General features: G+C 41.3%; 3 protein-coding genes across 6 annotated transcripts; 2 read left to right on the forward strand and 1 right to left on the reverse strand.

The window, feature by feature from the left end:
• Positions 1-12,391: 12,391 nt before the first annotated feature.
• On the forward strand, positions 12,392-44,123 carry LOC124144707 (phospholipid scramblase 2-like). Of its 3 annotated transcripts, none has more exons than XM_046514244.2 (8): positions 12,392-12,544; positions 26,873-27,180; positions 27,877-28,002; positions 31,883-31,960; positions 32,839-32,978; positions 34,870-35,034; positions 39,915-40,076; positions 42,432-44,123. In XM_046514244.2, exons 2-8 carry the CDS (start codon positions 26,901-26,903, stop codon positions 42,492-42,494), a joined length of 1,014 nt encoding a protein of 337 aa, XP_046370200.2. In that variant the 5' UTR covers positions 12,392-12,544; positions 26,873-26,900; the 3' UTR covers positions 42,495-44,123. The 3 variants fall into 3 exon arrangements, with proteins under 3 accessions (XP_046370200.2, XP_048247502.1, XP_046370201.2); XM_048391545.1 differs by lacking the exon at positions 12,392-12,544 and adding an exon at positions 18,296-18,316; XM_046514245.2 differs by lacking the exon at positions 12,392-12,544 and adding an exon at positions 22,851-23,002.
• An 8,763-nt stretch (positions 44,124-52,886) lies between these two features.
• On the reverse strand, positions 52,887-58,398 carry LOC124144708 (RING-box protein 2-like). The gene is made up of 3 exons (XM_046514246.2): positions 58,202-58,398; positions 55,066-55,113; positions 52,887-54,248 (listed from the first exon to the last, which is right to left on the reverse strand). Exons 1-3 carry the CDS (start codon positions 58,350-58,352, stop codon positions 54,130-54,132), a joined length of 318 nt encoding a protein of 105 aa, XP_046370202.1. The 5' UTR covers positions 58,353-58,398; the 3' UTR covers positions 52,887-54,129.
• Positions 58,399-58,506: 108 nt separating this feature from the next.
• On the forward strand, positions 58,507-119,165 carry LOC124144709 (tyrosine-protein kinase HTK16-like). Of its 2 annotated transcripts, XR_007219546.1 has the most exons (20): positions 58,507-58,836; positions 82,831-82,998; positions 84,455-84,598; positions 85,882-85,953; positions 87,090-87,205; positions 88,710-88,850; positions 89,637-89,742; positions 91,594-91,661; positions 93,129-93,266; positions 97,029-97,158; positions 97,873-97,950; positions 99,036-99,139; positions 99,641-99,722; positions 100,964-101,046; positions 104,423-104,566; positions 106,730-106,918; positions 107,837-107,928; positions 109,310-109,436; positions 114,985-115,624; positions 115,747-115,760. XR_007219546.1 is itself a non-coding variant. In XM_046514247.2 (19 exons), exons 1-19 carry the CDS (start codon positions 58,626-58,628, stop codon positions 115,183-115,185), a joined length of 2,394 nt encoding a protein of 797 aa, XP_046370203.2. In that variant the 5' UTR covers positions 58,507-58,625; the 3' UTR covers positions 115,186-119,165. The 2 variants fall into 2 exon arrangements, 1 of the variants encoding a protein (XP_046370203.2); XM_046514247.2 differs by having other exon boundaries at positions 114,985-119,165.
• Positions 119,166-137,049: the final 17,884 nt, after the last annotated feature.

The following is a 137,049-nucleotide window of genomic DNA, read 5'->3' on the forward strand; positions in this document are numbered from 1 at the left end:
TTTCTAAAATATTTCATGGAACATATGTTAGTTCAGCCTGACTTCTATCAAGCAAACCTCACACTTCGGAATTTCACCCCCCGAACCACAAACTGTTGAACAGAAGCACAAAATGAATGAATACTATCGAGACATTCAACAGTGCTTCTAGACACCCGACAGTGCTTCTAGACATTCATTGGTGCTTCTAGACATTCAGCGGTGCTACTAGATAGTCAACAGTGCTTCTAGACACCCGACATTGCTTCTAGACATTCAACAGTGGTTTTAGACATTCAACGGTGCTTCTAGACATTCAACGGTGCTTCTAGACATTCAACGGTGCTTCTAGACATTCAACAGTGCTTCTAGACATCCAACAGTGCTTCTAGACATTCAACAGTGCTTCTAGACAGTCAACGATGCTTCTAGACATTCATTGGTGCTTCTAGACATTCAACAGTGCTTCTAGACACCAGACAGTGGTTCTAGACATTCATTGGTGCTTCTAAACATTCATTGGCGCTTCTAGACATTCAACAGTGCTTCTAGACACCAGACAGTGCTTCTAGACATTTATTGGTGCTTCTAGACATTCAACAGTGCTTCTAGACACCAGACAGTGGTTCAAGACATTCATTGGTGCTTCTTGACACCAGACAGTGCTTCTAGACATTCAACAGTGCTTCTAGACATTCAACAGTGCTTCTAGACAACAAAAAGTGGTTCAAAACATTCATTGGTGCTTCTAGACATTCAACAGTGGTTCTAGACATTCAACAGTGCTTCTAGACATTCAACAGTGCTTCTAGACATTCAACAGTGATTCTAGACATTCAACAGTGATTCTAGACATTCATTGGTGCTTCTAGACACTCAACAGTGCTTCTAGACACCAGGCAGGGCTTCTAGATATTCATTGGTGCTTCTAGACATTCAACAGTGTTTCTAGACACCCGACAGGGCTTCTAGACATTCAACGATGCTTCTAGACAGTCAACAGTGCTTCTAGACATTCAACGGTGCTTCTAGACATTCAACAGTGCTTCTAGACACCCGACATTGCTTCTAGACATTCAACAGTGGTTCTAGACATTCAACAGTGCTTCTAGACATTCAACGGTGCTTCTAGACTTTCAACAGTGCTTCTAGACAGTCAACGATGCTTCTAGACATTCTACGGTGCTTCTAGACATTCAACAGTGCTTCTAGACAGTCAACGGTGGGGGGATTGAAAAATAACACAGTTCAATATTTTGGATTGACTAAGTTATTAATCTGAACATCATTTAGGGACTGGTCATTTATTTGAGTGAGGTGGAGGGCATACTATGATACAGTCCTAAGATCCTAAGACCAATGTCCCCGAGAAAGTTATTTATTGAAAGATCAGAACCGTCGAGACAAGATGTTATTTTTTTATTTCCACCCATCGAGCATTTTATTCACTTTACGTGTTCTTATTTCGACCTGGTAAAGTGGTAAACGTCTGAGATCTCAATCACTTTGGGCTTTCTCCCCACATTAACCTGACACGATATAAGAACTGCAATAATGTTAAAAGCGGCGTTAAACCCAACTCACTCACTCACTCATCGGGACGCCTAAGGGACGCAACTCTGCAAGTGACCCCACCCCCACCCCCACCCCCACACAGAAAAAAATTGTCTATATACTATATGTCGTTACAAGATATATTTAATTCTGTGAATTCATAAAATATCACAACTCCATTGCTGCCTAATGTAGGTAGCGGCATCAGCCGAGATGAGCCGAGTGGTGATGGTTGATCAGTCCTGTTGGACACATTCAGTACAACGTATCCAATAACGAACATCTGTCACATGCATGGATGGCCCTGAAAAGTTCACGTGTCAATGAATGATTGATTTAAACGTTTTAAAGCCCTAACACAGATTGCACTGCGTGGGTGTCGTTGACTGGTTTAGATGAGGCCAGGTGAGATGGCCATGTTTGCCACCTGTAAAATTATTAATAGCCCACACGAACAGTTGGCTGCCTTGATTTGGGAGCAGGTTATTAAACTTTTAAAACCTATTGAGCTGACACAGGCCAAGGTAAAATAATTTTAGCATTAACGTGAATCATTCTGAGTTTCCACAGTGACCTTTTTTTATTCCAGGCGTGTTTGCACACGCTGTTTCGAGTGAGTGAATGAGTGAGTGAGTGAGTGAGTGAGTTGATGTTGAATTTCACCACATTTAGCCACATGTGAATTAGGGCCAGACAAACCACTGGCTGACAGTATGAGCACCAACCCACCTCATTTGCACGTGATTGGACCTATTCTATCCCGGAATCCCCGGGTATGCAACGCGTTGTTTAATTATGTGATGAAATACGGGTTGTTTTCAATTATCTTACGTTAAAATTTGCCCGGAATAACTGTCAGATTTCTTTTCATTAGGGCAGATTTCATTTGCCGGAACAGGAAATAGTCATTGGGGGCTAAGTATGGGCTGTAGGGTGGGTGATTTAACAGCCCAGACTTAGCCCCCAGTGACTATTTCCTGTTCCGGCATATGAAATCTGCCCTACGTGGAAGACGCTTCCAGGATGACGAGGACATAAAGGCTGCCAGGGAGGCGTGGTTAGGGGGCCAATCTGCGGATTTCTATATAGGTGGTATTAAAAGCTTGAAGGACAAATGGAATAAGTGTATTGAGGTGAATGGAGATTATATGGAAGTTGCAAAACTAATTGAACGCCCCTCGTAGGTCTTAGACGTTTACCACTTCGGTGAAACCCACGAGCACGGGTCTGGTGCTGACAAACCTAGAAACATAATCGGGGCGAACCGGGATTCGAACCCACAACCATAGGTTTCAGGTGTGCCCAAGGGACGCAATTCTGCACAGCGAATTGCGGTGCCTTAGACGACTGGGTGACTTTTGTATTTGCAGGAATGCGATTTGTGGTGCAGTATACCGTTTTTTTGGTTGTAGTTAGGCCAAACCAAATAATATTTGTTTCAAGAAACAGGAACCCAACAGGTATGGTTCGGTAGGTGTAGTATTTATTTTTTTCGTTTAACAGATAGCTCGTTTAAGAGAGGTGTTAGTTGCAATGTTTCTTGAATTTGTAGGTCGAAATAGCTAAAGCAAATATAATATGCAGAATCATCCGACTATTTTTACAATTTTCCAAGTGTTCGATATGGATTTCTTGACTTTTGATTGGTCGGTCGGGTTACCTGAAACACACGTTGTGTATTGGTTTTTTTGCCTTGTGTTTGTTTTAAGGAATATGATTTGGGGCGGCGTTTAAAGATTGAGCAAAGAGTCCCCAGATAACCATCAGTATTCAATACTGAGTGAAAATATTCAATCTGAACGCTGCTCATCGAGAGGATTAAATTAAATCTCACTGTATTGTTTGTTGTTGGTTTCTATTCAATTAGTGTATTGAAAGCAGTAGAATTGGGTTAGAATTGGTTTTCAACAACATATGCTTGTGGTTAGAAGCATCAACCCATGCATGCCGTAAAAGGCGACTAACGGGATCGGTTGGTCAGGCTCGCTGACTTGGTTGATGCATGTCATCGATCCCAATTGCGTGGATCGATGTTCATGATGTCAATCACTGGATTGTCTGGTCCATACTCGATTATTTACAGAGAGTCGTCATGTGGCTGGAATATTGCTGATTGCGGCGTTAAACAACATGAAACTGAGGTAAGAAGCGACAAAATTGATCACGTTGGCAGTGTTGACGTGTTGAGTGCGAATCATCGTACCGACAAGGTGGATCATTGCTCATGATATCATCACTGGTCTGTCTGGTCCAGACTTGATTGTTTACGATTCAGTATCATATATTGCTGGAATTCTGTAAGTGTTATGTTTTATTACTGTTTTCTCTTGTCAGTGAGGATGTCTGATTGGCACAATCAGTTTAAATGCTGTACAGAGTTGCATGCCTTAGTTGTACCAGAATCCTAAGATTGTGGGTTCGAATCACAGATTCCGTGATTCTGATTCTTGGATGTCAGTTCGATTTCACCAAAGATTACAATGGGCTACATGCATCAATTTGACAACTTCCCTTTTTTGAAAATCCTTCTAATAAAATGTACTAACAATTATTTTTATGAAACTGGAAATTCGGTATTTTCTTCGAGAGCTAGGTGATATTTTATAGTCGGTAACATTTGTAGCGGGATAATTTAGATGAGACACACAAAATAAAACAGACGGCCACACACAATGTCCGCTAAATGTAGATATTGAGTGCTCATACCAATCTAGGGTTGCATATTCCAAAACGCGGCTAGCATCATGGTACTATATTTTTTGTGTCACTGGGTTTTTCTTCACAGAAATGAATGTGTTGTTACAACACTAATGCTGTGTGCAGAAAGGGGATTCCATTGTGATATCGTTTGAAAACGTTTTATTTTCATTCTTTAGCTTTTCGATTTTACTGGATAGCTTCCTCTAACTACGTGTTTTGCCTGATGCTCTGGGGTTTCTAGAACACACTGTATGTAAAGTTGTATACGTGGATATTTACGGCGAAGATGACACAAGGGATACACACAGAAACAATGCAGGATCTAAATCTTAAAAAAATACTTATTTTGTAAAATTATTATATACATGTATCACGTTTTACCTAAAAGACTACCTTCATAAAGAAGAGGTTGGAAATTCCGGGTTCGAATTGGCCCCAGCAACCCATACTTGTCGAAAGAGGCGACTTAATGGCTAAAGGGTGATCAGACTCAGTGACTTGGTTGATTGCCTGTCATGGTATAGAGACAGTGTGGATAGTTGCTTATAACATCAATCAGTGGATAGACAAAGCAAGGAAAGACACATAGAAGATATTTTAAGAACCCATAACAAAGCATAGTTATTTATTTGCAGATATAGATGCAGATATTGAAATATACATGGTACATGTTCAAAATCTTCAAAATGGTTTTGAGGCGGTGGGGTAGCCTAGTTGTTTACGCGTTCGCTCTTCACACAGAAGGTCTGGGATCTATTCTCCACAGGGGTACAATGTGTGAAACCCATTCCTGGTGTCCTTGTCCGGACTGCGTAACACAAGGATCTGTAAATGATTTCAATCTAGATATTTGTAACGTTGTCGCGTCGTTTAGAGTGTTTAAACAAACAAATGTCAGATCAGGTTTCAGGGTTTGTACATATCGCACAGGTGTTCGCATGTATTGTCACGTGGTGTATTGTCACGTGGTGTCGTGATTATGAGTTTAACCAATCATAGCTCACTTCCGCTGCACGAGTTTTGAGTGCGCGTTAATTCCAGAAGGCGAATGGCAGCAGACGTGAGTACGTTCAACAACTGCACCAGTGAATGTCCATTTAATTCATACAAGGTGGTGAGAATTTATTTAAAACCGACATTAGCTTTGACTAAGTATTGATGTTTCTTCTATATATGCGCAACAAAGAACATTTTTGAAAGTGGCATCTTTCCCAGCAGTGATTTTTAGGACCGTTAATAATGAAAATGTAAGTAAAATCATACAAAAATACTTAATGGAACAACTTGCATGTTGGGTCAAATGGGGTTGAACATCGTGAATCGTGACAAGATTATAAGCGACCACATGAACATGGACGTGTGCGTGGCTGTTTGTACTAGCCAGGACTAATGCCGGTTTCATAGTGCTAGTCCACTGAGACGCCATGCGTCAGTTTAACACAGTAAACTAATTCCGGGGCGACCCCAGTCCTTGTTTTTTTTCATGAAAGTCGAGCGCCATGTGGGGTATTAACATGTATAATCTTTTCACGTCTTTTGGTATGACGCGGACATGAAATTGTTCTAACGACACTCTATATCCACTGGACTACGAAGGCGGTCGAAACAACCTGTATACATAATGTTACACCCGTGAAGATCCGGGTTAGAATAGATCTTGCTTATCGTAAGAGGCGACTATTAACGGGATCGAGTGGTTAAAAATTGGTTGATGCATATATCATCGTATCCCAGTTGCGTGGATCGATGCTCATGATGTCAATGACTTGATTGTCTGGTCCAGACTAGATTATTTACAGACCGTTGTCATATAGCTTGAATATTGCTGAGTGCGGCGTTAAACAACAAACAAAACAAACAAACACAGTGTTAACCATGTATTTGATATAGGCATTTAGAAGCGAACACATGGACATGAACGATAGTCTGACACGGTGACTTCGATTTACTGTAAACGTTCTTTAGCATAAATAGGTTATACCTGGACGACCAAGGTGCCTGGACATGGGTTACACACTACAACTGTCCGTGGTCACGTGGGCTCCATTCTAAGAAAGCCATGCTATGCTGGACTTCCCTGTGAAGAATGTGGTCAGTAGATATAGGGGTGTATTTTGCTGGTCCGAATGTTCCGAGTAGTGGGGAAAGTATAACCTTCCGCATGCATGGTAAAGTGTAAGAATGAGTTGCGGGTGCTGTCCACACCCAATGATACCCCAGTTACCGTAGAAAGGCAGTTGTAGTGTCAGCTGAGGTCGTCTGGATGTCTGATCTCGTGTGGTCATAATATTATATCAGTAGATACAAAATACCTTTCCGTCTGAAGTATGTACGTAGAGGGATACAAATACATCTAGACGATGGGTATTTCAGAAATATTAAGTTTGATCTTAGGCAATCTCTGCGTGTAAAGTTGTGATGTTGTTGAACGAATGGGAGCCGTTTGCTGCAGTCTGGTTGAAAAACGTAATTAAATGGAATTAGAAGACGCCAAATCTAAACTGGTGCCACTTTTGGTACGCTCCGCACACTTAGCACTTTTAGCCAACAGGCGGCGACCAAAAAGTGGTACCAACCTGTATCATATCCGGTCATAGGTGCGCATGCATAAAATCCTTATTACCGATGTCGAGTTACTTTTTTATCACACATTTCAATACCTTCTGAAATGTGAATGTGCAAGAATTCCGATCGCGCCGTAAGGGGTCTACCTCTGACTATTAAATAACGCTGATATGTAGAAGATTATTTTTATATTAGGCATGTCATCGTATCTCAATTGCGTAGATCGATGCTCATGATGTCAATCACTGGATTGTCTGGTCCAGACTCGATTATTTAAAGACCGTCATCATATAGCTTAAATATTGCTGAGTGCGGCGTTAAACAACAAACAAAACAAACAAACACAGTGTTAACCATGTATTTGATATAGGCATTTAGAAGCGAACACATGGACATGAACGATAGTCTGACACGGTGACTTCGATTTACTGTAAACGTTCTTTAGCATAAATAGGTTATACCTAGACGACCAAGGTGCCTGGACATGGGTTACACACTACAACTGTCCGTGGTCACGTGGGCTCCATTCTGAGAAAGCCATGTTATGCTGGACTTTCCCTGTGAAGAATGTGGTCAGTAGATATAGGGGTGTATTTTGCTGGTCCGAATGTTCCGAGTAGTGGGGAAAGTATAACCTTCCGCATGCATGGTGAAGTGTAAGAATGAGTTGCCGGTGCTGTCCACACCCAATGATACCCCAGTTACCGTAGAAAGGCAGTTGTAGTGTCAGCTGAGGTCGTCTGGATGTCTGATCTCCTGTGTCATATATCAGTAGATACAAAATACCTTTCCGTCTGAAATATGTACGTAGAGGGACACAAATACATCTAGACGATGGGTATTTCAGAAATATTAAGTTTGATCTTAGGCAATCTCTGCGTGTAAAGTTGTGATGTTGTTGAACGAATGGGAGCCGTTTTCTGCAGTCTGGTTGAAAAACGTAATTAAATGGATGTAGAAGACGCCAAATCTAAACTGGTGCCACTTTTGGTACGCTCCGCACACTTAGCGCTTTTAGCCAACAGGCGGCGGCAAAACGTGGTACCAACCTGTATCATATCCGGTCATAGGTGCGCATGCGTAAAATCCTTATTACCGATGCCGAGTTACTTTTTTATCACACATTTTAATACCTTCTGAAATGTGAATGTACAAGAATTCCGATCGCGCCGTAAGGGGTCTTCCTCTGACTATTAAATAACGCAGATATGTAGAAGATTATTTTTATATTAGGCATGTCATCGTATCTCAATTGCGTAGATCGATGCTCATGATGTCAATCACTGGACTGTCTGGTCCAGACTCGATTATTTACAGACCGTCATCATATAGCTAAATATTGCTGAGTGCGGCGTTAAAAAACAAACAAAACAAACAAACACAGTGTTAACCATGTATTTGATATAGGCATCTAGAAGCGAACACATGGACATGAACGATAGTCTGACACGGTGACTTCGATTTACTGTAAACGTTCTTTAGCATAAATAGGTTATACCTAGACGACCAAGGTGCCTGGACATGGGTTACACACTACAACTGTCCGTGGTCACGTGGGCTCCATTCTGAGAAAGCCATGATATGCTGGACTTTCCCTGTGAAGAATGTGGTCAGTAGATATAGGGGTGTATTTTGCTGGTCCGAATGTTCCGAGTAGTGGGGAAAGTATAACCTTCCGCATGCATGGTAAAGTGTAAGAATGAGTTGCGGGTGCTGTCCACACCCAATGATACCCCAGTTACCGTAGAAAGGCAGTTGTAGTGTCAGCTGAGGTCGTCTGGATGTCTGATCTCCTGTGTCATATATCAGTAGATACAAAATACCTTTCGGTCTGAAGTATGTAAATAGCGGATACAAATACATCTAGACGATGGGTATTTCAGAAATATTAAGTTTGATCTTAGGCAATCTCTGCGTGTAAAGTTGTGATGTTGTTGAACGAATGGGAGCCGTTTGCTGCAGTCTGGTTGAAAAACGTAATTAAATGGAATTAGAAGACGCCAAATCTAAACTGGTGCCACTTTTGGTACGCTCCGCACACTCAGCGCTTTTAGCCAACAGGCGGCGACCAAAAAGTGGTACCAACCTGTATCATATCCGGTCATAGGTGCGCATGCGTAAAATCCTTATTACCGATGTCGAGTTACTTTTTTTATCGCACATTTTAATACCTTCTGAAATGTGAATGTGCATGCAAGAATTCCGATCGCGCCGGAAGGGGTCTACCTCTGACTATTAAATTACGCAGATATGTAGAATATTATTTTTTCTGTCCGAGGGCTTAAACGAGTGAGCGATATACACATGCACAAAGGAAAGTGGCATAACTCCGCAATGTTTAGCACTTGGTTATTCTAACTTGAATCTCTAGATGGAAATTTGCTACAATGTATTGTCGTATTGTTTTGTTCACGTAGAACAAAACTGTTTCAACACAAATTTCGGTATTGAAACCATGTACGTTTAGGTATCATCACAAAGTATAAAAAATATATTTCGTACTACATAAAGATTGAATGAATAGCGAAATAGTAAGTATTTAATAAAAACTCCCAAAGTTAAAGAACCCAAACATGTCCTCACGATCAGACGAAAAATATCATATATGGACACAATAGCAAAGTTAAAATCAGAAGTCAAACATTTAAACTTCAAATTACACAGGAGGAAGAAAGCAGAACAGTTCTTCATGTACGGTCACAAACAAACGTCACAAACTAACGTTTAAGACAAGGCCTAGTTCATTAGCCTGACTGCGTGACGTTCGGCATTAGGAGCTAAAACAAGGACTGGTCGGCTCGGGGTCAGTATATTATGTTTAAGTGGGGTATTCTTGTTAAACTGCGGCATTTCTCAATGGGCTAGCACTAAAAAATCGTCATTTATCCGGACTAGAACAAGCATCCGAACGAACACACGTGCATGCACGTCGCTCTTTAAGTGCAATTATCTTGGACGCGACATTAAACCCCATTTCATCTCAGTTACGGGTATGGCCACCTCAGTTATATAGCAACACGGTCCTGACATCTGCCGCGCACAGAACTGCATGACAAGCACCTGTAGTTTTGTTTATGGTTTTGCCTGCCATTCTTGTGAAGAAATCCCACTTAAGGTCGTCCGGATGAGGATGGTTGTCTTGGACTGCTGTTCCCAAGACACCCCACCGACGTTCTATTGGCGCCAGGTCCGGTGAATATGCAGGCCACTGCATAACGGGAACACACATGTGTCTGAGATAGTCGGTGAGAACACGAGTGTGGTATGTTCTCGCATTAAGTTCCTTAAGGGTATACCAATTTGGCGACCCGTGAAGATCCGGGGTAGGATAGGTCTTCAGCAACCCATGCTTGCCGTAAAAGGCGACTATGCTTGTCGTAAGAGGCGACCAACGGGATCGGGTGGTCAGGCTCTCTGACTTGGTTGAGGCATGTCATCGTATCTCATTTGCGTAGATCGATGCTCATGATGTCAATCACTGGATTGTTTGGTCCAGACTCGATTATTTACAGACCGCCGTCATATAGCTGGAATATTGCTGAGTGCGGCGTTAAACAACAAGCAAACAAAAACACTGTCTGGTAATAACCACGTTGTAAGGTGTTTGCTATAGTAGTGCGCTGATTGGGGGCTAGGAGAACAAGGTAGCGGTCATCACCTTGTGAGGTACACCTTGGACGCCGAGAAAGGACGTCTGACAGTGGCTATAGGACGGTGCCAATGACAGATGGGGATACCTGCAGTCTCCCGGCCACCTGACCTATAGAGATGCAATCCTGACTCCAAGCAATAGCTCTGTCAACATCATTCATGTGTGGATTGATTTTTGAGCATGTGTTGACATGGCCACCAATGCCCATCATCATCGCATTCTCATAGGGAGAACATGCATATGCATCCCCATTATCAGCACGTTCATGTGCTGGTCATGACGTTTGTGTGCGTTTTCTCTACTGACTGGTGAAAGGGTAGCGTTCAAGTGACCCTGACTTTGTTATATTGTTTTCTGTGACTGCAAACCGTCCCCCAAACCGTGCCCCTGTGATCAGCAATACCACAGACATGTGACAATGTGACTCACAATTGAAAGGCCGTGTGTTGAAATACACGCCTCCCACGCTTATGACGGATTACTTGTGGTCACATGATAGAATCGGGTGTTCCTTAACTGTACATGGGTAGTATATGTAAACAAGTCCTCAGATTCCCAAGTTCACCCGATATTTCACTCATCTTGCCCCATTATTAATGAAATAATGGTCTTATCATTAAATGTACTGGATTACAACTATTCTTGTGATGTTTTGGCCTGTTTAATGTTTCAGCCGACGCCATGGAAAGACCACATTGGTATATTAATTAATATACATCACGCTTATTTTCATTCAAAGAACAAAAACCTTTTGTTTGCTAAAACAGAATTAGATTTGTTTTACTGTGATGACCGCGGTCTGTAAATAATCTGACATGCTGACTCGGTTGATGCCTGTCATCGTATCCCAATTGCGTGGACCGATGCTCATGATATGAATCACTAGATTGTCCAGACTCGATTATTTACATACCTCCGACATATACCTTGAATATTGCTGCGTGCAGCGTTAAACAACAACAACAACAACAACAACAACAAAGCATGCTATCGTACCCACACAGCGTGAAACATAACATCAATCACAGGCTTGTCTGCTCCAGATTCGGTCATTTGCTATATTATATTTGTCATATAGATGGAATTTTGCTGAGTACGACGTTATCAAGAAATAAACAAACAAAAAAGATAAAATAAATCTTCATCTGCACACATTGTGAAAGTAAACACATGTATATATTGATTTAAATTGGACAATGTATCGATCTGTTCTAATACAGCAATCACGTGTTATAAAGTAATTAAACCTTGATTTGACCTTCGTATGTGACCTGTATTTTAAGGTCGACAGATACGAGAGACATTCACAAATTTTAAAGTTGTATCACGAAACGAAAATGACATGACACCACACCCAGTCACATGTGCGCGCAGAGGTATGTATTGTTTTTGTGTTGATGGAGAAATGTTTAAAGAAGTTGGATATCAGTACTGAGTTAGTCTTAACAAAAAATAAAATGTGCACTTAACATAGTGACGTAGGTATTACATGCTTTCTTTAGGGAAATCAAAGCCTTTATTAAAATTTTGATCAACAAGTAATGTATTCAGTGGATGATTTTATTTCTTTCATTACAAGGACCAAAGGACATGGATTGTGATGACGATCATACAACATAAAACCTCTGTATAATGGAATAGTTGGTAAGTATATACACAATAACACATCATCTAATCATGTAGGTGTTTGCACAACGCCCTCAATCTTTTCCCGGTTAGTATTTACTGATAACGCACCCATTAAAATAAATAAGGCGCTTTCAAGTACTTGTCCTCTTATTCACATTAAGTCTACTTTATACTTCTTCAGCGTAACGTCATGTTTATCGGAAGTTTGTAGATGTGTCATATTACATGTACATATGAGTCGCCGACTTGATGACACAACAAATAGCTGTACACATGCTGTTATCTTCTTGCGAAACAGTGGGAAACTAATCAAGGGCGGATAACTCTTACCGCTTAACCTCAAACTGGTTGCGACAGCTTTCGTGCCCATAACTTTAGACATTTCCAAGTCGGACCGAAGCCACACCCTCGGGATAACTGTCAAACTTGTGGCCGCCTTCCTGCTTTTTATGCCAACAGAATAAGGTAACTGCACGTCCATATACGATCTTAATGTCTTGTGGGGGCTTTAAGAATGCTCTATGAAACGTGATGATGAAAAGTAGCCCAATCATGCCAATGGAAGCGTCAGTAGGAGTATCTAGGCCATTGCCAAAACCCTTTTATTTTTATAGTTATACCAGTTTAGTTATCGTATGGCTCCCTCACTCCTTCTAAAATGTTTATATGCGAATTTTTAAAACATTGAATCCGATTAATGGCATATTCTGTGATGGAAGATCTGTATGAACAGATTACCGGTTATTTTCGCACGCATGAATAATTCTACACCATAATTCATATATCATTAAACGAGAGTTCGTCACGCCCTACTGTCACTGTCAGATGCGTGTTTTGCATGCCTTTGACTCATCCGACATATGTGCACGTTTCAGAAACTGTTTTAATCCTTGCCGGTGTGTTAAGCATGTTAAGCCCTGCGTGTTCATGTATGATTTGTGTTATAACCTGTTGCAAAATGTTCCAACAACAGCAACAACAACAACATTGTTTTACAGTAATCCATCCAACCACAACACTGAGGCAATCATTGCAAATAAACTGTCTGGATCACATTTAGTTCAGTCATACATGTATACATCTATCCATCAATTCTTCCTGAATATAAGTAAGATCTTTGAGGTTTATCGAACGCTTCAGATTCAGTCTATTTTTACAATACAAACAAATTTACCTGTGATCAATGTTAGTAGTACAGTCAGCATGGTCAGGGCTCGATTTAAGGATCTTGATTTAAGTTGCACCTGGTGCATGGTGACAAGAAAACTTATATGCACCAAACCATGTTGCTTCCTTGTCCAATAAAATGTTCAAAGTCGAAACATTGCTACATACACTAGCCTAAATAAATAAAAACTCAAATCTCTGATACAGTTAGTACTTATGTATACTGTTATTCAGCAACCCATGCTGGTCGTAAAAGGGGACTATGCTTGTTGTAAAAGGGGACTATACTTGTTGTAAAAGGGGACTATGCTTGTCGTAAGAAGCGACTAACAGGATCGGGTGGTTAGGCTCGCTGACTTGGGTGATACATGTCATCGTATCCCAATTGTGTGGATCGATGCTCATGATGTCAATCACTGGATTGTCTGGTCCATACTCGATTATTTACAGAGAGCCGTCATATAGCTGGAATATTGCTGAGTGCTGCGTTAACCAACTAACAAACAAAACGAACCTTACTGTTACAGTACTTTTGCATCAATGACATCAATGGCAACCATCATATTGTGCATCTTCCCGAGGCAAGAGAGTTAACTGACTATAAAAGTCCTGTTTCCACCCTTACCGAACTAGGCTGGTATTATGGAGTTACGTTTTGTCTGGACTAACAAGTCTATGCATAGTCCAATCAAAATTGCGCAATGAAATCGAAATCCGGTTCATAAACTCAATCGGTCGATTGCAGGATATGCAAAGCATGTGCACCGCCAACTCGTCATCAGATATTTTCCAAACCTTTTCACGTTTTTAATCAAGGTGCTCACGTGATTTGATGCATTTCGCGATGTAAGATCCGTTTTATCATAATATAGATCTTGATCATTGATCAGATCGTCCAGACTGGGCGCCACCATTTTGTGTGAAGCAAACGCAAGTGATATGAGAGGTGGAATCTGATTGATCCATAGGAGAGGCTTAGAAGGAACATAACTGGTAATAGCCACTGGTGGCGCTACGATCGAGCCCAGTAATTCCAGCCTAGTTCGGCAAGGGTGGAAACTGGACTTTTAAAGTCAGTTAACTCTCTTGCCCCGGGAAGATGCATATAGTGGTAATGCATAATGATTTATCATTAGATGTATAATATAAATATCATAATGTGATTCAGTGTTTATCTTCAGTGATAGATAAAGCTACAGTTCGGAATCACAACTCAATGCCAGTCAGTGCTCATGAATATCAGCATCACTGCTCCTTCAGCTCATCCTTCAGCTCTGTGTTTGGCAAGTTGATGTTTGCTTCCTTGTAACTTGTAGCCTTGGGGTCTTAGTCATCCACAAAGCTGCTACAAGTAATGGTTAGTCAAGAAGCAATCCTGAAAACTTTTGATCAGTGTTCCTGCTGACTTTTGAAACTGACCTGGTGGATTGGCAACTCTAAAAATCCCCACCAATTTTTGTCAGTCAGTCCAAACTTTCAACAAACAAAACAATGTATGAAAATTACCTGGTTTTAATTTCATCAACATCATGTTTAATGCAATGAAGTTGTCTCTGAAGTAACTTAGTTAGATCTACATGTCATTCACACAAAGTCCAGTCACAAATTTCTCCTTTTTATCCCTCCGGCATATAATGCGGGGGGATATAGCGATCAGCCAGTCTGTCTGTCTGTCCGTCCGTAATCATTTCCTTTTCCGGGGCAGAATTCGAAAACCATTCAGTGTATTTGATCGAAACTTGGCAAATCTATCAGGCACATACTGAAGTGGTGCCTTTTGATATTTTGGGATTTTTCTAATTTTTATTTTTTAAAATTTTTATGGAATGAAGTTGGACATAGACTCAATTGGGGATGGGGTTCGTTTCTGGGGCAGAATTTGAAAACCATTGGTGTATTTGTTCGAAACTTGGCAAATCTATCAGGCACATACTGAAGTGGTGCCTTTTGATATTTTGGGATTTTTCTAATTTTTATTTTTTTAAATTTTTATGGAATGAAGTTGGACATAGACTCAATTGGGGATGGGGTTCGTTTCCGGGGCAGAATTCGAAAACCATTCAGTGTATTTGATTGAAACTTGGCAAAGCTATCAGGCACATACTGAAGTGGTGCCTTTTGATAAAAGTTTTTATACGTATTTATATTTTTTACAATTTTTATGGAAAGAAGTTGGACCTAGACTCCATTGGGGAACGGGTTTGTTTCCGGGCCAGAATTCGAAAACCATTCAGTGGGTAAACAATGTATGTTTCTTAAAGAACATTCAACTGTTGACTCATTACATAAAGAATTGCACATTTACTAGTGGTTACTTTACAGACAGCTGCCGGGGGGATATGTCATCTTTCTGATGACTCTTGTTTTAATATTACGTGACTAAGTCGCTTAAAATAAATATTTAACCTCGAAGCAAGGCAAAATGTTATTTCCTTCCACTATACTTGACAAGGGGAAATCCTGATGGTGACAGACAAGCTGACTTTCTTAGAAAAATATACTTATATGAATAATGCCGATGTTTTGTTCAACAACAAAGATTTATAAGGTACTCTATTTGCCAGTCCACAGGGACTGGCAGTCACATGAATTACCGGTCCAAGGCTAATTCTACTGGTAAAAAACTGGTAATTACTGGTAAACAGGAACACTGTGGATATGCAATTGTTGCATGTAGACATAAATATTAAGTTGCATTTTTCAATAATGGGTGGCACTGGAGCATGTTTTATATAGCTGAATCCAGCCCTGAAGGTTAACTCTCATTTTTGAATATTTCAGAAATAGATCAACTTCAGACATCACAAATTTCTCTCTTTAATGGATGGATTATTAGGTTTTGTTTCTATCCTTGACCATGGGTTTCACTGAAATGGTAAACATGTAACACTTGCCTCATGCATCCTAACCATGGTAGTCTAATATATGTAAACATTTCTGTGGCACTGAATTATTACCATATATTTATTATTACTATCTGAAATATGAAAATAGGACAAACAAACGTGTCTGTATTTTATTCTGTTTGTTGACATGGTTGACACTAGATTTCCAGTATACATGCTGGATTCTTTGTTTTCCCATGGGGGGGGATGCCTGAAATCTTATGGTGACGTGTATAATACGCACCCCCTCTGCGCTGCTTCACTTTCTGAAAATAAAGTGTTCACTATACTCAAGGAAATATGGTAGTATTGTATTGATATTCATAAATTTGTACAGGACCAATAACAAGAAATGGCTTTAATGTTTAGCTTTACATTTTTGCTTTCAATGCCATATTCACCTGTGAGCAGTAAAGCGGAGTAGTGATGACTCAGAGAAAATCACAATTTTGTCCAAAATTATGCTTTTTGTCCAATTTGTCTGCCCAATTTGCATTCGTCACCACTCACCCCTTTCCGTAACCTGCAAGAAGACTCGTCCCCCCTATCGATGGATGTTATGTGTGAAAATACGACAAACCAATCAGAATGCGCCCATTATTTCAAGTTCTTCATCAAAGAATCCCTCAGAAATATTTTTTGATTTTACATATGTCTTGCATCTAGAAATAATCCAAAGACACAGTTAAATGTGTTCAATCATACAGTATAATTCTGCATGTCCAGATGTGTTTTAAATTGCATCTGAAATATATATAATATATGGGGAAATGTAAGTGAACCATTACGCAACGAGTTGACAATTGTTTTAGGTATGCCCGTTTGCGCTAAGAAGGAACCCGGTCGCAAAACATGCAAAAATGGCCATGAGCTGGGCACAAGTCGCTATTCGGTTTGTCCCGGAATAACAAGAGTTGGTCACAAATGCCCAATTTGGAATTCTAGATAAATCACTGGATATAGAATGACCTTACTTAAAGTGTTGTCAAACTCTTTCATCCTTCACCCATAATATCTCAGAATGTGTGATATGTTACATATTCCTATTAAAAGTTGACACCTGTGAAGATCCGGGGTAGAATACGTCTTCAGCAACCCATGCTTGCCGTAAAAGAAAACTATGCTTGTTGTAAGAGGCGACTAACGGGATCGGGTGGTCAGGCTTGCTGACTTGGTTGATGCATGTCATTGCATCCCAATTGCGTGGATCGATGCTCATGATGTCAGTCACTGGATTGTCTGGTCCAGACTAGATTTTTTACAGACTGCCATCATATAGCTGGAATATAGCTGAGTGCGGCATTAAACAACAAACAAACAAACATCAAACATTGTATTAGTGATGGGCGTAAGTTCATATTTACAAAATGATTAACAAACGAATCATAAGTCATGACAGCGATTGGCATTAATGTTTGATTGCTTCTTGTTGAATGTTGCACTCAATAACATTCTTCCTGTGTCTTATATGACGATGGCATGTAAATAGTTGAATCCAGTGATTGATATCATGAGCTGAGTGCGGCGTTAAACAACAAACCAACCAAGCCAAGCAACCTAAAGTTGAAATCGCTTACGAACTACCTATTGATTTGCTTGTGAATGTGCTCTCACAAGTACGCCATCTGGAATACAGCTGCCTTCAGCATTCTCCTATTGATCGTAGTATGTTTGTGATGGTTATTCATACACTTGAACTTGAAGTACTTCACTATACATATAGCATTGTGATCAGAGGAATTGTTTAATTGACTGTACAGTCATGTAAACCTACTGTTATCAAGTTGGTATTGGTGTCATTCTGACTCAAGGATAAATTACATGGACGTGTAGGAACTTTTTTTTATTGTCACTGGGTTTTATGTAGGCATTTAATGTTTACATGATCATAATCATATCAATTTTGTCAAGAAGAGGATTTTGTTTGTGTCAATGGCAGAAATATTGATTTTTTCTCTTGATTTTTATTTTAATTTTATACACATCTCAATTGTAATTGTGAAAAAAGCATTTATCATGTTTAACATGTTTAAGCAATCAAATTAAAATCTTTTACTCTTATACGAAGATCTGAGGCCACCTCCATATGGTGAACCGGAAGTGAACCGGAAGTGAACCGGAAGTGAACTTTCACCTGCTAATTTGAATGCGTGGGTTCCTGAGCCAATCGGAGGTTGTCTTTTTAGTAAGATTTGGCTTTATTTCTATACCATCTACATTCGGAAATTTTGATTTGTACAAATGAAAATCCACACAGAACACAAATATTCCCTAAATGGTTCTCCCTTTCAGGTCTAAATGCCATGTGATCAGAAGTGACAGGGTGTATAAATATCCGTAACACAGTAAGGGCATGGTCTTACTTTATGTATATTTAGAACTTGATGTTTTGGTTCATTTTCAAGATACAGATATCAGATATGCTGGTCTGAATGCTTGGCAAATAGATTATTAATAGCATGGTAAATAGCACCATAAATAACATGGTAGATAACATCATTAATAACATGGTAAATAACATCATTATTAACATGATAAGGAACATTAAAAACATGGTAAAAAACACCATAAGTAACATGGTAAATAACATCATTATTAACATGGTAAAAAGCATCAGAAATTGTAGCTTTTTACGTGATTGTAAGTGGAAAGGAGAGGTGTATCAGTCAAGATACCTACTGTTTAAACAACAGAAACCATGGCAACGAGACCAGCAGTGTGGTATAAATGATGATACCTGTTGTGATGTCACGTTAGAAACATGACAGTGGCTATGGAGAGATGCAGTGTATACAGCTTGTTGACACAAGAATGATATTTGATGAGGATGTACGTTTAGCAAACAGTTTAGGAACAGTAAGAAGCATCTAGAACATCAGATCTTGACAGAGAGAGGTATCTATTAGGAGTGGTAAGTGTGTGAGTTTGGTTTTGAAGTCTTTCAGTTATATCATGGCGTGTTGGCTGTATGTAGTGGGAAGGCCTGAAGTGATGCAGGTCATAGACATATTGTTGCTAACAATCCTAGAGGGTTAGAATAGGTCTTCAGCAACCCTTGCTTGCTGAAAAAGGCGACTATGCTTGTCGTAAGAGGCGACTAACAGGATCGGGTGGTCAGGCTAACTGACTTGGTTGATGCGTGTCCCAATTGCGAGAATCGATGCTCATGATGTCAATCACTGGATTGTCTAGTCCAGACTCGATTATTTATAGACCGTCGGAATATAGCATGGTGTGGCATTAAACAAACAAACAAACAAGACAGACCTAGAAACAACTACTTTGAGTAAGTTATTTTAATACATCATTGCACCAATATGCAGGGTGGGTACGCAGGTAGTAAATTTGGACTCGTCCTAGCCCTAATTTGAACTAAGTTTGTCCTCTGTCTGCTGATCTCTGACAATTCTTTTGAACTGATGTATTATTGTGTAAGTGCCAAGGGCGTGTATTACAGCAAATATGGTATGTGAATTATCAGTACACACAATGATCGTGGTACATGTGTTATATATATACTCACACTGATGAATGCAACAAGCCTTTTTGTCACGACTTTATACTCTATTTTCCTGACGTGTTTACCAGTATACTTCCTTGTGTATTGTATCTATCACATAGACTGGTATACATTTCATGTACATATTATGTCAATATCAAGTCTAACATGGATATATGTTCTCATATTTCCCTTTATTATGCCTCAAAGTGAGATTGATCAATCAGAGAGCAGAACTACTGATCCCACATGAGCCCATATACCATCAGTAAAAATCCAAGATGGTTGTTACTGACCTGATATGAGACCATCAGTAACAGCCATTTTGGATTTTCTGACCACCTCACACACCTCAATTCTGGTACAGAAATTCACGGATCACGCTAGTGACTTTAATAAAGATTATATACACCCACCAACCCACTCACTCGATACACCCACCCACTCACTCAATACACCACTCACTCACTCATTTGATACACCCATCCACTCACTCGATATGCCGCTCACTCACTCGATACACCAACTCATTCGCCCACTCACTAGATACACCCACCCACTCACTCGTAACACCCACCCACTCACTAGATACACCTCTCTCTCGATACACCAACTCATTCGCCCACTCACTCGATACACCACCAACTCACTAAATACGCCTCTCTCTCGATACACCAACTCATTTGCCCACTCACTAGATACACCTCTCTCTCGATACACCAACTCATTTGCCCACTTACTCGATACACCACCCACTCACTAGATACACCTCTCTCTCGATACACCAACTCATTTGCCCACTCACTCAATACACCACCCATTTACTCAATACACCACTCACTCACTAGATACACCTCTCTCTCGATACACCAACTCATTCACCCACTCACTCGATACACCACCCACTCACTAGATACACCTCTCTCTCGATACACCAACTCATTCGCCCACTCACTAGATACACCTCTCTCTCGATACACCAACTCATTCACCCACTCACTCGATACACCACCCACTCACTAGATACACCTCTCTCTCGATACCTTTTGCTGAAACCAGACTGTGGCTCGATTTGTTGTTTCAAAATAGCTTTAGCAGTTGATGGAGGAATGTTCCAAACACATGGAAAATAAGAACCTATTGAATCTACCTTGTGTGCAGTGAGATTAATATTGGAATATACATGGGGATTCAGAAATTGTAAAGGGTTTTATTGAGCTGTGAAAAGGAAGAGCCACAATTTCTCATTTCCAGATGCTAAGGGTTCACATGACATGAGTAATGACAACACAGTGAAGTTCCAAAGGGCGGCCCTGAATATCTTCTATGGGGTCCTGTGGCACACTTGCAACCTCAGGGACAGAAATGTATTTTGTGTCAAATGTTCAACAGGGCATGCCATTTGTAGTTGAATACATTCTGGAATTTCAAACCGTGCAACTTCATATTACCTACCTCGTCAACTTCATATTACCTACCTCGTCAACTTCATATTACCTACCTTGTCAACTTCATATTACCTACCTCGTCATGCATGTCATGGTGACATAGGACACTCCCTGAGGTTGAAGATGGATGATTGAAAATAGTTTTCTTGTTGGCAGTTGGATAGTCCAGTGGTTAAAGTGTTCACTTGCCATGCCAAAGGCCCAGGTTCATTCTCCACATGGGTACAGTGTGTGAAGCAAACGTCTGGTGTTGCTGTGATATTGCTTGAATATTGCTGAGGGCGGTGTAAGGCCATACTCACTCGACTCCACTTTGTTATGTGTGTTACATGAAGAATATAATTTCATACTTACTTAAAATACTTCAGAAATTCCAGTTTTCCACCAGAGGGTTCAACTTGGTCATGATGATGTTGCAAATATTTCAGACCACCCACGCTACAGAAAACTAGAGACTGTTGATCCCACATCTCACAAGCATGGTGACATCCACTGTTATATATACGACAGAAAACTAGACACTGTCGATCTCTCATCTCCTCAATAGCATGGTGACATGCACTGTTATATACGACAGAAAACTAGACACTGTCAATCTCTCATCTCCTCACAAGCATGGTGACATGCACTGTTATATACGACAGAAAACTAGACACTGTCAATCTCTCATATCCTCACAAGCATGGTGACATGCACTGTTATATACGACAGAAAACTAGACACTGTCGATCTATCATCTCCTCAATAGCATGGTGACATCCACTGTTATATACGACAGAAAACTAGAGACTGTTCGATCTCTCATCTCCTCACCTCCTCACAAGCATGGTGACATGCACTGTTCTATACGACAGAAAACTAGACACTGTGGATCTCTCATCTCCTCAATAGCATGGTGACATCCACTGTTATATACGAGAGAAAACTAGACACTGTCGATCTCTCATCTCCTCAATAGCATGGTGACATCCACTGTTATATACGACTGAAAACTAGACACTGTCGATCTCTCATCTCCCCAATAGCATGGTGACATCCACTGTTATATACAACAGAAAACTAGACACTGGCGATCTCTCATCTCCTCACAAGCATGGTGACATGCACTGTTATATACGACAGAAAACTAGACACTGTCGATCTCTCATCTCCTCACAAGCATGGTGACATGTACTGTTATATACGACAGAAAACTAGACACTGTCAATCTCTCATCTCCTCACATGCATGGTGACATACACTGTTATATACGACAGAAAACTAGACAGTCGATCTCTCATCTCCTCACAAGCATGGTGACATCCACTGTTATATATGACAGAAAACTAGACACTGTGGATCTCTCATCTCCTCACAAGCATGGTGACATGCACTGTTATATACGACAGAAAACTAGACACTGTCGATCTCTCATCTCCACACAAGCATGGTGACATGCTATGTAATACTGTCCTTGTCATTCCTCTTTGTGCTAAGGACATGTACGTTCAAATAGTTACAGCACGTCATCATTGAAACAGACAACGTTTACATCGCAAATAACTCTCAAAAGCTGATGTTTACACAAAGCGCTGTATCTATCTGTTTAAGAGTGTGTTTTGTATCTAAGCAACATAACACCCTTTTCCAGTGTTGTCATCCGACTTTACATCAGCTATAGCAGGTTAATGTTGTACATGTCAGTATCGACATTGATCTTGAAGCCTTCAGCCGGTTGGTTGGTTTCATATAGTGTGATGCCATTTCAAACACTGAAGAAGCTCATGTCAAATTGACGACAAAGATTTAGAAATAGGTGCTTTCACTTGGGATAGAAACGTCCACTGTGTGAACCTTTTGTATACAAGTTTGGATTTTATTTTGGATAAACAGTATTCTTTACTGGGTAACCTCTACAGACTCGACCCTACAGTACATCACAATGGTATGTATGACAGGGCTGCAGATAAAGGCCGTATCGGCTTATGTACGGATGAAAATAGCCACGTTATGGTGGGGAATAATTTAGAAAACATCAAATACGTATGGCAGGATATGTGTACGGTCTAACATTCATTTATAGACGTATTTCCCCCAAATTATATTCTGTTTTCAAGTTGCATATTTTCTTGATTATAGTGCACAATTTTTAAAAAAACATCACAATGGTATGTATGAATTTTATGAATGTGACCACTTATCGTGCTTATGGGCGTTAGCTATGATGAGTGTGAGATGACAAGATTGTTATGTCAACTATTTATAAGGTATTTATGAAAACATGTATGCATGATGCATTTTGAAAGGAAGATATATGTGTCACCCAGCTAAGAAAACTGTCGGGTGCAGTTCATGAAGAGATATGTTTGATGGAAGACTGACAGTCAGGCCGATATGACATGACACACTAAGTAAACAGTGTAGCAATGTGCGTCCATTTTCCTTGATGGTGACCCAGGGTGATTCCTATCCGGGTTGGTCACCAGTAACTTATTCTCGATAGTAGATAGTGTAGCAATGTGCGTCCATTTTCCTTGATGGTGACCCAGGGTGATTCCGATCCCAGTTGGTCACCAGTAATTCATTCTGGTTGTATAAGGTGACTTAATTGATCGAGTGGTCGGGCTCAGTGACTTTGTTAATTGCATATCATCTTACCCCGATGGCAATGCCGCATCGATCGTTGCTCACAATATCAATCACCAGATTGTCTGGTCCAGATTTGATTGTTTACAGACAGCCATCATATACATGTGGTATAGCTGGATTATTGGCAAGTGTGGCATTAAACAAGAGACATTTAAGGACATGAAATATCTCAGTCAAATGAAATAACACTTATATTATAAATGACACAAGGGTTCTCAGAGAATGGGGTCTGTCGGGAAGCCCAGTGGTTAAAGTATTTGCTCGTCACACTGAAGGTGAGGCTTCTATTCCCAGCAGCATGAGTACAATATGTGAAGCCCATTTATGGTGTCCCTTCCTATCATATTACTGAAATATTGCTAAAAGTGGCATAAAACCATGCTCACTCACTCACTCAGAGAAAGATGGTAAAAATCATTTGGAAATAAATTGTAAAGCCAGAACAATGTGTTTTTTTGTATTACGGATTCTTTGGACCAAATTATGTGGATGATGGCGGGGAATTGAAGAAAAAGCAAAGGTCAATAAAAATGAATGTGGCGACATACTGTATTTTCTTGTGTGAGGTGTACTTGCGTAGAATGCACCCCAATTCTCGGGTACAAGCTACGTAAATAATTGCCGTATATTCCATATATAGTGAGCAGTCAAAATCTTCATGATATCGCTTCAGTTGAACAAACAGGAGAAAACAAACTTGGTCTGTGAAAATATGAAATTTGTGATAAGACATCATTAGACATGATGAATTAGAATTTCAGTTGTACTGACTGTATACAAGGCATTGTTTTATATGCAGATATTAAGACTACCTTGTGTTTCTTCTTGTAAACATGGTAAAGTATTAGCAAAAAAATCAGAATCAACTGTAGACACGTTTTCTCCTCAGTTTATATGTCGTAAGCAAAGTAAGAGGTGAACAACGGGATCAGGTGGTCAGGCTTGCAGACTTGTTTGATGCATGTCATCATATCCAAACCGCACAGATCGATGCTCACGATGTCAGTCACTGCACTGGCAGGCCCAGACTGCCATCAGAAAGCTGGAATGTTGCAAGCAAACAAGCATGCAAAGAGAATTATATTTTGGGGGTCCAAGGCATGAATATTGTCTGGGGCCCCAAGACTGGCGACTGGTGGCACACTCCACTTGATTCCTGAATGATTTTCTGATGTAATCAATTCTTTGTAACAGCATTTAGAAGTGATACACATAAGGAAGAGAATTTATGTGTATACTCCATAACTTTGTGTTCCTCATGACATAGAAGTTGACATTCATGAATTCTCTTCCTTATGTTTATCAATTGTTTGATAGGCATTACGTAGAAGTTGATGGAAGACAAAGTAGACACAATTTATGGATAACATCTTTAGTTACTAGACAGGCAAAGTCTCGGTATAGATCCTTATACCGTTGTCAAGCAAGGCTGAAGTTTGGCTGAGTTTGACAACAGTCTTTTGGTGGTGTTGTTTGTTTTTAGGGTGACTTCTGCTAGTCTAGGGTTTGTTGGCAAGGAGGTGTTCGAACTTCTTGATGTGGTTGGCTTTGGTCTGAGTGTGCAGTTTGTTGTTAAGGTGACTTGTGCTGGACTAGGGATTGTTGGCTGGGAGGTGTTGGAACTTCTTGATGTGGTTGGCTTTGGTCTGAGTGTGCAGTGTGTTGTTAAGGTGACTTGTGCTTGTCTAGGGCTTGTTGGTTTGGAGGTGTTTGAACTTCTTGATGTGGTTGAGCTTGGTCTTAGTGTGCAGTTTGTTGTTAAGGTGACTTGTGCTTGTCTGGGGCTTGTTGGCGAGGAGGTGTTGGAACTTCTTGATGTGGTTGGCTTTGGTCTGAGTGTGCAGTGTGTTGTTAAGGTGACTTGTGCTTGTCTAGGGCTTGTTGGTTTGGAGGTGTTTGAACTTCTTGATGTGGTTGAGCTTGGTCTTAGTGTGCAGTTTGTTGTTAAGGTGACTTGTGCTTGTCTGGGGCTTGTTGGCGAGGAGGTGTTGGAACTTCTTGATGTGGTTGGCCTTGGTCTTAGTGTGCAGTTTGTTGTTAAGGTGACTTGTGCTAGTGTAGGACTTGTTGGCGAGGAGGTGTTGGAACTTCTTGATGTGGTTGGCTTTGGTCTTAGTGTGCAGTTTGTTGTTAAGGTGACTTGAGCTAGTCTGGGGCTTGTTGGCTAGGAGGTGTTGGAACTTCTTGATGTGGTTGACCTTGGTCTTAGTGTGCAGTTTGTTGTTAAGGTGACTTGTGCTAGACTAGGGATTGTTGGTTTGGAGGTGTTGGAACTTCTTGATGTGGTTGGCCTTGGACTTAGTGTGCAGTTTGTTGTTGGCCTGGGTCGTGGCAGTGTGGAGTGAGGAGAAGTTGTCAGGTTGGGGCGTTGTGTTGAGCTGGTTGATATGGTCAGAGATGTCTTGCTTGACATTATAAGGATCTATACTGAAACGTCCCCTTCACAGTAATTAAAGAAGTTGTTATCCTTAAATTGTGTCTACTTTGTGATGTATATCATTTTACATACTCAGAAGCCTTATGGATTGGGATTTCAGTGTTAGGTTAAAGATATCAAACACATAATTTGTTTCTTATCAGTGTAGAAAAGGAGTACATACAAATTTGGAAGTTCGATAAATGTGACCCACCTTTAGGAAAGGGACCTTATGGGTGCTGGGATACAATTGTGCTCTGACGTCATGAATATTTGACATCAACTTACTTCAGTGATGTGTGATCTCATGTATCACTGTAATAAAAATGAATTGAAGCTTGTGAATTGTATTTTTGTGTTCTGAAGATGCTGTAGTTTTGAAATATAATGAAAAGTCAAAATGTGATTTTTCATCCATAAGGTCCCTTAGCCCCTTGGTGGGTCACTAATATATTATGTATCAAACAGCTATGACCTTTTGCATACCCCAGCAATGTCAAGTATTTGTGTCCATTTTCATTTATATACGTTTAGGACACAATATCTTGTCAATATCACACTGCGGTAGTGTGTGAGTGAGTATGGTTTTATCACAGCGGAGGACACCAGAAATTGGCGTCACACATTGTATCCATGTGGGGAATTGAACCCGGGTCTTCGGCGTGACAAGCGAACACTTTAACCTCTAGGCTACCCCACTGTCCCAAAACCTGCTGTAACCATGTTAACTTTGAATTATGTTTATTTCAGGAGGTAGTCATCAGTACCCAGATTCAAGATGTCCGCACCCTACCCTAACGCAGCCCCGCAGCAGGTCGATATCATTGTTCCAGAAGGAAAACCAGGTGCACCCATGCCTCAACCAGAGCCTGGCTACCCCCCTCAACAGCCTGGCTACCCCCCTCAACAGCCTGGCTACCCTCCACAGCAGCCTGGCTACCCTCCACAGCAACCTGGCTACCCTCAACAGCAACCTGGTCAGCCCCCCCAGCAACAGCAGCCAGGGTACCCAGCCCAGCCCGGTGGCCAGGCAATAGGGATGCAACCAGTGCCTGGAGGTAGTGTATGCTGTGTCTGTCGTAGAGATGCCATCATTCATCCATGTTTAAATGCATCGCGAGTTTCAGCCGGTGATAAGATATACTTACTGTATCCAATAATGTATTGTGTTTTCGACAAGTCGTATTAGCAGTTTTGTAATAACCAAAGGCTGGTATCCACTCAGACTAGCATTACATCATGTACATACTGACTGCGTATCGTAAAAAAAATAATTCTAATTCTGATTGCAGTATACTATTAGAAGAAGTCTAAATTTACCAGTCATTTGCGTTACTCTCAAACTGTGTGTGAACTGGGCCACATGGATAAGGAGAAGTTTGTGCAGAAAGGCATATAGTGAATCTCACCATTGTGTCTTTTGAAATGAAATCTAGCGGACCAAAGCGGTCATTTGTCATTCGGACAGAAACACATCTGTACACTGAGTGGGGTATCCAAGATAAACTGCAGCATGGTATCTCAGTGGGGTAGCAGTACAGAGAAACAACATTAGTCACATACACATACACGTTCGATCATACATACATACATACATACACACACACACACACACACACACACACACACACACACACACACACACACACACACACACACACACACACACACACACACACACAGATGCATGGCACTTAGTATATACATGCAAACCCAATTTCACTGCCCTTACATTGTATGTCTGTATGTTACAGTGCCCCCAGTGGGAGGGCCTGGGGGTTGGGCTCAGGCACAAGCACCTGTCAACTGTCCACCAGGGCTGGAATATCTGGTCGGCATAGACCAGCTGCTCGTCAAACAGAAGAAAGAAGTATTTGAAGGTAGGTAACACTGAACGCATGGTAGCATTCATATACTAGCAATACTGTTCCTTCCATTCTTTTAAAAAGTTTCACAAACTGCACCATCCGATTTTGCATAATCGTGATCACGACAAACTGACTAGATCAAATAATCGTGATCATGACAAACTGACTAGATCAAATAATTGTTATTATGACAAACCGACTGGATAAAATAGGCATTATTATCATATGACAAACTGACTAGATAAAATAATCGTGATCATGACAAACTGACTAGATCAAATAATCGTGATCATAACAAACTGACTAGATCAAATAATCGTTATTATGCAAAACTGACTTGATCAAATAGTTGTTATTATCATATGACAAACTGACTAGATAAAATAATCATGATCATGACAAACTGACTAGATCAAAAAATCGTTATTATGAAAAACTGACTAGATAGAATAATCGTGGTGATCATGACAAACTAGTCAAGATCAAATTGTTATTATGACAAACTGACTAGATCAAATAATCGTTATTATGAAAAACTGACTAGATCAAATAATTGTGATCATGACAAACTAGACAATATCTAATTGTTATAATCATGATAATGACAAACTGACTTGATCAAATAACCGTTATTATGAAAAACTGACTAGACCAAATAGGCGTTATTGTCATATGACAAACTGACTTGATCAAATTGTTATTATGACAAACTGACTAGATCAAATAATCATTATTATGAAACACTGACTTGATCAAATAGCCATTATTATCATGTGACATACTGACTAGATCAAGTACCGTATTTTCTTGAGTATAGTGCGCACTTTTTAAAAAAAAAAAAACAGCTGTGAAGAAGGGGGTGCGCATTATACACGAATCATGAGTTTGGATGTTATTTTTCCCCCATGGAAAGACATTACTGTGAGCACGAAACACCGGAAATACCATGTCAACAAATCCATACTGAAGTACCCAAATTAATCATGTAATTACACTGTCTGGCTATAAAAAGTGTTCTTTGTATATCTGGACTTATGTTTGTAACTTATTTCATTAATTTTATTAAAAATTCCTTTTAATATTGTTTTTATTAATTTCGGCAAAATCGTGTGTGAAGCGATCGGAAGATCGCACAACTCACTGTTATTAACAGCAACCACGGTCAGAATACCGCTATTGACGCCTTGAAACAAACTTTAGTTGACAGAGAATGGATACATATATCATAAATGCCATACTTTGACTCGTTAAAAGTCATCTTTGTTTTTGTTTGACGATTCTATGTCAACATGTAATTCTCGCGATCACGTGCGCGTGAGCCTTGACGGTGACTGGTCAGACTGGTTCAATGTAAAAAATAATACCCGGGAATTGCGATCAGCTGCTTCGCTTAGGGTTATTATTATTTTAAATATGTTTAGTAAAGGCTGCATATAAATTAACAAGATATTGGAATATATTATTCCTGATAAAAAAAAATAGTTTCAGATACAATCCTTGCATAAAAATCCTTTGAAGTTATATCATTGGGTGTATCTTGACCGAATCACCGGTCCATTCCAAGAAAACGTGTGTACAGCTGATTGCTGTTTCCAGCTTAGTTTACGAGAAAATACACAAGGTAATCGTAATCCCTGGATATAAAACAATGCCTAGCAGAACAATAAATAAATAAATAATGATAAATAAATAAATTTAAACGGTAAATCAACATGTCTGGTGATTTTTTTATCTCAAATTCACCTGTTCGTTTGCCGGACTTCGCTGAAGGGGTACGGTGTAATTATTTTGTGCGCTTGGTATTCGGATTTTTTTTTCTCCAAAATACTGAACCCACTAGAGGGGGGTACGCATTATACATGGGTGCGCACTATACTCAAGAAAATACGGTAATAGTGATCATGACAAACTGACTACATCAAATAATCGTGATCATAACAACATTGGTGGTGTGATTCCTGCTTTAGATATTTCTCTTTTATATTTTACATCGTTGATGTTCAGTTATTGAATATATAAAAGAACTACCAAATTTAAGACATGAAGAGCCCCTGTTCTCATTCAACATGAATCAATACAGTGCTGCCCTTTAATAGTGAGTGAGTGAGTACGGTTTTATGCCGCTTTTAGCAATATTCCAGCAATATCACGGCGGGGGACACCAGAAATGGGCTTCACACATTGTACTCATATCGGGAATCGAACCCGGGTGCCCCTTAATAACTTTGGTTGTTCGTTTGTTGTTACGCCACCCTTATTGGACCTACCAAAAAGAATTCTGTTTGTATGTTTGTTTGCTTGCAACATTCCGATTATATGACGGCGGTCAGTAAATAATTGAATCTGAACTAGACAATCCAGTGACTGACACCATGAGCAACGATCTATGCCTTTGGGACAGATGACATGCATCAACCAAGTCAGCGTGGCAGACAACCCGAACCTGTTTGTCGCCTATAGCGATCATATAGCTGTATCATACAGCTGAAATATTGCTGAGAGTGGCGTTAAACAGCAAACAAACAAAACATTACATCATCAACATAAAACATTCAAAATTCCCAAGTTACAAGGTGTTTTTGAGGGTTGTTGGCGTGCTTCTGTTTGGATTTGTAGTAATCACAACTAAATAATTTACACTACTGTTACACTTGTAACATACAGGCAAGTCCCGTTAATCCGACATTGTTGGTTGCATATGATTATGTCAGATTAACAAGTATATCAGATAAACGAAATTAGGTATTATCAACGTTTGTGATAAAAAATTGGACAACTACACACGATAATAACGATTCAAACATGTTGTAATAACAAAATGAAATATTCATATTGTTGTGTTACATTGTCCGGGGAATATGTTTTCTAATCATGCAACCTCTAAAATTTAACACAAAACTACTGTTACAGACTGAATGACTGATTTAAAATACTTTTTAACGCATAGTCTGGAATGGAAGTCGCCAATTTGAAACTAGTGCCGCAATGCTTAGAAAGCTGCTTTCTTAGTGGCTAATGTCGACTTCCTGTTAGTAATTTCATTGGTTTTGTCAAAGTTCGCGAATGGTCGTTCTGACGTGACCTGTAAATGGATGTCCACAGCGGTAGCGAGAACTTGTATTATTTAAAGCAGTAATTGTTTATTATTAAGCAAGTTTATCTCTGCAGCCATTTAAATATGCAGCTACTCGCCGACTCGTCTCGCATCAAAACACAGGGCTATGTACTTGCGGACTGATGACCAAAGAGTACGCTAATCACTGTGTCGGATTAACGAGACTGATTAATGAGTGATTTCAGCAATTCCTTGCAAATTAGGTGTGTCGGAGTCGGAGTGTGAGACTGTCGGAATACGAGACTGTCGGAATAATGGGTCTAAATAGCACTGATTTAATCGGTTCCCATCATTTGTGATGGATAAAGCAGATTGTCGGATTAACGAGTGTCAGATAAACGAGACTTGACTGTATGTAACATTTTGTACACAGTGTTTCATGTCTAAGATGGTTTTGTATCATGGGAGATTGATTGACTGATAGTTGTCAAATGTCCTAACGATAATATGGCGATGTGTCATTTGGTTCATAGACCTATTTTTTTACACAGAAGGTTTGTTGAAATGAAAATGCAATTATTATGAACATATTTCTATAAATGATTCCTTAAAAGAATTGGTGGCCAGGTGAAATTGATTAAGGAAATAGGAACATTGTTTTTGGAATGGTGAGTCAAAATAAGATTGCTTGATCCTCAATGAAGTTGCAAGGTTTTTGCGTTACTGAAATTAGTTACAGACTTGTTGGATAGAAAAGAAAAATGTTCTCAAACATGTTATTTTATTCCCCGATTGAAATAGTTGCCTATTGTCTGTAGTAAAGTGACTGTGTTCCAGCTGTGACCGGGTGCGAGAGAAACAACAAGTACGAGGTGTGCAACACCCTGGGCCAGACGGTGTACAGGGCTAAGGAAGGTATGTACAGAGGTCCTGGGAGACATTCAGTCCGACTTCAACATAGATCAACATAAAAAAATGACTTGATACAAAGGCAGATGTTGAGTTCATGAAATGGATATGCAACTTGTGGTTTATTGCATTTAGCAATGTTTGTATGTAGATTCTTACACCGTTATCAAGCTGGAGTGACTACAACCAAGTGATGAGAGGTACCGTATTTGACGTAATAAGTGCCCAGGGCGCTCTCAAAATTAGAAATAGGGGGCTGTTATTAGAATATTATTTTAGTTAAAAAAAAACAGAGTTAAAAGATAAATTTCGTGGTTTATGCTGACAGCCTGAAATGTTTATGTACGACAGATATGTTTTTCCAGAATTTAATTGCCCATAATTAAGTGTGCATATAACACACGAGTGCATATTATACGAGAATATAAAAGTCTTGTGCACATTGATCAATCAGAAGGGGTGCTAATTAGGTTTGTTCACTGGCCAATATATTAGCAAATATCGCCGTGGGCGCTTATTAGAGCGGGGCGCTTATTATGTCGAATACGGTATATATACATGATATGTTGTCATTAGCAACAGATTAACATTATTGGATTAAATATGCTATAAACATTTCCAACAAAACGTTATGCTCCATGTAAATCACTTTTGTCAACAGTTGAGGTGCAACATATCTTGAACAGTTAATTTGGAAAAACATTACCAGTAAATTAAAAAAGAGGAATACCTAACGCATTTTAAAGAAATTGGATCATTAATGATCTATGATGGCCTTATCTTAGTATTGTTATCATCCCCGTGAATGTAGTTCTGAACTTGTGTCAGAGAATGGTATTGACAGGAGATGGGAGACAGTGTATGGAGACTTGTGTTGTTTGCAGACAACTGTTGCTGTGTGCTGTGCTGCTGCGGAGCTGTAAGACCCTTTGACATGAAGATCAAAGACAACCAGAATCGTGAAGTGATGCACTTGTCACGACCTCTACGCTGTAACACTTGCTGGTGTCCTTGTTGTCTGCAGGTAACCTTCACCTTCAACCCATGACTTGCACAAGGTCAAGTGAGACTTCTATCCCATAATTAGGCTCTATTTACTTTTCAGTTTGGTGTCACATGTGCTTGTGATATTGGTGGTGTTGAAATTGACATGTGAATTAAACTTCTGATGATTAAATGATGACGACAATTACAGAGTAGTACTACTACAGTAGTCATGGTGACATCAGAAATGGCAAGAACTGTGATGGTGAAATGATAACAAAAGATGCTGCTAAATGTATGTACAGAGGCACCACCGATACTTTTCATCATGATGATGATGATATTGGCGATGGTTGATGATGATTGGAATGGTAGTGATTGGTGATTGATGATGGTTGGTGATTGGTAATGACAGTGATTGATGATGATGATGATCATGACTGGTGATGATGATGATTGGTTATAATGTTGATGATGACAACTGGTGATGATGACAACTGGTGATGGTGATGACTGGTGATGATGATGATGATGGCATTGATGATGGTGATGAGGATGATGATGACAAGTCATGATGATGATGACTGGTGATGATGATGACTGGTTATAATGATGATGATGACTGGTGATCATGATGATGATGATGATGATGATGACTGGCGATGGTTGATGATTGGAATGGTAGTGATTGGTGACTGGTGATGATAATAATGACTGGTGATGATGATGACAAGTCATGATGATGATGACTGGTGATGATGATGACTGGTTATAATGATGATGATGACTGGTGATGATGATGATGATGATGATGATGATGATGACTGGCGATGGTTGATGATTGGAATGGTAGTGATTGGTGACTGGTGATGATAATAATGACTGGTGATGATGATGACTGGTTATAATGATGATGATTGGTTATAATGATGATGATGACTGGTGATGATGATGACTGGTGATGATGATGATGATGACTGGCGATGATGATGACTGGCGATGGTTGATGATTGGAATGGTAGTGATTGGTGACTGGTGATGATAATAATGACTGGTGATGATGATGACTGGTTATAATGATGATGATGACTGGTTATAATGATGATGATGACTGGTTATAATGATGATGATGACTGGTGATGATGATGATGATGACTGGTGATGATGATGATGACTGGCGATGGTTGATGATTGGAATGGTAGTGATTGGTGACTGGTGATGATAATAATGACTGGTGATGATGATGACTGGTTATAATGATGATGATGACTGGTTATAATGATGATGATGACTGGTGATGATGATGACTGGTGATGATGATGATGATGACTGGCGATGATGATGACTGGCGATGGTTGATGATTGGAATGGTAGTGATTGGTGACTGGTGATGATAATAATGACTGGTGATGATGATGACTGGTTATAATGATGATGATGACTGGTTATAATGATGATGATGACTTGTTATAATGATGATGACTAGTGATTGATGATGATGATGATGGTGATGATGGATGATATTGATGGATGATATTGATGGATGATGCTGATGATGGTGATGATGATGATGCTGATGATGACTGGTGATGATGATGATGATGGGTGATGATGATGGATGATATTGATGGATGATATTGATGGATGATGCTGATGATGCTGATGATGACTGCTGATGATGATGATGATGGGTGATGATGATGGATGATATTGATGGATGATATTGATGGATGATGCTGATGATGGTGATGATGATGATGCTGATGATGACTGGTGATGATGGGTGATGATGATGGATGATATTGATGGATGATGATGATGATGCTGATGATGACTGGTGATGATAACTGGTTATAATGATGATAATGATGGTGATGATGATGATGATGATCACAACAGTACTAGTGTTTGTGTATGTTTTGCTGTGCAGGTGATAGAGGTGCAAGCCCCACCCGGCACGGTGATCGGCTACGTGAAGCAGGGCTGGCATCTGTGTAAGCCCAAGTTCTACATCCAGAACGTGGATGAACAGACCATCCTGGGGATCAAGGGGCCCTGCTGCCAGTGGAATATCTGTGGCGACGTCGAGTTTGATGTAAGCAAATAACACTCTGCTAGCTGGAATAGACATGAATGAAGAATTGTAGTTAACAGTACCACACCCATCTTGGTTTTCAAACTTTTATCATGTTAATACTAGTTATAAGGTTCTTAAAAGTAGAGATTTAGTTGAATAAAGTATAACTATTAGTTTAATAAAGTAGAACTATTACCGTATTTTCTTGAGTATAGTGCGCACCCATGTATAATGCGCACCCCCCTCTAGCGGGTTCAATATTTTGGATAAAAAAAAATCGAATACCAAGCGCAGAAAAATAATTACACCGAGATCTACCCCTTTAGCGAAGTCCGGCAAACGAACGGGTGATGAGAAACTTGGTCAGTACAAATTCGAAATTTGAGCTAAAAAATCACCAGACATGTTGATTTACCGTTTAAATTGTATTTTTTGTTCTGCTAGGCATTGTTTTATATCAAGGGATTAAGATTACCATGTGTATTTTCTCGTAAACTGCTGTACACACGTTTTCTTGGAATCTACCGGTGATTCGGTCAAGACACACCCAATGATATAACTTTACAGGGTTTTAATGCAAGGATCGGCAAAAATTGTATCTGAAACTATTTTTTTATCAGGAATAATATATTCCAATATCTTGTTAATTTAGATGCAGCTTTTACTTAACATATTTAAAATAATAATAACCCAAAGCGAAGCAGCTGATCCTTTGCCGGGTATTAATTTTTACATGGAACCAGTCTGACCAGTCCCGTGCATGTGATCGCGTGATCAGAGAATTACGTGTTGACATAGAATCGTCAAACAAAAACAAATATGACTTTTAACGAGTCACAGTATGGCATTTATGATATATGTATCCATTCCCTGTCAACTAAAGTTCGTTTCAAGGCGTCAATAGCGGTATTCTGACCGTGGTTGCTGTTAAATAATGGTGAGTTGTGCAATCTTCCGATCGCTTCACACACGATTTTGCCGAAATTAATTAAAACATTATTAAAAGGAATTTTGAATAAAATTAATAAAATAAGTTACAAACATAAGTCCAGATATACAAAGAACACTTTTTATAGCCAGACAGTGTAATTACATGACTAATTTGCATACTTCAGTATGGATTTGTTGACATGGTATTTCCGGTGTTACGTGCTCACAGTAATGTCTTTCCATGGGGGAAAAAACACCAAAACTCATTAATTCGTGTATAATGCGCACCCTTTCTACACAGCTGTGTGTTTCGGAAAAAAAGTGCGCACTGTACTCAAGAAAATACGGTAGTTGAATGAAGTACAACTATTAGTTGATCAAAGTATAACTATTAGTTGAATAAAGTAAACTATTAGAACACTAAAGTAGAACTTTTATTTGAATAAGTAGAACTAGTAGCTGAATGAAGTAGAACTATTAGTTGAATAAAGTAGGACTATTAGTACACTAAAGTAGAATTCTTATTTCAGTTTGGGCAAAAAAGGTTCCAATTAAATTAGCAATACCCAAAGTGTTTCTCCCTTTTGAATTCCATGGGGCAGTGGGGTAGTCAAGTGGTTAAACCGTTCGCTTGTCTTGCTGAAAACGGGTTCGATTCCCCAACTGGGTACAATGTGTGAAGCCCATTTCTTGTGTCCCCTGCTGTGATATTGCTGGAATATTGCTAAAAGCTTTGTAAAACCATACTCACTCTCTTTGAATTCCATGGTAAATCTTCCTCAGTATGTAGTGCTTGTTCCCAGTTAGTATTCAAGATACAAATGAATTTTAGTTGGGGGCCCTGTTTTATGTTACTTGTACTTACCTTAAGACATCAGACTTATGACTCCTCTCACTCTGCACACTCCTAGTTTAGGTGGAATATATACTTACCCTAAGACATCAGACTTATGACCCTTCTCACTCTGCACACTCCTAGTTAAGGTGGAATGTATACTTACCTTAAGACATCAGACTTATGACTCCTCTCACTCTGCACACTCCTAGTTAAGGTGGAATATATACTTACTGTAAGACATCAGACTTATGACCCTTCTCACTCTGCACACTCCTAGTTAAGGTGGAATATATACTTACCCTAAGACATCAGACTTATGACCCTTCTCACTCTGCACACTCCTAGTTAAGGTGGAATATATACTTACCCTAAGACATCAGACTTATTACCCCTCTCACTCTGCACACTCCTAGTTAAGGTGGAATATATACTTACCTTAAGACATCAGACTTATGACCCCTCTCACTCTGCACACTCCTAGTTTAGGTGGAATATATACTTACCGTAAGACATTAGACTTATGACCCTTCTCACTCTGCACACTCCTAGTTTAGGTGGAATATATACTTACCGTAAGACATTAGACTTATGACCCTTCTCACTCTGCACACTCCTAGTTTATGTGGAATATATACTTACCCTAAGACATTAGACTTATGACACCTCTCACTCTGCACACTCCTAGTTTATGTGGAATATATACTTACCGTAAGACATTAGACTTATGACACCTCTCACTCTGCACACTCCTAGTTTATGTGGAATATATACTTACCGTAAGACATCAGACTTACGACCCCTCTCACTCTTCACACTCCTAGTTAAGGTGGAATATATACTTACCTTAAGACATCAGACTTACGAACCGTCTCACTCTTCACACTCCTAGTTTACATGGAATATATACTTACCGTAAGACATCAGACTTACGACCCCTCTCACTCTTCACACTCCTAGTTTACATGGAATATATACTTACCGTAAGACATCAGACTTACGAACCGTCTCACTCTTCACACTCCTAGTGTAGGCGGAATATATACTTACCTTAAGGCATCAGACTTATGACCCTTCTCACTCTTCACACTCCTAGTTTACATGGAATATATACTTACCGTAAGACATCAGACTTACGAACCGTCTCACTCTTCACACTCCTAGTTTACATGGAATATTTACTTACCGTAAGGCATCAGACTTACGACCCCTCTCACTCTTCACACTCCTAGTTTACATGGAATATATACTTACCTTAAGGCATCAGACTTACGACCCCTCTCACTCTTCACACTCCTAGTTTACATGGAATATTTACTTACCGTAAGACATCAGACTTACGACCCCTCTCACTCTTCACACTCCTAGTTTACATGGAAAATAAACTTACCGTAAGACATCAGACTTATGACCCCTCTCACTCTTCACACTCCTAGTTTACATGGAATATATACTTACCGTAAGACATCAGACTTACGAACCGTCTCACTCTTCACACTCCTAGTTTACATGGAATATATACTTACCGTAAGACATCAGACTTACGACCCCTCTCACTCTTCACACTCCTAGTTTACATGGAATATATACTTACCTTAAGGCATCAGACTTATGACCCCTCTCACTCTTCACACTCCTAGTTTACATGGAATATATACTTACCATAAGACATCAGACTTATGACCCCTCTCACTCTTCACACTCCTAGTTTACATGGAATATTTACTTACCGTAAGGCATCAGACTTACGACCCCTATCACTCTTCACACTCCTAGTTTACATGGAATATATACTTACCGTAAGGCATCAGACTTACGACCCCTCTCACTCTTCACACTCCTAGTTTACATGGAATATATAATTACCTTAAGGCATCAGACTTACGACCCCTATCACTCTTCACACTCCTAGTTTAGGTGGAATATATACTTACTGTAAGACATCAGACTTACAACCCCTCTCACTCTGCATACCCCTAGTTTACATGGAATATATACTTACCGTAAGGCATCAGACTTATGACCCCTCTCACTCTGCACACTCCTAGTTTAGGTGGAATATATACTTACCGTAAGACATCAGACTTACGAACCGTCTCACTCTTCACACTCCTAGTTTAGGTGGAATATATACTTACCGTAAGACATCAGACTTATGACCCCTCTCACTCTTCACGCTCCTAGTTTAGGTGGAATATATACTTACCTTAAGGCATCAGACTAACGACCCCTCTCACTCTTCACGCTCCTAGTTAAGGTGGAATATATACTTACCGTAAGACATCAGACTTATGACCCTTCTCACTCTTCACGCTCTTAGTTAAGGTGGAATATATACATACCATAAGACATAAGACATATGACCCCTCTCACTCTTCACACTCCTAGTGTAGGCGGAATATATACTTACCTTAAGGCATCAGACTTACGACCCCTCTCACTCTTCACGCTCCTAGTTAAGGTGGAATATATACTTACCGTAAGACATCAGACTTATGACCCTTCTCACTCTTCAGTTCCTAGTTAAGGTGGAATATATACTTACTGTAAGACATCAGACTTAAGACCCCTCACACTCTTCACACTCCTAGTGTAGGCGGAATATATACTTACCTTAAGGCATCAGACTTACGAACCGTCTCACTCTGCACACACCTAGTTTAGGTGGAATATATACTTACCTTAAGACATCAGACTTATGACCCCTCCCACTCTTCACGCTCCTAGTTAAGGTGGAATATATACTTACTGTAAGACATCAGACTTATGACCCTTCTCACTCTTCACGCTCCTAGTTCAGGTGGAATATAAACTTACTGTAAGACATCAGACTTACGACCACGCTCACTCTTCACACTCCTAGTGTAGGTGGAATATATACTTACCTTAAGACATGAGACTTACGACCCCTCTCACTCTTCACACTCCTAGTGTAGGCGGAATATATACGTACCGTAAGACATCAGATTTACGAACCGTCTCACTCTTCACACTCCTAGTTAAGGTGGAATATATACTTACCGTAAGACATCAGACTTACGAACCGTCTCACTCTTCACACTCCTAGTTTAGGTTGAATATATACTTACCGTAAAACATCAGACTTTCGAACCGTCTCACTCTGCTGCTCCAGGTGACGTCTGCTGACCACAGTACGGAGGTGGGAAGGATCTCCAAGCAGTGGTCCGGACTGGCCAAGGAGGTATTCACGGATGCTGACAACTTCGGTATCTCCTTCCCCATGGATCTGGACGTCAAGATGAAGGCTGTCATGTTGGGAGCAATCTTCCTCATTGTGAGTATGCGCTTAAACTCACTCACTCACTCACTCACTCACTCACTCACTCACTCACTCACTCACTCACTCTGTGAGGCTCCAGGTTAGAACAGGGTGATGTACAAAGCGATCTCAGCGCTAAGGTGACCGAACTCCCATATCTTAACATAGACTCGCGACAGTCAGAGTGCTAAGGTTGTTTTGTATAACGGCGTCCTGCTATGCTAGAAGCGACTAAATGGGCAGTGACTTTGTTGATGATACATCATTGTACCCCAATTGCATGGATCGTTGCTCCCAATATCAATCACTAGATCATGTAGTCCACACACGATTATTATTAGCCTGAAACAGATGATGGGCTGGGCAAAAGTTTATATTCTTGTATGAAATTTTGTCAAGCAAGTTGAGTGACCAATATATAAATTTAGCTGGGCTGGTGGATATAAGCAGGATTTGGCTAAAAGACAGCTTTTTGATCCAATGAATCCGTCTTTGTCAACTGTCTGTTTAACCAACACCATACAGTACTGTGTTAAGAGGCCAGTGCTTGTTAGAAGAAAGCTCATTCAGATTTGCCAGTACAACTTTTGCATTTTTGAATTCCGAGTGTTCTCGTGAATAGTTACTTCTCAGTTGTCATGGAACTTCTTGATTTATTCGGTATTGTGGATGTCTGAACGTCGTTAAAACCCAGTAAATTGTAGTTTACAAATAATTGAAATTTCTCTTTATTTAAGAAACAAAGGTTAGAGTGTTAGCGGTTGATTTTCTTCAGCCTAGCATTTATATCCTGATTCGTAATAGGCTTAAGGCTTCTGTGGATGTGCAATTATATTGCATTGCAACATATTTTCTAAAATGTGTCAATTTAACAAAGGGGACATATAGATCTTTAGGCTCTTTAAAATGCACACAAACATATTTCAAAGACTGTATAGTTACAGTATATTAACATGTGATAACGGGTGTGATAAGGGATGTGATAAAGGGTGTGATAAAGTTGTTATCAATCATCCTCCTTGGTTTATGACAAGTATTGACACTTTGATATAATTCAGCCAAGCTCAGCATCAAGGGGCAATCAGTGTCTTGGTTATACATGTAGTTGTATAGGGGTAATCATACTGTAGATTTACACAGTGTGCACACCGTTTTTTATGTTTCTACCTCCATGAATGCAAAGACACATTGAAGTCCTTTCTTATTAATGAAGTGATAAATACAAACTTCCCACACTTCTTGTTTAATCATAAGCACAAAAAACTGTAGACAACAGTGACATTGTTCCACCAATCAGGAAACTGTAGCTCGCTTGTGGGAGTGGCCTAGTTTGTTTAGGTTTGTTGGAACTAAAGGACACAGTTCTATTTGTTCAAATATGAAGGTTACTGACAAACAACACCACCTGCTGCCCTAAGCTTCTGATCTGCTAGGGGGCACGGGTGGCCCAGTCGTCTAAGGCGCTGCGATTCACTGTGCAGAGTTGCGTCCCTTGGGCACGCCAGAAACCTATGATTGTGGGTTCAAATCCCGGTTCGCCCCGATTATGTTTCTAGGTTTGTCAGCGCCATACCCGTGCACGTGGGTTTCACCGAAGTGGTAAACATCTGAGACCTGCATCACATTGGGCTTTCCTCCCACATTAAGCTGACACACCATGATATGACTGGAATAGTGTTAAAAGCGGTGTTAAACCAAACCCACTCACTCACTCACTCTGCTAAATATGAGAGTGAGGCCACCAACCAGGAACTAGATTCAAGCTCTATATACATCTTTCTCATGAAACTTTTGACTTCCACTCCCAATTTGCTTTGGTAGGGGTTTCTCAATGTGTCACCATATTTCTATGGACAAACAAGTTAGATGGCACTATATGATGAATTGCGAGGTTCAATCAAGCTTTGTATTCATACACGGTTTCTAAAGTTAGTTCATTGAGTGATTTTGTACCTTAAACATTGATTATTGTAAGAATGACATATCATAAAAAGGTTATTATCCTTGTATGTGTGTTTCTGTATCTTAAACTATTATGTGTTAGGAATAAAAAATATGTATTAATCTTGTATCAATACAATTTTTATTCCTAATATTATATTTACAATATGGCCACACTCAGATTATTATAATTCCTCCATATCTACAAAGCAACATATGAATAATAAATATGTATTAACCTTGTATCAATACAATTTTTATTCCTTATATATAATATTTACAATATGAAAACCCCTGGATAATAATCTCTCTATATCTGTAAAGCAAGAAACTTGTTGCTGTGGCCTTGTATATTTTTTTGTTTGTTTTAGTTTAATCAGATTTCACAAAATTGCTTGTGTATCTAAAACATGTTGTATTTTCTTTCAGGATTTCATGTACTTTGAAAATGACAAGAAGAATGTCAAGAAGGAGATGGATCATTTACATTAGAATGACAGGACATGTTCAGACAGTACAACAAGATAGTTGAGATGCTGTCTGCAATGGCCTTCTCACCTGTTCATTCAGCACACATGATTAGTGTTCCTTAAATAGACATGGAACCTATGATAAGGATTAGGTTATACAACATGTAATCCATCACTTTCATACAACATTTTAATTTTCTGTCGGTGCACACTCAAAGTTGACCAGCTATATAAAGGAAATGGCCCACTTGCCTAGGTACTACATTTCGTTGTGCAGAGTTGCACCCCTTGGGCATGCCAGTAAGTTTTGATTGTGGGTTTGAATCCTGGTCCGCCCTGATTATGTTTGAAGTTTTGTCAGCACCCGCGCTCATGGGTTTCACCATAGTAGTTAAAATCGAAAATAAATCTGACACACAGTCATATGACTGAAATAATGTTCAAAGTAGCATTAAACATGTTGAACTCCACACCACAGCACACCACAGCACACCACACCACACCACACCACACCACAGCACACCACACCACACCACACCACACCACACCACACCGGGGAGTCTGTCGGTTAAAGCGGTCGCCCGTCACACCGAAGACCCTGGTTCAAATCCCCATATGAGTACAATATATGAAGCCTGTTTGTGGTGTGCCTGCCGCAGTATTGCTGGAATATTGCTCTTAAGCGGGGGTAAAACCACTCACTCCTTTGGCCAAGATGACAGCATGATGTGTCAGTTGCTGTTCCACCTCTGTAAGACCTGCTTAGACATCCATATACACCAAATATTTTCTTTGATATTAGCAACCACCCAGATTATGTTGTTTTCTGTGATATACTGGCACCTATATTAATACCTGTATTAATCACTGTATTCAACTTTTTAAATCAACACAGTAAATGTGTAACTTTTAAAAGCTTTGATATTATCAAAGTGCGTTTAAGGTCAGTGTATAAATGTTTGAAATTGTTTTAGTTTACTTCATCTTTTATGTATATGCTTTTTAGTATACATTTTTTATTTCACTTCTCACCTTGATCAGGAACCCATATTTATTGTTTCTGTAGAGCAGATATTTCTACCGTATATCTGCGTATATGTGTAGATGGTGATCCCTGTGATGGCACTTGTAGACTTCATCTCAGATTGTAATGATTCACTGAAGTATCTGTGTATCCTGATACTTTGTACCATGATACATGTATTGTATCATATATAAATGTTTCCGTGGTATGTACAGGTTTTTAAAGCCACTCTTTGTAAAAATTCTGCATATTTACTGATAAAGTTTCAATTCAGCTTAATTCTGTAATTCTGTAATTCGCTTTCTTTGATAGATAGCGTCTCCTTTAGACAAGATGTGTAGTGTTTGTATGTATCAAATATTGTGTATTACCGTAGATCTCTGACTGGTAGACAAAAATGGACTCAAGTAGCTGTGTCTCAAAACCCGACCTGGATTCAAACACTTTCAACAGTAACATGTCAGACAATCGACAGTTTCCCTTCTCTCCTTAGCACCATCTATTTATCATTTTTCTTCCATGCCTGCAGGGGCGGTCATTTAGCCTAGTGGTTAAAGCGTTCGCTCATCATGCCGAAGACCCAGGTTCGATTCCCGACATGGGTACAATGTGTGAAGCCCATTTCTGGTGTCCGTATGTGTTGCTGCAATATTGCTAAAAGCGATGTAAAACCAAACTCACTCACTCACTCACTCCATGCCTGCAACACACGCTAGAGAAGTAAAGATGAGAGTTATCTGCCCTTGTCAGGACCTTGAGTCCTTGTACGACTTGAGCCCACCTAAACCCACCCAGTCTTGGTTAGAATTGGTCCCACATTGCACTAAGACGATCGTAACTTCCATAAACTACACTTACTCACGACAATCGTAGCACTAGGATTACTTGGAGGAAGGGGACCCAGCTACCTGTGCTGGCCATAAATGTGACTTGATGGATCAGGTGGTCAGGCTCGATGACTTGGCTGATGGCATATCATCGTTGCTCGCAATATCTATCACTAGATTGTCTGGTCCAGACTTGATCACTTACAGGCTGTTGTCATATAACTGGAATATTGTTGAGTGTAGCTGTAAACAACAAACACACCCACACCAGCAGCCTGACCCCTGCTCAAGTACCTGGCAAAGATCTTTTGTGTTTAACATCAAGAGCTTTCTATCTAGGTATATATGGTACAGCAGCAAGGTGAATCGTTACAACCCTAAACTGTAGAAAGATACCGGTATATCTGTAACATATAGAGTTTTTTTAATTCATTATATGTTTGAAATGTCATAGGTTTTATGACAAGCATGGCCTGTGAAATCACTTTGTCAATCTTTCATACAAATTAAGTAACTTCCTGAAGCAGCGTAATAATTTCCTTTAAGATTTTGAAAGATATAAATTCCTGAGTGATTAATCAGTCTGGTTGAAGGTATTTAGAGCACTTCCTGTTTCTGTGAAAGTATTACAATAATCCAGTCTATCTGATACACAAAAGTAGGGCAAATCTATAAATATGATGATGAATATTCATTTTTGGATTTGCAAACATGCGTATTGTGTACATTTAAGCCTAGATGTATCCTCCTTTTGATTCGTTACTAGATTACCATATTTAGTCATACATACTATGTCAAACTGACCCTAATGAATATGCATAAGTACAGTCTATTTTGTAGGTTGGGGGTGTTAGGTAGGAAGTATGGTTTATCTAAAGCATTTGTAAACTAGAGTTTATATCTGTTTTATGTTGTTAAGAAACAGACATCATTGAGTTTGGAATTGTTGAAAACCTCGGTCAAGTGTTAGAGCTGTGAAACCATCAAGAAGGATCTTCACTTGTGTTTGACGTCTGTGGACTGTGCAGCTAAGCCCAGGCAGATAGTCAGGAAGTGTTCAACGTACTTAATTTATCAGTAAAAATCTTCACAACTGTTTGAAAGAAACTTTTGAAATTCCCATTAATAATTTGATCATTACTTGCAATTGTTTGCAACTATAACATGTTAAGGTTTACAATGTGTCTTATGTTAAGGTTACACAATGATGAGAACAAGGTCGTCATAAAAGTTCATTTATACCCTGTATATTGATGTTTTGTTACAGTATATCATGTGATATACTGGAATGTTTTCATTAATACATGGGGCAAATTCTCACATGTCTTGGGCTAAACATTTCAAAAGTTAATGAATTCATTGTATTTATTTTTATTTTAAAAGGTATGCGAAGACCTCAGTTTACAATTTTCATGTCCCTCAATGAGTGGAAGAAAGCTTATGATGGTCACTGTACACACCAGCAGAGCTATGTGGCATCCATTGATAATATTTGTCTATTGAATTATTAATGTTTAACACAATGGCAAGAGCACTTTTATATTGTCATTGCAAAAGAAACCATTGTTTGTTTTACTGTCACGTGATGCATGATGTTTTGCATGCTATTTTCTAAGGTTTAACACATATTTTTACATTTTTTAATAATTAAGGGACACACATTTTCAGCGTGGGTAATTTGTTTTGTTTTGGTGATCTGTGTCATGAGACTGATGTTATTGGTGTCTGTGTCATGAAATAGGTGTTATTGGCATCTGTGCCATGAGACCGGTGTTATTGGTGTCTGTCGTGAGACAGGTTTTGTTAGTGTCTTCGTCACGAGACAGGTGTCATTGTATCGGAGTTAAGGGTAAAACATGTCACTGTTATTTCAGTTTTGAAATATTGTTCCCCATTTAATAATGCATAATAAACTCAATCACTCTTTAAGATTACATAACTGTTGAGCACTGATGCTTATATGTAAGTCATCACACACAGACACAGTGGGGTGCAAATTAGGGAAGGGACGAGTCCACATTTACTACCCGGATACCCAACCCCCCATTACCCTTGGTAACGAAATGTCTGATTGGGAATTGTTTTGCCGCATCCCTGGCAAAAACTATTTAGATACATGTATCAAACAATCAGATCATGCGTACACGGAAGTTGACGGAAGCTTTATCTCAATATACATATACAATTCAAAGGAATGGGTTCATCGTCGGAAAGAAATGCGAACTTTAGCAACTTGAATTGAAACCAGTGAGCTACAGTGAGTTTTTGTCATTAAACAATATATCATGTGACTAACCACGGGTTCGGGTAGTCCTGTGGGTACTCGGATCCTGTTCAGGAACCACCCGACCCGAGTACCACGTCCCAGGCCTAGTACATACCCGTGTTTAAGCACTTTACATGCCAGTACATGTTTTATAGATCATTGCATGTCAATGTATTACAACACTGTAACTAAGCCATTTGGTTTTCAATAATTACACAACAGCCAAATGATTATTGATCACAAATGATTTGAATTCATCTGGCAATGTTAACTTGTGATCTCAGAATGCATCCCCATGTTTCAATGAAAGCTGAATTCACTCTTCAAGTAAGCATGTACATCATATTTGTTTTGTCGCTCTGTAGAATTGACTGTTTTGATGTGTACATAACATAGGAATTTGAGTAGCATATGTACAGCTGTTGAAATCTAACATTGATCTCTCTGCCTTTCTTCAGCATTTCTTCTCCGCTGAATATATATTGGTATGTTTTCATGTTATTTCAGATCAATTAGGCTTCAAAAAATAAAAGAATTGGTTCTCAAGCAATGGGTTTTGAAAATATATTGCGGGCAGGCTGTTTTAATTTTTCTTTTGGTTGTTCCAACTAATATGTAACCAAACAAACAGTTGTGTACAATCAACCTGGGAAAGGGCCTCCCTACATAAATGTATTCCTTCATGAGTACAATACTGGAATACAGTATTTGACTACCATTGGACTTGGAATTATTAATGATTTAAAATAAATAAATTTTTAAATGGAAATAAAAACAAAATATTCAGCAAAGTTTATTCTGATGCAGGTGGTGCCTGAGAACCAAGACTTTTTTTAGCTTTATATTAAGGATAATTTTAACATTTGTCTATAGCAAATTATGGAGTGATTCAAAATAACCAATGTAAAAAATGTTGTCTTCAGCTTGTGATGAACTGCTTGATTTGACTACAACTGCTCTACTTTATAGGTATCTATTTTCTTGAGTTGCCTAGCAACAGCGAACTTTCTGACAGTGTACATGCTGGTATTAGCTGCTTTCATTGGCCTTGAGATGAGTGTCTTACTAGGATGTATGGACGTGCGAGCACAGGATCCTTGCATCACTAAATAATTGCTTTTTCTAAAGGATTGAATTTAGCAAAATAATATTTTTTCTTTATTTTTTCAAAGGATTATCATATTCTTTCACTGTAATTGACTCAGCACAACCATTGTCCTTTTTAGATGCCAGGTTGTAAAGCATTTCGTGTAATTAATATTTTGTGGCCTTTATAGATGTTTAGTAATCATTGCAGAATTGTAGCTTTTTGTATGTCCTCTTATAAAAATGTTATGTTCAAAGTACTGTATGTTTGACACTATTAGGTTGGTGTGGTATTCAAGTTGGTGTTGTTTGAAGAGCTTGTGCCTTAATTGTTTAACCAGTCTCAGGATTAACACGAAGGAAGGAAGTATTTCCCCATGATTCAGTGTCACGTTGTGTTTCAGTTGCAGAAGCTGATGGCATTGCATGCATGATGAAGTCTTTTGTGATGTCATGGCTGTGTTCAACACAATCTCCTTATTATGTTCTGCTCTGTTTTGATCGTGTAATTGTTTCAATTTACTTGTTGGTTCACATTCAGTCACTGAACTATTTCGTAGGTAGGTTGTAGACGTCATCAATACCTCGACGGTTGAAATGCGTTCCTCTGTCACCTATTGGGCTGCTCGGGTGAAGTCACTATTTTTAAACAACCAATCTAGACCTGGCTGATGTCATATAGCTGGAACATTGTTGAGTGCGGCATTAAACAACAAACAAACGTTGCTTCAATCCCGGGCAATGTCTCGTTTAACGTCCATGAGTGGAAAAGAAACTCATATCAATGCAGGTTGGTCAGCAGAAATAGTACAAGTGAATTAGGCAGGCAAAAAACACCAATTTATTTACGATAGTTTTATTTTAGTTTCAAGCAACAATTACAAACAATTACTATTGTACTTCAATTCACATTTACAAAGTTTCTGAATTCCCAAATTTCTATTATGACCACGATCACTAAATGACCAGTGTGTCGAACGATGTTGCCTATCCTAACTCTAAAGCCAAACTGAATTACAACAACACAGGGTGGTCGACATGTGGCGCACATGCATGCTTTTTTCATGCTTTTAGATATGTATCCGCGAAGTAAAGCAGTGTGTGCACAAACTGTTTTCACACACAGGAGTGAAACAGAACGACCTGTTCGGAAACATAGCCTACTCACAGCAATACAATCTGTGATGACAATATCCTTATGTCCACCGGTGATGGAGGAAGGTAGTGTGTACCGATCCATGAAGTATTGACAATTGGTGTACACTGTCTTAATAAAATAACATTTTTAATGTCTGTTTACTTCCTGAGGTATTGGTGAGTGGAGTTTTTTTTAAAAATATTTAACAATCATTTTATGAAAATTTCAGAATTCAAACAACTTATTATCAAGTTGGTAGATCTACCTTTGAGTAAAATATCTTCAAGTTGAAATGATTTGAAAGGTGCATATCTTCAGTGAGAAAGAAATGTGTCTTTTGACATGTTAGGTTCATTTGTAAGGCAGTTACTTTTTAAATATTCTTGACTAAGGTTATACTAAAAGTAACGCTACATCTGTGTGAAGAAAGCCAGTAATTTCTTTACAATTTGAACAGGACCTGCTATCAATGTTGTGACTCAGGGGTGCAGCAATCCCATAGAAATCTATAACTCTGTACTAAATAGAATTTGATGGAAACACAAGAAATTGTCCTCTGTGGTAAGGATGTTAATAACACAAAATCATCTTGTTTCTGTTAACCAAGTGTACCAATGAATGTTATTGATTTTTAGTCTTTATTACAATATGAGTGAAAATGGTAACTTGAGATCTGAGTTCATTTTATGTGAAATTTATATTGTGATAATATTATGTAAGATCAGAAATGGGTTGTATCTTGGCTCAAGTGATTTCTTCACCCAATAATGTCATAAGTGGATTTGTATCGTCTTGTATCAAATCATGTGCAATAATCCTGTTTGAAGCTAGTACATATGTTAAATGGTAGGTGTTTTATGTTGCAGTCAGATCTATTTTCATTGGCTCAATTTTTTTTTATTCAAATTTTCTCTGATGTATTGCTCGTAGAGGGCAGGATCTGATATTTCTACAAGAACATATGAATGTATCTGCTTCTCATTTATATCCGTCTGGAATAAACTGATTTATGGTTTACACCATGGTTTGGTTGTTTATTTCTCCTCTGACCGCCGTCATGGTCTAGTGCACAGAGCATCTGCCCAGGTGGTTCGAACCCTGGTAGCGCCACACAAAATGACCTCAAGTTGAGTACCATCTTTTACCTTCTTTTGGTACAATCTCATTATAATCAGACCTTAGTTCTCGCTACTGCATTAGGGGTCACGTCAGAACGACCTTTCATTCAACCAATCAGAGCGTCGCTTGCCAGATCATGAAAGTGACAGTCGGAATGTGATATCTAATCATACAACCTCAAAAACTTTAACACGGGGTATTCCCGAACAATAGTTATGGGTTAAACGACAGAATCCATACAATCTAGACCCTCTATTAACCATTCCAGAATGTTCTTTTGTTTAGGTTTCAAATTTGTAATCGAGAATTTGTCAAAATATGTTTCAAAGCGTAGTCGCCAATTTAAACTTAATGCCATAAAGCACGAGAAAGCTGCCTTCTGATTGGTCATTCCATTGGTCAGTCAGAGTTCGCGCAAGGTCGGTCTGACGTGACCCGTAATGGGATGTCCTCAAATCTTTGTTTAGTGGTAGCAAGAAGAGAACTAAGATCTGATTTTAATGAGATTGCGTTTGGTAGGACAGACTAGGGGAAAGAACCACTGACCTTCCACTTTCCAGGCTGCTGCTCTATCCACTACACCACGGAGGCATTGTGGCAGATGTTAGGACCTGTTTGGGATCCTGGACTACATCTCGAAGGACTGAGATCACGACTTTGGATGGATGAATGGAGTCCAGGTGCAATCACATCTTCCCGAGACGCGAGTAAACTGACTTTGAAAGTCCAGTTTCCACCCTTGCCGAACTAGGCTGGAATTACTGGGCTCGATCGTAGCGCCACCAGTGGCTATTACCAGTTATGTCCCTTCTAAGCCTCTCCTATGGACCAATCAGATTCCACCTCTCGTATCACTTGTGTTTGCTTCACACAAAACTGTGGCGCCCAGTCAAGACGATCTGATCGATAATCAAGATTTATATTGTGATAAAACGGGTCTTACATTGTGAAATTCATCAAATCACGTGAGCACCTTGATTAAAAACATGAAAAGATTTGGAAAATATCTGCTGACGAGTTGGTGGTGCACATGATTTGCAAATCCTGCAATCGACCGAAATCTGCACGATTTTTATTGGGCTATGCATAGACTTGTTAGTCCAGCCAAAATGTAACTCCATAATACCAGCCTTGTTCGGCAAGGGTGGAAACTGGACTTTTATAGTCAGTTAACTACCTCTTCCTCGGGAAGCTGGGTGCAATCAATGATTTAAGTGTCAGCTACAATCCAAGGATGTGTGTTAAATTACATGTGAAGAGTAGGAAAAGCAATGGACCTAGGACCGTTACAAGTGGAATAATCACTGCTCCTCTGAAGCTGTCAGGGTTCAGTGGGTATGGTGTATACTCTGCTTTCAGTCACATTCCAGCAATATCGTGACGGGGACACCAGAATTGGGCTTCATACATTAAAACTATGTGGTGAATCAAACCCAGAAGAGTGTCCTGGGTTTAATGCCGCTTTGAACAGTATTCCTGTTACATCATGACGTGTCAGCTTGATGTGGGTGAGTGAGTATGGTTTTACACTGCTTTGAACAGTATTCCTGTTACATTACGACGTGTCAGCTTGATGTGGGTGAGTGAGTATGGTTTTATACCTCTTTGAACAGTCTTTCTGTTACATCACGCTATGTCAGCTTGATGTGGGTGAGTGAGTGAGTATGGTTTTATACACCTTTGAACAGTCTTCCTGTTACATCACGACGTGTCAGCTTGATGTGGGTGAGTGAGTGAGTATGGTTTTATACCGCTTTGAACAGTATTCCTGTTACATTACGACGTGTCAGCTTGATGTGGGTGAGTGAGTATGGTTTTACACTGCTTTGAACAGTCTTCCTGTTACATCACAACGTGTCAGCTTGATGTGGGTGAGTGAGTGAGTATGGTTTTATACCCCTTTGAACAATCTTCCTGTTACATCACGACATGTCAGCTTGATGTGGGTGAGTGGGTGAGTATGGTTTTATACCCCTTTGAACAATCTTCCTGTTACATCACGACGTGTCAGCTTATGTGGGTGGGTGAGTGAGTGAGTATGGTTTTATACCGCTTTGAACAATCTTCCTGTTACATCACGACATGTCAGCTTGATGTGGGTGAGTGAGTGAGTATGATTATTTACAGTTTTTAGCACTATTCCAGCAACATCACTTCAGGGGACAACCGGAAATGGGCTTCACACATTGTACCTATGTGGGGATTCAAACCCGGGCCTTCAGCATGAAAAGCGAACGCTTTAACCACTAGACTACCCCACCGTTTGTATGATTTTAGAAGAAAGCCTTAAGTGAAGAGGGTGGTCGGGTAGCCTAGTGGTTAAAGCGTTTGCTCGTCACGCCGAAGACCCGGGTTCGAATCCCGACATGGGTACAATGTGTGAAGCCCATTTCTGGTGTCCCCCGCCGTGATATTGCTGGAATATTGCTAAAAGCAGCGTAAAACCAAACTCACTCACTTAAGTGAAGAACAAACACTGTACCTGCCAGGTAACTCCATGAGTAACCTTTTCAACCATAACACGATACTGGAGATCTTTACTGCTCCTGAATCTCCTGTTCCTGTCATCTTATTCCACAAAATCTTTATTACCGTATTTGACATAATAAGCGCCCAGGGCGCTCTCAAAATTAGAAATAGGGGGCTCTTATCAGAATATTATTTTGGTGAAAAACAACAGGGTTTAAAGATCGTAAATTTTGTGGTTAATGCTGACAGCCTGAAATGTTTATATACGACAGATGTATTTTTCCAGAATCTAATTACCCACAATTAAGAATGCACATAACACACGTATTATACACAAAAAAATAAGTCTTGTGTACATTGATCAATCGGTTGTGGTGCTAATTGGGATTGTTCACCAGCCAATATATTAGCAAATATCGCCGTGGGCGCTTAATAGAGCGGGACGCTTATTACCTCGAATACAGTATATGACACAACAAAAGAAATTAATGGCTTCTGGTTTCAAAATCAAACCAGTTGTTTTATTCACATCACAGAATATACATAATATAAATGTCCATGTTATTACAGCATTGATAATTGAATAACATAAATGACTGGACAGAAAATCGGGTGAACAAATCATGTCAGCCACCTTAAAATCCAAGCAACTTGATTCCACCATCGATCATTGTGAGCATGGCTGGAAGTACTCGTTATAAAGTATTTTTATAAACTTATTTTTTTATGGTGCTGACATTTGACAGTTGGACTTATGCTTAGTAATCCACACACAATGGTGAAGCTGAAAAGTATTTCTGACAGGACCTGTAATGGAAAGTCCTCAGATCATTGAGTTGTGGTAGCGAGCACGAGATCCACCCGGCTTTGAACAGTATTTAATTTATATCATGGCGAGTCATCTTGATGTGGGTTTGGCAGACAGAAAGACTGAAGTTTAATAGGTGCTGATGACCAAGGATCTTAATTGTGGTGATTCTGGGCTTCAAACCAATGATCAGCAGATCCTTGTGAAAACAAAGGGATGCAACTCTGCATTGAAACAATGATACAATAAATCCTAAAACATTATACTTCCATGACTTAATAACAAAGTGATAGTTTCACACACAAATTTTTCGTCTTTTAGACAAATTCCTCATATAAGTATGATGCTGACAACCTCCGATGTGCAAGGTCAAACTGACACCCATAACCCAAAATAGGCAAAAAACATTGAATGAAATCATTTTTGTTGACCTCATGAAGGTTACTGAAATTGTGTAGGCTCCGGGAAACCATCATTTTGTATTATTTCAAACATATCGCAATGCTTGAGCACACATCGGTGCAGCATGCCTCTTGCAGACATCTCAAGTTACCAACTCAAACTAGTCTTGGAAAAACAGACAAATTTTGAATCTGTTATTATTCAAATCACAAAAGTAGTCATTCATCCACCATTTATGCCTTTCAACTCCACCCACGTCTATTTAGCAGAGGCCAACAGAAAACCTCCGAGTACAATATAAAAACCCCAGCCTAAACTGGTTTAATATTTCCATCCATTTCTGAACTTAAATTTGCTTTACATGGTAGACAAATATTGCAGAGATTGATGAGAAGGCCATGAATGCCCGACACAACATGTGGCCTTGTGTCGACCTGTCCGTGAAGACTCTCACTGTGAAAAGGTGAACGTCGGCTAGTCTGTGTGTACTGCTGGAATATATCCTGGGTGGGTGAGATCTACTTCCCGATGCGCTGCACCACCCACTCCTGCTGACACAGGGGGCACCTGTTGTTCTGCTTCACCCACAGGGACATGCAGCAGTTGTGGAAGGAATGGTTGCACTCTCCCCATACCACTGAAACAAGAACCAAAAATGTTCAGCCTTCGAAATCCGCTGGGCTGGGACTACTAATTTGTGCTGAGGACAAACAATAATTCAGTCATGGATTTAAATCAAATCTAAATTATTTTTTTTTAAATTCAGTCATGGTAGTAGCCATTGACTAGCAGAATTCAGCTGCCATTTCTCAGTGCTTGTAATTATGTATTTTGCTACAAACTGGAACTGAATAAAAATGACAGAAAACCTCGTACATTTTCTTTGTTGTTATATGCTTAATGGATCTGGAGACATTTAAAACTTAACATGGACAAACATAACCTCCCATCATGTCCTGTTTACAACTTATTCAATCACGACTCGGCCTGATTTCTTTATTTCCTTGTTCTTTAAAGCAGGATTTGACAATATTCCAGCCATATGTTATATGGTATAAATTACCGAGTCTGGATCAGACAATCCAGTGATTGATCTCATGTGCATCGATCCATGTATCTGGGAAACTATGACACGCAATCAACCTGAACCTGACCACCTGGGTGCCGTTGTACAAAGCAACCTCAGTGCTACGACTGTCTTCAGTCTACGTTAAGGTATGGGTGTTAAGATCACCTTAGTGGTACGATCGTCTTGTACAATGGCGCCCTGATCCATTAAGGTGCCTCCACCATGCATAGGTTGCTGGGGACCAATTCTTACTGTCTCCCCATGAGTGTATGGGCTTGACAAAGTACAGATCACAATAAGGACTAAACTAGGATTTGAGCCCAGGATAAGCGAATCCTGGCACACTCATGGAATGTAACTCTGACTATATATTATGAAAACTCACCAACACAGTCATCTTGTTTGTTTTCTGATTGACACCGCAGACATGCATCTGCAAGAAGAGAACAAATATACAATGTAGACATACACTGACTTTTCAATATTCCTTTGAATGACATTCAGGGTAACTATTGTGGGCATATTAATAATTGCAACAGACCAATACCTTCAACATGTTCAAGTGACTTTCTGGGGTGTGTAATTCAATCCAGTTCACATGTATACAAAGCACACATGATTTGAATGGCAGCATGAATTTTTTGTTTGTGTAACATGTTTAACGCAGCACTCATCAATATTCCAGCTTCACGGCAGTATATTTTCCAGCTTCTGTAAATAATCGAGTCTGGGTCAGACAATCTGGTGATTGACATGATGAGCATCGATCAACGCAACTGGAATATGAGGTGAGGTGAGGTGAAATTGGGTTTAACGTCGCGTCCAAGAATATTGCACTTATATAGCGTCGTGCATGCACGTGTGTGTGTGTGTGTGTGTGTGTGTGTGTGTGGCTGCTTGTACTAGACCGGACTGATGCCGATTTATAGTGCTAGCTCACTGAGATACCATGTCACGGTCTACCACTAGACCATGGAGGCGGTCAATTGTAATACGATGACATGCATCAACTGCATCTATAGCACGAGTACGAAATTGTTGTAAAAACAAATTTATGTCACCAATGGATTGCGAGATCCATATAGATCAATATATTATTGTAGGAATTCCGGAGGCCACTGCCTCAGCAGAACACTGTATGGTGAATAGTGTACATGGTTTAGGAAAAAGATCAAATGAGGCCCACTTGAAGTCTGATTTGCCAAAAGAATCCATACACTCTTGTTGACATATGAAAAAACATCACAAGTAAGCTACTTACACTGACCACAAATATGACCGTAAACATGAGAAAAACAATGTGGTTTTAGTTTCTCTTCATCATGTTCATACACATACCGTATTCAACATAAAAAGCGCCCTGCTCTAATAAGCGCCCACAGTGATATTTGCTAATATATTGGCTAGTGAACAATCCCAATTAGCACCCCTTCCGATTGATCAATGTACACCACACATTTATTTGCTTACAATACGCACTCATTTGTTATCATGGTTATATGCAATTATTATGGGCAATTAAATTCTGGAAAAATATATGTCGTACATAAACATTTCATGCTGTCAGCATAAACCACGAAATGTATCCTACAACTCTGTTGTTTTCACCAAATTAATATTCTAATAAGAGCCCACTATTTCTAATTTTGAAAGCACCCCGGGCGCATATTACGTCAAATACGGTATTTCAAGCACACTTCTAGTTTCCTTGAACACGGGTTAAAGACAAATACTTAGGAATTGGCATTATTTCAACTAGACCTCCTCGTGTGCCATAAGTTGAAATTTCCTCATTTTCAAACGTATGCCAAAAAGGATACTAGTAACCGCTTCATGAAGTAAGGGAACATACGCTCAATATAATCATTTGTTTACTTGAAAAACATTTTTCAGCAAATTTTTGTAATTAGTAAACTAAAATATAAATCAGACATTGGTGCTCTCAATGCTATTGTTGAACCTATTCGACAGGTGCATCGTCAAAGGACATCCCCAATGAAACTTGCTACAACCATGATATCTGTTAAACGAGTAGGCTTTGTATATCTTTTAAGTTACGTGTGAAATGCAAAATTACTCAGCTTGCTAAATATCAAAACATTCAGTAGTTTCCAGGCACTCAACTACCAGAGACAGCCATTGTTGACTTTTGGCACTTCACATTCAGCGCCATTTAGTCCTGATATTTTCTTTATAATGTTATCATTATTAACATTCCATCATAATTTTTTGCTACTTGATAAAAGGAAGAAAACACAAGTTCCTTAATTTCTAAAAATGAGCAACTTTCAGTATAGTTAATTACAACCAAAAAAATTCTAAATCATACCATCTTCGATTGGATGAAAGTTGTGTGGTCATGGTAAATTGTGTTGTGACCAGTATCATTTCCTGGTAGTAGTGGACCCCTATGACATGCCAGTTAGTGGGTTGTACTTGCGCCAGGTTTTCCATGATTTGGTGCTCATGTAAGATATGCAACAGGGATTTATCAAGGATTCTAAACTAATTAAGTGCCATGGCAAGAAAATTGCATTTTTTCCCCTTTATTTTGTTCAAAATTGGTTACTTTTAGCTCTTATTTTCTGAAATTCAGAGGTATTTTAACATGTTTAACATAGTATTTTGAGAATGTATTCAATGCAACAATGTAAGATGAAGCGTTAATACCATTTCCTATATATTGATTTTGTTATCAATGAAATAGAGGTCTCTACAACACTGCATACAAGGCAATAAAATTAGTTATTGACTATGTATAGTTGTATATTAACATGAATTAGGAAATTTTTAATTCCGATTGAGGAATTCTTAAACCACGCACTGCAGGCTTGGACTGAATATCGGCCTCTGAGCAGGTCTAGATAAATACCTGTGTTGGTACAATTATCAGATATAATATTTAGTACCCTATGCAAATGTCAACGTGGTGGTTAAATTCAAACATTTAATTTGTCTTTCTTCAATCATTCCAATAACAGGGTTATCATTGATATCTAGATAGACCCAGATCATAAAACTTCAGTTAACAGATTTTTTTTTAATTTGAGTGGCTAGCAAAATTGTAACCCCATCTCTGAAGAACAAAGGCAAAGAAAGGATTTCTAAAGTACCCTATTTGTGTTTTAGCATGTTTAGAATGGACTGACTGGTTTTAAATATTTGAAAATAGTTGAGAATTTTATAACAACAAAATAGACTCGAAGAGTGATAATTACTGACTGTAGATATCCCCCTTTGAGGATAAGAACTTTGGGCTAGCTTGGTTGAATGTATTAAAAAACGTTTTGATACACTAACAGGACTAATATACGAAAGCAATTAACATGATATAGGTTTCGAATGTATGTATATTTTACTGCCGTGTATTCATGGGTGTAATGCTTCTACATATACCAGTGTGGTGCAATACGAAAACATATCGCTGTCAGTGCCATACATACTGGCAGCTGCTTAGCAAATCGAGATCGATGACTTTGGTTGAAGAAATAGCTAGAAAACGCAGCTGTCTTTATCCTTACCCATAACCTGAACTCTACAAATGGCACACGTATCACATTCAACATCCCAGCTCCACATCGCTACCAAATTCCATTTCTTTAGAGTAAACATTTTCTCTGGCTTTTGTCCCGATTCGACCGCTTCTCTGTCGACTTCCATCTCGTCAGCCATGTTAGGTCTTGACGTGATGTTCCACACTCCTCACAGTGACACTATATCGAGTTCCCTACACCGTGAACGAAGCGCTGAGATGGAGCCTATCTGGTCACATGACCAAACTCCAAACAGCGATCGCACATTCTGACTTTATTAGTCTAACCGGAAGAGCAGCAAGGAGGTGGCACGCGCTGCTTAAGAGTGTATATAAACCAGGAAGTGTAATTTTGTTTTGTCGTTTAGGATGTGAAAACATTTTGTTCTACATATGCAAACTAGGTATTCAATATGAACGAAAGAGATGCGATTCATGATGGCACCGTTTATGCTAACAGTGATATTTTGAAGACTGCAAACGTGAGCAAGTTATTATTGTCGGGAAAACCCTTGGAGCAACTTCTCTCAGAAGACCATAGGGAAGTGGCCAAAGCCGATGAAAACAATGTCTGGTATCACAAGAAAATATCCCGGGAGTCAGCCGAGAGTATACTACAAGAAGGTAATTTTCTCCTGTTCTCCTGCAGATGCACTTATACCAAGTCTGATTGTCTAAGAACTATGCTTCATCTGTCATGACCACACAATACCTGACACACATGATATATCTCTTCAAATGTTTGCAATGTTTATGAATACGCAATCATCTTGTGCTTGTTTAGATGTGTAAAGTAACATGTGTATGTTGAATGATTCCTTCAGCCTTATACAGGGGCGGTAGGGTAGCCTTGTGGTTAAAGCGTTCGCTCGCCATGCCGAAGACCAGGGTTTGATTCCTGATATGGATACAATGTGTGACCCGTTTCTGGTGTCCCTCGCTGTGATATTGCTGGAATATTGCTAAAGCAGTGTAAAACCATACTCAATTACTCAGCGTTATACATGTCATCTATGGAATCCCATGTCCGATGGCAGGATACTGACAAGGGGGTACCCGTGAAGATCCGGGAAAGAATTGGTCTTCAGCAACCCATGCTTGCCGTAAAAGGCGACTATGCTTGTCATAAGAGGCGACTAACGGGATCGGGTGGTTAGGCTCGCTGACTGGTTGAAGCATGTCATCAATCCCTGTTGCATGGATCGATGCTCATGATGTCAATCACTGGATTGTCTGGTCCAGACTCGATTATTTACGGACCGCTGTCATATAGCTGGAATATTGCTGAGTGCGGCGTAAAACAGCAAACCAGCCGACAACGGGGACAAACCAGCTATCACGTGTTTCAAGTGGAAGCGGGTCAAAACGGCCCCATGTCAGAATGGCCTCAAAAGGTAAAGTCAAAACAGCTACAGAAAAAAGTAAAAACTGCCACAACCCATAGTCAAAACGGCCACAAAAAAGTCATAAGGGCCACACCAAAAAAGTCATAACAGCCACAGAGAAAATAAAGAAGACAAACTCAAGTATTGTGTCACAGTAGTTGTATTATGCATAAATTGTATTATATAACTTGTATAACAGTTCATAGATCAGATCACATCACGTTAATTGTATACACACAGATCTTCAGCACTAACTACACAACACATGTCACATATTTAAACCCTTGGTCCAGGGTGTGAAACCCATATATTAAGCAGCTCTGATGGTGTTATGTGAACCCCCATTTATCTATTTTTGTACATTGGTTTCATTTCTATCTTTGCTCTGTTTATATACGTTGCAAGTTCACAATCCTGCATGTTTTATATGAATTAACATGATTAAGTTGACATTGAGTTCTACTACTCACAAATGGATTAGTTTGAGCTAAAAACACTGAAAGGTATCATCATGGGAAATAAAAGTTTATTCATGTTTTCACAAGAGATTGGTACACTGGTCAGTACAGCGATCAAAGTAAATTGATGAGACTAGTAAAAACAACAACATATGAACTCTACTGGAAGTTAATGCAATTTAATAGCGCATCCTGCTCACATTGGATAATCATCTTACATGTATTCTCCGTCCACATCCTGCTCACATTATTTTTATTTTTTGTTGTGGCCGTTATGACTTTTTTTGTTGGGGCTGTATGACTTATTTTATGTCCGTTTTGATTGTGGGTTTTATTGCCATTTTGACTTTTTTGTGGCAATTTTGACTTTTAAGTTTTGAAGCCGTTTTGACTACAACCCATTATTAGGTTAAATTAAGGCAATTTATGTACTTTTAGTTGGTTTATAAGACCAAAAACACAAAGACCCAGAAATTAACAATAAAATAATAATAATGACTTTTGACCATTTTTGTTTTTGACGACTCTTTTTCACAACCAGGTGAAATGAAAAAACCCAAAACACTACAAGACTTTATCACCATGATCAATGCATATTATAAACTTCTTTATTCTAAAAGCAATGAAAAACAATCAGTTATCTGTTGTTACCTTTTTGCAGTTTGTTTTTTATTCATAAGTAGCAGTACTAATTTTAATGTTTATTATCCCCAACGAGAAATGGGTCAGGGTACACAGGAACGGAGTGTGTCCTTCCTTACCGACAGCAGAAGCAGGGTAGAGCATGGAGTCAGAAAGACTTTAACATGTTTAAACCTTAGTTTTATATTACCAGTATTGATCTGAATTTGCTTTGGAAAGCATGGACTATCAGACTATAGGGCTAGGACGGATGTCCTTCTTACCCCTGCCTTCTGGATTAATTTTAGCATCAGGCTAGGGCTGGGAGGGGAACTCGGGTCGGGTGGGTCCTAGGTAGGACCCGGGTACCCATAGTACTACCCGGACCCGTGGTTAATCACGTTGACATATTGTTTAAAAACTCGCTAGAGCTCAGTGGTTACACTACAAGTCGCTAATGTTCCCATTTCTTTATGATGATGCACACATTCCTTTTGACTTGTATATGTTTGAGTAAAGATAATGCTTCAGTTAACATCGGTGTACGCATGATTCGATCGTTTCATGAGAGACCATAAATCTATTATATGGTCTCTGGTTTCATATATGTATCTAAACAGTTTTTGCCATATGCAGGTCTACAGTTAAACTATTCCCAATTAGACATTGTGTTCACAACTCTTGAGTGATACAATGACATGCATCAACCAAGTCAGCGAGCCCAATCCCGTTAGTCGCCTCCTACAAGCATAGTCGCCTTTTACAGCAAGCATGGGTTGCTGAAGACCTATTTTACCCTGAATGTTTGTAACATATGAGGTGGGACAAGATTAAACACATAATCTCCAATTTCTATCATATCCATTGTCTTTTTTATGGGGCCATTTCCACCAATGAAGAGCTGGGCCGAATTATGGGGCTGTTTAGGCAAGGGGGTGTTTTAGCCAGCACACTATACATTCTCTCACTCAGCCAGACACGAGGATGTTCGCATGATGCAAGACAATGTAACTGCCAAGATAGACAATGTAAATAGAATCCCAAGGAAAATCCTTTATGCATTGTCCAGGAAATGTTATATATACTGCAAATATAAATACTTACAATAAAATGTTTGCCTTTATTTTCATCCATTGCAGGGCTCGATTTAGCTCTATAAAACATGCACCATTGCAACATATTATTGAAAAATGCAACCTAATATTTATCATGTTTATGTCTACATGCACCAAGTGCATGTGCAAAAAAATCAAACTTATGTCAGACCGACCTTTACTTACACAGCATCAATCTTTGAATAAACTCAGTGTCTCTAAATTTTATTTACCAGGTCATATCACTAATCCCTGTGTTGTGTCGGTTTTATGATATACATCACATAGGACACTGTCATCGGAGATCTGTGATTTTACTTTAAGTTTCATGGATCTGTGTTTCAACTTTGTTTAATTTATGGGACCAGGTGCAACCTGGTTTTGTCTGGTGCAACTAGATTCTCATGTCAACATACACATGGTGCAGGATAAATCAAGTCCCTTATATCGAGCCCTGCATTGTGGTATTGGGGGCGGTCGGGTAGCCTAGTGGTTAAAGTGTTCGCTCGTCACGCCGAAGACCCGGGTTCGATTCCTGACATGGGTACAATGTGTGAAGCCCATTTCTGGTGTCCCCCGCCGTGATATGGCTGGAATATTGCTACAAGCGGCGTTAAACTATAATCACTCACTCCACTCATAATAGTGTTGTTTTGAACAATGTGAGGCTAGCTTCATAAGCTCTGAACCCATTAGGATGGCTTGTTCGAATCAGTCCCCATGCTTGTTGAAGGAGGGAATGGATCGGGTGATCAGGCTCAGTGTCATGGTTGATTGCATGTCATCGTGCCCGGACAGCATAGGTTGTTGTTCACAGTATCGATCACTGTTTCGTCTGGTCGATCTCAGTCACTTAATTATTTACAGGCACCTGTCATAATGGAATATTGCTGTGTATGGTCATAGGCAGCAAAGAAACAAACATCAGTGTTCGAAATACCTTCCTGCCCGACCGTCCGAGACGGGTTGATTTCATCTCGGGCTGCCAGATTTTCAAATCCCCCTGCCCGACGGTCAGGTTATATTTCATATGTGAAAATATTCTAAATATTTCCTGATGATAAGCATTAATTCACATGTAAAGATGAATGATAAAATGTAACCAAAAAGAAACCCTGTTAGCTTATCCTGAGAAACATATGATTATAGTGGGCAGGCAGGTTTTGGTCAGGGCTGGCAAGTATTTCAGCTAGCCAGTCCTGTGGTCTGGCTGAAATTTTGGGGAGTTTCATACCCTGCAAACATCCCATCCTTTTTTTTGCAAAAGAGGGGGGCACGAAAAGATGATGCAGTTCTATTTTTGTTCATTCAGAAAAATCATAAATTTGTACAGTATTTAGGGACTGGTCGTTTATAGGTGGTGGTGGATGTCATGAAAAAATGTTAAATGTATTGGGGGCATGAAAAAATGTTACATATTACTTGGGTGCGCCAGAAACCTATGATTGTGGGTTCAAACCCTGGTTCGCCCCGATTATGTTTCTAGGTTTGTCAGCAGCATACCCGTGCTCATGGGTTTCAATGAAGTGGTAAACGTCTGAGACCTGCATCACTTCTGGCTTGCCTCCCACATTAAGCTGACATGCCGCGATATAACTGTAATACTGTTAAAAGTGGCATTAAACCCAACTCACTCTTCTGTAGTACATGTTGTGTGATCTCTGGTATTGCATTCATATATTTTATTGATTTTAATGAATAAGAATTTTTTTCAGCAACTTGTTTTTTTTTCAAATGGGCATAAACAAAGATTAAGAAAACATTCCTTGTTGTTGTAAGTTTGGCCGTATTCGTTTTTTTTGTTTTTTTAAAAAGTGCGCATTTGGGTTGTTAATTGTTTTTGTCAAGGTACTTTTCTGTTCAATTGTGTTCATCATCTTTTGGAATAATGTGTCTCTCTTCTAGTGAAAATGAGCAAACTTGTTGCCGTGGGTGATATCACATGGTGTTGGGGATATCTAGTCCATGGCCGCCAGCCAGGTTGTTTATCATTGTTTGTTTACTGGTGTAGTGTTTGCTATTTTGATAACTGAATGGCTGTGCAGGGTTAGAAACGCCTCGTATATTTTGTACTGATACCATTGTTAAAGTCATAACAGCACAGTTCAAATAAACTTGCGACTTTTTTATTATTTCTTTTCAACTCTACCTTTTGACAATGTTTAGTATGAGCTGCCAGTCAATAATTTACTCTCACAAATAAACATGATAAACACATGTTGAACATGGTCAGAATGTACAAGCACAGTATGTTTTCCAGTAGCAATCTGGGCAGGAGGTACAAAAGGGATATTACCGACCTCAGACTGGAAAGGAAGGGGGGAAAATGTTCTAAGATTCAAATAATGAAATGACATTGACCGAGTGGAAGGTGGATCTAGTTCTACAAACCTCCAAAGTCAGTAAGTGGAAGGAGGTTGAGAGATCTGTCAAATCTCACTAAAATCAGACCTCAGTTCTCGCTACCGCTAAACAAAGATCTGAGGACATCCCATTAGGGGTCACGTTAGAACGACCTTTCATCCGACCAATCAGAGCATCGCTTACCAGATTATGAAAGTGAAAGTCGGAATTTATGCAACCTCGAAAACTTTAACTCCGAACGATAGTTACGGGTTTAACAACTGAATCCATAGAATCTAGACCATCTATTAGGCATTCCAGAATGTTCTTTTGTTCAGGTTTCAAATTTGTAATCGCGAATTTGTCAAAATATGTTTCGAAGCGTAGTCGCCAATTTGAAATTAGTGCTGTAAAGCATGAGAAAGCTGCCTTCTGATTGGTCATTCCATTGGTCGGTCAAAGTTCGCGCAAGGTCGGTGTGACACGCCCCATATTGGTATGTCCTCAGATCTTTGTTTAGCGGAAGCGAGAACTAAGATCTGATTTCAATGAGATTGGAGATCTGTCTGAAATACTGAAATAAATAAATAGCAAAATCTTATCTGCTAATGTATCATGATGTATATTTCTGTGAATGAAACCTTCGTGTTCATCACAAAATAAATGTGATAAAATGTGAAATAAAACTGCAAGGCTCACAACACTAGATAAAACGGACATTTGTATCAGTTGGAAAAACAATAAGCAGAAATCGGAATCCTTTTATTTAATTTTAACTATACAGTAAACTACGGTGACAACAAACTCAAAGGGGCCACTTATTTTTGTTCGTTATAACCGTAGTCGTTATAACCGTAGTCGTTATAAGCATGTGTACAACATATATACAGAAAATGTCCAGGACCAAAAATATAAGTTTGTCATATCCGTTAGTTCATTATAAACGTAGTTTGCTGTGTTTTTCTTACAAACAATCAGGTTACCTTTCTCAAAGACTCTGTAAAACAAGAAATAACAGCACTCTGGGCTGACTTGCTTTTGTTGATTTGACATGTTGAGGATGCGTTTTTGTTCAATATGGAACAAGATTATGTCAGTTGTGGCACTGTGTGAAATAAATGTCTGCCTTTCACTCATGGCTACGTTATTTTCTTTCTTGCTAGTGAATATAATATGAAGATTGACCGACTGGCCAACTGAAATGTCCAGTGAGCTATAATGTTTTATTCATCTGTCCAATATGAATGGGAATATCCTGCCAAAATCATCTTCCCAAGGCAAGGGAGTTAACTGACTCTAAAAGTCCAGTCACCACCCTTGCTGAACTAAGCTGGAATTTCTGGATCGAGTTATGTCCCTTCTATGCCTCTCCTAATGACCAATCAGATTCTGTCTCTTGTATCACTTGTATTTGCTTCAAACAAAATGGCATTGCCCAGTCAAGACGATCTGATCAATAATCAAAATCTATGTTGTGATAAAACGGGTCTTACATCGCAAAGTGCATCAAATCACGTAAGCACCTTGATAAAAGACATGAAAAGATTTGGAAAATATCTGTTGACGCCGAGTTGGCGGTGCACATGCTTTGCAAATCCTGCAGTCGACTGAAATCTGCACAAAAGTTTACAATCCGGATTTCAATTTCGATTGCACTATGCATAGACTCGTTGGTCCAGCCAAAATAAAACTCCATAATACCAGCCTAGTTCAGCAATAATAACTCCATAATACCAGTCTAGTTCAGCAATATAACTCCATAATACCAGCCTAGTTCAGCAATAATAACTCCATAATACCAGCCTAGTTCAGCAATATAACTCCATAATACCAGCCTAGTTCAGCAATATAACTCCATAATACCAGCCTAGTTCAGCAATATAACTCCATAATACCAGCCTAGTTCGGCAAGGGTGGAAACTGGACTTTTAAAGTCAGTTTCTTGCCTCGGGAAGATGGCCAAAATTTTCAGAAGCTAGGTAATAAATTTTTAAGCTGTGATTTCAGGGATGTACTGTGACTTCTGTCGTGCTTGTTATGATCAGTTGTTACTAGTTCTGCAAGAGACAGAAATCTGTTTGGCATGGACTAAGACTGAAGTTCTAACATATTGAAACTTGAATACTAGATTTGATGTGTCAGTGTTAACATATCTGGCTATACAAATTTAAGATTTGCAAATAAAAAATCATCAAGCTGGTCAGACTGGCTGGTACTGTTGAGAAAATATTTCACTAACTGATTGCTGGGAGTCATATAAACCACACAACCAGTGATTAGAATGCATGGTGTTGCAGGACCCTCCTTCAAGAAGAGTTGTTTGCAATTTTTGTTTTTGGATATGATTTATATATTTGCTGTATGATTGTATTATTAGAATAAATCCCTTATGCCAAGCTTCCAAGCAAAAAACTGCACGCTTTGTCCAAGTCTATGAAAGTCACATGACATACCACAAGCTAACCTCCGCTCAGTCGAATAGCTGTTTTCTATCTATTTTGAATTTGTTTTACTTAATTTACGATGTCATATTAAATCATGTCAGTAAGCAGATAAATCCCTTTCATTATCCCTGTTATGCCAGGTTTGCTATCATTACATTTTATCCTTGATCATAATGGTTTATATGAAACCTGAGTAGGATAACTTGACAGTATTTCCTATCCCACTCAACCTATCGAACATCAAGTAATGCGGTCTATGTTTTTCCTCACAAGTCTCTTAACAATGCTAAACAGTACTTAAAGGGGCACTGATCTAACGCAATTCCCGGGGACTAGTTGTTGCCTTTGTTATTGTTTTTTCCCAGTGAATACCCAGATGTATAGCAGAAATCTAGACTAGTTCGCGACCTCTGCTGCGCCATTCGTAAGCGCATTAGTCACTTTTATGGGTAGTAATAAGGGCGTATGGTCACATTGATCAACAAAATGAAATACAGTTTTCGAGATAATAAGGAAATGTAGGTATCTTTGTGAGTAGCATCGGTAATGGTGACGAAGTTTTGATAAGTCACTTGCTTGGTAATTTTGCGATTTTCGTTTACACTATTTTGACTTGCAACACAAGTAAATATTTCACCTGAGCATATGCTTTTTTTATAGTGTGTATATTTTACTGGCAAATGTGTAACAAATTTATTAAACGTCTAAATATTCAGTTATTTTACAAAGTGACTGAAAAACATTTCCATCTGTATTATTATGACAACGAATTCCAAACATTTTGATGTTTAATGTCATCACCAACATGACCAAGAGACTGAAAATGTAACGTTGAAAAGTACATTTCTAAGTTGTTTGGCTTTTAATCCTACATAATAATCTGTTGTGATGTTTGTAGGCCCTTTTGATCGTCTTGATCAATCTAGACAGATTTTTTAGTCAAAATGACTGAAATATTTACACATTTTATAAATTGCCTGAGAGAATCACATTTTACAAATTGACGGTAATATATACACGATTACAAAGGAAAAGACCTGTGACAACAACGTCTATCGCGCATTGAAGAATTTCCCAACCAAGACGTAGAGAAGCAAGAACGAATCGGTTCAAATGAAGGAAAACAAAATGCAGATATCATAATTACAACCTACCAAATTTATGTGTATAAGTTTTAGGCAGCTTCCTTGTTCGAGGAATGTATCCGTGATTATCCACACAAAGGAACAATATCCCACTCGTCTGCAGCTGTACAAAGAAACTTATTCGATGTCACGTGTCTTAGTAACAATCAAATATCTTAAAAGATATATATCGTTTCGGGATATTATAACCCGTGTTCGTTTCTCAACTGATCGCTTGGATTGTTTCAGGTGTTTTACATAGGTGTCAAGTCTCAATGGTCGGCTGAGAAAGCCCACGTGACAACTATTTTCATAGCGTCCACGGTTCCTAAAAATTCCATTGAGTGATAGATAACAATGATCAATCAATCAACGTATTATCAGTTAACCCTTTGAACAAAGTATGTTGTTTTTACATCGGCACTTCGCGCCATGATATGAGTGTATTCCCTTTGTTTTAGTAAACCTAGACATGTAAACACTCACTCTTGACATATCCACTGTGCAAGATAACAGTGATTAATCAATCAACGTATTTTCTGTTAATCCTTTGATGACTAGGAACGATCCGTTGATTTACAAAAAAAGTAAATCAACTGATCCTTCATCTCTTGCTGGGCTGCCACGTGCATATTACATAACACACATTTCACCTCACTTCAAACCTGGATTTAGATTGAATAATAACCCCAGACACAATAAATGCCAAATGGGAATCTTTGTCAGGTAATATAAGTGGTGCTACCACTAATTGTCCCTGTAATAAATTCATTAACTGAGCATCAAGTGAATGGCGGCAAATACACAAGTGTAGGGTTATACGAGAAAACGTGGATGACAACAAGGGAGTAGTAATCATATTATCGACGCAAGCCGAAATCCGAAAATGCTTTCACTGCATGGATACTGTTTTCAGTATTAAACTATAACCATCTGGGGTATTTCCAAATGACGACATCCGATGAGCTCCCTTGTTCTTTTTATCTGTGTGTTTAGGCTGAAGAAATGAATTAACATGCGCCCTTTGTCGAAATCTTTATAGATCACAGTTAACCAATCAGTGTTCAAAAATGCGTAAAACAAATATTGCCTCCAGCCTCCCAAGTTTATTTAGCTGTCCTTGCAGACGGTACCCCAGTCTCTGGTCACGCTCAGTTGCGTTGCGTATCATCCGGGTACTCACGGGGGAAAAACAATAACAAAGGCAACAACCAGTCCGTTAGATCAGTGCCCCTTTAACTATGCCTAACAGGGCTGAACAATATCTAATAATGTTTAACAGTACCTAACCATACTTAATATTACTTAACAATGCTGATCAATACTTAACGATACTGAACAATACTTAACAATGCTGAACAACACTGAACAATGCTTAACAATGCTGATCCAAAACTTAACAATGCTGATCAATATACTAAACTATGCCTAACAGGGCTGAACAATATCTAATAATGTTTAACAGTATCTAACCATACTGAACAATACTTATCAATGCTGATCAATACTTAACAATGCTGAACAATACTTAACAATGCTGAACAATACTTAACAATGCTGAACAATACTTAACGATGCTGAACAATACTTAACAATGCTGAACAATACTTAAGGATGCTGAACAATACTTAACAATGCTGATCAATATACTTAACAATGCTTAACAGTGCTGAACAATATCTAATAATGTTTAACAGTACCTAAAAGTACAGAACAATATGTAACAATGCTGAACAATACTTAACAATGTTGAACAATACTTTACATTGCTGAACAATATGTAACAAACTTAACAATACTTAACGATGCTGAACAATACTTAACAATGTTGAACAATACTTTACATTGCTGAACAATATGTAACAAACTTAACAATGCTTAACCATACTGAACAATATGTAATACTGCACAACATGAACAATACTTCACAAAACTTAACAATGCTGAACAATGCTGAACAATGCTTAGTCTTACTGAACAATATATTGAACCTAGCTGAACAATACTTCATAATGCTGAATAATGCATAATCATTGTGAATATGACCCGTAAAGATCCCGGGTTAGAATAGGTCTTCAGCAACCCATACTTGTCGTAAAAGGCGACTAACGGGATCGGGTGGTCAGGCTCGCTGACTTGGTTGATACATGTCATCGATACCAATTGCGTGAATCGATGCTCATGATGTCAATCACTGGATTGTCTGGTCCAGACTCGAATATTTACAGACCGCCGTCATATAACTGGAATATTGCTGAGTGCGGCGTTAAACAACAAACAAACAAACAAACAAATCATTGTGAATATGTAAATTCAGGCAGTTGTAGTTCATCTTTGGCCCCAGTGTGTTTCTACGTACCCTTGTAGATAGTGAAGTTGATGTTACTGAGGTCCTATTGATGATTCAGTTCACGATTTTGTTATCAGTGTGCCATGTCAAGTTCTTAATTCCCATGTTTGCGTGTGGTTCAACTGCTGAATTTGGGTCCAATCAGAAGAAGATGAAGGACAATGATGAATTTGTTTATCATATTTCAGTGATGCGGTGGTGTTATTGTTCTGGTGCATGCCGAGTTTGACCTTGACCTTGACCTACAAGACAAAGCGACCAGGGGACCCAAGATAATTAATTTCAAGGGTCCTTACTGGAAATATGAGGGTCCTGTACTGTACTGGACTGTACGGGACTGTACTAGACGGGACGGGACGGGACGGGACGGGACGGGACGGGACGGGACGGGACGGGACTGGAATGTAGTGTAATGTAATGTAATGTAATGTAATGGGATTGGACTGTACTGTAATGGACTGGACTGGACTGTACTGTACTGTACTGTAATGGACTGGACTGTACTGTACTGTAATGGACTGTATTGTACTGTACTGTACTGTACTGTATACTTTGTTACACAGTGGTTTTGCTTGGTAATATGACCTCCGTTATCTGTCTTGAGACACACCATCCCAAGGCCCCTCTGCTTAAAACTCCACAATCTCTGCTCAGATTCGAGCGAATTCTGACCGCTGGAGGACATAGTATGTACTGTACTGTACTGTACTGTACTGTAAGATTTTCTGATTAATTATATCACATTACCTTATATTTCTTGTCAAGGATTTGGTACAATGAATATTATTGTGCAACCTTTGGGACGCAATATATATTTTGTTTGCGTCCATTCTATACATTGTGCTCACTGGATGCGTATTTCATGTAAAACCCTACTGATGTAACTGGGCTCCATTATTGCATGACATGAAAATATGTAAGGGATAAAACACAACTCCGAAGTTCGAGTTGACATATTAAAACCTGACGCAAGCAGTGACCGAGCTAATATAACTGATGGTTTTACTGATTTCAAGGTACAAATGTAATCATCTGGTATTTCAGGTATAATGACCCTAATTGTCAGAATATTTCAACATTCCCCCGGTTGTCGTTAGGATATCCCGATAAAACAAGTATTTGCTCTACATCCAGAATGTTCAGGACTAAAGAACAAAGAGAGCTTATGCTAGATGGTGAAGCTGTTTGAAGTCTTGATCGATCACGCCGAAGACCCACGTTCAAATCCCGACATGGGTACAATGTGTGAAGCTCATTTCTGGTGTCCCCCGCTTTGATATTGCTGGAATATTGCTAAAAGCGGTGAAAAACCATACTCACTCACTCAAGTAGGGAACTCGGCAATCTCATTAAAGTCAGATGTTAGTTTTCGCTATCGCTAAACAAAGATCTGAGGACATCCCATTACGGGTCACGTCAGAACGACCTTTCATCCGACCAATCAAAGCGTCGCTTACCAGATCATGAAAGTGAAAGTCGGAATGAATTTTCTTATCATGCAACCTCGAAAATGTTAACAGGGGTTATTCCGAACGACAGTTACGGCCCGTACGGCTGATTCCGTCAAAGTTATCATCTATCTCTCGCTTCTGTAGGATAAACATTTGAACGGAGGAGGCGTTGAAGAGTACGTGGGAAGCACTGCCATACATTCTCAACCATATATTAGACATTCCGGAATGTTCGTTTGTTCAGTTTTCCAAATTTTAATCAAACTGTGTCAACATAATTTTCAAGCGTTGTCTAAAATGGAAGTCGCCAGCTTGAAATGAGTGCCGTAAAGCTCAAGGGCTGCATTCTAATTGGCTGATGTCGACTTCTTGTTAGTCATTTCAGTGGTCGGACAAAGTTCGCAAAAGGTCGTTCTGAACTTTGTTTAGCGGCAGCGAGAACTTAGATCTGGTTTTTGATGAGATTGGGAGCTATTTGGGGGCATCTGATGCTTGTCGGGCTGATTACATGGGGGTCACAGTCATACTGACTAACTGACTGTCATTGCGCCCTGATGGCATGAACGTTCATAATCATGATAATAGTTCTGTCCCTCGCTTACCAATGTGTGAACGGTACAGCACCTACATATGTGCCCAAGCTCTTGCAAATGTACGCTTTCCGGAGAATTGTCTCCGATCCAGCACATATAACAGATTGTGCATTCCAACATGGAAACTTTAGTCCTATAGAGCTCGGTCCTTCTGCGTGTTCTGTTTAGCTGCCACTCTTCAGTGGAATGCCTTGCATGAAACACTTTTACCATATTTTGATACATTTCAAATCACAACCGAAAATCTTCTCCACATGTACTGCTCTTGAACCAGGAACGAACATGACCAGGTTGTGTCAAGGGAAACTGTACAGGATGTAGTCAAAGAGTGAAGTTTGTTATGCGACCTTTTCGATGTTGTTGTTGGTCATATGTCCACTGCTAGCGAAGTGGTACCACTGCACTTTATCCCAGTGAACTAAGTAGTCATCACAGAGTCCATCAACTTTGGCCCGCCCTTGTGGTCTAGTGGTAGAGTGTCCGCCTGGTGAGCGGAAGGTCCGGGGTTCGATTCCCGGCCGCGTCATACTAAAAGACGTTAAAAGATGGTACTTGTTGTTACCCTGTCTGGCCCTCGGCATTAAGGGGCTAAAATAAGGACTGATCGGCTCAGAGTATACTGTGTCTGAGTGGGGTATTCATGTTAAACTGCGACATGGTATCTCAGTGAGCTAGCACTATAAATCAGCTTCAGTCCGGACTAGTACAAGCAGCCACACAAACACACACATACACGTGCATGCACGTCGCTATATAAGTGCAATAATCTTGAATGCGTCGTTAAACCCCATTTCACCTCACCTCACCTCACCTCACCTCACCTCACCTCACTTCACCTCACCTCACCTCACCTCACCACACCTCACCATCAACTTAGTGACTCTTTCTCCTTGTGGACTATCAGCAATTGTTTCCAGGATCTTGGGTAGCTTAGGTAAATTCTGTTTTCTCTCTCTGTACATTGGCGATCTCATCGTGTCAAAAGTAGGGAAATGCTGAAGAGCCTGGACTATGTCCGAATTCTGTCTGAGCACAGACAGTTCGTCATCGTAGATTTTGTTGATCAAAGTTGTCTATTACCTTGCACTTTCCAACAATCTGGACTTAAACACATTGACTTCATGGATGTGAAGCAGTACTTCGTGGTTATGTTGAGTTGGTCTAATCTTGATAATACAGTCGCAGACAGAATGGTACTCTTGCATTGCTGATTAGTACATTGAGTTCAATGTATACAGAGCTCCAGATAAGCTTTTGGTGTTTGGGTATTTTACCCATGCTTTTTAAAATCATTGGATATCAGTAATTCTATTTGGGTATTCAAATATCTGTTACCCACTAGTTTTTACACATGTGGGTATTTAAGTTAAATATTTAAAAACACTATTCATCTAGTCCCTGCAAACTGGTGTCGTGTGGGTTCGAAAGCTTTATAGGACGATACCACGATACTTCCACAAGAAAGTGTGATGGCAAATGATCATGATGTAACTGTCATCGTGGAGTTTGGCAAGGTTGACGGAATGCCCGTTTATAATTTCAAAATAAGTTGCTGATTTGCTAATTGAATATGCAGGGTTACTTCACAATGTTTTGGTGATGTTTAATTTTGTAGCTTATCTGTAATGTTCGTTGCGTATTTGAGACGCTTGGATTTTATTTTACTGCATATTTCTGCATTTCTGATGCGTATTTTACGCAGATACGCAGCTTATCTGGAGCTCTGGTATACTGAGGTCCATCATAGAACGCTAACCTACTGCCATGAGTGTGTGGTAGGAGACACAATGCAACTTGCACATCAGCCATAGTGTTAATCAACTGACATCACTAACACACTTATTAATATATCATTATTTGGAAGCCAGTAAACGTTCTCAGTTAGTCCTATTCTCAATCAATTTATGACGTTATGATGATAGATTAGGTTCATATTATTTGGAGGCCAGTAACATATGTAAACAATCAATGCACAATACAATTCCAATAGACAATGGCCATATATAAAGTTGAATCATATAGTCAAGATTATACCAGTATATACAGAAAAGCACAAAACAAGTATGCATAACACAGTAGCAGTACTGGCACCTCAATTTGCTCAATAATGGACTCTTCCAATGTAAATCAATGGCATTATTAGGTGATGTGGGCTTTGATTCACTCAAAAGGGCATCTGGGTAATTGGTGATCCGTAAATTACCGGGGTAGGTGATGTGGGTGGGAACCCCCCCAACCTCTACTCCATTCACCTAAGTAATAATTACTGCAGATTCCATCCGTTACCATGGTTACCAGGATTTTGATGGAATCATGACAATAATTTGCACCGCATTTGGACAATACAATTAAATGAAATGTTTTAATAATTCTTTTTTAAACTTATATGTAATTAGAGATTAGCTGTTAACCTACAGGAATTATCACAAATACCATTTCATTTTTAGTCAATAATTTTGTGATGGGAGTGTTTACAGATTTTGAGAAGTTAGGGTGATAATTAGCAATGCAGTATATGTCTTATTTCTATAAAGAAACATAGTCAGTCATGCTAATGGTGAGTACTGTTTTTTTGTTTAATATCCTAATTGTTTAAGCCAATTATCCCAGATGTTCTTTAGTGCCTAAGCATCTCTGGTACTGTGCACATGATGTTGTGTAATAGACCATTGACAGGAAGTAGGCGATGGAGGCGCTCACCACCGTCTGGTATTTCTGTCAGCCACGCAAGCAAGTGTACTTGACATTGTCTGTCACACTGAGAACCACTATTTCTGTCAGCCACGCAAGCAAGTGTACTTGACATTGTCTGTCACACTGAGAACCACTATTTCTGTCAGCCACGCAAGCAAGTGTACTTGACATTGTCTGTCACACTGAGAACCACTATTTCTGTCAGCCACGCAAGCAAGCGTACTTGACATTGTCTGTCACACTGAGAACCACTATTTCTGTCAGCCACGCAAGCAAGTGTACTTGACATTGTCTGTCACACTGAGAACCACTATTTCTGTCAGCCACGCAAGCAAGTGTACTTGACATTGTCTGTCACACTGAGAACCACTATTTCTGTCAGCCACGCAAGCAAGTGTACTTGACATTGTCTGTCACACTGAGAACCACTATTTCTGTCAGCCACGCAAGCAAGTGTACTTGACATTGTCTGTCACACTGAGAACCACTATTTCTGTCAGCCACGCAAGCAAGTGTACTTGACATTGTCTGTCACACTGAGAACCACTATTTCTGTCAGCCACGCAAGCAAGTGTACTTGACATTGTCTGTCACACTGAGAACCACTATTTCTGTCAGCCACGCAAGCAAGTGTACTTGACATTGTCTGTCACACTGAGAACCACTATTTCTGTCAGCCACGCAAGCAAGTGTACTTGACATTGTCTGTCACACTGAGAACCACTATTTCTGTCAGCCACGCAAGCAAGTGTACTTGACATTGTCTGTCACACTGAGAACCACTATTTCTGTCAGCCACGCAAGCAAGTGTACTTGACATTGTCTGTCACACTGAGAACCACTATTTCTGTCAGCCACGCAAGCAAGTGTACTTGACATTGTCTGTCACACTGAGAACCACTATTTCTGTCAGCCACGCAAGCAAGTGTACTTGACATTGTCTGTCACACTGAGAACCACTATTTCTGTCAGCCACGCAAGCAAGTGTACTTGACATTGTCTGTCACACTGAGAACCACTATTTCTGTCAGCCACGCAAGCAAGTGTACTTGACATTGTCTGTCACACTGAGAACCACTATTTCTGTCAGCCACGCAAGCAAGTGTACTTGACATTGTCTGTCACACTGAGAACCACTATTTCTGTCAGCCACGCAAGCAAGTGTACTTGACATTGTCTGTCACACTGAGAACCACTATTTCTGTCAGCCACGCAAGCAAGTGTACTTGACATTGTCTGTCACACTGAGAACCACTATTTCTGTCAGCCACGCAAGCAAGTGTACTTGACATTGTCAGTCACACTGAGAACCACTATTTCTGTCAGCCACGCAAGCAAGTGTACTTGACATTGTCTGTCACACTGAGAACCACTATTTCTGTCAGCCACGCAAGCAAGTGTACTTGACATTGTCAGTCACACTGAGAACCACTGCCACCAGAGCTCAATCTGGTATTGGAATACAACATGCACAATAAAGCTCTATAACCCAATTTATTTCAAGTGCTTGTATTATGCATGAAAAAATCAATAGCATAAGGAAACTGCATGTTTACCCAAAGTATTCAGATTGCGTACCTGTATTTCTTTACATGTCTTTGTTTACTGATATATGTAGGCTTTTTCAAGTGATTTATAAACATTCGTAGAAAGTATTTAAATGTCGTGAAGAAAGTGCTGTAGACACTCTGTGACATCTCTCAGTGAGTCAGTCACACGCCATGCCTGCATCATCAGCTGATACAGATGTAGGAGGAAGTGGACACTAATTAGCAATGCTGATGGTTAATGGCGCTGATGGTTAATGGCACTGATGGTTAACGGCGCTGATGGTTAACGATGCCGATGGATAAGGGTGTTGATGGTTAACGGCGCTGATGGTTAACGGCGCTGATGGTTAACAGCGCCGATGGTTAACGGCGCTGATGGTTAACAGCGCTGATGGATAACAGTGCTGATGGTTAACGGCGCTGATGGTTAACGGCGCTGATGGTTAGCGGTGCTGATGGTTAATGGTACTGATGGATAACGGTGCTGATGGGTAACGGTGCTGATGGTTAATGGCGCTGATGGATAACGGTGCTGATAGTTAGTGGTGCTGATGGTTAACAGCGCTGATGGTTAATGGCACTGATGGATAACGGTGCTGATGGGTAACGGCGCTGATGGTTAACAGTGCTGATGGTTAACCGCGCCGATGGTTAATGGTGCTGATGGTTAACGGTGCTGATGGATAACGGCACCAGCACTTCAGTATGGAGACAATATAGCCTTGGCCACAATAATTAATTATTGGATCTTTCATCCAAATTCTTTAAGATATGCGTGCCACGAGGCATTTTATTTTTTCTTCTAAATTTCTTTCTGACAAATATTCAAAAGGTTTACGGCATGTGCAGGTGTGCACTAGCTGTTGATAGATGTGGTTCCAATCAATGTCTAACGTCATACAGTTGATAGGGATAGGGACGGTCGGGTAGCCTTGTGGTTAAAGCGTTTGCTAGTCACACCAAAGACCCGGGTTCGATTTCCAACATAGGTACAATGTGTGAAGCCCATTTCTGTTGTCCCCTGCCGTGATATTGCTGGAACATTGCTTAAAGCGGCGTAAAGCCATACTCACTCATTGACTGATAGGGCTAGGAACATGTTGTATTTCATTAAGTAAAGGGGGGCACAGGTGGCCCAGTCGTCTTAGGCACTGCGATTCACTGTGCAGAGTTTTATCCCTTGGGCACGCCAGAAACCTATGATTGTGGGTTCGAATCCCGGTTCGCCCCGATTATTATGTTTCTAGGTTTGTCAGCACCATACCCATACTCGTGGGTTTCACCAAAGTGGTAAACGTCTGAGAGGTAGAGCATCCGCGCAGAGAGCGGAAGCCCTAATGTTCAATCCAAAAGATGTTAAAAAATGGTACTTGTTGTTACCATGCCTGGCACGTATTAAGGGCCTAAAACACAAGGACTGGTTGACTCGGAGTCGGTATACTGTGTCAGGGTGAGCTATCCATGTTAAACTGTGACATGGTATCTCAGTGTGCTGGCACTATAAAACGGCATCAGTCCGGACTAGTACAAGCAGCCACCTCCCTCCCCCCTCCCACGATCACACATGTATATAAGTGCAATAATCTTGGATGCGACGTTAAACCCCATTTCACCTCACCTCATGTTACAGAACAGGCTTAAAAAAGACTCAAAGAGAAAACAAAGTAAAAAAAACAAATTTTGGATGGGCTGAAAAGGCAAACATATGTTTGGGGGCCTTAGAGAAATGTTGCTCTACAGAGATTGGGGGATATAGTGTGTACGCACTAAACAGCGATGTCAAGAACGATGGTTACCATGGTAACCTTCCCAGTCTGTGACAAAACATTCTTCCATTTGAAGTTTACTCCGTACAGAATGTCTGTCATACAGTGACGATACTCACTAGCCAAATAAAATTTTACTTGACTCTGACTTCAGACAAGTGGTTAAATTCACAGCCTGCACTCAAGTAACATTGCCCTGTATGATTATGATGATGATTGCTGTTAATATATGTCACTATTTTCTGTCAAACCAGTTTTCCATTCTACATGTTCTATATGATTCAGTCAGTGTCTCTTTCCTGGGTTGTGACGATGTTCTGTCAAGTGTAAAATACATTTAGCACATGTGCCATGTGTTTTTCAAAAACAGGTCCGAAATGGGTTAAATTTCATCCTTGAATTTTGTAAGCAGAAACAAATACAAACATGATGAAAAGTCATATCACCCGGCTGGTGAGGACATAATATTATCTGCTTGTGACAGTGCATGTGTTTGTATTTCCATGGAAGGAGACACTTGAAAGACTGCAGTCACGATTGAGGAAGTGGATCTCTTGTCAGGGATATCTTAAGTTACATCTACACCATGTTTTCAGGCCTGGGTCTGTGACGTGTCAAGTGTGTCAGGTGTTGTTTTGTGCGTAGAGAGCTTTGTTTATTGTTGTCGGTCTCGGTCTAGGTTTTATTTTTTTTTATCTCAACCCTTACATGTATTATGAAAGTGGGAGCAAGTGTGTGTGTCAGACATCCACAGCACGGATGTGTGTGTGTGTGTGGGAGGCGGGGTGGGGGGTGGGGGGAAGGGGAGCAAGGAAAAACTCTCTATTAATATGGCAGTTGGCAAGGAAACACTCTTAATTGTGGGGACAAGGAAAATCTCTTAATTGTGGAGCAAGGTAGACCAGTATCTAGTCTCTGAAATGAACATAATTTACAGAAAAAAGCACTTGTTAAGTTCTAGTTATATAACAGAGCTCCAGATAAGCTGCGTGAAATACGCATCAGAAATGCAGAAATACGCAGTAAAATAAAACCCAAGCGTATCAAATACGCAACGAACATTACAGATACGCTACAAAAATAAAACTTGTGCGTATCATCAAAATATTGTGAAGTAACCCTGCGTATTCGATTAGCAAATCAGCAACGTATTTTGAAATTATTAACGGGCATTCCGTCAACCTTGCCAAACTCCACGATGACACTTACATCATGATCATTTGCCATCACACTTTCTTGTGGAAGTATCGTGGTATTTGTGAGTCCTATAAAGCTCTCGAACCCACACAACACCAGTTTGCAGGGACTAGATGAATAGTGTTTTTAAATATTTAACTTAAATACCCACATGTGTAAAAACTAGTGGGTAACAGAAATTTGAATACCCAGATAGAATTACTGATACCCAATGATTTTAAAATGCATGAGTAAAATACCCACAACACCAAAAGCTTATCTGGAGCTCTGTATAATATAAAAAAAGATGCAGTAATCTAGACTTGCTAGACATTATAGACTTGCATGGGCTGTATAGGATATATTTGTTTCAGGGATGGTGCAAGGATAAACTCTTAATCGTGGGGGCAAGGAAAAACTTAATTGTAGGGGGAAGAAAAAAACTCTTAATTGTGGAGGGGAAAGGAAAAACTCCTAATTGTCGGAGCAAGAAAATGGAGGTCCCAGACTGGCAACATGTGATAAATTAAAAAATATATTATGAATTTGTATAGGGGACTTTACAAATAATACTTAGACCATGATAATTCTTATTATTACCCATGTCACTGGATCAGTGTGGACTTGTGTTCATTCTCAGCTCCCTGGGGATTATACAAGCCAACAGCCTCACTGGGGTGGGGTTTAACGCTGCATTCAAGATTATTGCACTTGAATAGAAATGTTTGTATGTGGCCGCTTGTACTACTCTGACTAGTACTAGTTTTATCCTTCTAGTCCACTGAGTTTCAATGCTGCAGGTTTTGTGTTTTTTTATCACCAACCAGGGCGATATAGCAATCAGCATGTCAGTCCGTCTGTCTCCCTCCATCTATTTTCGTTTCTGGAACAGAACTTCTAAACATTTTAATTTCTGATGAAACTTGCCATACAGATCACTCTAGTGGTGAACTGGTGCCTTTTGATGATTTGGGATTTATATTGGTTTGGTTTTCATGACGACATGTTTGACTTATCCTGAAAATGATGGCAGTGCTTGTTTCGGGAGCAGAAGTCCCAAACTGTTGAATATTTCTGGATGAAACTTGCGGTACAGATCAGCCTAGAGGGGGACTGGTGCCTTTTGATGATTTGGGATATTTGAAAAATACTGAACTGCATTACTTTTTTCTTCACTAAACTGAAGGTATCCAATGCAAATGAACCTGAAGTTGGGTATAAGTAGCCAAAGTCCTTTTCTGAATTGCACCAGACCAGGGGGATATGTCATCTCCTGATGACTCTTGTTGAAACCTATTTATTCACAAGAAGTGAATGTAAAAGTTCTTCCAACTTAGAATGCCCTCTCACTGGTATTTACAAATTTCAAAATTAATACGTACACCCCCATAATATATTGCACATGGCAATAGCGCACTTTACTGGGCACCCTTTTTGGGATTCCAATTAGTCCTGGAGGATCGAACTCAACTTACCAGCTACAAGCTCTTCTAGGCTAATGAGTGAGTGAGTGGGTTAGGTTTAATGCCGCTTTTAACAGTATTCCAGTTGTATCACAGTGTGTCAGCTTAATATAGGAGGATAGTCCGAATCGATGCAGATCTCAGATGTTTACCACTTTAAATTTGTGAAACCCACGAGCACGGGTATGGTGTTTAGAAACCTAGAAACATTATTGGGGAAAACTGGGAACCTACGGTCATAGTTTCCTGGTGTGCCCAAGGGATGCAACTCTGCACAGCAATGGGGCGCCTTAAACCTCTGGCCTACCCGTGTCCCCTCTAGGCTAATGACTTAATCTAACACTTTAACCCTGGTCCAAGAGCGGGTGCTATCATATTAATTCAATTGACTGTACATGTATTGCAGAGATATATGTAGGATACCATATTTTCTTTTCCATGTGTGGACCGCCTCCGTGGTCTAGTGGTAGAGCGTCTGCCCGGAGAGCAGAAGGTCCGGGGTTCGATCCCCGGCCACGTCATACCAAAAGACGTTAAAAGATGGTACTTGTTGTTACCCTGTCTGGCGCTCGGCATTAAGGGGCTAAAACAAGGACTGGTCGGCTCGGAGTCAGTATACTGTGTCTGAGTGGGATATTCATGTTAACTGCGGCATGGTATCTCAGCATGCTCAGTGAGCTAGCATTATAAATCGGCATCAGTCCTGACTAGTACAAGCAGCCACACAAACACACACGTACATGCACGTCACTATATAAGTGCAATAATCTTGGACGCGACGTTAAACCCCATTTCACCTCACCTCACCTCACCTCACCTCACCTTTCCCATGTGTGAAGTACGCAGGTAATCTGGGTTGGTGCTTTTGGAAAGTATTTTCAAACAAGAAATCACAGAATTTGCTGATTGTAATAATTGTTTGATTGATTTATCACATACGTTGTCAATTTTCGTCTTTTATTTGTACCTGAAAGGTTTGTAAAATCTACCACCATTAAACTTGACAGTCATGAGTATCAGCCTTGAAAGTTTCAAGGGAGCTTTACCCATGATTCCAGACAAGAAAAGAGCCAATCAACCTGTTTCACGTTGGAGATACATACAAACGGCACACCCACTTCCAAACTTTGCAACAAAATAGTGATACAGTAAACTATGGTTATAACAAACTAAAGAGACAACTAAATTTAGTTTGTTATAACTGCAGTTCGGTATAAGCACATATACAGCATAATTATAGCAAGTGGACGGGGCCCAAAAAACTGTTTGTTATATCCGTCTGTTCGTTATAAGTGTGTTCATTATAAACGTAGTTTACTGTACTTCAGTCCCTTCAATCTAATCTAGCAGGATAATGAAGGTGTTATACTATCACGGCAAGGGGATGGAGCTTGCTTCATAACTTGTCCTACACATTCTGCTCTTTTTGGATGAAAGTATTCCAGCATGTCGAGCTTTTTGACTAATGTTTTTTTTGTTATGCAAGTGCATGTTGTGTTTACAATTGGTTTGTTTCATGCACCTACAAACTGCAACCCACACCTACTTTCAGGGCTACAGAAGTAGCATGTTGTGATGTCACATGATATCTAAGACCTGGAAGCCTTTAGGTATGACTTGATGGTGACCTCTAACTGACGTACTGGTGGTTTCAGGGCTACAGAAGCAGGGTGAAATGATGTCATGTGATATTTGAGATCTGGAAGCCTTTAGCATGTTTAGGTGACCTCTGACTTGCTGTTAGCTACAGTGTGATATGATGTCACATGATATATAAGATCTGAAAGGCTTTAGGTATGACTTGATATTGACCTCTAACTGATTTGGTGGTTGTTTCAGGGCTACAGAAGCAGGGTGCTCTAATTTCATGTGGTTTGTTGGTTGGTTATTGTTTAACGCCGCACTCAGCAATATTCTAGCTATATGATGTCATGTGATATTTAAGATCTGGAAGCCTTTATGTATAACTTGATGGTGACCTACTAACACTACTTGTTGGTTTCAGGGCTGTAGAAAGAGGGTGAAATGATGTCATGTGTTATTTAAGATCTGGAAGCCTTTGGGTATAACTTGATGGTGACCTCTAACACTACTTGTTGGTTTCAGGGCTGCAGAAGCAGGGTGATATGAGTGGTCTGTTCCTGATCCGAGACAGCACCGTGTCCGGCAATGACTTCGCTCTGTCGCTGGTGTGCAAGGGGAAGATATTCCACTTCCAGGTGCAGCAGACGTGTGAGTGCTTCTACCGCATTGACGATGGACCCATCATCCATGGTAAGCATCTGGTCATCATGTCCACACATTGTTGCAGATGGAGGCGTATTACCTGTAGGAACCAGAGTTTAACAACATGACGCAACAATAGACAATGAATTTATCTTACTGACGTTCATTTATAATTCGGAATTTCACTGAGTCAGCAACTTGTAGTTGACGACGCAAGCGAACCGAGTTACCTCCCTTTGCTTAATGCATTCAGATAAACATCCGTTCATTTCAACTAAATGATACTTATTCGAGATATGCAAGTTACCTACGATGTGTCCTGATTGATTTCTCAGTGGTATACATGGAAAATAATTGTCTGCTCCTTCACCAATCAGAAGCTAGTATTTTAATGTAAGGTGAGATAATCCTGCATATTTCATATAATTCTCATCCAAAATACTCATAATCATAAGAAATAAAAGCGACAATAAATATTTCCATCATCAAAAGAAATCCATTGTACGAAATCTTCCGACAATATCATACATGGCATAAGTGTGTCTTTATGAATAACATCCAAATAGTGATGATACCATCGAAAAGGTGAGCATATCCTGCACCACTGGAAGCACCTGACACAAACACATGCAAAGGCAAGACAGCTGTTCATCTAAAGAAACATGGGCACATATGGTACTAGTCAACATGGTCAAATTAGGGAATTGCATCAGACATCAAGTATTTATACCATATAACCAACCATAAACTCAAACCCCATGGGGATTCTGGGTTAGAATATTGTTCCCTAGCAACCTATGCTGGTCGTAAGATCCACTAAATTGATTGGGTGGTCAGACTTGGTAATTTGGTTGATTGTGTGTCATCTAACCCTGAAGACTTTGATTGGTGCTCACAATATCAGTCACTGGATTGTCTGGTCCAGGATTGATTATTTATGGGCTGCCATCATACAGCTGGAATATTGCTGAGAGCGGCATTGATTGACAAACAAACTATTAATGCATGGTGCCCATTAGTAATTTGTTTAGTGAGTGACTCGTATTGTTTTACGCCGCTTTTAGCAATATTCCAGCAATATCATAGCGGGGGATACCGGAAATGGGCTTCACACATTATACCCATGTCGGGAATCAAACCGGGTCTTCGGCATGACGACCAAGCGCTTTAACCACTAGGCTACCCGACCTCCCCAGTAATTTGTATATGTATTCATTGGCTTACAGGAATCGCCAGCTCTTTATTTCACACTTTCCCTCCCACATCAAGTTGACACGCCGTAATATAACTGGAATACTGTTAGAAATGGCATTAAACCCAACACACTCACTATGCTTTGATAGTTGTAAACCTGGTTATGTATTTTATTTTTGTTACAGTTTATTCTATTTTATGGCCTCTCCAAAAGAACATTTTTGCAATTTAATTTTTTTTTTTTGAACATCAGCCATAAACTAAGCATAAGAAATAAAATGCCTCAACTGCTGTATTGAATTATTTCCAGGTTTGGACAAATTGGTCACTCACTACACAGGTATGGCAAACGGACTTCCCACCAAACTCAGCAGCTTCTGCCGAGGGTCAATACCACCGAATACCTGTCGGAAGTTCGGACCCAACAATCTGTTGCATCGGGCAGTTCTAGAGGGTAGGTGCTGTCAACAGATGTAACCAGTTTGGAGGAGCACCTCGCCCTGCACCATGGTGATGGAAGATGTAGAGAATCTCACCTGGTGTCCTTTGATGTCTGCAAACCCGGGAGCTTTAAATGTTTATCAACAAGTGTTGATACATTCGATATCATCAGACTCTATTTATCATCTTATATCATTCGTCCAGTATTTTCAGTTTGTAAATAATAATAAGCAGCTTCATTAAAAGAGTGATGAGTGATGTCATTTGATTGTGATGTCATGGTTACTGATAATGTCCCAATCGTCTGGTGGTTTTGAGGGCTGATGTTTGTCATGGATGTGATTACTGATGACTCAGCAGATTATACTAAAGGAAACTTTGAAGAAATGTGTCAAGTGTACATTAGGGTTCAATTAGTACTACAGTGTTCCCCCGCTATTGCGCTCTTCAATATAGCGCTAACTCGGTTATATCGCGCGTTAAAGCATGGCTCCCGAAATTTACAAACATTTTTGATAAACTCAAATTTTCCAATGACACGATGTTTTCCCCCATGTCTGAAAACATTATCAGCTGATCACTGCGATCACATAACACCGGAAATACCAGTCAACAAATCCGAACTGAAGTATGCAATTTAATCCTATTATTATAATATCTGGTAATAAAAAAGTTGTTCATTGTTTATCTGGACTAATGTTTGCAATATATTTTATTAATTTTATTCAATAATTATAATAATGTTTACAATAATTTTGGCGAAATGGTATGCGAAGTGATCGGTAGATCGCACAACCCACCGTTATATACAGCAACCACCGTCAGATTATAGCTATTGATGCCTTGAAACTTTAGTTGCAAGAGAATGGATGCACATATCATAAATGGCGTACCGTGACTCGCTAAAAGTCATATTTGTTGCAGTTTGACTATTAAATGTCAACATAATGTTTTCGCAATCGAAATACATGTCGCGTCGGAAGTCCCTACAGTGACTGGTGAAATTGTTCCATACGTAAAAATATCCTGCATACCACCTGTACCAAAGTGCTACGCTTATTTCCTTCTTGTTAAGAAGGATGTATATCTCAAGTTTCCTCAGAAATATGAGAACACCATAAAAAAAAAGTTTATTGTTAAGCAACAGACTATTTTCATAGGTCAAATTAATGTTGTTGTTTTTTAAGACTTTTAGCGTGAATTCTTAATGTTTCCATTGTACTGTAGCCTGATTCTGCTAATACAGCAAGCATGTTTTTTTTACCTGGATGACATTGTTTCTGTTTCTGTTTGCAGGTAAAAAAGATGTTGTTAAGAGAATATTGGCATATAGTACCTGCCCAGATGTTAATGCCAAAAATAAGATTGGTGAGTAACCATAGTAATGGAAATAATGACCATTTAACAGATATATTGGTAACCAGACTCTACGTGCTGCCACAGTTTACACAAATGAACCAAGGGGTGCTAGGTCATCTGTTACATTTAATTAGTTTTGACAAAACACAGTGAGTGAGTGAGTGAGTGAGTACCGTAAATCGTGAAATTAATGCGTCTCCAAAAGAATGCGACCGCTGGCCCCTGGCCAAAAATGTGACTCAATATGAATGCGACAACCCCTCCTCTCAAGCATCAGTGGATATGAAGAATAAAGAAAATGTCCTCTGTCAGATTTACTGGAGAATCCTCACCTTAATCAAACCTTACATTAATCCAATCACGCACCAAATAGAACTGCTTATTAGCGCTGAGTAGTGTACATCCGCTAAAACACTCGTGTCGGCCTTTGACGCAGTCGCAAAGAACAAAGACACTGTGTTGCTTGGGTGGCGTCTGTCTGGACTTGCAGGTGTGATCAGTGATGACGTAAGTGAGTAGAACTCTTGTCATGACCCAAGCAGTGACAATTCACAGGATGTAATTAGTGTTTGAATGACATTGTTTATATACTTGTTACAAGTGCTGCTCAATAAACAGTGATGTGGAAAACATAGTTGTTTGTTTTCAGCATATGTCTAAGTTGGTATTTCTGCTAAACAAAATGTCTTATTGTTGATATAATTGCGATGTTTAATAATGCGAGCCAAGACCACTCGTATTTTTCGCATTTAATTCACGCTCGCGTTAATTTCAAGATTTACAGTATATGTTTACTCCGCTTTTAGCACTATTACAGCAATGTCACATTGGAAGACACCAGAAATGGGATTAAAACTTTGCCCCTACAGGGAAATTGAACCCAAGCTTTCTGCAAGACAAAGCAAACGCTTTAAGCACTAGGCTACCCCGCGGCTCCAAGACAAATCTTTAAACCAATCTGATGAGATTGGTTGGAAAACAGTATTGAGAGGGCTTTCATAGCAAAGTAATCTGCTGTCCTTTTCACTTTTCACTTATCTTTTAGAATATGTTTTGAAACTCAACTTTGAAAAACATGGTAGGGAAATGTACTGTGTTCTGCAGTATCCCAGTTTGCTGTGACTGGTTCCGTGTGTATGTTGCAGGTTCCCTAGCCCTCCATGATGCAGCCTTCCATGGCTACTATGAAATTGTGGCTCAACTGCTGGACAGAGGGGCTGATGTCAAGATCAAGGACACTAACGGACACACCGCACTACATGTAGGTGAAGCCTTCTGAACACGCAAGTGAACCAGAATTTGGGTCGTGTTTGTTAAGTCTACTGATCTCGCAAGTGAACCAGAATTTGGGTCATGTTTGTTAAGTCTACTGATCTCGCAAGTGGACTAGAGTTTGGGTCATGTTTGTTAAGTCTACTGATCTCGCAAGTGGACTAGAGTTTGGGTCATGTTTGTTAAGTCTACTGATCTCGCAAGTGGACTAGAGTTTGGGTCATGTTTGTTAAGTCTACTGATCTTGCAAGTGGACTAGAATTTGGGTCATGTTTGTTAAGTCTACTGATCTCGCAAGTGGACTAGAGTTTGGGTCATGTTTGTTAAGTCTACTGATCTTGCAAGTGGACTAGAATTTGGGTCATGTTTGTTAAGTCTACTGATCTTGCAAGTGGACTAGAATTTGGGTTATGTTTGTTAAGCCTACTGAACTCGCAAATGAACCAGAATTTGGACCATGTTTGTTAAGAGGACCAAAATATGGACCATATTTGTTAAGTCTACTGACCTCGCAAGTGGACCAGAATTTGGGTCATGTTTGTTAAGTCTACTGATCTCGCAAGTGGACCAGAATTTGGGTCATGTTTGTTAAGTCTACGGGTCTTGTAAGTGAACCAGAATTTGGACCATGTTTGTTAAGTCTACGGGTCTTGTAAGTGAACCAGAATTTGGACCATGTTTGTTAAGTCTAGTGATCTTGCAAGTGAACCAGAATTTAAGCCATATGTAAGTGAAGTTGGGGAAACTGAGAAAAACTGGTCAGATGTTCAAAGTTGGGATTTCTTGTGTTCTTAATTTCACAGGTATATTAACTTTGTATCATAACCATAGTAACACTGCATTCATATTGCAGTTATTTCAGCCTAATTTAATTCTGAAAGTTTGTAGATTTGATTTATTTCAAACAACATATTGTAAAGTCAGTATTTAATTTTTTTTATTGTGATTACTCAATCTAAATTAAGATTTCCTTCACAAATGTATTGCATCTCTTATCAAAACATTTGCGAGTATAGGGAATTATTTTGTCTAATGCAGAGAACTTACATGTCATGTAAAACCCTGCAATTGATGGAAACTACTTCCTGTGTGATAAGAGAAGAATATGTTTCAAAAATATCTTGTAAAACTTTCAAATAAAGGCCTATAACACATATCATGCCATATGAAAAGATAAAAAAATTTAAAACACAAGAAAATACTGCATAATGTTTTAATATGATAGTGCATGTTTGGTGTCAAACATCAAGATATTTTGCTGAGAGTCTTGTCATCCTGAAGATTCCGGGAAGAACGGGTCCTCGGTAACCTATGCTTGTCGTAATAGTGCAGGCTCAGTGCCTTCACCGATTACTTGTGGATCGATGCTCATGAGGTCAATCACTGGATTGTCTGGTCCAGATTTGATTATTTGTAGGCAGTATGATATGGCTGGAATATTGCTGGGTGCATCATTTAACAACAAACAAACAAACAATCTGTCATGTTCACAGAGGGCCTGCGTGGCCAACCAACCACGGGTAGTGGAACTGCTGATAAAGAAGGGTCGGAGCCTCACTTCAGAACGGTGCTCTCAGACAGGCTGGGTGCCGCTCCATGAAGCTGCCATGCGGGGCCACATCAACTGTATCAAGGCAAGTACCATCTCATGTCCCCTGACCCGTGAAGATCCGGGGTAGGATAGGTCTTCAGCAACCCATACTTGCTGAAAAAGGCGACTATGCTTGTCGTAAGAGGCGACTAACGGGATCGGGTGGTCAGGCTCGCTGACTTGGTTGATGCATGTCATCAATCCCAATTGCTTGGATCGATGCTCATGATGTCAATCACTGGATTGTCTGGTCGAGAGTCGATTATTTACAAACCGCCGTCATATAGCTGGAATATTGCTGAGAAAATATTACTTTATACATGTCAAGTGTTCCATATCAGGCAAAGCATGCTGATGCTGCACCAGTGAATGTTTGACTCATGCCATTACTGTATTATATTATCGTGCTTTTAATGATAAACCGGCTGAAACCTCAAGGCATCAGTCTATCTCCAATATCAAATTATTCTTCGGCTGATGTTGGAGTGGAGGGCGGGGGTATCAGTGAGTCCTGCTCACTTTTTGCCTTGTCAATGGTTGGGGGGCACGGGTGGCCCAGTCGTCTAAGGCGCCGCGATTCGCTATGCAGAGTTGCGTGGGCACGCCAGAAACCTATGATTGTGGGTTCGAATCCTGGTTCGCCCAAGTTATGTTTCAAGTTTTGTCAGCACCATACCCGTGCTCGTGGGTTTCACCGAAGTGGTAAACGTCTGAGACCTGCATCACTCCGGGCTTTCCTCCCACATTAAGCTGACATGCCATGATATAACTGGAATAATGTTAAAAGTCCAACTCACTCACTAACTATTATTTTGATTTTCTGTAACAGGTGCTATTAGAAAACGATGCCACTCCATTTCCCCGGAATGATGACAAGCTGACCCCTCTAGAATTGGCGAAAACATACGGGAGAAGGGAGTGCATCAACCACTTCAGTAAGTCGAGATCAACACTGGCTGACAATAGATACCATATTCACCGTATATTGTGCTGTTCCAATAAGTGCTCCCTGACCAACTTCTGGACCAATCTAGACCAGTAAGCACCTCCTTAAGACCAAACTTGTACACAACAGTCCATATTTTCTTGTGTATATTACACATGCATTGGGGACCGCCTCTGTGGTCTAGTGGTCAAGCGTCCGCCCGGAGAGCGGAAGGTCTGGGGTGTGATCCTCAGCCGCCTCATACCAAAAGACGTTAAAAAATGGTACTTGTTGTTACCCTGTCTGGCGCTCGGCCAGACCAAGGACTGGTCGGCTCGAGTCAGTATACTGTGTCTGAGTGGGATATTAATGTTAAGCTGTGGAAGGTATCTCAGTGGGCTAGCACTATAAATCGGCATCAGTCTGGACTAGTACAAGCAGCCACACACACAAACACACACCTGTGCATGCACGTCGCTATATAAGTGCAATAATCTTGGACACGACGTTAAACCCCATTTCACTATTTCACTATTATTTCACTATTATTGAAAAGTTCTAGTTCTAGTTTGAATAAGTTTGTTCACTACTGCTCAATCTCTTGACACAAATATCACTCGTTGCACAGTATTGGACGTAATAAGTGCCCTGCCCTTGATCAATGTACACAAGACTTATTTATTCGTGTATAATACGCACTCGTGTGTTATATGCACCCTTAATTATGGGCAGTTAAATTCTGGAAAAATATATCTGTTGTATATAAACATGTATGTAATGTGAATATTGATAGTGAAGTAAATTACTCTCATTTTGCAAACAGCTTAACATTATTGCAGTGAAGGAAATTTAAGTAAAAAAGGATTTTTTTAAAATGTTAAATAGAGTGATGTTTTGAACAACGAGTTTGTTAATTGATAAATTTATTTAATGAATTTAGCAATTTCTAATTAGGAAGGATTTTATGTGTGGTCCTGATGGTTTGATGTCATGTTTTGATGTCATGGTTTGATGTCATGGTTTGATGTCATGTTTTGATGTAGTGTTTGAAGAAAACTGCATTTGGAAGTGGTACAAAATTTAACTTGGAAGAATTTGTTACGGTGGCATCCCTCTGTTATGCATTCATTTTGGTTAACAAACAAGCAAACAAACAAACAAACAAACTGAAAGCTCATGTCAGAACTTCTTAAGGACTTTAATCCAGTTATTTCAAAGACCTGGTTTCTTCCATCTTCGAGAGGCAAGTGAGTTAACTTTCTAAAAAAGTCCAGATTCCACCCTTTGCCTGAACCAGGCTGGAATTATGGAGTTACATTTTGTCTGGACAAATGAGTCTATGTATAGTCCAATCAAAACCGCGTAACGAAACTGACATCCAGATTTCAGTCGATTTCCGGCTTTGTAATGCATGTGTACCACCAACTCAGCATCAAACAATTTTTTCCAAATCTTTGCATGTTTTTAATCAAGGCGCTCACATGATTTGGTGCACTTTGCGAATTAAGTCCCATTCTTTTACAATATAGACCTTGATTATCGATGTGATCGTCACATGTGCCTTATTTATAGGGTCTTATTTCATTTTGAAATTGGTTCTTTTTGAAGTTCTGTTGGTTTCCCAAGGAGGAATAGTTCTTTGAGATCTTAATTATCTGGCAATGGTTATGTTCAACATTTATGTGATAGCTTATTTAATTAAGTCACATTGATTCAGAACATAAATGTTGAGTTGGTGTAATAATCAATTTTGCAATTGTTTAATTAAATTGGACTTTGTTATATTGCAATATTTTGCTTTTGCCTCAATCTGACTGTAGTTTGTAGAAGCTCCGTTGGCTTATGTTATTTCTATTTTCAGAAAATTATGAAATTCATGATATGGAGACCAAACCGGCGGATTGGTTCCATGCAGAACTAGATCGACAGGTAGGTGTAACGAAGTGCATGGTTTTAAATTACCCTTGCCCGACGTCCGTGTCTACCATATTCGTTGATAGTTAGTTCATCCTTGGTCTTGACCGTGATCCAGGAATCGTTGCCTTCAGTGAAATCAAGCCAAAATTGATGCACAATGACAAAATTTCTAAGAGTTACAGAGTACTTTGCCATGTTACATTGCCTTAGAAATATGTTTTGAAAGATCAGTCCAGAGGGATGAGTGATATATTATGTCACTTGTTCTCAGAATTCGTAGCTAGTTCAGGGGCACGGGTGGTCTAGTCGTCTAAGGCGCCGCGATTCCCTGTGCAGAGTTGCGTCCTTTGGGCACGCCAGAAACCTATGATTGTGGGTTCAAATCCTGGTTCGCCCCGATTATGTTTGTAGGTTTGTCAACACCATACCCGTGCTCGTGGGTTTCACTGAAGTGGTAAATGTCTGAGACCTGCATCACTTTGGGCTTTCCTCCCACATTAAGCTGACAAGCCGCGATATAACTGTAAAAGTGTTAAAGGCGGCGTTAAACCTACCTCACTCACTCGTAGCTAGCTCTGCCTGACTTATTACTAGTGAAATTACAGAATGGAGAACTGCCAAAGAAATTTTATCATCAAGAACTTGCTTTCATGGGAGATATCACTTTGGTGAGGTAATTCGATATATGCTTATTGTTGTCACTATCATGAAATTGCAGCGCAGTGCCTTGCAGACCATTATGACATCATCGGTTACTATGACATCACAATCAAATGACGTCACTACTTTTACATTCAAGACACTGGTTATAACTGTTTACACACTGAAAAAGTTGGCAGAATGATTTCGAATGAACCTTGGATATTTGCTACTTTTGTCAACACTTAGATTAAAATTTGCTATATAGCCCACAAATATTAATAGCCATTGAGAAATACCATCATAAAGTTTGTTGTTGTCCTAATCACAATTTAGTTGTCTTGGACTTGTGGACAAGTGTGAATTTCGAAGGCTGTGTACTATAAAAGCTATGATGAGCAGTGTTGGAAATTTATTATGACAGTCAAGGAGCCCATCTCATAATGCTTATGATAATCATCCAGTATTTAAGGGACCCGTGAAGATTCCGAGGTAGAATAGGTCATCAGCAACCCATGCTTGCCTGTAAAAGGTGACTATGTTTGTCGTAAAAGGCGACTAACGGGATCGGGTGGTCAGGCTCACTGACTTGGTTGATGCATGTCATCGATCCCAATTGCGTGGATCGATGCTCATGATGTCAATCACTGGATTGTCTGGTCCAGACTCGATTATTTACAGACCGCCATCATATAGCTGGAATATTGCTGAGTGCGGCATTTAACAACAAACCAACCAACCAACCCTTGTTCAAATACAGTAAGGACCCCGGGACCGTTCTTAATTTCGAACACTGATGTTGGATGTCAACCACGAGTTGTACCTGCTTTTCTTACACAGGGAGCGATGCAGATGTTTGAATTTCACGGGATGAGAGAAGGACTGTTTTTGATTCGACCAAGCAAGAAACATTTTGGCTGGCATGTGCTCAGCTTGTGTCACAGTCGAGCGGCCTTCAACTACGAGATCAGGAACCAGGTAGGTGACTGGGACCCTTGCCGCTGTCATTACACGCTTCTTGTCAGTTAATGATTACCCCAGTTATGCAATTATTATTGTTTAAAGTGAAATGTTATTAGTTATTGTGTCTTTCGTTGCCGTTTACAGTGTCATATCAGCGAGGTGTCACCGAGCCCAATATTATTCTGCTAACCTAATATGACACTGTATACGGCAACTAAAGACACCATAACGAATTTATTATTCTGAAAAGTTAACACTCTCTGGTATCCATATCGCACATTTTGCCTTTTATTGGAGATTTCCTCATCGGTGCTACTAGCAAAGTGCTTGACAGCCATTGCTGATGTCAAAGGGAGACCACTCTTCAATCTTAAGAGACCAAACCTTGTTGAAAATTTTAACAATAATCTTTATCAATAAAGTCACGAATGTGATCTAAAAAACAGATTAACATCCTTGCCTATCACAATTAATGATAGTAAAACACAAACAGAGTTAATTAACAAAATTTTGGTACCAGCATTTCCATGTGAAATATATGAGATGGGTGTTGGAAAATCCAAGATGGCTGTTACTGACGGTATACCGTCTCATATTAGGTCAGTAACAACCATCTTGGATTTTTACTGACGGTATACAGGCTCATGTGGGGTCAGGAGCTCTGCTCTCTGATTGGTTAATCTCACTTTGAGGTATAATAAAACATGATTTAGGTAAATCTTAAAATTAATGCATCTCCAAATTAATACGACTATTGGCCCCTAGCCAGAAATGCGACTCAATATTTATTAGTGGAATGATATAAATCCTTACCTTCTTCCATCCTTACCTGATCCAATCAAACAGCAAACAGCACCATTTTGTAGCACTGAGTAGAATACTTCCGTAAAAACAATAAAGTATTCCTAAAAACAACACATAGTTTATCCGTTTATTCTGCTAACTGGCATTAAGGAAGTTCAAAGGAAATAAGATAATTGAACCAACAACCGTTACAACGGTTCACTGATTGGTATCCAGAGGTGTCAACAAATTTGAAGGCAGATGACTAGACAAAGGCTGTAGATATATGTTAAATACCGGGTACTTGTCACAACTGCTGCTCAATAAACCGTGACGTGGAATAGATAGTTGTTTGTGTTAATATTCAAGTTGGTATTTCCACTATCCAAAGTGTGCAGTGAGGCCGTCTTATTGTTGATTGTCATTTTGGTGACATAATTGCAAAGTTTAATTAATGCGAGCAAAGATCACTCGCATTTAATTCACGCTCGCATTACTGAAAATCTGGAAATTAATGCATCTCCTGCGACTCAATATCAATGCGACTCCCCCCACCCCATCCCCAGTGGAATGATACACATCCTTACCTTAATCCAATCAAACAGAAAATAGCACTTATTAGCGCTAGTAGAGCACCTCTGTTAAAACAATAAACAGTGTTTTCCTAAAAACAATACACAGTTTATATGTTTACTCTGTTGACTGGCATTGAGGAAGTTCAAAGGCAATAAAATAATTGAACCAACCACAGTTCACTGATTGGTATGCGGCAAAGGTGTCAGGAAGCTTGACATGAGTGGGTAGAACTCTTGACCCGGGCAGTGATAACTCACCGGATGGCCAATGTGTCATTCCTATTCTTTAAATGACATTGTTATATACTTGTTGTAATAGCTGCTCTAAAAACCATGTTTTGTGTTTATATTCAAGTTGGTATTGCCGCTATCCTAAGTGTGCAGTGAGGCCGTCTTATTGTTGATAGTCATTTGGAGACATAAATGTGCTGTTAATTAATCCGAGCAAAGACCACTCGCATTTTTTTCCGCATTTAATTCACACTCGTGTTAATTTCAAGATTTACAGTAATTTCAAGATTTATAGGACATCTATTCCATTGTATGAAAGACCGGTCACATGACAGCGAAACTGATTTCCATAAGTATATGAACTCTATAATTTGATGTTGATGTCAACGATGCGAGACTATTATTGACGTGATGTAAACACTGACAAACTGCTGTCACATTCCTGAGGAAAACCAGGCAATTCCCTGTCATGAATAAACACAGAAGCGTTGTTACTGATCATTAAGAAATAAAAATTCAGCATTTTTGCATGCACTGGAAAAAGTCAGAGCGTTTGACTGCATGCATGTGATTGAATATCATCTCAAGAAACCATTCTATCAACTCAATCCATGCATAGACTGCCAGTCATAGTGTCATCCCACAGCAATATAATTGACTTCAATATGACACATGTTCATGATGATAATGACTAACGCTTATAGTGACAACAAGCTCACTGACAACAAATATATCCCCTGCCATGTTGTTTGTTGACCGTGTCGGCCATTTTGACCTCCTGTGCTTTAAATAAAAGTATTCCAATGCATTGTCAATGTCACTACTTACTGCGGTAGTATTACTTCTCTATATGTTTCCATGGTTTGGGGGGCACGGGTGGCCCAGTCGTCTAAGGCGCCGCGATTTGCTGTGCAGAGTTGCGTCCCTTGGGCACGCCAGAAACCTATGATTGTGGGTTCGAATCCCGGTTCGCCCCGATTATGTTTCTAGGTTTGTCAGCACCATACCCGTGCTTGTGGGTTTCACCGAAGTGGTAAACGTCTGAGACCTGCATCACTTCGGGCTTTCCTCCCACACGAAGCTGACACGCTGCGATATAACTGGAATACTGTTTAAAGCGGCGTTAAACACAACTCTCTCCTTCTGACTACTGGGAGCATGTTTGGTCATGAAGTCTTTGATATGCTTTTAGAAGAACATGAACACATAACACTTCTTTATGGATAACAGCTTCTTTTGTTCTTTGTAATGACATTTCCAGAGCTCCAGATAAGCTTTCGGTGTTGTGGGTATTTTACCCATGCATTTTAAAATCATTGGGTATCAGTAATTCTATCTGAGTATTCAGATTTCTGTTACCCACTAGTTTTTACACATGTGGGTATTTAAGTTAAATATTTAAAAAACACTATTCATCTAGTCCCTGCAAACTGGTGTCGTGTGGGTTCGAGAGCTTTATAGGACTAAAAAAAACCACGATACTTCCACAAGAAAAAGTGATGGCAAATGATCGTGATGTAACTGTCATCGTGGAATTTGGCAAGGTTGACCGAATGCCCATTTATAATTTCAAAATAAGTTGCTGATTTGCTAATCGAATATGCCGGGTTACTTCACAATATTTGGATGATACGCACAAGTTTTATTTTTGTAGCTTATCTGTAATGTTCGTTGCGTATTTGATACGCTTGGATTTTATTTTACTGCATTTCTGATGCGTATTTTACGCAGATACGCAGCTTATCTGGAGCTCTGCATATCAAAGCTTCTTCCTGCCCATTGTACAATATCATCATGTATGCGTAGCGGCCATCAATTTTCTGAGTCCCGTGATGGGGTTCGAACCACGGACCTTCTGAGGTCGGATGCCTTGTCCATATGACCAAAGAACGCCAACCCAAACAGCAAGCTGACAAGGTAATGATGTCATCTATGGGATGACTCCATGCCCTGCTACATACTCCCTCGTCACACCGAAGGACCAGGTTCAATTCCCCACATGGTTACAATGTGTGAAGCCGAGGGATATTGCTAAAAGTTGCATAAAACACTCACTCACGACTGGGCCGCCCGTGCCCCCGAAGGAGCTTTAAGTACCTGTCAAACGTTGTTACAGATAATAAAATAAGTTGTTAGTCATAAAAAGGTGTCATGTATTCATGCATGGTCATGTCTGTTTTCTGCGCAGGACTACGAGGGGCGTCTGGTTCACTTCATCGACGACGGCCCATACCTGCTGTCCCTGGAACATGTGGTCTACCACTACACCCGACAGATGGACGGGCTGCCTTGTATGCTCACAGCGTCCCTCAACTCAAGTACGCACTCGACTTTCTCTGTTGGGGCGGTGGGGTAGTGGTTAAAGTGGTCACTCATCATGCTCAAGTACTGGGTTTTATTCCTTGTTGTGTGTGAAGCTAGTTTTGGTTTCTGGTGATGTGATATTGCTGGAATGTTGCTAAAAGCACTGTAGGAACAACTCATAGTCTTTGGCAAATAGTGGGCAAGCCTAAACTGCTCTCAGCAAAATTGTCAGTAGGCTTTCATGTTATAAACTGGTATGGACAATAATTATTCTGAGGCTAATAGTCCGAACAATATGTTACTAGACTCGGCTGCAGACATGTCCAAATCAATCAGATCTTTTACTCTGGTAAAGATATGAAGCCAAATTCTTTCAGAATGCTGACATGTGATTGGCTTCAGATTGGACAGTCAGAGGTATTTTATTTGAGTAAAATATCTGATTTTGATGAAATTGCACACACTCTGACTCCCCTTGTCTGTTGGATATATACATACAATTATGACATATTGATGCCTCAGTGTGAATGGACTTAAAGCCTAAGGTATTGCAGAAATTAAACCCTGTACGAATAAATGATAATAGTTGTGAAACCTTACTGAAGAGGCGGAAAGTTTACAAGGTCACTCTGACCTTTATAGTCAATGAGAACAGATAAGATTAAATATTTATACACTGAACAAATATTGATGGATTTATTATCATTCATAATTTTCTTTGTTCTCAGCTCAGAGAGTAATTGAAGTAATAGTGCCAAGAGCGCACACGTCAGACAACAGCTATCCAAGACCAATATCTCAGCCAGGTAAACACCATGTCTGGAAATAAATCAAAATTCCGCTCGACCTGTAAGTGAAAAAACAAATCAAAGTGACCACTGGTCCATAGACAGAGCAAAGTTCCTCTTGGTCTGGAGACATACAAACACATCTAAGTTCCTCCTGGTCTGAAGACAGACCAAAGTTTCCTCTTGGTTCATATCTTCCTGGTCTATAGACACACAAACAAATCCATGTTCCGCCTGGCCTACAATAAAACAAATCCATGTTCCTCCTGGCCTACACACAAACAAATCCACGTTCCTCCTGGCCTACAAACAAACAAATCCACGTTCCTCCTGGTCTACAGTCAAACAAATCCATGTTCCTCCTGGCCTACAGTCAAACAAATCCATGTTCCTCCTGGCCTACAATCAAACAATACATGTTCCTCCTGGCCTACAATCAAACAAATCCATGTTCCTCCTGGCCTACAATCAAACAAATCCATGTTCCTCCTGGCCTACAATCAAACAAATCCATGTTCCTCCTGGCCTACAATCAAACAAATCCATGTTCCTCCTGGCCTACAGTCAAACAAATCCATGTTCCCCCTGGCCTATAATCAAACAAATCCATGTTCCTCTTGGCCTACAATCAAACAAATCCATGTTCCTCTTGGCCTACAATCACACAAATCCATGTTCCTCCTTGCCTACAATCAAACAAATCCATGTTCCTCCTGGCCTACAGTCAAACAAATCCATGTTCCCCCTGGCCTATAATCAAACAAATCCATGTTCCCCCTGGCCTATAATCAAACAAATCCATGTTCCTCCTGGCCCACAGTCAAACAAATCCATGTTCCTCCTGGTTTGTAAACAAACAAACAAATCCATGTTCCTTCTGGCCTACAGTCAAACAAATCCATGTTCCTCCTGGCCCACAGTCAAACAAATCCATGTTCCTCCTGGTCTGGCCTTCAATCAAACAAATCCATGTTCCTCCTGGTCTGGCCTTCAATCAAACAAATCCATGTTCCTCCTGGCCTACAAGCAAACAAATCCATGTTCCTCCTGACCTGTAAACAAACAAAGAGGGATGGAGGTTGCATTATTGAATTATCTTGCAGATCCTCCAGGGCTTCCTCCGAGACCCACTGACGATCTGTACTCCGCACCCAACAAGAACAACCCAACTACGCCCGACCCTGTCACGCCGCCGGTGCCTGCTGGGGTGAGTCACACTGGCTGACAGGTCCTATTTATAGGTCACATTATTATAAATACAGGTAAAAAAAGTCTTTGTGAGTGGTGTCAAATTTGAGTAAAAGTCTGATTTTAATGAGATTGTCAATTATTTGCAGATTTTTGGACTAGACTGTAGTCCGGTCAAAATAACTATAGACCCACCACAAATTGCAACAGAAATGATATAGATACAAAAGGACTGCTTGTGACACAAGCTTTCATTTGATATATAATATGATATGGTTAAACAAAAAAATTTTTTTTGTATTTTGTATTGATTTACCCCTAAAGATCAACCCCAAACTAAACAATTTTCCCCAACTTAGATTTTCCTAGATTTTTACTATGTTGTAAGGGGATGTTTTCTGTTCATGAAACAGGAGAAATAATTTCTGTTGCAATTTGTGGTGGGTTTGGTAGGATTTGACACTATATTGACCCGACTACTGTCCATACAGCTGCTCATAGTCGGCCATGTTTGTTTCAGCCAATCCCCAATCGGAAGCCGGCAGATGCAGAACCGCAGCAAACAAATTTAACAATGATCCCACTTTCGAAAATCAAAAGAGGTAAGGCTCTCTGGTTTTTAGGCAATGGCTTTTGACAATAGTGTGCAGGCGGGTGGGTGGTGGTGTTTTTTTTGGGGGGGGTGTTCAAACTAGTATGTAACCAAATTTTGTTTACAATAATTTCAGCAAAATTATGTTGTCCTTAAGTATTGTAGCATTTCACTGCTGGGGTCATGTGTTTGAGACGCGGAAAATTTAAAGATTTGTTTTTTGTGAAAATGGAAATAAAAATGAAACATGTGGCAGCCTTTATGATGATGTGGGCTGTGCCTGAGAATCAAGACTATTATTAAGAGGTATAGGAGCCGCGTCTCGGATGGATGGAATAATAGAGGACATTATCAAGCACCACCAAAAGTCTTCCAGTCCTGGAGTACCACATGACATTCGCTTCTTGTGTATGCCCACATATGTATTAGTTGACAAAAATGGCACACCAAACTATATACTGGTAGTTTTTTCCCATATGTATATTAAAGTTCACATTTTGTGAGTGAGTGAACGAGTATTGTTTTACGCCGCTATTAGCAATATTCCAGCAACACCTGGGCGGGGGACACCATGGACTTCACACATTGTACCCATGTGGAGAATCGGACTCGGTCTTCGGCTTAACGAGCGAACGCTTTAACCACTAGGCTACCGCACCGGTGTGCATGGTATCTGTCAGTATTACAAAGACAATGCTCCTTTCTAATAGAACTTGTTCCATGAAAGATTCTGTGGGAACTTGGTTTACAATAGGTCATCAGTATCCCATTGCAGGTAGAGGTTGTCAGGGTTGTGGTTTGACTGATTGTGTGTCACTGTTTCTGACAGCTGGGGTTGTTGATCATGTGTTCAGGCTAACCAGGTCCATGGCCACCCGTGAAGATCCGGTGTGGAATAGGTCTTCAGCAACCCATTCTTGTCGTAAAAGGCCACTGTGCTTGTCATAAGAGGTGACTAACGGGATCAGACTCGCTGACTTGGTTGATGCATGTCATCGTATTCCAATTCCATGGATTGATGCTCATGATATCAATCACTGGATTGTCTGTTCCAGACTCGATTATTTACAAACTGACATCATATAGCTGGAATATTGCTGAGTGCAGCATTAAACAACAAATGAACAAACAAACAAACAGGTCCATGGCTGATTATAAGAGGACCGTGGAGCTGGAATATTGTCAACTACTTTGTTACATGACATCACTTACTGTTACATGCACAGCTAAAGTTGAGCATTCTGTGTGCAGGTTCAGAGCTGGGCCAGGGAGAGTACGGCTCTGTGCTGAAGGGCACTTTGATAACTCACAAGGGCACGTTCAGGAGTGAGAAGGTAGGTGAACTCGTTCAGCAAGACTGCCAAGATTCACAAGGGCACGTTCAGGAGTGAGAAGGTAGGTGAACTCGTTCAGCCAGACTGCCAAGATTCACAAGGGCACGTTCAGGAGTGAGAAGGTAGGTGAACTCGTACAGCCAGTCTGCCAAGATTCACAAGGGCACGTTCAGGAGTGAGAAGGAAGGTGAACTCGTTCAGCCAGACTGCCAAGATTCACAAGGGCACGTTCAGGAGTGAGAAGGTAGGTGAACTCGTTCAGCCAGACTGCCAAGATTGACAAGGGCACGTTCAGGAGTGAGAAGGTAGGCGAACTCGTTCAGCCAGACTGCCAAGATTCATAAGGGCACGTTCGGGAGTGAGAAGGTAGGTGAACTCGTTCAGCCAGACTGCCAAGATTCACAAGGGCACGTTCAGGAGTGAGAAGGTAGGTGAACTCGTTCAGCCAGACTGCCAAGATTCATAAGGGCACGTTCAGGAGTGAGAATGTAGGTGAACTCATTCAACCAGACTGCCAAGATTCACAAGGGCACGTTCAGGAGTGAGAAGGTAGGTGAACTCGTTCAGCCAGACTGCCAAGATTCACAAGGGCACGTTCAGGAGTGAGAAGGTAGGCGAACTCGTTCAGCCAGACTCCCAAGATTAACAAGGGGCACGTTCAGGAGTGAGAAGGTAGGTGAACTCGTTCAGCCAGACTGCCAAGATTCACAAGGGCACGTTCAGGAGTGAGAAGGTAGGCGAACTCGTTGAGCCAGTCTGCCAAGATTCACAAGGGCACGTTCAGGTGTGAGAAGGTAGGTGAACTCGTTCAGCCAGACTGCCAAGATTCACAAGGGCACGTTCAGGAGTGAGAAGGTAGGCGAACTCGTTCAGCCAGACTGCCAAGATTAACAAGGGGCACGTTCAGGAGTGAGAAGGTAGGTGAACTCGTTCAGCCAGAGTGGCAAGATTCACAAGGGCACGTTCAGGAGTGAGAAGGTAGGTCAGCTCGTTCAGCCAGACTGCCAAGATTCACAAGGGGCACGTTCAGGAGTGAGAAGGTAGGTGAACTCGTTCAGCCAGACTGCCAAGATTCACAAGGGCACGTTCAGGAGTGAGAAGGTAGGTGAACTCGTTCAGCCAGACTGCCAAGATTCACAAGGTGCACGTTCAGGAGTGAGAAGGTAGGTGAACTCGTACAGCCAGAGTGGCAAGATTCACAAGGGCACGTTCAGGAGTGAGAAGGTAGGTGAACTCGTTCAGCCAGACTGCCAAGATTCACAAGGGCACGTTCAGGAGTGAGAAGGTAGGTGAACTCGTTCAGCCAGAGTGCCAAGATTCACAAGGGCACGTTCAGGAGTGAGAAGGTAGGTGAACTCGTTCAGCCAGACTGCCAAGATTCACAAGGGCACGTTCAGGTGTGAGAAGGTAGGTGAACTCGTTGAGCCAGTCTGCCAAGATTCACAAGGGCACGTTCAGGAGTGAGAAGGTAGGTGAACTCGTTCAGCCAGACTGCCAAGATTCACAAGGGCACGTTCAGGAGTGAGAAGGTAGGTGAACTCGTTCAGCCAGAGTGGCAAGATTCACAAGGGCACGTTCAGGAGTGAGAAGGTAGGTCAGCTCGTTCAGCCAGACTGCCAAGATTCACAAGGGGCACGTTCAGGAGTGAGAAGGTAGGTGAACTCGTTCAGCCAGACTGCCAAGATTCACAAGGGCACGTTCAGGAGTGAGAAGGTAGGTGAACTCGTTCAGCCAGACTGCCAAGATTCACAAGGTGCACGTTCAGAAGTGAGAAGGTAGGTGAACTCGTACAGCCAGAGTGGCAAGATTCACAAGGGCACGTTCAGGAGTGAGAAGGTAGGCGAACTCGTTCAGCCAGAGTGCCAAGATTCACAAGGGCACGTTCAGGAGTGAGAAGGTAGGTGAACTCGTTCAGCCAGAGTGCCAAGATTCACAAGGGCACGTTCAGGAGTGAGAAGGTAGGTGAACTCGTTCAGCCAGTCTGCCAAGATTCACAAGGTGCACATTCAGGAGTGAGAAGGTAGGTGAACTCGTTCAGCCAGACTGCCAAGATTCACAAGGGGCACGTTCAGGAGTGAGAAGGTAGGTTTATTGGTTCAGCCAGACTGCCAAGATTCACAAGGGGCACGTTCAGGAGTGAGAAGGTAGGCGAACTCGTTCAGCCAGACTGCCAAGATTCACAAGGTGCATGTTCAGGAGTGAGAAGGTAGGTCGACTCGTTCAGCCAGACTGCCAAGATTCACAAGGACACGTTCAGGAGTGAGAAGGTAGGTGAACTCGTTCAGCCAGTCTGCCAAGATTCACAAGGGCACGTTCAGGAGTGAGAAGGTAGGTGAACTCGTTCAGCCAGCCTTGCTGACTTGGTTGATGCATGTCATCGATCCCAATTGCGTGGATCGATGCTCGTGATATCAATCACTGGATTGTCTTGGTGTTAAACAACAAACCAACCAACATGTACAATGTTTGGCTAGTTGCTAAAGTACTCATGGAAATGAAAAAAAAATGTTTTGCTGGATTTAATAATCGACACAAAGCATTACGTAGATGTAAATACCAAATAACAAAACAAATGGAAAAGTACTAGTCTGGATTTGCTAGTGCTCAATACAAAATGTACTTCACAGGAGGTAATTTGTAGGGACTTTCAACATTCAAAAATAAAACTAAGTCCAAATTGACATGGCAGAAACAGGCTATAGGCATTATGCAAATTAGCCTGGAAAAAAAGTTATCAAAACAACAATAAAAATAACAGCTATGTTTCTGTACATAATAATAATGACATGTAAGTTGTTGTTTGAGAAGGGAATATGTTACTTTTACGTTCTGATATTTTGACGATGATTCACTATCCCACAATGCCACTCACAAATCACTAACCACTGACAAATCACATGCACGGGGGTTTTAAGCACCTGTTTTCACTTGTCGTCAAGGTGTCATAGGTCATGGACATTCACCTTGATCTACTCACACCTGGTTATGCTCAGTTTCACAATAGTCTGTTTTGTTCATATTTTTACACACTTTTACGTTTGATACGCTGTATTTGTGCCAAGGCCCAATAAGTACTAATTGAGTTGTTTGAATATTTATATATTTTGTATATTAACTGCAGTTATTTAAAATCTGAGATTGAAAAAACAGTTTTTTTTCATTTCCGTGAGTACTTTATTACCCCTTGCATGTGGATGACTCAATAATTCTAACCAGATTTGATTTGAAGTAGTTCTTTGCCATCAGTCATGTCAAACCTTTAAATGCAACACAAAAATTTAATAAGAAGAGTCGTTTGTCCAAAACAAGTATAAGACTAGACTTACATGGAGGCAGTGAGATGATGCTTACTGTGGAGTGTGTATATTACTTGCAGATAGATGTGGCGCTGAAGACTTTCCATGATGGGTCCGTGGAGAATGCCAATAGTTTCCTGGCTGAAGCCCGAGTGATGCAGTCTCTCCAACATGCCTGCATCCTCAGTCTGCTGGGTGTCTGCGAGGGACCACCTCTCATGCTGGTCAGTGTCAGGGAGTCATCTCTATAGTAGTGTAGGTGTGAGTGAGATGCTAGATGCTGTCTGCTGTGAGTGACATGCTAGATGATGTCTGCTGTGAGTGACATGCTAGATGATGTCTGCTGTGAGTGACATGCTAGATGATGTCCGCTGTGAGTGACATGCTAGATGATGTCCGCTGTGAGTGACAACTGACATGCTAGATGATGTCTGCTGTGAGTGACAACTGACATGCTAGATGATGTCTGCTGTGAGTGACATGCTAGATGATGTCCGCTGTGAGTGACAACTGACATGCTAGACGATCTCTGCTGTGAGTGACATGCTAGATGATGTCTGCTGTGAGTGACAACTGACATGCTAGACGATGTCTGCTGTGAGTGACATGCTAGATGATGTCTGCTGTGAGTGACAACTGACATGCTAGACGATGTCTGCTGTGAGTGACAACTGACATGCTAGATGATGTCTGCTGTGAGTGACATGCTAGATGATGTCTGCTGTGACTGACAACTGACATGCTAGATGATGTCTGCTGTGAGTGACAACTGACATGCTAGACGATTTCTACTGTGAGTGACATGCTTGATGGTGCCTGCTGTGAGTGACATGCTAGATGATGACTGCTGTGACTGACAACTGACATGCTAGATGATGTTAGCTGTGAGTGACAACTGACATGCTAGACGATGTCTGCTGTGAGTGACATGCTAGATGATGTCTGCTGTGAGTGAGATGCTAGATGATGTCTGCTGTGAGTGACAACTGACATGCTAGACGATGTCTGCTGTGAGTGACAACTGACATGCTAGACGATGTCTGCTGTGAGTGACATGCTAGATGATGTCTGCTGTGACTGACAACTGACATGCTAGACGATGTCTGCTGTGAGTGACATGCTAGATGATGTCTGCTGTGACTGACAACTGACATGCTAGATGATGTCTGCTGTGAGTGACAACTGTGACATGCTAGACGATGTCTGCTGTGAGTGACATGCTAGATGATGTCTGCTGTGACTGACAACTGACATGCTAGATGGTGCCTGCTGTGAGTGACATGCTAGATGATGTCTGCTGTGACTGACAACTGACATGCTAGATGATGTCTGCTGTGACTGACAACTGACATGCTAGATGATGTCTGCTGTGAGTGACAACTGTGACATGCTAGATGATGTCTGCTGTGAGTGACAACTGACATGCTAGATGATGTCTGCTGTGAGTGACATGCTAGATGATGTCTGCTGTGACTGACAACTGACATGCTAGATGATGTCTGCTGTGAGTGACATGCTAGATGATGTCTGCTGTGAGTGACATGCTAGATGATGTCTGCTGTGAGTGACATGCTAGATGATGTCTGCTGTGACTGACAACTGACATGCTAGACGATGTCTGCTGTGAGTGACATGCTAGATGATGTCTGCTGTGACTGACAACTGACATGCTAGATGATGTCTGCTGTGAGTGACAACTGTGACATGCTAGATGATGTCTGCTGTGAGTGACATGCTAGATGATGTCTGCTGTGACTGACAACTGACATGCTAGATGGTGCCTGCTGTGAGTGACATGCTAGATGATGTCCGCTGTGACTGACAACTGACATGCTAGATGATGTCTGCTGTGACTGACAACTGACATGCTAGATGATGTCTGCTGTGAGTGACAACTGACATGCTAGACGATGTCTGCTGTGAGTGACATGCTAGATGATGTCTGCTGTGACTGACAACTGACATGCTAGATGATGTCTGCTGTGAGTGACATGCTAGATGATGTCTGCTGTGAGTGAGATGCTAGATAATGTCTGCTGTGAGTGACATGCTAGATGATGTCTGCTGTGAGTGACAACTGACATGCTAGACGATGTCTGCTGTGAGTGACATGCTAGATGATGTCTGCTGTGAGTGAGATGCTAGATGATGTCTGCTGTGAGTGACATGCTAGATGATGTCTGCTGTGACTGACAACTGACATGCTAGATGATGTCTGCTGTGAGTGACAACTGTGACATGCTAGACGATGTCTGCTGTGACTGACAACTGACATGCTAGATGATGTCTGCTGTGAGTGACATCCTAGACAATGTCTGCTGTGAGTGACAACTGTGACATGCTAGACGGTGCCTGTTTGAATGTCGTGTCCACAATGTCTGCTTCAGGTGGAGGAGTATGTGCCGATGGGGTCCATGCTGGACTTCCTCCTGGACCACGAAGAAAAGATTGATGTGAAGACAGACTTGTACCTGTGGGCGGCACAGATCGCTAACGGCATGAAGTACCTGGAGACTCAGAGACTCGTTCACCGAGATCTGGCTGCCAGAAACATCCTGTTGAAGGATATGAAGCAGGTTGGTCGACTAATTAATCAGAGGGTCATTACTTGTTTTGGCAGACACCTCCATGGCATAGTGGATAGAGAGTCTGCCCTGAGAGTGAAAGGGCGGTGGTTTGATCCCTGGTTTGACGTCCCCAAACTTGTTAAAAGATGGGACTTGTTACATCAACTTGCGCTTGGCATTAAGGGTATAATAAAGACAGGTCAGCTCGGAGTCAGTATGCTGTATCTGACTGGGGTATCCATGTTAAAACTGCAGTATGCTAGTTTAGTGGGCTACTATAAAACCGGCTTTAGTCTGGACAGGTACAAGCAGCCACACATTCTGCTTTTATTATTTCCCTTTGGAACTGCCTGTTACTGTTCACTTTCAAGGTATAGAAATTAGATATTCTGCTTTTAATGCTTTGTACATTTGCACTAAGAATATTGAAGACTGACTGATGATTGGCTTGTTTGATGGTCACCTGATGTGACCTATTTTGTATTGTTAATTAATCTGAAACATGGATTTCATTTTTACAGTATTAAAGAAGATGTTATCCATAAAATTGTGTCTACTTTGTCATCCATCAACTTCTAAGTAATGCGGGGGCACGGATGGCCCAGTTGTCTAAGGCGCCGCGATTCGCTATGCAGAGTTGCGTCCCTTGGGCACGCCAGAAACCTATGATTGTGGGTTCGAATCCCGGTTTGCACGGATTATGTTTCTAGGTTTGTCAGCACCATACCTGTGCTCGTGGGTTTCACCGAAGAGGTAAACCTCGAAGACCTGCATCACTTCGGGCTTTCCTCCCACATTAAGCTGACACGCCGTGATATAACTGGAATATTGTTAAAAGCGGCGTTAAACCCAACTCACTCACTCACTCTAAGTAATGCCTATCAAACAATTCATGGATTTATTTTTATTTCTCATCTTCACTTTCAGATTAAGATCAGTGACTTTGGCCTATCACGAGCTGTGGGGACAGAGAGTGATTATTACAAGGCTACACATGGTGGTCGATGGCCCATCAAATGGTTGGTGTAATAGCATGGGTAGAAATGCATTTGGGCACATTTGATAGATGTTCAGGGGTTGCCCGTTGAAACTCAAGTGTCTCAATCTCATTAAAATAAGATCTCAGTTCTCGCTACTGCTAAACAAAGATCTGAGGTCATCCCATTAGGGGTCACGTCAGAACGATCTTTCATCCGACCAATCATAGCTTTGCTTACCAGATCCTAAAAGTGACAGTCGGAATGTGGTTTCTAATCATGCAAGCTAAAAAAATTTAACATGGGGTATTCCGGATGACAGTTGCGGGCCATCTATTAGCCATTCCAGAATGTTCTTTTGTTCATGTACCAAATTTTTAATCGAGAATTTGTCAAAATATGTTTCGAAAGCGTTGCCGCCAATTTGAAATTAGTGCCATAAAGCACAAGAAAGCAGCCTTCTGATTGGTTAATGACGACTTCTTGTCAGTCATTTCATTGGTCAGTCGAAGTTCGTGAAAAGTCGATCTGAAATGACCTGTAATGGGGCGTTGTTTACCGGTAGCGAGAACTAAGATTTGATTTTAATGAGATTTAGACAAACAACTTATCTCGAACTCAGTGCGTGTCATTTGAACCCTGAGCTAGGTAATTAGCAGCTGTAAATGTCCCCTTCCTTTTCACAGATGAACAATGCCCATTTCAATTTCTGAATCCCCAGGTATAGTTTTCAGAATGATATTGTGTCGCACATGGCTATGACAAGACTACTGTTCTACGTGGCGAGAAGCCTAACTTAATTATTCGCTAAAGGTCCAAAAGCCTTCTTTCAGGGAGACTTCACTGAAGCTTTATTCCATATAATAATTAATTATCAACTTCCATAATTTGTGTATTGAATTTTATTTATTTTTTCTTCCTTTGAACCTTTCAAGCCACATGATATTGTTACCAAAAATAACATTTGTTATTATCAAGGATATCAAAGTGAGTGAGTGAGTGAGTATGGTTTTACGCCGCTTTTAGCAATATTCCAGCAATATCACGGCCGGGGACACCAGAAATGGGCTTCACACATTGTACCCATTGTAACATTTCTTCTGTATAGTTCTCTATATTTCTTTGTTAAGAATTCTTTCCAAGAATGTGTAGGAAAATATTTCTTCTATTTTTTAATAGATATTTCTTCAGTAAGAATTCTTTTCTAGAATGTGTAGGAAAATATTTCCAAATTTTTAAATGAGAATTAATTTCTAATGTACATTTTCTTAAAAAACATAAGATCTAGTTAATGTTATCAAAAAAGCATTCAGAAATATATTTTCTCATGTCACTCACTGGAGAATCTTCATTTGAGTTGTTTTCCCTTAAAATGAGGAAATTATTTTTGTCAGTGAAGTGTATACGACGTGCTGTGTTGCAGGTATGCCCCAGAGAGTGTTAACTATGGCCAGTTTTCTCACGCTAGCGATGTGTGGAGCTACGGTGTCACTCTGTGGGAGATGTTTACATTCGGGGAGCCGCCTTACGGGGAGATGAAGGGGATCGAGGTCTGTATCTACAGTCTTCTCCCATGTACCCTGTCTGTGGGTCCTATCTCCCCTCTCTGCTGGTCCCATCTCCCCTCTCTGTGGGTCCTATCTCCTCTCTGTAGGTCCTATCTCCCCTCTCTGTGGGTCCTATCTCCCCTCTCTGCTGGTCCCATCTCCCCTCTCTGTGGGTCCTATCTCCTCTCTGTAGGTCCTATCTCCCCTGTCTGTGGGTCCTATCTCCCCTCTCTGCTGGTCCCATCTCCCCTCTCTGTGGGTCCTATCTCCTCTCTGTAGGTCCTATCTCCCCTCTCTGTGGGTCCTATCTCCTCTCTGTAGGTCCCATCTCCCCTCTCTGTGGGTCCTATCTCCACTCTCCGTGGGTCCTATCTCCTCTCTCTGTGAGTCCTATCTCCCCTCTCTGTGGGTCCTATCTCCCCTCTCTGTGGGTCCTACCTCCCCTCTCTGTGGTTCCTATCTCCCCTCTCTGTGGTTCCTACCTCCCCTCTCTGTGGGTCCTACCTCCCCTCTCTGTGGTTCCTATCTCCCCTCTCTGTGGTTCCTACCTCCCCTCTCTGTGGTTCCTATCTCCCCTCTCTGTGGTTCCTACCTCCCCTCTCTGTGGGTCCTATCTCCCCTCTCTGTGGGTCCTACCTCCCCTCTCTGTGGTTCCTATCTCCCCTCTCTGTGGGTCCTATCTCCCCTCTCTGCTGGTCCCATCTCCCCTCTCTGTGGGTCCTATCTCCACTCTCCGTGGGTCCTATCTCCTCTCTCTGTGAGTCCTATCTCCCCTCTCTGTGGGTCCTATCTCCCCTCTCTGTGGGTCCTACCTCCCCTCTCTGTGGTTCCTATCTCCCCTCTCTGTGGGTCCTATCTCCCCTCTCTGCTGGTCCCATCTCCCCTCTCTGTGGGTCCTATCTCCACTCTCCGTGGGTCCTATCTCCTCTCTCTGTGGGTCCTACCTCCCCTCTCTGTGGGTCCTACCTCCCCTCTCTGTGGGTCCTATCTCCCCTCTCTGTGGGTCCTATCTCCCCTCTCTGTGGGTCCTACCTCCCCTCTCTGTGGGTCCTACCTCCCCTCTCTGTGGGTCCTATCTCCCCTCTCTGTGGTTCCTATCTCCCCTCTCTGTGGGTCCTATCTCCCCTCTCTGCTGGTCCCATCTCCCCTCTCTGTGGGTCCTATCTCCACTCTCCGTGGGTCCTATCTCCTCTCTCTGTGGGTCCTACCTCCCCTCTCTGTGGGTCCTACCTCCCCTCTCTGTGGGTCCTATCTCCCCTCTCTGTGGGTCCTATCTCCCCTCTCTGTGGGTCCTATCTCCCCTCTCTGTGGGTCCTATCTCCCCTCTCTATCGGTCCTATCTCCCCTCTCTGTGGGTCCTACCTCCTCTCTCTATCGGTCCTATCTCCCCTCTCTGTGGGTCCTATCTCCCCTCTCTGTGGGTCCTATCTCCCCTCTCTGTGGGTCCTATCTCCCCTCTCTGTGGGTCCTACCTCCCCTCTCTGCTGGTCCCATCTCCCCTCTCTGTGGGTCCTATCTCCACTCTCTGTGGGTCCTATCTCCCCTCTCTGTGGGTCCTACCTCCCCTCTCTGTGGGTCCTACCTCCCCTCTCTGTGGGTCCTATCTCCCCTCTCGGTGGGTCCTATCGCCCTTCTCTGTGGGTCCTATCTCCCCTCTCTGTGGGTCCTATCTCCCCTCTCTGTGGGTCCTACCTCCTCTCTCTATCGGTCCTATCTCCCCTCTCTGTGGGTCCTATCTCCCCTCTCTGTGAGTCCTATCTCCCCTCTCTGTGGGTCCTATCTCCCCTCTCTGTGGGTCCTATCTCCCCTCTCTGTGGGTCCTACCTCCTCTCTCTATCGGTCCTATCTCCCCTCTCTGTGGGTCCTATCTCCCCTCTCTGTGGGTCCTATCTCCCCTCTCTGTGGGTCCTATCTCCCCTCTCTGTGGGTCCTACCTCCTCTCTCTATCGGTCCTATCTCCCCTCTCTGTGGGTCCTATCTCCCCTCTCTGTGGGTTCTATCTCCCCTCTCTGTGGGTCCTATCTCCCCTGTCTGTGGGTCCTATCTCCCCTCTCTGTGGGTCCTACCTCCTCTCTCTATCGGTCCTATCTCCTCTCTCTATCGGTCCTATCTCCCCTCTCTGTGGGTCCTATCTCCCCTCTCTGTGGGTCCTATCTCCCCTCTCTGTGGGTCCTATCTCCCCTCTCTGTGGGTCCTATCGCCCCTCTCTATGGGTCCCATCTCCCCTCTCTGTGGGTCCCATCTCCCCTCTCTGTGGGTCCCATCTCCCCTCTCTGTGGGTCCCATCTCCCCTCTCTGTGGGTCCTATCGCCCCTCTCTGTGGTTCCTAGCTCACCTCTCTCTGTGGGTCCTATCTCCCCTCTCTGTGGTTCCTACCTCCCCTCTCTATGGGTCCCATCTCCCCTCTCTGTGGGTCCTATCTCCCCTCTCTGTGGGTCCTATCGCCCCTCTCTGTGGGTCCCATCTCCCCTCTCTGTGGGTCCTATCTCCCCTCTCTGTGGGTCCTATCTCCCCTCTCTGTGGTTCCTAGCTCACCTCTCTCTGTGGGTCCTATCTCCCCTCTCTGTGGTTCCTATCTCCCCTCTCTATGGGTCCCATCTCCCCTCTCTGTGGGTCCTATCTCCCCTCTCTGTGGGTCCTATCGCCCCTCTCTGTGGGTCCCATCTCCCCTCTCTGTGGGTCCTATCTCCCCTCTCTGTGGGTCCCATCTCCCCTCTCTGTGGGTCCTATCGCCCCTCTCTGTGGGTCCTATCTCCCCTCTCTGTGGTTCCTATCTCCCCTCTCTGTGGGTCCTACCTCCCCTCTCTGTGGGTCCTATCTCCCCTCTCTGTGGGTCCTATCTCCCCTCTCTATGGGTCCTAGCTCACCTCTCTCTATGGGTCCTACCTCCTCTCTCTATCGGTCCTATCTCCTCTCTCTGTGGGTCCTACCTCCTCTCTCTGTGGGTCCTACCTCCCCTCTCTGTGGGTCCTACCTCCCCTCTCTGTGGGTCCTATCTCCCCTCTCTATCGGTCCTATCTCCCCTCTCTGTGGGTCCTATCTCCCCTCTCTGTGGTTCCTATCTCCCCTCTCTGTGGGTCCTATCTCCACTCTCTGTGGGTCCTACCTCCCCTCTCTGTGGGTCCTATCTCCCCTCTCTGTGGGTCCTATCTCCCCTCTCTGTGGGTCCTATCTCCCCTCTCCGTGGGTCCTATCTCCCCTCTCTGTGGTTCCTACCTCCCCTCTCTATCGGTCCTATCTCCCCTCTCTGTGGGTCCTATCTCCCCTCTCTGTGGGTCCTATCTCCCCTCTCTATGGGTCCTATCTCCCCTCTCTGTGGGTCCTATCTCCACTCTCCGTGGGTCCTATCTCCTCTCTCTGTGAGTCCTATCTCCCCTCTCTGTGGGTCCTATCTCCCCTCTCTGTGGTTCCTATCTCCCCTCTCTGTGGGTCCTACCTCCTCTCTCTATCGGTCCTATCTCCCCTCTCTGTGGGTCCTATCTCCCCTCTCTGTGAGTCCTATCTCCCCTCTCTGTGGGTCCTATCTCCCCTCTCTGTGGGTCCTACCTCCTCTCTCTATCGGTCCTATCTCCCCTCTCTGTGGGTCCTATCTCCCCTCTCTGTGGGTCCTACCTCCCCTCTCTGTGGGTCCTACCTCCCCTCTCTGTGGGTCCTATCTCCCCTCTCTGTGGGTCCTATCTCCCCTCTCTGTGGGTCCTATCTCCCCTCTCTGTGGGTCCTACCTCCTCTCTCTATCGGTCCTATCTCCCCTCTCTGTGGGTCCTATCTCCCCTCTCTGTGAGTCCTATCTCCCCTCTCTGTGGGTCCTATCTCCCCTCTCTGTGGGTCCTATCTCCCCTCTCTGTGGGTCCTACCTCCTCTCTCTATCGGTCCTATCTCCCCTCTCTGTGGGTCCTATCTCCCCTCTCTGTGGGTCCTATCTCCCCTCTCTGTGGGTCCTATCTCCCCTCTCTGTGGGTCCTACCTCCTCTCTCTATCGGTCCTATCTCCCCTCTCTGTGGGTCCTATCTCCCCTCTCTGTGGGTCCTATCTCCCCTCTCTGTGGGTCCTATCTCCCCTCTCTGTGGGTCCTACCTCCTCTCTCTATCGGTCCTATCTCCTCTCTCTATCGGTCCTATCTCCCCTCTCTGTGGGTCCTATCTCCCCTCTCTGTGGGTCCTATCTCCCCTCTCTGTGGGTCCTATCTCCCCTCTCTGTGGGTCCTATCGCCCCTCTCTATGGGTCCCATCTCCCCTCTCTGTGGGTCCCATCTCCCCTCTCTGTGGGTCCCATCTCCCCTCTCTGTGGGTCCTATCTCCCCTCTCTGTGGGTCCTATCTCCCCTCTCTGTGGGTCCTATCTCCCCTCTCTGTGGGTCCTATCTCCCCTCTCTGTGGGTCCTATCGCCCCTCTCTATGGGTCCCATCTCCCCTCTCTGTGGGTCCTATCTCCCCTCTCTGTGGGTCCTATCTCCCCTCTCTGTGGGTCCTATCTCCACTCTCTGTGGGTCCTATCTCCCCTCTCTGTGGGTCCTATCTCCCCTCTCTGTGGGTCCTATCTCCCCTCTCTGTGGGTCCTATCTCCCCTCTCTGTGGGTCCTATCTCCCCTCTCTGTGGGTCCTATCTCCCCTCTCCGTGGGTCCTATCTCCCCTCTCCGTGGGTCCTATCTCCCCTCTCTGTGGGTCCTATCTCCCCTCTCCGTGGGTCCTATCTCCCCTCTCTGTGGGTCCTATCTCCACTCTCTGTGGGTCCTACCTCCCCTCTCTGTGGGTCCTATCTCCCCTCTCTGTGGGTCCTATCTCCCCTCTCTATGGGTCCTATCTCCTCTCTCTATCGGTCCTATCTCCCCTCTCTGTGGGTCCTATCTCCCCTCTCTGTGGGTCCTATCTCCCCTCTCTGTGGGTCCTATCTCCCCTCTCTGTGGGTCCTATCTCCCCTCTCTGTGGGTCCTACCTCCCCTCTCTGTGGGTCCTATCTCCCCTCTCTGTGGGTCCTACCTCCCCTCTCTGTGGTTCCTATCTCCCCTCTCTGTGGGTCCTACCTCCCCTCTCTGTGGTTCCTAGCTCACCTCTCTGTGGGTCCTACCTCCCCTCTCTGTGGTTCCTATCTCCCCTCTCTGTGGGTCCTACCTCCCCTCTCTGTGGTTCCTAGCTCACCTCTCTGTGGGTCCTACCTCCCCTCTCTGTGGGTCCTATCTCCCCTCTCTGTGGGTCCTACCTCCCCTCTCTGTGGTTCCTAGCTCACCTCTCTGTGGGTCCTACCTCCCCTCTCTGTGGTTCCTATCTCCCCTCTCCGTGGGTCCTATCTCCCCTCTCTGTGGGTCCTACCTCCCCTCTCTATGGGTCCTATCTCCTCTCTCTGTGGTTCCTATCTCCCCTCTCTGTGGGTCCTATCTCCCCTCTCTGTGGGTCCTATCTCCCCTCTCTGTGGGTCCTATCTCCCCTCTCTGTGGGTCCTATCTCCCATTTACTCTGAAGACACTGTGACTGTTTACAAACTGAAAAAGTTGGAAGAATGTTTTTGGATAAAGAACAATGTTTGGTTTGTCAAGTATGACGTTTCTCTCCCCCAGGTGGTGCAGTACATCGAGCATGGGAAGCGGCTGATTAAGCCAGACAGGTGCCCCCAGACAGCGTACGGCATCATGCTCAAGTGTTGGTCCTGGAAGGCAGAACATCGGCCTCAGTTCATGGACCTGGCCAAACACTTTGATGAGGACCCTGAATATGCCAGCATTCATGATCTGTTGAGGCAGGCCTCGAGGAGAGAGTAGTGGTGGAGAAGTTGGGGTTGTTGGGGTTTAAGTGGGGTTCACATTCAGATTGAAAGGTTGATATTGAGCTTGTTGGGGTGAGATACGCTGTGAGCAGTCAGCTAGAGCGGTTTTGGTAGGGATGGGGGTGAGTTGGATGGAATTATTTAAAGCTGTTGGGTAAGGTTAACTGGGGTTGGGCAAGTTATGGGTGAGGTAGAGCAGTTGGGTGAGGTGAGTCATGGGGGTGAAATAGAACTGGGTTTGAGTGCAGCTGTTGGGTGAGGTTAACTGGGGTTTGGCAGGGATAGAGGGGTTGAAGTAAAGTTATGGGTGAGGTGGATCTGTCGGGTGAGGTGAGTCATGGGGGTGAAATAGAACTGGGTTTGATTGTAGCTATTGGGTGAGGTTAACTGGGGTTGGGTAGGGATAGAGGGGTTGAAGTTAAGTTATGGGTGAGGTGGATCTGTCGGGTGAGGTGAGTCATGGGGGTGAAATAGAACTGGGTTTGATTGTAGCTGTTGGGTGAGGTTAACTGGGGTTGGGTAGGGATAGAGGGGTTGAAGTTAAGTTATGGGTGAGATAGAGCAGTTGGGTGAGGTAGAGTCATTGGGGAAGTAGAACTGGGTTTGATTGTAGCTTTTGGGGTAGATGGGTAGAACTGGGGGGTACTGAGTCTAGCATGAGATTGAACTACCAGAGTGAGGTGTGTCAGTTGAGGGGGACACATATCCCCACTAGGGGAGTGAGCTGAAATGTTTTGTTACAGAGTTGCTGGGCTGACAGTGGGAGGGGTTGTAGGATGGGGAAAGGGTCAACTAGCCTACCGTGCTACCAACTCTGAAATATAACTTGGTCATCCTCACTATGATCAATGCACATGTTCACATGTGACCAGGCATATCAAATATGATGAAATGAATCGTAGTTAATGGACAGTTTTACTTCAGGAACAAGTAGATTACAGATAACTGACAGTTAGATTCCCAGGAGCTGACACAGCAGACATGTTTACAGGGAATTGTGGGATATGGACAGAGCCTCAGTTTGAATCCAAACTAACCCATGTGTGCTGACAGACAAGATTTGAATATTCAAAGTAACTATCAAGTATATATGTCACAATTGTTCCCACTGATAGCTTTCTCTGCACCATGTCCGTTGGTCAATTATTCAATGTATTCTTTCTTAACCCATGTCACATGACAAGGCATGTATTTTAGTGAAGGCCTTGAAAGAATTCCGAGACATGAACACCAGGTGCTCAAGACCCAGGACTGTGTTTGACTCTCTAGTGCCTTCTATGCAATCTGTCCATGTACACCCTGTCCGAGAAAGAAGCTTCCCTAGATTCATATAGACATTCCTAAGCCATGCTGCAGAGACTGTGGCTTGTGGTTATCTGATTAGGAAGATATCCACTTTCTTGTGCTCCTATCTTGAAGGAAGTGAACCATCATTGCGGACAGGTACTGCTGTCTCGTCTGTGCCAAATACTTCTGTAAAAGTTCTTGTACATGGGCTACTGACTTGCAGGCCAGGTACATTTCTGTATGGAGAGATTACCCTGAATAAAATGAACATGTGAATGTACTGCTCCTGACCACTGTATGGCACTGGAGCCTCGAGTACTTTCATCTGAGAGCGAAAACTGCTTCCTCCGTGGATGTGGTAAATTCAATAATGGCTGAATCATATCAAACATTCTGTTTCCACCTGCGATACTTGATGTTTCCCGCATCTTATGGCTGGAATGTTGCTGTAATGTTGCTGATTTCAGCATTAACAGCAAACAAATGTAATTTGTCTGAGGGAAACCTAAATCTGTTTTGCACAGCCTTTAATATACTCACTGAGTCACTCTGTAGCTATGCGGTGGTCAACAAGGGAACATTTGTCTCACATCACAGTCTTTACACAGGAAAGTACTGTGGCCACAAATCTGTAGTACCCTGTACAAGAACTAACCCTTCAGCCAAATTCTCTTATGTTGACTTTAGACACACTGTGTCATCCTTGAATGTATTGATACCCGTCAGTGCCACAACCCTGTCCACGAGAAAAGGTCCACAGTGTCTCATCAGAACTGCCGAAAAAGGATGAAGTGTTTAATTTTGTGTGTTCTGCTGATCTTGTGTGTCCTGATAAAGTGGATCCTTACTCTAACAGTTCAGCAGTTTGCCTGGACCAAGCTTAATTATCAAATAGGCTTCCATGATATAACGGGAGTATTGCTGACTGTTGTAAAACTATTGAGAGAGGGCTGCAATCAAATTGGTTAAAAGATAAATTTAAGTTAATTTAGCTAAATGGTACTGAATCCTATAATTCTTCTGGAATTTTCAAAATGCGTCAATACTTTTCTTGGTAAGTATATTTTTTTGTCAGTCACAATTCCATCCAAAACCTGAAACTGATACTGCAATACTTTTTGGGGACATTTTATTAATATTTATCAGAACAAATTCCTGGTATCAAATACCCATTAACTTTAGGCTATCAAATACCCACTAACGTCTGACCATCCAATACCCACAAACTTCAGGTCATCCAGTACCAGCAACTTCTGGGCATCCAGTACCCAAAACCTTCTGACCATCCAATACCCACTAACGTCTGACCATGCAATACCCACAAACTTCAGGCCATCCAGTACCCACAAACTCCTGACCATGCAATACCCACTTTATCTTGTGAGTAGCAAGGTTAAAGTGTAGCACTGTATATTGTCAATATATACGAGGATGACGTCACAGCTGTGCATGTGTCACCTGTTTTGTTGTATCAGTAGTCAAGGTGATATATTGGCAGTTCCTGTACAGGACAGAACTGTTGTACCTGTGTTGTATAATAATGGACACTAAGTTTGTAGACAAGTTTTACCTGTTTTCATAGAAACGTTTTTAGTGAACTGTTTTAGAAACAAGATGATAATGTACAATCCAATATAAAGAGGGACTAGACACGTGCTGTTTGGTAGGTCTGTTTCAAGTCATTCATCACCCACCTACTTTGTCTTCTAACTAACCAGATTGTGGAGTGTAGTCCCTCTTTAAGGTTGGAGGTAGCATAGACTGTGCAGTCTCATCAATTTCAGATTGTGTACTCTGATACCTCTTGGCATGTATTTCTGATAATCCTCTCAAGGTCGCATCAGGTGAGCTTTCTTATAAGCCTGTTGAGCAAGAAAGCTTGAGCAACACATCTGATCTCTTTGTCTCAAAAACGAACATTAGTGGGCAGTTCCGAATGCAAATTAATAAAGGTAATACTTGACGCAAGGTCCCATGGTGGGTGGGTGAAATCCTCTTGCAGAGACATGGTATTGGAGTACAAGATCTGACTTGAATGAGACTGGTGCTGGGTAGAGACTGTGGAAGCCACTGTAGACATCTACCTGGCTGGAGAAGCTCCCAACTCACGTGAGTTGGTCAGGTGCTTAATGTATGTTTGTAAACACCACTCATTGTCATCAAAGCAGCTAGGCGCTGGTAGCTTGGTAACGCCACAACAGCTGATTTGTAAATAACATCACGCAATTGTTCATCATGCTGAATTATCATTGTTATTTTTTGTTTTAATTCCTGCAGCTTTGTTTTAATTCCTGCAAACATGTTCCTCAAATTGACACTTATATCATTGCATATCAAGAGCTGCTTTTTAGTCCTACCAAAGTTTGGGTGGAGAAGCCAGATTGGTCATATATGACTTTAATGAAGGCCTTACACCTTTCTTCATAAACCTCCACATCAGAAAATATATCAGATAGACAAATTCCGCCTTAGTATGTTTTGAAATATGACATGTAGAGTGCAAGTAATGCTGTCTTTGTAAGCTGTGTGTAACACATGTCTACACCATGTCCAAGATTAATGGGGGGGTACGGGTGGCCCAGTTGTCTAAGGCGCCGTGATTCGCTGTGCAGAGTTGCGTCCCTTGGGCACGCCAGAAACCTATGATTGTGGGTTCGAATCCCAGTTCGCCCCGATTATGTTTCTAGGTTTGTCAGCACCGTACCCGAGCTCGTGGGTTTCACCAAAGTGGTAAACGTCTGAGACCTGCATCACTCCCAACTCCCTCACTCACTCCAAGATTAATGTGACTATGCTTGTCGTAAGAATCCGGGTTAGAATTGGTCTTCAGAAACCCATGCTTGTCGCAAGAGGCGACTAATGGGATCGGGTGGTCAGGCTCGCTGACTTGGTTGATGCATGTCATCGTATCCCAATTGCATGGATCGATGCTCATGATGTCAATCACTGGATTGTCTGGTCCAGAGTCGCCATCATATAGCTGGAATATTGCTTAGTGCGGCGTTAAACAACAAACAAACAAACAAAATCTCAGATTAAAATATGTTTCTCATGTCACATGACTATTAGAATGAGCCTGCAAATGTGTTTTTATCCTCAAGCAAATAGCACCAGTGCCAATGAAGAATCATTGGTACAGAGAAAACTATTTGATAGACATCTACTAAACAGAATTTCACATATTTTGTCACCATATGACAAATATTCCACTTTTTGCCATGCTTGCTGTCATATGTCAACGTAGTCAAGGTAGACCTCACTTTGCCACTAGCAAGACCATCTCAATTGTAGGATGGTCCTCATTAATGTTGACTGGTATTTGTCTGCCGGACCAGCATATTTGTTGAACCATGTTGTTAATCTAGAGAGGCCTGGGCCCACTTGCACAAAGCGATCTTAGGCTTAAGATAGTCTAAGCGCTAAGATGATCCTAACTCCCATTCTTTAACATAGGCTTAAGATAGTCTTAGCGCTAAGATTGCTTTGTGCAAGTGGGTCCTGGACTCTGGTATGGACAGTTTTCTAAATGCTTTAAACTGTCAGGGTTGCACAGTTCTTGCATTGCTAAGATATAGTGCATATCTTGCACTAACTGACACGCTGCCTTTCAGCTTGGTGCATATATATACTGATATAGATATCTTAGTATTTTACAGGATTTAATATCTAAGCACATCATAATGTGTTCAATAATACCTGATACAAGACGTTTTGTATCCATGTTTATTGAGTAGAAATGTACTCTTCCTATCAATACTTTTAGAATGGTGGTTATAGCAGCTGTCTTATATTGTTCAGGCAGTGCATATATTCTCCTGTAAGACAGACAGTAAAGTACACAAGGCTAAAAAAATAATACCGTATTCGACGTAATAAGCGCCCCGCTCTAATAAGCGCCCACGGCAATATTTGCTGATGTATTGTCTAGTGAACAAGCCCAATTTGCAACCCTTCCGATTGATCAATGTACACAAGACTTATTTATTCGGTATAATACTCACACGTGTGTTATATGCAGCCTTATTTATGGGCAATTTAAATCTTGAAAAATATATCTGTCGTACATAAACATTTCAGGCTGTCAGCATAAACAACGAAATTTATCTTTCAAATATGTTTTTTTTCACCAAAATAATATTCTAATAAGAGCCCCCTATTTCTAATTTTGAGAGCCCCGGGCGCTTATTACGTCGAATACCGTAGTCTTGGTTCTCAGGCACTGCCTGCATTATCATAAAGTCCGCCACACGTTTCGTTTTTAGTTCCATTTATCCAAAAACTAAATCCTAATACTTAAAACAATGCGATCCCATATAGCACACAGTTACTTCCCTTTGCATGCACACTGCTTTACTGTGCATCTCTGTAATGGTCAGGACCGCCTCTGTGGTCTAGTGGTAGAGCGTCTGCCCGGAGAGTGGAAGGTCTGGGGTTCAATCCCCTGCCGTGTCATACCAAAAGTCGTTAAAAGATGGTACTTGTTGTTACCCTGTCTGGCGCTTGGCATTAAGGGGCTAAAACAAGGACTGGTCGGCTTGGAGTCAGTATACTGTGGGGTATTCATGTTAAACTGCGGCATGGTATCTCAGTGGGCTAGCACTATAAATCGGCATCAGTCCGGACTAGGACAAGCAGCCACACACACGTGCATGCAAGTTGCTATATAAGTGCAATAATCTTGGTCGCTACGTTAAACCCCATTTCACCTCACCTCACCTCACCTCACCGTGTTATGGTCATTGAGATTATAGGAGTTTGTATGCTTCTTTATGTAGGGAGGCCCTTTCCCAGGTTGATGGTACCCAACTATTTATTTGGTTACATATTAGTTTGAACAAGGAACAAAAAAATCTAACCACCTGCCCACACTGTTTTTTAACAGTCATTGCCTGAGAACCAATTCTTTTATATTTTTAAGCCTAAGATACATTATAACTTTAGTGTTGTTGTAGTAATTGTAAACATTAGCGATAGTCCCTGTGTATACTGTATCAACAAGCTATAGCCATTACTGTAACTATCAAAAACACTGATATGGTGTGCTGATTGTAATGACAAACTATTTCAGAAGCTTGCATGATGGAAGTTTTGTATAACAATTTGTTTGACATTGGAAACTGATTTTTCTTCCTAAATATAATTTACTTTCTTAAATAATGAGCCAGCAAAGCTCGAGTTGACCTATTGTTTTGCATAATTATATAAATATACTACTACGGCTGTGACAGTGAGGTGTATGACAATTTCGCTTTCACACATCATAGTGATGATATGCCCTCCGTAGGACGTGGAGTATAAATACGCAAATCAAAATTGCTTTTCACATCCTCGAATATTTCCTCAGTCAAAGTTAAAAATATTGTGACATATGTGTATCTGAATATTTAGACACGTCCAAAATGAAAAACACTTAAATGGAATGTGTACGATGTGACAGAGGTACTCGGCTGGCCGCAAGGAACTCTGGGTAGGAGAGTGATTGGCTTCATATGACCGAGACATATTTATGTTACAATCTAGGCTTTGATAAGCACTTGCTTCTAATCTAATCAATCTAGCTCTTATTATTTCGAAAAATGTGAAAAACACAAAGCTTTCGCTTCAATTTGCCTCTGATAAAAAACTGAAGCCAGTTTACTCTGCGCAGTGCTTGCATTGTTGGCTCCACTGTGCGGAGCCATACTGTTTGGGTTTGAAAATTGAATCGGGAATGTGACGTCACGCTCGGAAATTATTTCATGCATCATGATTAAAAACACACAGAACCGTCAACGTACTGTTCCTTTGGATCAGTATATTTTCCTGTCAAATGGATCGGCAGGTCATACTTGGTGCCAAGGTTGATAATATGGCCTCTTACCGCATTGTATAGATTGTTGCTCATAATATTAATCACCTCATTGTCTGGTCCAGAATTGAGTATATACAGGCCACCATCATATGGCTGGAACATTGCCAAGTGTGGCGGTAAACAAACAAAACAAAAGAAAACATATTGTCCTTGACGTAATAAGCGACCAGGGCACTCTCAAATTTATAAATAGGGGGCTCTTATTAGAATATTATTTTGGTGAAAAAAAAACAGAGTTGAAAGATAAATCTTGTGGTTTATGCTGACAGCCCGAAATGTTTATAAATGACAGATTTATTTTTTCAGAATTTAATTGCCCATAATTAAGGGTGCATATAACACACGAGTGCGTATTATATGCAAATATATAAGTCTTGTGTACATTGATCAATCAGAAGAGGTGCAAATTGGGATTGTTCACTAGCCAATATATAAGCAAATATCACCGTGTTCGCTTATTAGAGCGGCGCGCTTATTACATCGAATACGGTACCCTTAGAAGAGGCTTCCTGGAGGAAATATGGCATTTTGTGTCAGATTATCTCCCCTTATCAGTACTCTTCACTTCAGTCTGTGTAGTTCTTTGTGCTTATATAAAATTAATGAAGTATATGATTTAACTAGCAACCAACACTGGACAATACGACCCATTTCCAAACGCCCATTCTACACTGGTTACTGTACTAGTATTTTACTGATTAACTGTCTGAAAAGACTGCAACAGTCTGTTTTTATAAAGTGAATTAATAGTGTTCAGTTTGTTTCTGATGGTCACAAAGGTATTGTCAAGGTGATGTGAAATTGATGAATGTTGTCAAAACAGGGGCTCGTCATCACTGCTCTATGCCATCCCAAGGGGAACACTGACCACAGCTTTATATCACAAGTAACTAGCACCTTTGGTGTCATTTTACATATCATAATATTCATTGAAACATTGTGTACAGTCTTATTTATTTTTGTACTTTGTCATTTTCAATATTTTGAAACATTTGTAAACATGAGATATTGAATTTTGTCTTAGTTTTAAATTTAAAGAAGGAGAGAAATTTGCCTTTAATTTCTTAAACTTTTAAGCTTAAGTGCATGCTGAATTTTCAAATTAGTTTATTAATGTATAATTTGCATGTTTGTTACACATTATTATCAATCTTCTGTATTTGCACTGGGGGCACGGGTGGCCCAGTCGTCTAAGGCGCAGTGATTGGCTGTGCAGAGTTGCGTCCCTTGGGCACGCCAGAAACCTATGATTGTGGGTTCAAATCCCGGTTCGCCCCGATTATGTTTCTAGGTTTGTCAGCACCATACCCGTGCACGTGGGTTTCAAAGTGGTAAACGTCTGAGACCTGCATCACATCGGGCTTTCCTCCCACATTAAGCTGACACGCCGTGATATAACTGGAATACTGTTAAAAGCGGCCTTAAACCAAACTCACTCACTCACTGTATTTGCACTTTACAATTATATTGAATTGTAGGTATTGTTGGACTTATATGACTGGTGATTGTTGTAAGCAAACTACAGTTAGCCTGAAAGACAACGAGGGGGTCGGGTGAATCCCAGGATTAGATCTTGTCGTTCATGCCTTGCGGTTGGATAAAACCCTACCCTTATATCTACAGTTAGCCTGAGCCTGAGACTAGCCAGATTCAAGTTATTTATTGGAGTTGACAATACTGTTCATCAGTAATGGAGATCCCTGTCATGTTGTGCCAGGTCTACAAGTTCAGGGCCGGTCAGGTAGCCTAGTGGTTAAAGCGTTCACTCCTCACACTGAAGACCCGGGATCGAATCCCGACATGGGTACAATGTGTGAAGCCCATTTCTAGTGTCCCCTGCCTTGATATTGCTGGAATATTGCTAAAAGGGACGTAAAACCAGACTCACTCACTCACAAGTGCAGGTGAGGTTTGTACTAGATCTGCAACACATGTGAAGGTTACTGCTTATGTTCACATGTTATGGGGGCGGTCGGGTAGCCTAGTGGTTAAAGCGTTCGCTTGTCACGCCGAAGACCCGGGTTCGAATCCTGACATGGGTACAATGTGTAAAGCCCATTTCTGGTGTCCCCCGCCGTGATATGGCTGGAATATTGCTAAAAGCGTCGTAAAACCATACTCACTCATATGTCATGTGTCAAAATCAGACTATTAATTGATGCTGCTCGACCTTTTATTTACAAAAATTACATTTTTATATGGTACTATATATTTACCCACATCATTGACACACAACTACTTTTGATTCATTCAAATTCTTTCTTTGGTTCTTTTGAAGTTATTATTTTTACAAATACAGGTGTTGAGTTTTAATCTTGTATACTTTTCTTGCTGTTTCACTTTTTGTCATCCTTTCCCTTCCAGTGTTTCATTAGTATCAACTTTCATACTCAATTAAGCTTTATTAGGTACTTTTGATGAAAGGTTTTGTCAACTATAACTCTTTATCTTATTATTTTAAATAGTTAATTTCAACTCTGTCATGCTTCCCTCATCGTCCTGTTTTTCTCTCCATCATAAACATTTTGTTTACTGAAACCCAAAATAACAAACCTTCATATACTGAACCCTATGTCCATAAACATTCTGTTTACTGAAACCCAAAATAACACACCTTCATATACTGAACCCTATGTCGATAAACATTCTGTTTACTGAAACCCAAAATAACACACCTTCATATACTGAACCCTATGTCGATAAACATTCTGTTTACTGAAACTGAAATTGAACTTGTGTTAAAAATCTGCTGTGATGTCCTCACACTAAGCTGACGAACTATAACTAAAGTACTGTTTTAAGCAGAGCTTAACCCACTCACTCAAGACACGAAGTGTTTTGCCATCTTCCCGAGGCAACCGTATTCACAAGCCAATATCAAAGCCTAGTTTCTACCCTGGCCACATTAAGGCCACATTTCTAGGAACGACCCTGGTGCTACCTCGCATAGATCATGAGTTGTGCCCCTTTTAATTGAAACGCCATATCCAATCAGATCGCTGTTCTTATCTCGTATAGCGACTACCATAGGCGACGACTTAGTCAGAAAGATAACAAAAACGGATTCATCCCCGACACAAAAACAGGCCATCGTTGGGGTGGGTGGGTATAAAAGATGAAAAAGACATGTCAAAGATATGCAGCGGCAAATCACTTTCATACGGTGTACCAGTCGTGTATGTTGACCTTGTGAAACGTTCTCTGATTGGACTGTTGGTATGTGGGATAGTTCAATCATATTTAGCACAGGGAAGTGGGCTTGATGTGGCAAAGGTGGAAACAAGACTTTGATAAAACGGCTAGTGGACGCTCTTGCCTCGGGAAGATGGTGTTTTACATAACAAGTCAATTACAGTAAGAACATATCCTGTAATTGATAATATTACCTATCTGTTTTAGTTACGCTGTATATATCAACCAAAAAGCAAATCTGTTTGATGTATCTAAATTTCGCTGTCTTGGCAGCAGCAGGGACTCGTTTGACTTAAGGTTGTCTGTATACTTTGCAGACTGTACCATGTACCATGTACCATAGGGAGTATCACGTGATATTGTGACCTTGTAAGTCCCCAACCTTTGTTCATTATATTTCTATGATTGTTATTGTTATACAGATATATCACACCTGTCAGACAGTAGCGACATTGTTACCATGTATATCTATTCAATAAATCATTATCACTCTAACATGATTTGTGAGGTATTTGTTTTTCTCGTATTAACTGGGAGGCATGAATGGCCCAGTTGAGTAAGGCACCATAATTCCGTGTGCAGAGTTGGGTATTTTAGACCACCTCCATGATCTGGTGGATGGAGGCTCTGCGTGGAGAAAGGAAGGTCGAGGATAAAACTGGTCGTCGCTGTATAAGTGCAATAATCTTGAACACAACAGGAAACCCCATTTGACCTCATCTGTCTCTGGGTAATTGATGAGTCACTCACTCACCCAAACCCACGATTCATTCATTCACTCACTCATACACCCACTCAACTGCTGCTGTGGTGTTGTGGATAGAGAGTCTACACAATGAAACAAGGACAGTTCATCGCTATACAAGTACAATAATCTTGGCCAAATAGGTCAATTCATCCCCAATCCACACCCTCCATCCATCGACCTAATCCTTCACCCACACACACCCATCCATCCATTGACCTATTCCTCCACCCACACACACCCATCCATTCATCTACCTAATCCTCAATCCACACCAATCCATCCAACAACCTAATCCTCCATCCACACAGACCCATCCATCCATCGACCTAATCCTCCACCCACACACACCAATCCATCCATTTACCTAATCCTCCATCCACACACCCATCCATCCATCCACCCAATCCCCCATCCACACACCCATCCATCTACCTTATCCTCCACCCACACACACCCATCCATCCATCTACCTGATCCCCAATCCACACACACCCATCCATCGATTCACCTAACCATCCACCCACACACCCATCCATCCATCCACCTAACCCTCCACCCACACACCCATCCATCCATCTACCTGATCCCCAATCCACACACACCCATCCATCGATTCACCTAACCATCCACCCACACACCCATCCATCCATCTACCTAACCCTCCACCCACACACCCATCCATCCATCGACCTAACCCTCCACCCACACCCATTCATTCATCGACCTAACCCTCCACCCACACACCCATCCATCCATCTACCTAACCCTCCACCCACACACCCATCCATCCATCGACCTAATCCTCCACCCACACCCATCCATCCATCTACCTAACCATCCACCCACACACCCATCAATCCATCTACCTAATCCTCCACCCACACCCATCCATCCATCGACCTAATCCTCCACCCACACCCATCCATCCATCGACCTAATTCTAAACCCACACCCATCCATCTGTCGAACTAATCCTCCACCCACACACCCATCCATCCATCCACCTAATCCCCCATCCATCCATCTACCTAATCCTCCATCCACACCCATCCATCCATCTACCTAACCATCCACCTACACTCATCCATCCATCTACCCTAACCATCCACCCACACACCCATCCATCCATCTACCTAATCCTCCATCCACACCCATCCATCCATCTACCTAACCATCCACCTACACTCATCCATCCATCTACCTAACCATCCACCCACACACCCATCCATCCATCTACCTAATCCTCCATCCACACACCCATCCATCCATCTACCTAACCATCCACCTACACTCATCCATCCATCTACCTAACCATCCACCCACACACCCATCCATCCATCTACCTTATTCCCCATCCATCCATCTACCCCAAGCCAAATCCACACACATCCATCCATCCATTTACTAAATCCTCCACACACACACACACACCCATCCATCCATCGACCTAATCCCCCGTCCACACCAATCCATCCTTGTACCTAATCTCCCATCCACACACACACCTATCCATTCATCTACCCATTCCACACCGACACACTCCCATCCATCAAATTATCTAATCTCCCATCCAGCCACCCACCTACCAAATCCCCCATCCATACACGCCCATCCATCCATCTGCCCAATCCCCCATCGACAAACACCCATCCATCCACCTAGTCCCCCAACCACACATCCATCCATCTACCTAATCCCCCATCCACACCCGTCAATCCATCAATCTCATTAAAATTAGATCTTAGTTCTCGCTACCGCTAAACACAGATCTGAGGATATCCCATTGTCGGTCACGTCAGAGCGACCTTGCACGAACTTCGACCGACCAATGGAATGACCAATCAGAAGGCAGCTTTCTCGTGCTTTACGGCACTAATTTCAAATTGGCGACGACGCTTCGAAACATATTTTGACAAATTATCGATTACAAATTTGAAACCTGAACAAAAAGACACTCAGGAATGGCTAATAGATGGTCTAGATTGTAAGGATTTAGTCGTTAAACCCGTAACTATCGTTCGGAATACCCCACTTAAAGGTTTTCGAGGTTGCATGATTAGAAATCACATTTCGACTGTCACTTTCATAATCTGGTAAGCGACGCTCTGATTGGTCGGATGAAAGGTCGTTCTGACGTGACTCCTAATGGGATGTCTTCAGATCTTTGTTTAGCGGTAGCGAGAACTAAGGTCTGATTTTAATGAGATTGATCAATCCATCTACCCACCTACCTTATCCCCCATCCACACACACCCATCCATCAACCCTATCCCCCATCCACACACACACACCTATCCATTCATCTACCCATTCCACACCGAAACACTCCCATCCATCCAATTACCTAATACCTTATCCACACACACCTATCCATCCATCCACTCAATGCCCCATCCATCCATCTACCAAATCCTCCATCCACACATACCCATCCAACCACCCAATTCTTCACCAACACATACCCATCCACCCACCCAATTCTTCACCCACACATACCCATCCACCCAGCCAATTCTTCACCCACACATGCCTATCCATCCACCCAATTCTTCACCCACACACACACCTACCCATTCCACACCGACACACTCCCATCCATCCAGTTACCTAATCCCCCATCCACACACACCTGTCCATCCATCCACTCAATGCCCCATCCATCCACCTACCCAATCCCCCATCCACACACACCCATCCATCCACCCAATTCTTCACCCACACATGGCTATCCATCCACCCACCAAATCCCCCATCCATGCACACACCCATCCATGACCATGACCGAATGGATTTTGGCTTGCTTAAGCTTAAGTTAAAATACACAATAGCGATTAACACTGTGTGTAACTGCTTGATTGGCATTCAAGAAGTTGTGGAGTAAATAATAAAAACGTACAACTTTATGAATAACAACTTCTGCTTTAACACATATGCAGCTGTGAGCTTTGTGACAGCACACGGACACATACATATACCGAGTCACCTGAAACATGAGTTTAAGCAGAATTGATTTCAGGAAATGTCTGCTCATTTGTTTGAAAATACCGACAGGGTCAAAATATATTCAGTCTCATCCGGGATTCGAACCCACACTCTCAGAGTGAGGCACTTAATCGCCAGCACACAAAGTCAGCGATTTAACCCACTGAAGTCCCGAGGCTTCCACCACATGGAAGTTTTTTTTGTCTTTGGTTACTTAAAAATTAACGCCATCCAATAGCTCCGTGACAGGTCTCAATATAACTATCATCGAAAGGTTTGCAGTTGTTTCACATACGAATAAAACAATTTATAGGTAAAATGTAAATACAACCTTTAGAGTTTTCAACACTTGTTCTTCCACTGCTGATTTCGTTTCATTGTTGGTCGGTAGACGCTGCATCTGTTGTGTTTTTACAAAAGAGACGGGACCATTTCACTCACTCACACACTCTAGGCCCGAGGCTAACTCTTGTCCGATGACTCGCAAGGCCGTCTATGGTGACCGCTACCAGTGGATCTCTTGGGGAGATTGATGTCAGTCTTCGCAACTCCACCAACACACACCACTCACTATTATATATATTACTGACTCTCACTTCACCTGAAGATCCGGATTAGAAGTTGTATTCATCAGCTCATACTTGTTGTAAGGGGCGACTAACGGGATTGGGCGGTCAGGCTCGGTGACTTGGTTGATGCATGTCGTCGTATCCCAACTGCTTAGACTGATTCTCGTGATACCAATCACTGGATTGTCTGGTCCAGACTTAATTATTTACAGACTGCCGTCATATATTTCTGAGTGCGGCAAATAAACAAAAGATACCCTCATACTTAGGTTTATAGTCTCATACTACGCGCTTACAAGTATCATCCGCATACGGAAATGTCGAATGTGAGGGGAGGTGAAATGGGGTTTAATGTCGCGTACACGAATATTTCGCGTGTATGTTTGGAAGCTCGTATTCTCACTCGATATTTGCCGGTTTTAAGGTAGTAACCACTGAAATACCGTGCGAAAGTTTAACATGGATATCCCAAACAGACATCTACTGACTGCGAGCCGATATTAGACCCGTGAATATCCGGGGTAGAATAGGTCTTCAGCAACCCATGCTTGCCGTAAAAGGCGACTATGCTTGTCGTAAAAGGCGACTAACGGGATCGGGTGGTCAGGCTCGCTGACTTGGTTGATGCATGTCATCGATCCCAATTGCGTGGATCCATGCTCACGATGTCAATCACTGGATTGTCTGGTCCAGACTGGGTTATTTACAGACCGCCGTCATATAGCTGGAATATTTCTGAGTGCGACGTAAAACAACAAACAAACAAATTTAATCCCTTTAATGCAGAGCGCCAGGCAGGTTACCGCGTACCACTTTTAACTTCTGTTCAAGCATGACGCGGCCTGGGACCGAACCACCAACCTTCCACTCTGCGGGTAGACTGACTCCGATCCGAACAGCCCGTGTTTTATCACCTTATGCCGAGCGCCAGGTAGGGTAGGGTAGTATTTCCTTTCAACGTCTTCTGGGATGATGCAGCATAAAATGTAATGGAAGTTTTATACATACAACGTATTCTTACTGCATGAACTTCCGGGTTTAACGACCGGTTTCTTGGTTCCGTCCATTTTGTGTATATATGCTGTACATATGCTTAAAACGAACTCCGGTTATAACGAATTAAAATTAGTGGCCCCTTTGAGTTCGTTATAACCGTAGTGTGTGTGTGTGTGTGTGGGGGGGGGGGGGGGGGGGGGGGGGGGGACCCGTTTTATTACAATATAGATCTTGATTATCGATCAGATCGTATTCACTGTGCGCCGCTATTTCGTTTGAAGCAAGTGCAAATGATATGAGAGGTGGAATCTGATTGGTCAATAGGAGGGACATAGAACGGACATGACTCGTAACAGCCACTGGTGGGGCTACGATCGAGCCCAGAAATTCAAGCTGGACTTTTAGAGTCAGTTAACTCCCTTGCCTCGGGAAGCTGACTAAGATATGATTGCCGTAAAAGGCGACTATGCTTGTCGTAAGAGGCGACTAACGGGATCGGGTTGTCAGGCTCGCTGACTTGGTTGATGCATGTCATCGATCCCAATTGCGTGGATCGATACTCATGATGTCGATCACTGGATGTCTGGTACAGACTCGATTATTTACAGACCGCCGTCATAGAGCTGGAATATTGCTGAGTGTGGCGTCAAACAACAAACAAACATACAAACAAAGCAATGGGTTGCGTTTTTAGTCGAATACCACATGACACGACGCTATATATAGCCGCAAAATCAAACTCCACCAATGAGCGAGAGGCATTCTGTATTAGTGAGTGAGTTGGATTTAACGCCACTTTGAACAGTTATGTCAAGGCGTGTCAGTTTGATGTGGGAGGATTAACTGAAGTGATGCAGGTGTTAGTACCACTTCGGTGAAACCCACGAGCACGGGTATGGTGCTGACAAACCTAGAAACATAATTGCGGTGAACCGGGATTCGAACCAATCATAGGTTTCTAAGGGACGCAACTCTGCACATTGAATTGCGGCGCCTTAAACGACTGATCCATCAGTGCCCTCTTCTGGTGAAGAGTGTCATGCGAAAGATGAATATACCAACATAGTCTCTCAACAAAGCTATAATGGATATTATTAGCCTTCTTACTTTGTAGTTGAGTGAATGAGTTGGGTTTAACGCCGCTTTTAACAGTATTCCAGTCATATCACGGCGTGTCAGCTTAATGTGGGAGGAAAGCCCGAAGTGATGCAGGTCTCAGACGTTTACCACTTCGGTAAAACCCACGAGCACGGGTATGGTGCTGACAAACCTAGAAACATAATTGGGGTGAACCGGGATTCGAACCCACAATCATAGGTTTCTGGCGTGCCCTAGGGACGCAACTCTGCACAGCGAATCGCGGCGCCTTAGACGACTGGGCCACCCGTGCCCCCGTAAGTATAGGAGTTGCCCCCCCCCCACCAACCCCGCCCCCCAGCCCTTATTGTCATGCTATGGCCCTAAAGTAAGCAAAAGTAGATTTTCTTCAGTGGGGTTCCTTTTCAATTTAAATGTACTTCCTTGTTTCTAATTAAACATTTTCCAAAACTAAGCGTAAGTCTACAAACAGTCGCCAGCCTCACGATCAGTGTATACATGTGGATCCTGTAACGCGTGTGTGAATACAGCACAGTACGTCTCCAGATCTTCCTGGAACGACAGGTAAACTCGGTAGCCGCATCGTCAATAGTTCACGGCTTGTTTCCACTTCCTTCCCCCAAGACCAACTCATCAAGGGACGACCTGGCCCCAACGAGAGTGAGTGAGTGAGTATGGTTTTACCCCGCATTTATATTCCAGCAATATCAAGGCGGGGGACATCATAGATGGGCTTCACATATTGTACCCGTATGGGGAATCGAACCCGGGTCTACGGCGTGACGAGCGAACGCTTTAACCACTAGGCTACCCCACCACCCCATCATGTGGAGGAGAATAAAGCAGTATTCCAGCTATATGACGGCGGTCTGTAAATAATCGCATCTGGACCAGACGATCCAGTGATTGACATCATGAGCATCGATCCACGCAATTTGGATACGATGACATGCATCAAACAAGTCAGCGAGCCTGACCACCCGATCCCGTTAGTTACCTCTTACGACAGGCATAATCGCCTTTTACGGCAAGCATAGGTTGCTGAATACCTATTCTACCCCGCATCTTGACGGGCCGACTGCTATGCATGCATGACGAACAAGCGAATCGGCTCAAAATGACACTCAATCAGTATGTCACCGAGCCTGACCTCTCACGTCCACACGACCAGGACGCAAGGTATCCCTTCATAACTGTTGTCGTTCTGTTTGTGGTTTAGCAAAAATTCAACTTTTAGACGGCAGTTTTTAAATTATCGAGTCTGGACAAGGCAATCCAGTGATTGACATCATGAGCATCGTTCCGACCCTATCCATTCAGTAGCCCCCTACGACAAGCTGAGGAGCTATAGACTTCCCCTGAATCCCCCGCCCCGTATGTATTAAACATACATGACTTGTATGCACATGAACATGTATCAACGCAATTATGGTCAATGTTCAAATAAATAATAACGTATATGTTGACAGTACAATTACATCTCCGACCTGCAGTCTACCGCCCTTCACGTTGACGTATATGGAATGTATAAAATACAGGCCAGCGTCGTACAGCATCACAGTGTAGAGGGCGTTCGCCTCCCCCGGCCACGTCACTTCCGGCTTCTCTCGAAGGTCAAAAGGCGAGTAGACGGTGTTGCTGAGAGGGTCGATTGAGATGCTACTCGGGGTCTTCAAAGGCGCGGTCACGAGCCTCCCACATCCTGGGTATACGCCTGTTTTGCACAGCATTGTTAATTACTGACAGCAATACTGAATAACTGAGTGCCTGTGTTGTACAGCATTGTCAATCACTGGCAGTAAAACTAAGTTACTGAACACCTGTGTTGTACAGCATTGTCAATCACTGGCAGTAAAACTAAAATACTGAACACCTGTGTTGTATAGCGTTGTCAATCACTGGCATTAAAACTAAATTACTGAACACCTGTGTTGTACAGCATTGTCAATCACTGGCAGTAAAACTAAATTACAGAACACCTGTGTTGTACAGCATTGTCAATCACTGGCAGTAAAACTAAAATACTGAACACCTGTGTTGTATAGCGTTGTCAATCACTGGCAGTAAAACTAAATTACTGAACACCTGTGTTGTACAGCATTGTCAATCACTGGCAGTAAAACTAAATTACAGAACACCTGTGTTGTACAGCATTGTCAATCACTGGCAGTAAAACTAAAATACTGAACACCTGTGTTGTATAGCGTTGTCAATCACTGGCAGTAAAACTAAATTACTGAACACCTGTGTTGTACAGCATTGTCAATCACTGGCAGTAAAACTAAATTACAGAACACCTGTGTTGTACAGCATTGTCAATCACTGGCAGTAAAACTAAATTACAGAACACCTGTGTTGTACAGCATTGTCAATCACTGGCAGTAAAACTAAAATACTGAACACCTGTGTTGTACAGCGTTGTCAATCACTGGCAGTAAAACTAAATTACTGAACACCTGTGTTGTATAGCATTGTCAATCACTGGCCATCTTCCCGTGGCAAGAGAGTTAACTGACTTTAAAAGTCCAGTTTCCACCCTTGCCGAACTAGGCTGGAATTACTGGGCTCGATCGTAGCGCCACCAGTTGCTATTACCAGTCATGTCCCTTCTAAGCCTCTCCTATGGACCAATCAGATTCCACCTCTCGTATCACTTGCGTTTGCTTCACACAAAATGGTGACACGGGGAAACGATACATTCTCTAATTATTATGCATTAAATTTGCCTGATCAAAGCATGACGATTGTACATAGGACTACGTAAAGTTGAGTGGTGTGTGTCACGCTCGGTGCCTGGCCTATTCAACATTTAGATACTGCCTAACAACGTATAATAGCAAAAACAAAATTAAATCCACGAGATGTGCGGGACGACATGCAGCATGTAAACTGTAGATACCTGGCAGTGTGATGGTGTACGTGACGTTGACGACGAAGTCTACACCGCTGGTGTCGGTGGCGGCGTCCCCTATCAGTCGAGTGAGGAGGGACGTGCGGGAGGCATGGGCGGATACAGCTTTTTTGAAAAGGGGGGGTGCACAATTAAGATCTATTTATTGTCTTTGGTGGTAATTTATACAGAAATACAGATTTTTGGGGGGTTGGGGGAGTTCCTACACCAAGAGATCTGGTGGTTGTTGTTCAGGGACATTTGACAGCAAATCGCTACATGAATCACATTTTTCAACCTCCCCTTCTTCCAATCATTGACCGCCAGAGGGAGCTGTTTCCACAGGACAACGCTCCACCGCGCACAGCTCGTGTCACGGTAGACTACCCCCATAACGCCAACATCAACGTCTTGCCCTGGCCGTCGAGATCTCCAGATCTCAACCCAATCGAACACCTCTGGGATGAACTCGATCGACGTGTACGTCAGCGTAAAACTCTCACAACTGGCCAACGCGTTACATGCTGAATGGCACAGAAGTCCGCAGGGCAGAATTCGTACACTTATCAAGTCAGTGCCGAGGAGATGCAGAGCTGTGATTGCCGCCCGGGGCGGTCACACGATATACTGAGTTCAGCGCAACCTTGTGGCCTTATGTGACATGACAAGGAATAGTTTTCAATGCCTTTGTACAAGAACAACCAAAAATTCATATTTGTATCTATGATATTAAATTAAATATATCGACTTTATTAGGTACAATACATTTCCTAAAAATCTACCCGTGCGTTTCTTTTTTTGAAGAGTGTATCAACCACTATTTGTTGTCCATGCAATCAGTCTAGTCTTTAAAAAATCATATCTGGACAAGACAATCCTGCATGTGATCGACATCATGAGCATTGATCCATGCCCGCAATTGGGATATGAGGTCACTCTATTAACCAAGTCGCCGAGCCTGACCACCCGATCCAATTAGTCTCCTCATATGAGGGTTGCTGGGGGCTATAGTCTAACCCAGGACCCCAACGGGTTCCCCTCTTATATGAACTGCACCATCGTAATAAAGTTGGAAAATGCAGACTGCAGAGCTCATTCACTTTAAATAAATGACTTTATCATTCCTCCATGTCAGAATGATGAGATCTGATTGGTCCACGCGATCTTGATAAAAAAATGTGTATCCCGTCTTGGAGGGAAATTAAATTCTCAGTGGGAGAATAAATCCCTTATATCCCGACACGAGCAAGACAGGACGTGGATTTATGAGAGACAGAATAAATACCTTATACACCGATTGGAAGCAAAATGCCGCACCCTTTTTCCGAGTCAATGAACGTCACGTGACATAGCACAAATTAACCTCAGCTCATTAAACAGCTGTTTTCTATCAATTTTGAATTTGTTTCAATCCTTGTATTTTACGAATTTTCTACAACACCATGGTGCACCGCTTTAAAGTTTGTATAATAGCGTTTAATTGATTAAAAACTCAAAACATTCAAGATGATTGTAGTGATGTGGGTTTTACCCATCAATGTAACAGCTGACGGTGGTCCGTGCATTGTTATCGCTCCTGGTGTGGGCGACTATAAGAAACATCTCGACCCCAAAGCCATCCAGGCCCGATGGAAACCAAGTCAGACCAACCACCACCACAGCGACCACCGACCACCTCGTGCTTTGCAGCCGCGGACAAGAATAATGAAAGATATTTTTGCATATGTTGACGCTTTGAAAATAATCTGGATAAAAAAGTTACTAAATGTTGATTTGGAAAAGAAATGGAAAATTTTAATGACTGATACTACTCCTGAATTTCCTGATCTACTATTTATGGGAAGTGGTTTTCCACTTAAGCTTGCTAAAAAAAAACCAACCAATTTTGGAAAGATTGTTTTACTGCCTTTTCTAAATATAGCAATAAAATAAAACCCAATAATTATGAAGAGTTCCTAAGGGAACCTCTGCTATACAATAAAAACATTATTATAAATGGCAAATCATTAGATAACAAAACCTTTCATCTCAATAATATACACAGCATACATTGCTTGCTAAACAATGATGGAAATTTTATGACATTGCAACAATTCTGTAATAAATACTTCAATATAAATTTTCTTGAATTTTATGGTATTACAAGATCAGTAAATACATACATGATACAATTAGGCATTAATAAAGACCTGCATCTGGAAACAACAAACAATACAAATATATCTATTGCCAATCTCTTTTCATGT

This window comes from Haliotis rufescens, unplaced genomic scaffold, assembly GCF_023055435.1.
Source record: "Haliotis rufescens isolate VD_foot unplaced genomic scaffold, xgHalRufe1.0.p SCAF_9, whole genome shotgun sequence".
In the NCBI taxonomy this organism is placed as follows: domain Eukaryota; kingdom Metazoa; phylum Mollusca; class Gastropoda; order Lepetellida; family Haliotidae; genus Haliotis; species Haliotis rufescens.

Excerpts from the sequence above, each read along its gene's own strand:
- LOC124144709 (XM_046514247.2), top strand. The coding sequence starts at position 58,626 with ATGAACGAAAGAGATGCGATTCATGATGGCACCGTTTATGCTAACAGT. Across the intron at positions 89,743-91,593 it reads GGAGTGCATCAACCACTTCA|AAAATTATGAAATTCATGAT; the intron begins GTAAGTCGAGAT and ends TTCTATTTTCAG. Across the intron at positions 101,047-104,422 it reads GCACGTTCAGGAGTGAGAAG|ATAGATGTGGCGCTGAAGAC; the intron begins GTAGGTGAACTC and ends TATTACTTGCAG.
- LOC124144708 (XM_046514246.2), bottom strand. The coding sequence starts at position 58,352 with ATGGCTGACGAGATGGAAGTCGACAGAGAAGCGGTCGAATCGGGACAA. Across the intron at positions 55,114-58,201 it reads TTGTAGAGTTCAGGTTATGG|ATGCATGTCTGCGGTGTCAA; the intron begins GTAAGGATAAAG and ends CTCTTCTTGCAG. Across the intron at positions 54,249-55,065 it reads CAAACAAGATGACTGTGTTG|TGGTATGGGGAGAGTGCAAC; the intron begins GTGAGTTTTCAT and ends TTCTTGTTTCAG.
- LOC124144707 (XM_046514244.2), top strand. The coding sequence starts at position 26,901 with ATGTCCGCACCCTACCCTAACGCAGCCCCGCAGCAGGTCGATATCATT. Across the intron at positions 31,961-32,838 it reads GGTGTACAGGGCTAAGGAAG|ACAACTGTTGCTGTGTGCTG; the intron begins GTATGTACAGAG and ends TGTTGTTTGCAG. Across the intron at positions 40,077-42,431 it reads TGGGAGCAATCTTCCTCATT|GATTTCATGTACTTTGAAAA; the intron begins GTGAGTATGCGC and ends ATTTTCTTTCAG.